We start from the raw sequence: 132,112 nt of genomic DNA, 5'->3' as shown, positions 1-132,112 counted from the left end.
TGGGCTCAGCTGCCTCCCTCTGCCTCCCCCCCCAGCCCCTCCCCGGGGCCCCTGAGGGCCCCTGCCAGGTTGTTAGCGAGTCCTTGGGGTCTTCCTGGGCCAGAGAGGCCCAAGGTGCCACTGTGGGTGCAGCAGGGGCTGCAGAGCCTGGCGGCTGCACATCCAAGAACCCAGGCCCAGCGCCCAGCACCCAGCGCCCAGCACCCAGTGCCCAGCACCCAGCGCCCAGTGGCCAGGAGGGAGCAGGCGGCGCCCAGGGGCCAGGAGGGAGCAGGCGGCACCCAGGGGCCAGGAGGGAGCAGGCCCAGCGCCCAGCGCCCAGGGGCCAGCGCCCAGCACCCAGTACCCAGCGCCCAGGGGCCAGGAGGGAGCAGGCCCAGCACCCAGCGCCCAGCGCCCAGCACCCAGCGCCCAGCACCCAGCGCCCAGTACCCAGGGGCCAGGGGCCAGGAGGGAGCAGGCGGCGCCCAGGGGCCAGGAGGGAGCAGGCCCAGCGCCCAGCACCCAGCGCCCAGGGGCCAGCGCCCAGCACCCAGTACCCAGCGCCCAGGGGCCAGGAGGGAGCAGGCGGTGCCCAGGGGCCAGGAGGGAGCAGGTGGTGCCCTTGCTCAGAGGCATGCGGCCACAGGGCAGGGGACCCAGGCCGGCTCGTGGCCACCCAGGCTTCACACGCCCGTCTGTCCAAAGCGGATGCGGGCCAAGCCTGTCGGACGACGGGGAACGCCCTGGGGTCCTGCGACCCCCACTGCAGAGGACCGAGTTGAGGGGTTTGGGACGGGCAACAGCATTGCTCCCCGTGCCCCGCTCCAGGTGGGCCAGGATGACGCCAGTGCTGCCGGGGGCTCCGGGGGCTGTGCAGGTCCCCTCGTCCGGGCCTGGCCACGGCGCCCACGGGAGACGAGGGTGCTGGGCTCGCAGAGGACAGAGCACAGGGGACCTGGGGTGGCCAACTTGTCCCGAGCTCTCCCTGTGGCCGCGGTCACTCCAGCAGCCACGGCCTGGACCCCGTGCTCTGGGGTTCAATCCCAGGGGGACGGGCGGTGGACACACAGGAGAGCCGAGCAGGATGGCCAGGCCGTGCCCAGCTCTGGGCAGCACTGCTGGCCTGGGAGTGGCTGGGGCGGGGTCAGGAGGTGACGCTGCCCCCGCGTGGCCTGGGCAGGGGCTCCGAGGACGCGGATTTCACCTGTTCTGAGCTGTAAACAGTGCCCCTTCCACGGGCACCAGGCCCCAGTTGGGGACCAGCAGTGCTGGGGGGCTCCCTGGCCAGGGAGGGTGGGGCTCTAGGGAGCTGGGCCCCTCCTGGTCAGCAGGAGGTTGGCAGGAGAACTCTTCCCCACCCCAGCCCAGGAAGCCGGCCCCCACCCCTGCCCGGGGCTCCGAGGGCCGGCAGGTGCATCCGGGTGGGCTGGCCTAGAGCCGGGCCCTTGGTGGTGCCAACACTGGACGGCCCCTGTGTCTTTGTTCCCCGGTGCCATTCATTGCTATTCATCAGAGCCCAACAATAACAGCGCCGCACCTTCCGGGTGGACGTGGCGCTGCGGTGTGGCCGGGGCGCAGTGCCCACAGCACCGGCCAAGGGGGTATAAAGGGTGCGCCAGAGGAGCCGGCACAGCCTGGTGTCCCGCACGGAGCCACAGAGATGAAGACCCTGGCACTGGCCGTCGCCCTGGGGCTGCTCGCTGCCCTGCAGGCCCAGGACCCCCTGACCCTCTTCCAGGGGGAGGAGGATGTGAGGCTGGGCCGGTGGGGGTGCTGCAGGGGAAAGCCCGCCATGGCCGGTCTGGGGCGCTGCCCTGTAGGACCCACTGGGGTGGCCGGAGACCGGGGAATTCTCCCTCTGGGCTGGGGCAGGGCTGGGGTGGGGCTGAGTGAGGCAGGGCTGGGGCAGGGCTGAGTGAGGCAGGGCTGGGGTGGGGCTGGGGCAGGGCTGGGGCAGGTGCAGGCTTCCCTCGGGTCCTGTTGAAGTTGCAGCCAGACCCCCACGGCCTCTGCAGCGGGGGGTGCCCAGTGCTGGGGCCTCGACCTGCAGGGGACGGTTCCACGGGCGGCAAAAGCCCTCAGACCCCGCCAGGGCCGGGAGCCCCAGTGCTGGGCGCGCCCTCTCGAGTGTGGGGCGCAGACGGCGGGAGCTGTGGCTGGGCCGGCGGCGTCTGGGGGGGATCGCTCACGCCTGGGCCTGCTGCAGATCACAGGGACCTGGTACACGAAGGCCATGGTGGCCGACAAGGCCCTGCCCGAGGGGAAGAGGCCCAGAAAGGTGTTCCCCATGACGGTGACGGCCCTGGGAGACGGGAGCCTGGAGGCCACCATCACCTTCCAGTGAGTGCCCCTCCCCCACAGCAGCGGGGGCAGAACTGTCGGGGTCCCCCGGCCGGGGAGGGCGCTCACGGGACTGTCGGGGTCCCCCGGCCGGGGAGGGCGCTCACGGGACTGTCGGGGTCCCCCGGCCGGGGAGGGCGCTCACGGGACTGTCGGGGTCCCCCAGCCGGGGAGGGCGCTCACGCCGGCCCCCGTCTTCCAGGAAAAAGGGGCAGTGCCACAAGAAAACCTTCGTGCTGCAGAAGACCGAGCGGCCCGGGGAGTACACGGCCCGTAGGTCCCCGCTGCACCCCAGCCCCACGTGCGGGAGAGCCCGGGGCCGCCCCTCTGCGGGTGACCGGCCTGTCCCCACGTGCGGGGAGGGCCCGGGGGCCGCCCTTCTGCGGGTGACCGGCCTGTCCCCACGTGCGGGAGAGCCCGGGGCCGCCCTTCTGCGGGTGACCGGCCTGTCCCCACGTGCAGGAGAGCCCGGGGGCCACCCTTCTGCGGGTGACCGGCCTGTCGTCATGTGCGGGAGGGCCCGGGGGCTGCCCTTCTGCGGGTGACCGGCCTGTCCTCAGCGGGCCTCTGGGGCTGTGCCCGCCCTCCTCCCACAGCCCTCGCTGTGGGGACATCCTGGTCAGGGTGCGGGAAGCCGGCAGGTGCAGCTGCGGGGGGCAGCACTGCGGGCCCGGGGTGGCTGGGCTCCTGGGCGGCCCCGCGCGGCCCGGTGTTCGTACGTGGCTCGAGTGCTCTCCCTGTGACGGACGGCACGGCAGAGCCGCTTCCCCGTGTCCCGGCAGTGGGAGGCACGAAGCGAGTGTGGGTGGAGCGGCTGCCCGCCAGCGGCCACCACACCTTCTACTGCGAGCACCAGCAGCAGGGGAGGACGCTCCGCATGGCAAAGCTCATGGGTGAGGGCGGGGCCCGCCGCACCCCCGGGGCCAGGGCCCGAGGAGCCCCGGGGAGGGCTGAGGGCACCGGGTCTCCCAGCCCCGCAGAGCGGAGCAGGGGAGGGGCGGGGGAGCGGCGGGGGAGGGCCCTCCCTGCTCACCAGGCCACCTCACCTGCAGGCAGGAACCCCGACCCCAGCCCGGAGGCCCTGGAGGAGTTTAAGGAATTCGCACAGCGCAAGGGGTTCCTGCAGGAGCACATGCTCACCCCCGAGCAGGAGGGTGAGCACCCCCCCGTCTCCCGTGTCCCCCCCCACGTCTCCCCTGTCCCCTCTGCCCCCCCCGTCTCCCGTGTCAGAGCTGCCCCCCCCCGTCTCCCGTGTCCCCTCTGGGCTCCTCCGTGTCTCCCGTGTCAGAGCTGGCCCCCCCGTCTCCCGTGTCCCCTCTGGGCTCCTCCGTGTCTCCCGTGTCAGAGCTGGCCCCCCCGTCTCCCGTGTCCCCTCTGGGCTCCTCCGTGTCTCCCGTGTCAGAGCTGGCCCCCCCGTCTCCCGTGTCAGAGCTGGCCCCCCCGTCTCCCGTGTCAGGGCTGGGCCCCCCCGCATCTCCCGTGTCCCCTCTGGGCCTCCCCCGCATCTCCCGTGTCCCCTCTGCCCCCCCCCGCGTCTCCCGTGTCCCCTCTGGGCCTCCCCCGTATCTCCCGTGTCCCCTCTGGGCCCCCCCGCGTCTCCCGTGTCCCCTCTGGGCCCCCCCGCGTCTCCCGTGTCCCCTCTGGGCCCCCCGTGTCTCCCGTGTCCCCTCTGGGCCCCTGGGTCACTGCCCCGCGGCAGGGCTGGCCGTGCGGGGGCTGGGCCCGTGTCCCGGGCGCCTCCTCACGGGCTTCCCTGCCCCCACAGAACGCTGCGTCCCGGCCAGCAGCTAGGGTGAGTGATCCGGAGGCCCAGCGCCCATCTCTCGGCCTCAGCCTGACCCCCGACCCCTCCAGGGTCTGCCCGAGGTCGGGTCCCGGGGCCTTCAGGGCGCCCTTTGCGGTAGCTCTGCCCTGGGTGGGGGCCCCCGTGTCAGCCCAGCACCGCCGGCCCCTGCACCCTGGTGTCCCCCGCCCGGGCGAGGCCGCTGCCCTGCGGGTGTGCCTGGCGCGAGGCTCTGCCCGGACGCCTGCCCCTGTGCCGCCACCAGGCCCCGGCCCCGGCTCCTGCCCTGCCCTGCAGTCGCCAGGTGCGCAGCTTCAGAGCCGGAGCCCGCGTGGACCCCCCGCCCGCCGCCTGGACCCCGGCTGCTCCCTGCCCCCCACCCACCCCCACTCCAATAAAGAGACGCAGACAAGGCTCCGGCTCTGCCTCGTTGTGAATGGCCGGGGTGGGCGTGGGGGAGTCGGCGACCTTGGAACCAGCAAGGGCCGAGGGTCCCCAGGCCTGTAGGGACCTGTGAGGTGCACAGGGTGCGCCTGCCCAGCCACGGCCCCCCGTGCCCTGGGCTCAGCGGGGGACGGGGCAGGGCCCTGGGGGAGGGCAAGGAGGGGGCAGGGTTGGGCTGCGAGGATGGGGGTCCCCAGCCGGCTCGCACCCCAACAGGGGCCTCCCAGGCTCCTCCGAGTGGCCCCACTTTGAGCCCGGCCCCACAGTCGGGCAGAGGGAGGGCTGACCGCGCCCCATCCATTGCCCCGGGCAGGACAGAGCCGGCCGCAGCCGCGAGAGGCTCCCTGAGGGTGTCCAGGGCTCTGTGCTGACCCAGCCCCCGGGGCCCGGGAGGGGGCGCGGCGAGGGCGGGGAGCCCCGAGGACCGGTCTTTCCCCAGCTGCTCTTACTGCTCAGAGGTGACTGAGCCATCGCCACCAGTCACCGGGCCGCGGGCCACGGGCCCTGCACCCGACCCGACCAGTGCTCCCCCTCCCTCACACCTGCACCTGGTCCTGGCGCCCCTGGGGGGCCCCGAAATCCAGCCGCACTCGGGGCAGAGCAGGGACACGAGTGGGAGGCGGGGAGGCCCGGGCGGGACAGAGCCAGGGGGCAACATGCACGGAAAGTTCTAGAAGAAAATTCCCACCTCAAACGGGAGGAGATAGCCAGGACCCGGGGCTGGAGGGCGAGCTGCCCCGGCGGCGGCGCTGGGGTGGGCCGGGGCCGCGCCCGCAGGCCGGCCAGCCCGTGCGGTCACTCGGCCTGGCACCAGCGACAGGCACCCCCGGGTCCTAAACCCAGGGACATGGTCTCCACTCACCCCTGTGTCTACACTGAGGGGCTGTGGGAGTCAGGGTCCACATCTCTGTCTACACTGAGGGGCTGTGGGAGTGAGTCAGGACCCACCCCTGTGTCTACACTGAGGGGCTGTGGGAATCAGAACTCACATCTGTGTCTATACTGAGAGGGGCTGTGGGAGTAAGTCAGGACCCACATCTGTGTCTATACTGAGAGGGGCTGTGGGAATCAGAACTCACATCTGTGTCTATACTGAGAGGGGCTGTGGGAATGAGTCAGGACCCACATCTGTGTCTACACTGAGGGGCTGTGGGAGTCAGAACCCACACCTGTGTCTACACTGAGGGGGCTGTGGGAGTCAGGACCCACCCCTGTGTCTACACTGAGAGGGGCTGTGGGAGTCAGGACCCACCCCTGTGTCTACACTGAGGGGGCTGTGGGAGTCAGGACCCACCCCTGTGTCTACACTGAGGGGCTGTGGGAGTCAGAACCCACCCCTGTGTCTACACTGAGGGGGCTGTGGGAGTCAGGACCCACCCGTGTGTCTACACTGCGGACCTTGGCTCCCAGGGCTGTAGAGAAAAGTTGACCCTGGGAGCTGATGTGGCCCCGGGGCTCCAGGTTGGTGAGGCCACTGGGAAGGGCTCTGCGGGGGTCTGTGGGGGTCTGTGGGGGGTCTGCAGGGGTCTATGGGGGTCTATGGGGTCTGCAGGGGTCTATGGGGGTCTGTGGGGGTCTGCAGGGGTCTATGGGGGTCTGCAGGGGTCTGTGGGGTTCTATGGGGGTCTGTGGGGGTCTGTGGGGGTCTATGGGGGCCTGTGGGGGTCTTCAGGGGTCTATGTGGGTCTGTGGGGGTTTATGGGGGTCTGCAGGGGTCTGTGGGGGTCTGTGGGGGTCTATGGGGGTCTGCAGGGGTCTATGGGGGGTCTGCGGGGGTCTGTGGGGGTCTGCGGGGGTCTGTGGGGGTCTGCAGAGGTCTATGGGGGTCTGCAGGGGTCTAAGGGGGTCTATGGGGATCTATGGGGGTCTATGGGGGTCTGTGGGGGTCTGCATGAGTCTATGGTGTCTTCAGGGGTCTGTGGGGGTCTATGGGGGTCTGTGGGGGCCTATGGGGGTCTGTGGGGGTCTATGGGGGTCTGCAGGGGTCTGCGGGGGTCTGTGGGGTCTATGGGGGTCTGCAGGGGTCTGCAGGGCTCTATGGGGGTATGCGGGGGGTCTATGGGGGTGTATGTTGGTCTGTGGGGGTCTATGGGGGTCTGCGGAGGTCTGTGGGGGTCTATGTGGTTCTATGGGGGTCTGCGGGGGTCTATGGGGGTCTATGGGGGTCTGCGGGGGTCTATGGGGGTCTGCAGGGGTCTGCGGGGGTCTGTGGGGGTCTGTGGGGGTCTGTGGGGGTCTGTGGGGTCTGTGGGGGTCTGTGGGGTCTATGGGGGTCTGCAGGGGTCTGCAGGGCTCTATGGGGGTATGCGGGGGTCTATGGGGGTGTATGTTGGTCTGCGGGGGTCTATGGGGGTCTGCAGAGGTCTGTGGGGGTCTATGGAGGTCTGTAGGGGTCTGTTGGGGTCTATAGGGTTCTATGGGGGTCTGCAGGGGTCTATGGGGGTCTATGGGTTCTGCAGGGGTCTGTGGGGGCCTATGGGGGTCTGAAGGGATCTGCAGGGGTCTATGGAGGTCTGCAGGGGTCTGTGGGGGTCTGCAGGGCTCTATGGGGGTCTGCGGGGGTCTATGGGGGTCTGCAGGGGTCTGTGGGGTTCTATGGGGGTCTATAGGTGTCTGTGGGAGTCTATGGGGGTCTTCAGGGGTCTGTGGGGGCCTATGGGGGTTTGCAGGGGTCTGTGGGGTCTGCAGGGGTCTGTGGAGGTCTATTGGGGTCTGTGGGGTTGCAGGGGTCTATGGGGGTCTGCGGGGGTCTGCCTCGGCTCAGCCCTCACCCCCCACAGGGGCAGATATGCAGGAAGCTGCCTTGGAGGCCCCCACAAGTCAGTCACCCTGACAGATGGGGGCAGCAGAGACCAGCGCCCGCCCCCTGCCCTGAGGCCCATGTGGGACAGATGTGTTAGGGCGTGTGCAGCTCGCTGACCTCACCCCTGTCTGTAGGTCCTGGTTCCAGCCCTGCACTGCCTGCGTCTCCCCCTCCCTCCCCCTTCCCCTCCCACTTCTTCTCTCCCGCTCCTCCACCCTCTCCCTCTCTCCCCCTCTCTCCCTCCACTCCTCCCCTGTCTCTCCTTCCCCTTCCTCCCCTCCCTCTCTCTCTCCCCTCCTGCTCCCCTCCCCCTCCCCCTCCCCTCCTTCCTTCCCCCTCCCCCATCTCCCTCTCCTCCTCCTCTTCCCCTCCCTCTCCCCTCCCTCCCCTCCCCCTCCTCTTCTTCCCTCTCCTCTCCCTCCCCCCTCCTTCTTCCCCTCCCTCCTGTTCTCCCTGTCCCTCCCCCTCCCTCTCTCCTCTCCTCTCCCTCCCCTCCCCCTCCCCCTTCCGCATCCCCCTCTCCCCTCTCCCTCCCTCTCCCCCCATCCCCAGTGTTACTGGCTAAGTAACCCCATCTGTGGGCTGGGCCCAGCCATTCAGCGGAACAGCGGCCACACAGGAAGTGGCAGAGCCTGGCCAGCGCCCACCACAGCGCGGCGTGGGCTCCAAGGGCAGCGCAGGGGTGTGGGCTCCAAGGGCAGCTCAGGGGGCGTGGGTCGGAACCTCGCTCGCAGCTCCTGCCTGGCCCGGGCGCTCTTCCTGTCCACCGAGGCCCTGCCCGCCGGGCAGCTGCGGGCCAGGTCGTACCCCAGCCTCCTCCGGCCTCCTGGACGAGCCCTGGCCAGATGCTGGCAGGCCCCCCACGGGCAGCCGTCCCCCATCAGCAGCTCCCAGGCAAACCCTCAAGCCCACTCCCCCCCGCCCCTCCCAGGAGGTGGGGAGGGAGCCCCAGAGCCGCGGGACAGAAAACCCCGCCCTCTGGCCCCCTGGGGTCCTGGGCCTGGAGCTGGCCCCAGCAGGGGCCTCCCCCCCGTCCTGCTGACCCGGGGTCTCCCCACTGGCTCCGTCTCCACGGCCAGGGTGAGAGGCCCCGGCCCTGAGCACCGTGCTCTGAGCAAGGCGCCCCCACGCCCCTCCTGGGACCCAGGCCGACCCCTGCCCGCCACTCAGGCCGGCTTTGTCTCGACCATGCACTCAGCAGCCTGGCTGACCCAGTCCTGACCCAGTCCTGACCCAGTCCTGACCCGGGGACACCTGTGCCCTGCGGGAGGGGGCGGGCCACAGCCTCTCCAGGCCAGACAGGAGGCGGAGGCGGGCCAGGCCTGGGGCTCTGCTGCCCGTGTGCGTGTGCCGTGACCTTCTCCCTGTGGCAGGCGGGACCCGCCCACTGCCCGGTTCCTGGAGGACAGGGGCTCCCCTGGACCCTTGACCGCCCGGCGCTGCCCCTTCTCCTGGGAGCCGGGACCCTCGGGGGGCCGTGGGCTGGGGGCAGCCGCTGTTTGTCACAAGGCTGGCTGGGGTCTGCTGGGCCTGGGCCCCTGCAGGGGGCACCTGCGGGGCAGGGCTGTGGGGTGCCCGCTGGGTGCTCGCTCTCCACGCAGGGGACAGAGTATCCCCAAATCACAGAATTCCCATCATGCTCAGCTGTTGTCGCCCTTAGAAAGGGGCTCACCCAGCTGCAGCGGGCCTCAGAGCGGGGGGCACAGCCCCGGGGGGGGCCGCTCCTGACCCAGGTCCTGGCAGTGGCCAGCAGTCGTGGGCGCCGGGAACCTGAGATCAGGGGTCAGCAGCTGTGGGTGCCGGGAACCCGAGGTCAGGGGTCAGCAGCCGTGGGCGCCGGGGCCCCGAGGTCAGGGGTCAGCAGCCGTGGGCGCCGGGGCCCTGAGGTTGGGGTCGGCAGCCTCTCCACAGAAGCTCCACTGGGCCCCAGGGTCACCCTGAGGCAGCCTCCAAGTCTGGACTCCGACCTGAGCTGAACCCGGGTCAGACGGGGCGTCCGGGACAGCAGGCCGTGGGCAGCCTGGAAGGTCGTGCCCCGAGAGGACCCCGGCAGAGCCTGAGCCCACAGCAGCCCTGTAGCAAGGCTGAGCCGCAGGGGACAAGGCCAGCGTCCGAGGCAGGAGCCACGTCCTCTGCACCACCGAGGACGCGCCCGTCTGCCGCGGGGCAGACACCGGAGCCTCAGGGTCCGGCCGGTGGCTCTGCCCAGCTCCCAGCATGCCCCTGCAGGTGTGCATGGCCCAGCCAGCCTGCAGCTCCACCCACAGCCCACGAGGGTGCCACGTATGGCCACACAAGGAGGCCACGCAGAGGAGGCCACGCGCGGCCACACGAGGGCGCACACAGCTCACGGCCTCTCTGGGCCGGCCGCCAGTGCGCGCACACTCTGCAGCTGTAGCCGGGCTGGCATCGCAAGGCTGGTGCTGGGGCTCAGCAGGCTAAGCCGCGGCGGGCGATGCCGGCGTCCGTGTCCGCCTGCTGGTTTCGGGTCCCGGCTGCTCCACTTCCGGCTCCTGCTCCGGCCTGGGGAAGCAGTGGAAGGTGGTGCCTGTGCTGGGCCCTGCACCCGCGTGGGAGACCCGGAGGAGCTCCTGGCTCCCGGCTTCAGATCGGCGCAGCCCTGGCTGTTGTGACCATCTGGGGAGTGAACCAGCGGATGGAGGACCTCTCTCTCTCTCTCTCTCTCTCTCTCTCTCTCTCTCTCTCCTTCTCTGAGGTAAACAAGCCTTTATAGAAGTGAAACCCCAGCACCAGGGTGAGTCAGGTGGCGCCGTCCAAGGTCTCACCTCCCCGTCAGGGCGGGGCTGACAGAGCGCTGCTGGGTGTGGCCCTAACCGTGCATTCCTGGGGAGCCAAGCATGCCACACGCGCCGCACACGGCACACACGCTGCAACGTCACACATGTCACACGTGTCACACACGCCACATGCGGCACACACGGCACACACTACACAAACGGCACACCTGCCACACGCTTCACACACGTCGCAAAGCTGCAATGCCACACGCCACACACGTCGCTCGCTCCTGCATTCTCTCTGGTCGTGCCCTCCGTTTTCCTCTGCTCTCTGCTTCTTTCATTTCTTATTTCTTCTCCCTAAATACTCGCATACGAGGCTCCAAACGGTCCACAGGAAGAGGAACTGGACGCTTATTTTGGTGCAAACGTTGTGAAACCCTTGCCCGTGCGACGCACTCGCAAAGCCCGTGGACAGTGACTGCGGGGACCGCGCGGCTTTCAGGATCGTTTGCACCAGAACAAGCTGGTGCTGAGGCCGGTCCTGGGCGCCCGCCTGTGAGCTGGGGCGGGGCCGGCCTGTCCAAAGTCGCAGCGGGAGCGGCAGGTGTCCCGCCCGTCTGCCGCTCCCACGGCTCCCACGGTGGCGAGCACATGGCGCCCGCCGGCCTCGGTCATCGTGTCACCACGCGGCTGCCCGAGTTTCTCCGCTCTGACCCCAGCCGCGGCCGACATGTGTCCTCGACAGCCCGGTAAGCTAAGTCGGGCACGCGTGTGCTGTGTGCTGTGTGGTGTGTGCCACGTGTGGTCTGATGAGTGATGCCTGTGGCCAAGCACGCGTGTGCTGTGTGACGTGACATGTGTGATCTGCGTTGTATGAGATGCGTGAGCGTCTCCCCTCTCCCTTGGGCGCCTCCCCTGATTCTGGCCCCTCCCCCATGGGTGTTCCCCTCCCCCAGTTCTGGCCCCTCCCCATGGGTGTCCCCTCCCCCCAGTTCTGGCCCCTCCCCCTGGGTGTTCCCCTCCATTCTGGCCCCTCCCCCTGGGTGTTCCCCTCCATTCTGGCCCCTCCCCCATGGGTGCCCCCCCGTTCTGGCCCCTCCCCCATGGGTGCCCCCCGTTCTGGCCCCTCCCCCTGGGTGTTGCCCTCGGTTCCTGAGGAATGTTTGCGGTCTGGAATCTCCCTCCCTCCCGGGTCCAGCCTGCTCCTGGGTATTTGGGTCCGGTGGGTGGCTGGGGCTCAGGTGGACGAGGCTTCCTCCGGGCCTCAGCCCTCGGCTCCCCCTCCTCCTGCAGTTTCCCGGATGGACGGCTGCACCCCCTCCCACCAGCCGCCGCTTGCTGGGCGCCCCCACCCGTCTTCTCTTCCACGTTTTGCGCGTCCGCGGGGGTCCCCGACCTCCGTCTCCCAGTGCACCGGATGTGACCCTTCGCTGTTTTCCTAGACTGACTTGGCAGGCAGAGTGGCAGAGGTGGGGGGAGACGGGGAGGGACCCGGGATCGCCTGTGCGGGGCAGGGGCACGGCATCGTGGGGGAGCTGCCCCCCCCCCGTGTTGGGCGTGGGGCCGGGAGCCAGTGCCGGGCGTCGGCAGGCTGCTGAGTGCCCTGCCCGCCCGCGGCAGCTGCGGTGCCCGGCGCCATGGTCTCACGGGAGCACGGTGCATTTTGCCGTGTACCGGCAGGGCCCCTGTGCACCTGCTGTCCCCACGGGGCGGCTCGGTGCCTGCACCCGGTCCACGCCGGCCCGGCTCACAGCCACCCCCAGCAGCACTGCAGGCAGGACGGTTTCTCATCCGTCTGTGCAGCTCCTGCCCACACCCCTGCCCCGCGGGCGCCCCCTGCAGGGGCCCAGGCCCAGCAGACCCCAGCCAGCCTTGTGACAAACAGCGGCTGCCCCCGGCCCACGGTCCCCCAGGGTCCCGGCTCCCAGGAGAAGGGGCAGCGCCGGGCGGTCAAGGGTCCAGGGGAGCCCCTGTCCTCCAGGGGACCGGGCAGTGGGCGGGTCCCGCCTGCCACAGGGAGAAGGTCACGGCACACGCACACGGGCAGCAGAGCCCCAGGCCTGGCCCGCCTCCGCCTCCTGTCTCTGGCCTGGAGAGCCTGTGGCCCGCCCCCTCCCGCAGGGCACAGGTGTCCCCGGGTCAGGACTGGGTCAGGACTGGGTCAGCCGGGCGGCTGAGTGCGTGGTCGAGGCAAAGCCGGCCTGAGTGGTGGGCAGGGGTCGGCCTGGGTCCCAGGAGGGGCGTGGGGGCGCCTTGCTCAGAGCACGGTGCTCAGGGCCGGAGCCTCTCACCCTGGCCGTGGAGACGGAGCCAATGGGGAGACCCCGGGTCAGCAGGACGGGGAGGGGGGAGGCCAGTGGAGTGGCCACACGATGACCGAGTGCCCCATGGGCAGTCTGACAAGTGGCCCAAGTCCCTGTCCCAGGTGGTCACGAGCAGATGTCCGGAGAGCACCGACCCGGCCCTGGGCCTCCCGGGGGTGGGCTGAGCAGTGGCCCGAGAGCCAGGCCCCCTGGGGGCTGGCACTGAGCCCGGTTAGCCAGAGCCCGTGGGGGTGGACGGGGAGGACTCGGGGGGGGCATCGGGAGGACTGGGGCGGGCCTCACTCCCCAGGATGAAGACGTGGGCACAGGCAGGCCACGTGAGCACGGCCACAGCCACGGAAGCCGGGAGGGCGGGAGGGGTCGTCCCTGGTGCCGTGGGGAGCTGGCCCTGCTGCCCCTCGTCCTGGGCCAGGCTGCGGGTGGCCCAGCCCAGCACAGACCACTCGGCAGCAGGGAGCGTCCAGGGACCGGGATGGAGCCCGGGGATCCCGCATGGGGTCCCAGAGCCCCCAACACACGGCGTGGGGGCGCCCGCTGCTCCCCGCCCCCCAGGAAGCCCCCGTTTCCGCCACTTCCGCGTCAGCACCCGCGGAGGCCGCCGTGGCTACCGGGGTCCCCAGCTGTCTGGTCTCAGTGCCAGCCTCTGGCCCCAGAACTGCAGGAGAATGAGCGCTGCTGTCTACACTGCCTGCCTGCGGTCCCCTGCTGAGGGCGACTCAGGACCTCGATGCCCTGGGGACACCAGTGGGGTGGGGGGGCAGGGTGGGGGGAGGATCCTCGGGGAACTGAGCCCAAGCCGTCGAACGGGCTGCTTGTCAGGCAATCCAGGGCGGGACGTCCCAGGCACAGGGACCCCTAAGCCGTCTGGATCCCCACGAGGCCGGCCTGGGGTCCCCAGAAGGAGCTTGCGGGCAGCTGAGTGAAGGTGAGGAGGAGGAGGAGGGAGGGGAGGGGGAATAGAAGAGGGAGGGGGAGGGGAGAGGAGGGGAAAAAGAGGAGGAGGAGGAGAGGAAAGAGGACGAGGGGTGGGGAGAGGAGGGAGGGGAGGGGAAGGGAAGAGGAAAGAGGAGGGAGGGGAGGAGGAGAGGAGGGGGAGAAAGGAGGGGGAGGGAGAGGAGGGAGAAGTGAAGAGGGAGGGGAGAAGGGAGGGGGAAGAGAAGGGGGGGAGGGGGCGAGGAGCAGGGAAGGAGGGAGGGGAGGAGGAGAGGAGCAGGAGGGGGAGGGGGAGGGGGCGAGGGGTCCCTCTGAGTGGAAACCCTGGCCTTCCCGCTGGCCCACGTCCTGCCCAGACAGACCGGGGTGGGGGCAGCTGTGTGGGAGCGGTGGCCCAGGGCCCTGAGGGCAGAACGAGCTGTGTGGCCGGGCCGTGGGTGGGAAGGGACCGCGCAGTCCTGTGCGCCGGCCCTGGGGACGGGGCTGAGCCGTATTAGGGCGGCCGTGGGAGTGCCCGGCGCTCCGACGCGGGATGAAGACCCTGCTCCTGACCCTGGGCCTCGGCCTCGCCGCTGCCCTGCAGGCCCGGGAGTCCCTCCCGAGCTCGGCCTCGGGGGAGCAGGCTGTGAGGCTGGGCCGTGTGGGGTGGGGGCGGGAGGAGCTGAGGCAGGGCCCCCATCCACGGAGACCTCTCCCGGGCTGTGGCCGGAGACAGCGGGAAGCTGGGGTCATCAGCATGGGGTGGGGGCTGGGTACCGGGCGTGGCCGGGGTGGACAGCGGTCAGATGGGGCGTGGCAGGGGTGGACGGTGGTCAGATGGGTGTGGCAGGGGTGGACAGCGGTCAGATTGGGCGTGGCCGGGGTGGACGGTGGTCAGATGGGGCGTGGCCAGGGTGGACGTCAGGAGCCTGCACTTCAGATGGCAGGGAGATGGTACGTCAAGGCCCTGGCTGCCCGCACGAGGATCTCCCTGGAGAAGGTGGCCCCCGTGACCATCTCGCTGTCTGGCAATGGCACCGTGTGGGTCTCCTCCACACACGTGTGAGTGTCAGCACCCGCCTGGGCCCGCCCCCACACACCTGGACCAGCACCCGCCTGGGCCCCCCTACCTGTGTCAGCTCCCCCCTGGGCTCCCCCACCCCCCCCACCTGTGTCAGCTCCCCCCTGGGCTCCCACCCCCACACACCTGTGGATGCTGCCGGCCCCACCTGGGGGTCTGCTGGCTCCATGTTGGTCCCCTGATGCCACCCACTCTGTCCCTTGTCAGGCCGGGCTCACACACGCACGCACACACACACGCACACACATGCATGCATACATGCACACATGCACACACACACGCACACGCACCTGCTCCTGCTTCCAGCAAAGACGGGGAGTGCCACAAGGTGGAGACCGCCCTGGAGAGGACGGAGGAGCCGGGCAGATACAGCGTGCGTGAGTCCCGGCGGCTGTGGGCGGCTGTGGGCGGCTGGGGGCGGCTGGGGGCGGCTGTGGGCGGCTGGGGGCGGCTGTGGGCGGCTGTGGGCGGCTGGGGGCGGCTGGGGGCGGCTGGGGGCGGCTGGGGGCGGGCTCCCCGGGCACCTGGGCCAGGTGAGCGCTCGTGAGGTGCTCACTGCCCTGTTGCCCCGCCCTGCGCAGATGGAGGCCTGAGCTCCCTGCGCATCGAGGCCTCGGCCGTGAGGGCCCACCGCGTGCTCTCCTACGAGGGGCGGCTCAGCGGCGCGGTGTTCAGAGTCACCAAGCTCCTGGGTGAGACCCGGCCCCGGGCGCCCGCCTTTCTCTGGCTCCAGCACCTGACCAGGTCTCCCCCCTCCCGCTGCGGGAGCCGGGCGGGCCCGTGGGACTGAACGGGACAGTGCCGCCGCCCCGCGCCTGAGGGGGGTGTCCTGAGGGACCCCCAGGGTTGGGGCAGCACAGGTGCTTCCCAGGGGCTGTGACGGCACCTCTCCTGGGGCACCTCACCTGCAGGCAGGAATCCGGACCCCAACCCTGAGGCCCTGGGGAATTTAAGGAATTCACTGAGCGCCAGGGGCTCCCACGGGAGAGCATCGTCACCCCCGCGCAGGCGGGTAAGGCCGGCCCCGCCCGTGTCTCCCGTGGGCCCTGGGTCAGGGCTGTCCGCGGTGGGGCTGCGTCTGGGCTGCCCGCGGTGGGGCTGGCCCCGCCCGCGTCTCCCGTGGACCCTGCGTCTGGGCTGCCCGCGTCTCCCGTGGACCCTGCGTCTGGGCTGCCCGCGTCTCCCGTGGGCCCTGCGTCTGGGCTGCCCGCTGTGGGGCCGGGCCCACCCGTGTCTCCCGTGGACCCTGGGTCAGGGCTGCCCGCGGTGGGGCTGGGCCCGCCCACATCTCCCGTGGGCCCTGCGTCTGGGCTGCCCGCGTCTCCCGTGGGCCCTGCGTCTGGGCTGCCCGCGGTGGGCTGCGTCTGGGCTGCCCGCGGTGGGGCTGGGCCCGTGTCCCGCGACTTCTCACCAGGGGTCCCCTGCCCCGACAGATAACTGCGTCCCCAGACGGGATGAGGGTGAGCAGCCCTGGAAGTGACGGAGAGCCCTGGGCTCACAGGGGCCTCAGGACCCCCACTCCCACCTCCCAGGAAACCGAAGCTGCAGACGGGAGACCCCACCCCACCTGCCCTGCCCTGGGCCGTTCCCCCTCCAAGCTGCCACTCGCGGGTTCCCCGCCTTCCCTGGCCCCGCCCCCTCCATCCAGCGCCAGGCCCCAGCCCTGCCCGGGCCTCCAGGGAGGCTTCCACTGCCCGCCCAGGGCTCCCCGGGCATCTTCTCTCCAGGCGTCCGTCTCCGGGGCGCTCCGGAGCGCAGGTGCTGGGAGTGGGGGGCCCAGGCAGGGCAGGGTGACCGCCATCCAGCTGGGGCTCCAGGACCCTGGACAGGTGCACCTGTACCAGGTAGCTCCTGTGGGCACGGGGCTTGGCTGTCGGCAGACAGCAGAGGGACCCCCTCCCCCCAGCGCAGGCAGCCCCCCCAGCGCAGGCAGCCCCCACCCCCGTGCAGGCAGCCCCTCCCCCCAGCACAGGCAGCCCCTGCAGCACTGCCCCCCCCCCAGTGCCGCATAAAGAGCTTCAGCAGCCGCGGTGACTGCCGGTGTGTGGCCCTGGGGTCTCAGCCTGGTCCTGGCTCTCTGGGGCGTGGGGTCCTGTGGGTGTCTCCCAGGTCTCTCTGGGTGTGGGGGGGATGGTGAGGGTTACGGGGGGCTCCAGCCCACAGGTGGGAACCGGCAGAGCACCTGTACGGGTGGCAATCACCTGGGCTTCTGGGGCGGGACTGCGGGAGGGGACACTAGCGCGTGGCCCCCGGCCCTCCAGGGAGGACGCAGCGCCGGCCACGGGGCGGCTCAGGGCCGTCCACAGCCAGGGCTCCCGGCGCGGGGCTCGCTCCTGCCAGGCTGCGCCGGCCTCTGCTTTCTGTGAGGCCGCTCCTCCCCAGCCCCCCCGCAGAGGCGCAAGGCTGAACACCTGCAGGGGTGAAGCTGCCCAGCCCACGGGCACTGGCCCTGGGACTCCTGCCCCTGCAGGGGTGAAGCTGCCCAGCTCACAGGCACTGGCCCTGGGACCCCCGTCCCTGCAGGGGTGAAGCTGCCCAGACCACGGGCACCAGCCCTGGACCCCCGCCCCAGCAGGGGTGAAGCTGCCCAGCCCACGGGCACTGGCCCTGGGACCCCGTCCCTGCAGGGGTGAAGCTGCCCAGTCCATGGGCACCGGCCCTGGGACCCCCACCCCAGCAGGGTTTGCCCCGGAGCTGTCCTGGCCCTGAGGGTCCTGCCTGGGGCTCAGGGCCCAGGGCTCGGCCCGGTCCAGCTGCACCCGGAGGCTGGACACCCGGCAGTGGGGAACTGGACTCAAGGCCGGTCCAAGCCCAGGGAGGTGGCCAGGACCAGACGGACTCTGAAAGACGCTGCGAACGGCGGTGCCCGAGGGACAGGCTCCCGGCGAACGGCGGTGCCCGAGGGACAGGCTCCCGGGCGGCCCCTGGGGACCCCAGGCTTTCCTTGGGGCACAGAAGCCACCGTGTCGCCGGAGCCCAGGTGGCCAGCCCGGGCCCTCCAGCCCTGCTCCGGAGAGCACTCTCAGAGGGGAGGGGAGGTCTGGCCCCAGCCCCTCCCCTGCCCCGCAGCCTCCCCTCCTGCTGGGGCGGCCGTGTCCCCGTGTGCACACCCCTCCCGGCCTGGTCAGGAAGGTTCGGGGCTGCGTCTCAGTCAGCGTCCACCGGCAGCAGGGGCCGCGGCCGGCCTGGGGCTCCCTCCCGGGGGCAGCTCGGGCCCTAGGCCGGGAAGGGCACTGAGCCCGCTCCGTCCCACTGGTCCAGCTCTGGCTCCAGGCCACACCTCCCGAGCCGCAGCCTCACCCGCCCCCCTCCTGTCCCTTACCCAATCCCCGCCCCCTAACGTGGGCTCAGCCCGCACCTTCTGGAAAACCCAAGTTCCCTCGGGAAATCCCCTGTGCGGAGCCCCCTCCCCCCAGCACGGAGGCCGCAGCTCAGAGGCACCTGGGGCTCCCCCTCCCCCGCTGAGCTGCCCATCTCTGCCCTGGTGCTGCCGGCCCCACAGAAGCCCCACCCCAGCCCTGCCCAGCCCCGCCTCCTGTTTGTGGGCCGCCCCTCGTGGGCACAGACCCGGGGTCCCTGGCGCTGGCCCGGTCTTCCTGGCTCGCCCGTGCTCAGGTGTGCGCCGGCCACGCCTTCTGCCCGCTGGGTGCCGCCTGGCTCAGCCTCGCTCCGCCACGGCCTGGGCTGCTCATCCCAGCTGTCAAGGGGCGCCCTGGGGCACACACGTGGTCTTTCTGTGGCTTCTCGAGGCCGCCGCCCATCTGGCCAGGGGCCCCTCCGTCTCCGCGGCCTGCAGTGTCCATGCGGGTCCCGCTCACCTCGGGCCAGCCCGCCTGCCGTGCTGTGCTCTGTGCCGGCTAGTGACGGCCGTGGCGGGAGCCGCCGTGGCGGGGGGCAGGGCAGCTTGGCAAACCCCACACGCGCGGGTCCCTGGTGTCCGAGGAGCCGTCGGGGGTGGACAGAACAGCGACCCCGCAGGAGCAGGGGCGGTGCCTCAGGCAGGGGCTCCCGGGCTCTGCCCCAGCTGTGCGGCAGACGCCCCCCACGAGGCCAGGAGGGGGCATTTGGGGGCCACAGAAGGCTCTAGGGCCGGTGGATGTGGGTTCACCTGGCCTCCCACCACAGGGACCCACAGACATGCACACGTGTGCACACATATGTGTACAAGACACACGGACGTGTACACATGCAACAGACACGCATGTGGGCACGAATGCTCGAAAAACATGCAACATGCAGACACGCATGCGCACAGCACACACGCGATGCACATGACTCATGACACGTGTGCACACCGATGCACACAGATGTGTCCATTCTAGGGCCAGGCTGACAGGGAAGACACACGTGTGTCCAGCTGGCGGGGGAACAGGCTGACCCGGCCTGCGCTCTGTGCCCGCGGGTGTGATGTGGGGGCGTTGCTCTGGCTGCAGCCGGAGCCTGGGCGTGGGTCAGGGCCCCAGGCCAGTGGGCAGGGAGCCGGCAGGTGCAGGCTGGGGCCGTGGAGGTGGGGGCGGGGCGAGGAGCACAAGGAACCCTTGTTGTCACCCCAAGCGTCTGCGGCGCAGCCCCTCCCACCCTGACCTCTCCCTGTCAGTCAAGGCGCCTCAGGAGTCCCGCCCCATCTGCCCATGCTGGCTCCGCGCGGTCACAGGGCCTGTGCGGAGGGGAGGGGCTGGGGGTCCTGCTCCAGGGATAAATGGGGCGTGGGCCGCGGGGCGCGCAGAGCAGCGGGCCTGGCCATGCGGCTGCTCCTGCTGGCGGCCGGGCTGGGCCTGCTCTCGGCGCTGGGAGCCCAGCACCCCCCAGCCCGCCAGGAGGAAGTGGTCATTTCTGCCCGCTCTCAGCAGGTGAGCGCGGGGAGGGGGCTCGCCCGGGGAGGGGGCTGCTTCCCTGGCCGGCGCCCGCACAGGGCCGAGCTCGGTCCAGCTGCTGGAGGGGCGGGAGCCCCGCTCGTGTCTGTGGTGACATCGGACACGCCGCGTGGATTCGGGTGCAGGCTTCCGTGGGCAGTGGGGCCCCCGCGGCCCCCACTCCGGGGGATTGTGGGAATCCCACGCCTTGCAGGTGCTGCTCCCTCGGGGTCAGCCCTCGTCCACTGTAAGCAAGAGGCCTGTGGTCTCCGCCTCAAACACGGGGTCACCCGGAGACCCCGGCACGGCGGGGGCAGTGGGCACGCCCGCGGCTCCAGCTCCTCCGGCTGGGCTAACAGGACCTTTGGTGTGGGAGACCCCCGAGGTCAAGGAGAGTGACCCCAGGAGCCCCAGGGTGAGGCAGGGGCTGGCGCAGGGGAGTCGAGTGCTGGTGGCCGGTGGGTCCCCAGGCCCCGGGGTCGCCGCGCACGGCCACGCGTGTGCGTCGCCAGGAGCACCTGCCCTGGACTCAGAGAAGTTTGGCCACGCACACTGCCCCGTCGTGGACGCGTGGATGGCGGGGAGCGACTCCTGCCGCCGGGCCCGGCCCACTGCCCCAGGCTGCGTCTGCCGGGCGGGCGGGCACCCGAGCCGGGCTGCCCGCGTCTCGCCCTCTGCTTTCTGGGTGCGTCTGTCTCCATCCGTGTCCCCTCTCTCCCACCACACCAACCTCCCTCCCGCCCGCCCGCCCGCCCGCCCGGCTTCTCCTGGCCGTCGGTCGTCCGCTCGGTGTTTCCTGCTCCCAGGCGCCTCCCTCTCCGTCCTCGCTTTCTTTTTTAGAGATTTATTTATTCATTTGAGAGGGAGAGAGAGAGGGGGGGGGGAGGGAGGGAGGGAGAGAGAGAGGAGAGGTCTCCCACCCACTGCTTTGTTCCCCAGTGGCCACAATGGGCAGTGCTGGGCCGGTCCAAGGCCAGGAACCCGGAGCTCCATCCGGGTCTCCCACGTGGTGCGGGGGCCCGAGGACCCGGCCCATCACCCCTGCCTCCCCAGGCCACAGCAGGGGCCGGGCTGCGAGTGGGGCGGCCGGGACAGGAGCCGAGGGGCGCCATTGCGGCAGGGCGGCTGCCGGGGCGGCCGCGCACGCGCAGCGTGGTGGCACGGGCTCTGTCCCCAGCTTTTAGGGAGGTGGCACATACACCGATGGGCGGGGACCATCCCCTTCCCCCCGGAAAAGCGGTCTGAGCCGCTGCCGCCCTTCAGCTTCGTGATCAACTACAACGGGAAGCTGGAGTTCCGCATGCGGATCCTGTGAGCGCCGCCCGCCCGGCCCCGCCCCGCCCCGCCCCGCCCCGGCCCGCCCCCGCTCGGCCCCGCCCCGCCCCCGGCCCCGCCCCCGCCCGGCCCCGCCCCGCCCCCGTCCCCGTGCCCGCCCCGCCCGCCCCGCCCCGCCCCCGCCCTGCCCCGCCCCCGCCCCGCCCCGCCCCGCCCCGCCCCGGGGGCTCCTGGGTCTCCCGGGGTGCAGCGCGCCCGGGTGCCCAGCCCCACACCACGGGGCACTGCTGACCCCCGCTCCCGGGGCGGGGGGAGCGGGCAGTCGGGAGCTCCCGCTGGACGACACATGCGCCCGTCCATCCCGGTGCCCGGGTGGGGTCCTCAGGGCCTGTCCTGACAGCCGGCCAGGGAGGGCCTGAGGGCCCAGCGGTCCTGCTGCCCCGGCCCCAGCGCCGGCCCCAAGGCTGCTCTGCCCCCAGGAAGCCCAGCGGGTGCCAGCTGCTGAAACTCCCCTTCGTAGAGTACGACACCGGGCAGTTCAGCACCTGTGAGTGACCGCCGGGCAGCCTCGGCGGGGCGGGGCCCCACTCAGCCAGCTGGCCGGAGTCACCCTGTCTGGCCCCTGGACGGCCGTCCCAGGGCTGGCCTGGCTCTCCCCACCCGCCCCTGCAGGGTGCAGGTGCCCCATCCACACCTGGCTCTCCCCACCCGCCCCTGCAGGGTGCAGGTGCCCCATGTACGCCTGGCTCTCCCCTGTCCGCCCCTGCAGGGTGGAGGCGCCCCATCCACACCTGGCTCTCCCTGCAGGGTGAAGGCGCCCCATCCACACCTGGCTCTCCCCACTCGCCCCTGCAGGGTGGAGGCGCCCCATCCACACCTGGCTCTCCCCACCCGCCCCTGCAGGGTGGAGGCGCCCCATTCACACCTGGCTCTCCCCACCCGCCCCTGCAGGGTGGAGGCACCCCATCTACATCTGGCTGGTCAGCGAGGGCAGCTGCGGCATCGCCTACTTCGAGGACAAGATGAACAACCAGGACATGCAGATGATGATGCTCTTCAGTAGGGGCCCCGCCCACCCCCTTCGTGTGCGCGTGCACGCGTGTGGCTGGTGTGTGCGTGTGCACCTGCCCTGCTCTGCTCTGCACGGTCACAGTGAACCCACGCCCCATCAGGCCCGCAGCCAGCCGGACCCCCACCCGGCGCCTCCCCCTCCCAGCTGGCGGGCGCTTCCTGTCTCTGCAGCCCAGGGCCTGGGGGACCCTGCCGACCTCACGCTTGGTCGTCCTCCTGCCCCACCCTGTCCTTGCCTCCACTGCCCACGCTAAGCACCCTCCCACCTGCCAGACCCCACCCTCCCACCCTGCCCCTCCCACGGTGCCGGCTGGGGCGGGTCCTGGCCCTGGGATGTCCCAGGAGAGTTCAGAGCAGGGCTGGGCCCCCTGCAGATCATGGCCAGCACCTCCCCTCCCCCTTCTCCTCCCCCGTCCCTCCTGGTATCCCCTGCCAAGGCCCACAAACCCAAGGCTGATCTTCCTGGAGGCCCCTGGGGGGCCGTCCACGGGGAGGGGCTGGCAGGGGGCCCCTGGGGGGCTGTCCACGGGTGAGGGCCCTGGTTGGCTGTCCACGGGGAGGGCCCTGGGGGGCTGTCCATGGGTGAGGGCCCTGGGGGGCTGTCCACGGGGAGGAGCTGGCAGGGGGGCCCTGGGGGACTGTCCACGGGGAGGGCAGGCAGGGGGCCCCTGGGGGGCTGTCCACGGGTGAGGGCCCTGGTTGGCTGTCCACGGGGAGGGCCCTGGGGGGCTGTCCATGGGTGAGGGCTGGCAGGGGGCCCTGGGGGGCTGTCCACGGGGAGGGCTGGCAGGGGGCCCTGGGGGGCTGTCCACGGGGAGGGGCTGGCAGGGGGCCCTGGGGGACTGTCCACGGGGAGGGCCCTGGTTGGCTGTCCACGGGGAGGGCCCTGGGGGACTGTCCACGGGGAGGGCTGGCAGGAGGCCCCTGGGGGGCTGTCCACGGGGAGGGCCCTGGGGGGCTGTCCACGGGGAGGGCTGGCAGGGGGCCCTGGGGGGCTGTCCACGGGGAGGGCCCTGGGGGGCTGTCCACGGGGAGGGGCTGGCAGGGGGCCCTGGGGGACTGTCCACGGGGAGGGCTGGCAGGGGGGCCCTGGGGGGCTGTCCATGGGGAGGGCCCTGGGGGGCTGTCCACGGGGAGGGCTGGCAGGGGGCCCTGGGGGGCTGTCCACGGGGAGGGCCCTGGGGGGCTGTCCACGGGGAGGGCTGGCAGGGGGCCCTGGGGGGCTGTCCACGGGGAGGGCCCTGGGGCCCACCCGCCCACGCCCCTCCCCCAGGACACACCCTGGATGAAATCCCCGAGTGCGTGAGGCTCTTCTATGAGTTCGTGGAGAGAAAAGGACTGAACACGAGCGACATCGTCAGGCCCCCTCACGCCGGTAATGCCGGGGCCCCTCTGCCCCTCCGGGCCCCCTCGGCACCCACCCCGGGACAGACACTGGGTGCACCCCGCTGACCCCCGGCTCTGGGTCTGCAGCCGCCTGCAAGCTGCCTACAGACTCCTAGTGCCCAGCCCTGAGCGGCGTGATGGACTCAGAGGGAACCCACCGCCGCCGGAGCCCCCCAGCCCGGACGTGAGGGGCTGTGACTAAGAGACGTCACCACGGAGACGAAGCTGCTGCCGAAGACTGACAGGCCCCGGGCCTTCCCGGCCCCCCCTGCGGTGTGGAGCCCCCCGCCCGCCTCCCCCAGCCCCGCGTGTGTGAGAATAAAGCTGCCCCCCCGTCGGGGCCCTGGCTCCTTGCTGATGCGGCTTCCAGGTGAATTCAATCCAGCTGTGGGCCTCGCTGGCCGGGCAGCCCGCTCCCCCGCTCCCCCGCGGCTCCGCCCCACTCCCGCTGGCCGGGGGCAGCCCCTCCCGAGATCACCCCGGGTGCCAGACGCTCCGGGGGGCATGGACAGGCCCTGCGGCGCTGGTGGAAACGGGGTCCTTTTCACAAAAAGATTTATGTATTTCAAAGGGGGAGAGAGAGAGAGAGAGAGAGAGAGGGAGAGAGAGAGAGAGGTCTCCCATGCTGGGCGCTCCCTAGCTGGCCACGAGGCTGGGGCTGGGCTAAAGCTGAGAGTCCCCCGTGGGTGCGGGGGCTCCGTCCCCCTGCCCCGGCCATCCTGTGGCCGTGTGGCAGCCCCCGCCCCGTGCCCCGACACCTCCCTGGTGCTCCCTGTCCCTCACCGCCGCCCGCTCGGGGACAGCGCCTTTCCTGCCGTTTCCGTTCTCGATTTTTGGCGTTGAGTTTGGAAACCCTTCACGGGCGCCAGGTCCTGGCCTGGGGCTCATCCTGCACGCCCAGCCCGGTCCTCCCCTGCTCTGCACACAGCGGCCGCTCTTGCTGTCCACGCAGCCGGCTTTCGTGTTGTGTCTATGCAGCTGGCTTCCATGTTGTGTCCACGCAGCCGGCTTCCGTGTTCTTGGTGCACACTCTGCAGCCGGCTTCCGTGTTGTGTCTATGCAGCCGGCTTCCATGTTGTGTCCACGCAGCCGGCTTCCGTGTTGTGTCCACCCAGCCGGCTTCCGTGTTGTGTCCACGCAGCCGGCTTCCGTGTTGTGTCCACGCAGCCGGCTTCCGTGTTCTTGGCGCACTCTGCAGCCGGCTGTGCACCGTCTCGGCCCTGAGCACTTGCTCTCATTTCATTCTAAAGTAGCAACTCCAGGATTCACCTGTGCCTGTGCTAAGACCCCGGGCCTGCGTGACGGCACGGGTGGGCGCCACAGAGGCTGCTGGGACTTTGTGCTCCAGAAAGCCCCGTCCCCGGGGCAGCCCACCTGTCGGGGTCCACGTGCCACTCTGTCCCGCCCCCAGTGAGCCACCAAAGAGGGTGCCCTGCCTGCTGCTCCAGCCCCCTGCCCCATGTCCACGCAGGCGCCTCCCACTCTGTCCCCCTGTGTGCCGTGTGCACCACATGTGTCACGTGTGCCCTGTGTGCTGTGTGCACATGTGTCACTGTGCCCTGTGTGCCGTGTGCACCGCATGTGTCACGTGTGCCCTGTGTGCCCTGTGCACCACATGTGTCACGTGTGCCCTGTGTGCCGTGTGCACATGTGTCACGTGTGCCCTGTGTGCCGTGTGCACATGTGTCACGTGCCCTGTGTGCTGTGTGCATCTGTGTGAGTCCCTGTGCAGGGCCCCTCGAATTCCCAGTGGTGCACACGTGTGCGCCTCTCTCCACGGGGATCACTCTGTGGACCCGGCGCCCTGCTGGTCACGGCAGGCCTCTGGCTTCTGCCCCGCCAGCTGTGGCTTTCAGAAGGCGAACTGTGAACGTTTGACGTGCGCCCACAAACGTGTTTTCTTCTAGCGGCCATGGCCGTGGGGTTCTGCCTCCTGCTTCGTGGTCGCTGGCTGCAGTGGAAACAGGCGTGAGCGGAGCTGCGTGCTTCCGGGAAGTCTCCCTCGTTCTTCCTGTTTTCGCGGCTTCCCGTTCCCTGTGTGCTGTCGGGACGGATTGCTGTTTGGTTCTTCGTGGAGGCTTCCTCCTTTGTCCCGGTGAATAACCGGGCTCTCCGTGGAGGTCTGCCCCCCCCGGCCGGGCCCCCAGGACCTGGCGGGTGCCCTCCCAGCTGCTGACCCGGCGGGGCCGGCCGCACCGCTGCTTCTTTCCGAGCCGTTGCGTTTGCCGCCCTGGGTCGGGAGGCCGTCGCGGCGGGACCCAGCCGGTGCCTGCTGGGTGGGGCGGCCCTGGGGCTTCCTGTTTTCCTCTGAGCACTGCTCTGGCGTCTGCAAGGTTCCCTGTCGCTCGGGAGCTGCTCTGCCACCCACGTCCTCCCCAGGGAACGACCCCCACCCCACCCCACCCCCGCCCGCCTGCCTTTTCCGAGCGGACGGCGGGCGGGGCAGGCGTCCAGGACCCGCATCTCCCCGAGACCCCCCGAGACCACGCTCAGCCCTGCTGGCGACCACTCCAGCTCCTGCTCCCGCCTTCCCTCGGGGCTCCCGGGATCCCCAAAGACAGCCAGAGGCTGGGCCAGCAAGAGCCCCGCGGGGCCTGGCGTTCCCGGGAGGAGGAAGCAGCGAGCGGCTGGTGCTGACTCAGCAGGCCCTGGCTCCGGGCCCGTCTCGGCGGATGCGGGTCAGCTGCTGGCGTGGGAGGGCCAAACTGACAGTGGACCTGAAACACCTTGGAATGTCACGAGACCCAGAGCTACATGAGCTGTGCACTGTGGGCTAAGGAGACCACCCGCCCACCGTCCGCCCGCCCATTCTCCCACCGGCGTCTGCCACCCCGTCAGTGTGTCCCTCGTTCCTCCTCTGTCGCTGTGGATGGCGCTGTCCGTGCTGGCGCTGACCCAGGGAGGCCCCTCGACGGCCAGCCCCGGCCTGAACGCCGCAGGGGCCCTGGGTCTCAGACGGCAGCATCTGGGCCACACTCAGGGCTGGGAAGACGCTGGAGGTCACGTCACCGGTCTGAGTGTCCAGCAAGACTGGCCCTTCTGGGCCCAGAGTCTGCTGGTCAGGCAGGGGGAGCCGGCGCCCGACAGCACAGCCGTGGTGGGGGCAGCCCTGGTCGGGGAAGCCCAGTGGCCTCACCTGCAGCCGGAGCCCCTGGACCTCCGGACGCGGTGACAGGTGTGACGGCCAGGGCACATGGCCTTGTAGCCGCCCCTTCTCCCGTCCCGGGGCATCCGAGGGTGGCCGGCCCCTCCGTGAGGATGCAGCCGGGGTGCAGGCCGCCACGGCGGGCCCACCCTTGCCGTGAGCCGCCTGTGTCCCGCGGCCTGTGCTCGGGAAGCCCCTCCCACACCAGGGTCCGTGAGCTTCGCCTTGAACAAGCTGAGCTTGCGGCTCCGGGAGACCAGGGGGGACAGGAAGTGGGAGACGGAGGCTGGGGGTGCAGAGGCCACCCCAAGGCCGTGCGCTCTGTCAGCATCAGCAGCTGGAGAAGAGACCCCAGCCCCAAACCCAGAGGCTCCAGGCCCCCGGGAGCGCCTCTGTCAGCAGCTGCGGCCCCCACCCTGGTCACGGCCGCTCCCTGGCGGGGGGGGGGGGGTCTGCTCTGTCTTCCTCGTGACAGCTCGACTCTGCTGGCCCAGGGGTCTCTCCCCAGGCAGGAGAGGGGAGGGGCCGCTGGGGGAAGAGGAAGATGAAGAGGAGGCTGCCAGGAGGCGGGTGGAGGGCGGGGCCGGTGCGGGTGGCCCCGGGGGGCGGGCGGGGGAGCCAGCCGAGTCTCAGGGCTGCCCAGGGGACGGAGCTGGCCCGGCACATTGCGGGGCGGGCTGTGGGGTGTCCTGGGGGAGGCGTCCATTCGGGAGCTGGACAAGAGGACCTGGAGTCTGGGAGGTGCCGCCACGCAGAACCGTGGGGGCCAGGAGAGGTCACGAGGACTCCTGGGAGTGCCGAGGCCCCAGGAGGACGCTGAGCACAGAGGACGGGCACTTGGGGGCGGGAGGGGGGGTGCAGCCGGCTGGGCTGCAGCGTCTGACGCCGGCGTCCTGCGCCTGCGCCTGCTCCGCTCCCGACCCAGCCCCCTGCCGACGCGCCTGGGAAGGCAGCAGAGCTGCACCACGTGGGAGACCCGATGGAGCGCCCGGCTCCTGGCTTCGCCTCTGCCAGCCCCGGCTGTTGTGGCTGCGTAGGGAGTGAACCAGTGGCGCTCGCTCTCTCTCTCTCTCTCTCTCTCTCTCTCTCTCTCTCACTAGCCCCTTGCCCTGGTCCCTCTGCCTTTCAAATGCATGCGTACAAGACACATACATAAATCCTTAAACCAAAAACCCGGTGGCCTGGGCATGGGCGCAGTGGGGGCGCACAGGCAGTCAGGAGTCCAAGGAGAGGACCCCTGGAAGCACAGGCGGGCAGCGGGGCCCGGCGGGGGGCACCGACCATGAGGAGCTGGGCGGGGGCATCTCGTAGACCCGTGGCCAGAGGGGTCGAGGGGAAGGCACGAGCCAGGTCAGAGGAGACGGGGGGCTCCCGAGCTGGTCCCAGCCGGTCTGTCCCCACCCCGATCTCATGCACCTTTGGGTGCTGCTTCCTGGAAGCGGGCGAGACACACAAACACGGCCCCCACGGGACGTCACTGTCCCCACAGCGACGGCTCACCCCCCGCCCCGCGCTGCCACGTGCCGTGGCCATTGTGGGAAGCAAGTGAGGTGGAAACGCCTGCCTCCCAGTCAGCCCGGACCCAGGGGATCAATGCGCGGCCAGCAGAGCCCGAGGAGCAGCGTGGACGCCCGGCCAACCACGATGCAGCTGCTCCTGCTGGCCGGGGGCGACCGCCTGACCGCCAGCCACCCCGAGGAGGTGAGGAGGGGCCGGGGGTGTGTGTGCAAGCCTGGAGCCCCCTCCCGGAGCCCCAGGTGGACACTGGCTGCCCCCTTGGTGGACGTTCCCATCCCAAAGCCAGGCGTCTCCCAGACACGGTGCCCTGGGCTGGTCTCGCGGGGGCAGCTCCAGCCCCGTTAGGCTCGGGGTTGGAAGGCCCCTGTGGGGCCCTTCCCCCAGCTCCCGCGTGGAGAACCGGGCGTGCCTGTCGGGACTTTCGCCCTTTAAGAAGTCGTGGGATGATGAGAGCAAGACCTAACCTTGCGTGTGTCCCGATGCCACCCTGTCCCCAGCCACGGTGGCCCAGGGCTGCCGGTCTTTCTCCCCGAGGACGCTGTGCCTCTCACTAGGCGGTCACAGGGACACCCGGCCCAGGTGTCCCCACCCCAGGCCCCACTGCTGGGCTGGGGCTCCCCCGTGCCCCCCTCGCCCCTCGCTTCCGTGGGAGCCAGGCGGCTGCCAGCCACACCGCTGTCCGCCTGCACTCTGCTGAGCCCGTCTCCACCCAGCTGGCAGGAGAGCGGCACGGCCCGTGCTGGGCCGGTGAAGCCCACGGAGGGACGCCCCCTGCCTCAGATCACGCGGCCACTGCCGCCTTTCCAGCTGCGCCTCTGCAACGGCACCTCGATGCTGGACGTGAACCTCAGGTGCGTGCCCGGCCGGGGCCTCCCAGACTCCTCCCTCCCTCCTCCCTCCCTCCACCACCACGAAGACACCCACCTCCGATCCACCATCCTTGTACACCTGTCTGACTGTACGTCTGTCTCCCACCCATCCGTCCAAACTCCCATCTGTCCACCCATCCGTCCATCCGTCCATCCGTCCAAACTCCCATCTGTCCACCCATCCGTCCAAACTCCCATCTGTCCACCCATCTGTCCATCCGTCCATCCGTCCATCCACCCATCTGTCCACCCACCCGTCCATCCGTCCATCCACCCATCTGTCTGTCCATCCGTCCGCCCATACATCCACCCACCCACATGCACTCACTCATCAGCAAGTGTCCTGGCCTGCCCCAAGGTGACCGTTAGGGACTCCGGAGACAGCAGCCGCACACGCCCAGTGTGCTCTTCCTCCCGGAGGTCCCTGAAGCCGCACCTGGGCGCAGGGCACCTGTCCACACGGCCACCTGTCCACACCTGTCCACACGGCCACCTGTCCACACGACCACCTGTCCACACCTGTCCACACAGCCACCTGTCCACACCTGTCCACACGGCCACCTGTCCACATGAACACCAGTCCATACCTGTCCACATGGCCACCTGTCCACACCTGTCCACACGACCACCTGTCCACACCTGTCCACACCACCACCTGTCCACACCTGTCCACACCACCACCTGTCCACACCTGTCCACATGGCCACCTGTCCACATGACCACCTGTCCACACCACCACCTGTCCACACGGCCACCTGTCCACGCCTGTCCACACGGCCGCCTGTCCACACCTGTCCACACGGCCACCTGTCCACACGACCACCTGTCCACACCTGTCCACACGGCCACCTGTCCACATGACCACCTGTCCACACGGCCACCTGTCCACACCTGTCCACACCACCACCTGTCCACACCTGTCCACACCGCCACCTGTCCACACCTGTCCACATGGCCACCTGTCCACATGACCACCTGTCCACACCACCACCTGTCCACACGGCCACCTGTCCACGCCTGTCCACACGGCCGCCTGTCCACACCTGTCCACACGGCCACCTGTCCACACGACCACCTGTCCACACCTGTCCACACGGCCACCTGTCCACATGACCACCTGTCCACACGGCCACCTGTCCACACCTGTCCACACCTGTCCACACCACCACCTGTCCACACCTGTCCACACGGCCACCTGTCCACATGACCACCTGTCCACACCTGTCCACACGACCACCTGTCCACACCTGTCCACACCACCACCTGTCCACACCTGTCCACATGGCCACCTGTCCACACCTGTCCACATGGCCACCTGTCCACACCACCACCTGTCCACACGGCCACCTGTCCACGCCTGTCCACACGGCCGCCTGTCCACACCTGTCCACACGGCCACCTGTCCACACGACCACCTGTCCACACCTGTCCACACCACCACCTGTCCACACCTGTCCACATGGCCACCTGTCCACACCTGTCCACATGGCCACCTGTCCACACCACCACCTGTCCACACGGCCGCCTGTCCACACCTGTCCACACGGCCACCTGTCCACATGACCACCTGTCCACACGGCCACCTGTCCACACCTGTCCACATGACCACCTGTCCACACCTGTCCACACCTGTCCACACGGCCACCTGTCCACACCACCACCTGTCCACACCTGTCCACAGGCCACCTGTCCACAGCTGTCCACACGGCCACCTGTCCACATGACCACCTGTCCACACCACCACCTGTCCACACCTGTCCACACGGCCACCTGTCCACACCTGCCCACATGACCACCTGTCCACACCTGTCCACAGCTGTCCACACGGCCACCTGTCCACATGACCACCTGTCCACACGGCCACCTGTCCACACCTGTCCACACAACCACTGGTCCACACCTGTCCACACCACCACCTGTCCACATGACCACCTGTCCACACGGCCACCAGTCCACATCTGTCCACACAACCACCTGTCCACACGACCACCGGTCCACACCTGTCCACACGGCCACCTGTCCACACGACCACCTGTCCACACCTGTCCACACGGCCACCTGTCCACACCTGTCCACACGGCCACCTGTCCACATGAACACCAGTCCATACCTGTCCACACGGCCACCTGTCCACACCTGTCCACACGGCCACCTGTCCACATGAACACCAGTCCATACCTGTCCACATGGCCACCTGTCCACACCTGTCCACACCACCACCTGTCCACACCTGTCCACACCACCACCTGTCCACACCTGTCCACATGGCCACCTGTCCACATGACCACCTGTCCACACCACCACCTGTCCACACGGCCACCTGTCCACGCCTGTCCACACGGCCGCCTGTCCACACCTGTCCACACGGCCACCTGTCCACACGACCACCTGTCCACACCTGTCCACACGGCCACCTGTCCACATGACCACCTGTCCACACCTGTCCACACGACCACCTGTCCACACCTGTCCACACCACCACCTGTCCACACCTGTCCACACGGCCGCCTGTCCACACCTGTCCACACGGCCACCTGTCCACACGACCACCTGTCCACACCTGTCCACACGACCACCTGTCCACATGACCACCTGTCCACACGGCCACCTGTCCACACCTGTCCACATGACCACCTGTCCACACCTGTCCACACCTGTCCACACGGCCACCTGTCCACACCACCACCTGTCCACACCTGTCCACAGGCCACCTGTCCACAGCTGTCCACACGGCCACCTGTCCACATGACCACCTGTCCACACCACCACCTGTCCACACCTGTCCACACCTGTCCACAGCTGTCCACACGGCCACCTGTCCACATGACCACCTGTCCACACGGCCACCTGTCCACACCTGTCCACATGACCACCTGTCCACACCTGTCCACACGGCCACCTGTCCACACCTGTCCACACCTGTCCACATGGCCACCTGTCCACACCACCACCTGTCCACACCTGTCCACATGACCACCTGTCCACATGAACACCTGTCCACACCTGTCCACACGGCCACCTGTCCACACCTGTCCACATGACCACCTGTCCACACCTGTCCACACGGCCACTTGTCCACACGGCCACCTGTCCACACCTGTCCACACAACCACCTGTTCACACCTGTCCACACGGCCACCTGTCCACACCTGTCCACATGAACACCTGTCCACATGAACACCTGTCCACACCTGTCCACACGGCCACCTGTCCACACCTGTCCACATGACCACCTGTCCACACCTGTCCACACCACCACCTGTCCACACCTGTCCACACCACCACCTGTCCACACCTGTCCACATGGCCACCTGTCCACATGACCACCTGTCCACACCTGTCCACACCACCACCTGTCCACATGAACACCTGTTCATACCTGTCCACACGGCCACCTGTCCACACCACCACCTGTCCACACCTGTCCACACAACCACCTGTCTACACCTGTCCACACGGCCACTTGTCCACACCACCACCTGTCCACACCTGTCCACACAACCACCTGTTCACACCTGTCCACACCACCACCTGTCCACATGACCACCTGTCCACATGACCACCAGTCCACACCTGTCCACACCTGTCCACATGACCACCTGTCCACACCTGTCCACATGACCACCGGTCCACACGAGCACCTGTCCACACCTGTCCACATGACCACCTGTCCACACGACCACCTGTCCACACGACCACCTGTCCACACCTGTCCACACCACCACCTGTCCACACGAGCACCTGCGTTTGGCCCCGTGCGTTGCACGGCCAGCTGCTTCCTGTGCTGGGCCTCAGCCCTGCCTGGCAGTCCCGATGACCTTCAGAGCTGTGCCTGGTGTCCACTGGGCCAGCACCGGAACAGAGCACCTGGCCCCAGCACGCAGAGCCTGTGTGGCCACACCTGCTCCACGAGGCCCGGGGCGGGGGTGGGGCAAAGCCAGGGACCCGAGCTTCCAAAAGACGGAGCTCGGCGCTCGAGGCCCCACGGTGAGCGCGGGTGTTGCCGTCCGGGTGTGGAGACTGCGGATTTGCCCTGAAGCCCCCCCGGCTGCAGACCTGGGTGGGGGACCCTGCGAGGGGCGGCAGGCAGGGGCAGCAGAGAGCCTGGCATGCAGGGCCCTCACACGGGGCTCGGGCCCCTCCCCCAGCACGGGCTGCCTCCCACCAATGGCCCCGGGAACACGACGGTCCGCCGCGGCGGCTGCACCGAGAGCACCGAGCACCGAGGCACCACCCATGCACCAGGGCTGGAGACGGGAGTCCCGGGAGCCATCGGACACCGGGCGCACCCTGCGCCTCTGCCGTCCCCTGCAGGGGCTCCCACCAAGGCGGGGAGGGGCACCTGCCCCAGATGCAGGGGGACAGGCCAAGGGCTCCCGACCCAGCTCCGCCAGCAGGGGCTGTGCACGGGGTCGGGGGCAGAGGCCACAGCACTGCCCAGGCAGGGCAGGTGGTGCCGAAGGTGTGGTGGGCCGCTGTGTGTTGCTGGCACAGGTGTACCCGGGGGCGGTGCCCAGGGCTGTGCCGTGAGAGGAGCGTGGGCTCCGCCTGGCCAGGTGGGAGGCGTGGGGGCTGCGGGCGGCCTCAGGTGCGGCCGAGGAGGTGAGGCAGGGTGCCCCGCCCCGGCCGGCTGTGGCCGCGGAAAGTCCGGCACGTTTCTGGGAGGAAGGGTGAAGGTTCGAGTGGGTGTGGACGCGGAGGGCGCCGTCTTGGGGCTTTTGCAGGCAGAAGTCCGGCAGGTGCGAGGAGTTTAAGGTCCTGCTGATGCCGACGGACAGCCCCACCACGTTCAAGGCCGGTGAGAGGCGCAGACCCACCCCAACCTGGCCCCCAGCCCCTTCCTGGGCCCTGGGCCTGTGCACAGCCCCTGCGGCAGAGGTCTGGGGCAGGCGCCCCTCCCTGCCGCGGGCTGGGTGATGCCTGGGGCCGCCCCCGTGCCTCTGCTGGGGGGAGACAGCCTGGTTGTTACCATGGCAACCTCTTGGGCTCTTGGTAAAAAAAAAAATGTCTAACACAGGGGCCGGCGCTGTTTCACAGTGGTGAAGCCACTGCCTGCACTGCCGGCATCCCTTGTGGGCGCCGATTCGAGTCCCGGCTGCTCCACTTCCGTCCAGCTCCCTGCTGTGGCCTGGGAGAGCAGTGGAGGAGGCCCGCGTGCTGGGCCCTGCACCCGCGGGGGACCCGGCTGGGGCTGTGGGCTCCTGGCCACTGCATCCATCTGGGCGTAATGGGTGGGTGGACGCCACCTCTTCCTCTGCCTTTCATGAATAAATAAATAAATAAACCTTTGAAAAAACCCCAAGTCCCCAACACCGACCCCGCAGGCGGGAAGGTGGGCGTGTACTGGCCCACGGTGGTGCCGGGCTGCCACACCCTGCGGGCCATGCGGAGGAGCAGGGCCCAGGTCTCATGCACCCTGACGCTGCTCGGTACCAATGGCGGCGGCGGGCGGCAGTGGGCGGCGGGCGGCGGGCGTCCCCGAGCCCCGTGTCTGTCCCGGGAGCCCCATGTCCGCTCTCTGCTCTCTCCCTGTCCCCTGGAGCTTTCAGAGCCGGGACCCTGGGAGCTCACCCGCTGGGAGGGTCCCCAAGGCTCTGTCCTCACCTTCCTGGAGGTGACGGCCCCTGGACGCGGCCCTGGGACAGGGAGTCCGCCCCATGCCCCCAGGTCTCTGGTGGGGCTGCAGGGTCCAGCCTTTGGGGAGAGGTCCTCCCCGGGCCACCGGCTCCCCCAGCCCACTGGCTCCCCCGCCTGACCCGGCCCTGGCCCACCAGCTCCCCCGCTCCCCTGGCCTGTCCCGGCCCCGGCCCTGGCCCACCGGCTCCCCGCCTGTCCCTGGCCCCGGCCCACCAGCTCCCCGCCTGGCCCCAGCCCACCGGCTCCCCGCCTGTCCCCGGTCCTAGCCCACCAGCTCCCCGGCCTGCCCCTGGCCCTGGCCCACCAGCCCGCAGGCCTGTCCCTGGCCCCGGCCCACTGGCTCCCTGCCTGGCCCCGGCCCCGGCCCACCAGCCCGCAGGCCGCCCTGCGGAAGCGAGGACGACGTGGTGCTGATCTTCGAGGACTTCGTGGAGACCCAGGGCCTGAGGAGGGTGCACATCATGGTGCCGCCGCACCTCGGTGAGGGCGCAGGTGCCGCGGGTCCGGGGGTCCCGCCAGGGGTAGGCAGGAGGAAGTGACCGTCCGCCTTCTCTCGGCCCCTCTAGGCCCCTGCCCGAAGGCCTCCAGTGGCTGAGGTGAGTGACCCGGCCTGTGCGAGTCCGGCCCAGCTGGGAGGGAGAGGCCCCGGGCGGCTGGGGGTGGGTGGGGGCGCTGTCCGCACCTCCTGGCCGGGACCTGGGAAAGTACTCAGGGCGCAAGGGGGTGGGGCCCCTTTCCCCACTCTGGGGTTGGGGGCAGCACTGCCCTTCTGTGCCCTCCCAGTGGCGTCCTGGGCCTCCTGCCCCGCCCTGTGCCCTCTGGGCTCCTGCCTGGCCTGGCTGCTGGCAGGGAGCTCAGGCTGGCATGGGCTGGGGTGGGGGATGGGGGAAGAGGAGGGGTTGGCGGGGCTGGGGCTGCTGCCTGCCTCTCAGGGACCCGTGTGTGACACGGCCTGGGACGGGGGCTCAGGACCAAGCCCACCTGCTCTGACGGGTCTGCCGAGCCGGCAGCGGGGCCGGCTGTTTCGGGAGCCTCCTCGCATCTCTGCGCCCAGGGCCGCTCCTGACCCTGCTCAGCCTCGGCCACTCCTGCAGCCTTGCGCGGGCCGGGTGGGGCGCTCACGGGGCTGTGCTCGGGGCTCAAGCCCAGGGGCTGCTGGCTTCCTGGAGCTGGCCGGGCATCCTGGTGGACCCTGGGCAGGGCTCAGCGCCCTCCCTCTGCCCTGGCCCCTGCAGATTCTTGCCGGGCCTGGTGGGGACCTCGGCCATTTGGACCCAGCTGAGCCGCCCCTGGAGCCCTCGCCGCCCCGGGACCCGCTGTCCTTGCTGCGGCTCCGACCCCGGCATGCCGCCTCCCGGTGCACAGTAAATGCGGCTTCCGTATCCTCAGTGTGCAGCCTCTGCCGGGGTCTGGGCTGGGCGGTCTCAGGTTGGGCGGTGGACCCCAGCCTGGTCCATTCTGAAGCCCGGCCCTTCCCTAAAGGGGGGTCTCAGGCCCCCCGGGTCCCATCCATGCCAAGAAGGGGTCAGAGCAGGGCTGGGTCGTGGTCTGCTCCCCTCCCCGTCCCGCCTCGCTCCTAGCCTGCGGGCACTGGGAGGGTGCGGCTGCACTGGTTGTGGGTGGGCCCTGCTGCTTTCCCAGAGCAATCGGAGGGGCTTCAGCCTGGCGCACCCGCCGCCCCGGCCTGCGCTGCCCAGCTGGGCAAACGTCGCCGGGGGACCAGGGCTCCCCACGCCGCTGACAGTGCCCGGGACAGCTCGGCCGAGCAGCTCCCTGGCCTTGGCCCCACGCCTGCCTCAGCTCCGAGCCAGCAAGAAGCGGCTGTGGGAGTCTCCTGGGTGCCCCCAGAGTGGAACAGGGGTGCTGGCCGAGCAAGGAGGGGCCCCCGGGGTGTGCACGCTTAGTGTGGGTGTGCAGGTGCAGGTGTGAGCTGGGTGTGCACACTGGGGGCGGCAGTGCAGGTGTGAGCTGGGTGTGCACACTGGGGGCAGGCAGGGTTGTGTGAGCTGGGTGTGCACACTTGGGGACGGCAGTGCAGGTGTGAGCTGGGTGTGCACAGTCGGGGGCGGCAGTGCAGGTGTGAGCTGGGTGTGCACACTGGGGGCGGCAGGGTGTGTGTGAGTTGGGTGTGCACAGTCGGGGACGGCAGTGCAGGTGTGAGCTGGGTGTGCACAGTCGGGGACAGCAGGCTGTGTGAGCTGGGTGTGCACAGTCGGGGGCGGCAGTGCAGGTGTGAGCTGGGTGTGCACACTGGGACAGGCAGGGTTGTGTGAGCTGGGTGTGCACACTGGGGGCGGCAGGGTGTGTGTGAGCTGGGTGTGCACAGTGGGGGACGGCAGTGCAGGTGTGAGCTGGGTGTGCACACTGGGGGCGGCAGTGCAGGTGTGAGCTGGGTGTGCACACTGGGGGCGGCAGTGCAGGTGTGAGCTGGGTGTGCACACCCGGGGGCAGGGCCCTGGGTCAGGTCAGCAGTGCAGTGGCGCCAGCACAGGCACTCCCGCGGTGTCTGAAGGATCCCGTTGTGCGTGGCGCTCCTGGGCCTTGGCTGCTGATCAGGGTCCTCTCCCTGATAGTGCTGTCCCGCATGCGACCTCTGACCTCTGACCCCCACCCCACAGCCCCTCCCTAGGAAGTGCTCCTGACCCTGGACGCTGGCTGACCCCAGCCCTTTCCCGTGGTCCCTGCCCAAGGGGACCAGGAGGAGGAAGGCCCCCATTGTCCGGAGGAGGAAGCGCCCCAGGGCCCAAGGAGGAGCCTGGGGGTCTGGTGTGTGGCGTGAGTGGCCGGGGCTGGCCCTCGGCCGCCCTCCTCCTGCATAAGGGCCCGAGCCCCGGCCGGCCCCCCGCAGCCACACGGCGCAGCAGCTCGGCCCAGCATGAAGCCCCTCCTGCCCGCCCTGGGCCTGGGCCTCGCCTGCGGCATCCAGGCCGTCTTCCTGCCCCAGACCCCGAGGGACCTGGATGTCCAGAGGTTTGGGGGCCTGGGCTGGGGGCAGGCAGGGGAGCCTGGGGCCTCAGAACCTGAGCTGGGTGCAGAAAGGACCCCAGCGCAGGGGGCATCTTGGTCCCCCTCCATCTGACCCCCGAGCTCCCACGTCTCGCCTGGCGGAGCCATGCCCTGTCTGGGAGCCCACGGCGCTGGGGGCTCGGCTGCCCGGGGACACTGGAACCCTTCCTGGTGCTACGAGCCGTCAGGTTCTGCTCCGGGCACCTGGGCCCACGGATGGGGCCCAGGGCTCACCGCAGGGGAGGGGCAGTCAGCTGGGGTCCCCTCAGTTGGCAGGTGCGTGGCATGCTGTGGCCGTGGCGACCAGCGACTCCTCCCGCCCGGAGACCGAGAGCGTTTCCTGGGGACGTACATGAAGGAGCTGAGGCCCACGCCCGAGGGGCACCTGGGATCGTCCTGAACCAGCGGCGCGCCCTCCGTCAGGACAGGGCGGGCGGCAAGGGGCTGGGGCAGCAAGCGGGACAGCACAGGCAGCCGGGCAGGGTCCGCTCCGGCCACTTCCGGAAGGACCCGGGGCCCATGTGGGCCCCTCCAGGGCGCCCGGGGTGAGGAACGGGGCTCAGGGGACTTCCTGACCCCTGGGTCGGCAGCCAAGGGCTCTGCGCCAGCACGGCCGCCCTGGGCATCTGGGCACCTCCTCCCGAGCCCCGGGCCGCCCCCGGAGCCAGGCTGGGTCAGAGGTCAGCATGTGGGCGGGGGGCCTTTCCGAGGGCGGCCATGGTGAGACTGGGCTCCGCGGAAGCACCGTCAGGGTCCGCTGGCAGCTGCAGGTGCCCAGCCCCGCCCCCCGGGGCCAGCTCATCGCCAGGTGTCGGGGCTGTGTGTGGCCCTCTGTCCGCACGCCTCAGGCACCGTGAGGACAGCTGGTGCCTCCTGACTCCTCCCCGGGGGCCAGGGCCAGGCTGGGCTGGGGCCTCTGTGGCCCGGGTGCTGGCGGAGCCCAGCTGCTGTCCCCTCGTGGGTTGGGGAAAGGTGACCAGACCTGGCTCCCCAGGGACGGCGGCGGCTGTGTGGAGAAGAGTGTCATTGCCCGGCAGACGGAGGAACCCGCCGTGTTCACCGTGGTCTGTAGGTGCCCGCCCAAGGGAGCTGGCCCGGCCGGGGAGGGGACGGGCTGCTGCAGGCGGGCTGACCCCGCAGTGGCCGCTGCTCCCTGCTGTGTGTCCAGACTGGGGGCGAAGGAAGCTCCTTGTGCTGGACACAGACGCCCACCTTCTGCTGCTCTGCACCGAGGCCCCTGCGCCCCCCGCTGAGCTGCCCGTGGCCGAGCACCCGGTCCCGTGCCAGTGCCTGGGCACGTCGGGGCGCTTCCTGGGGGGCCGGGCCCCGAGGGGGCGGCCCTTGCTGGCCGTCTGCCTGAGCAGCCCTCAGAAGCCCCCCCGTGGGAGGACGGGGAGGGGCCCAGCGCAATGCCCTGCCCGTGTCTGCGGGGCAGGGGCCAGGGGAGCAGTGGGGACCACTTCCTGCTGCACCATGCCCGGGGAGGGGGGCTCTCCCCAGGGACAGCGGCTGGCCCTGGTTCCCAGACCCCACGTGGGCTGCGGCTTGGGGCTGCCCGGCGTCCCCGTCTGTACACCAGACGCCCTGGGCGGCCGCACAGGGGTTCCCCTCCCGTCACCCAGCCGCCCTCACTCCCCAGGGAGGTGACAGAGCTGGGGCTGGGAGCCTGTCGGACAGACCCGTGAGCCCAGGGCTGACCCCTGTCCCCACAGCCAGGACCCCGGAGGCGGACGACGAGGTCGTGGAGAAATTCAGACGTGTGCTTCAGAGGCTGCCCATGCCCACGCGGGTCACGCAGGACCCCACCCGGGAGGAAGGTGTGCTCCGGCCTGGACCGCCCAGCCTGGGCGCCGGAAGCCCCCTCCCCCGGCCCAGGGTGGGCGTGGTGCAGGCGGGGTCCCGCCCCCCAGCTGCCGCCTGTCTCCCCTCCCAGAGCCCTGCCGCCCCCGCCCCGGTGAGTGCCAGCCCCGCACCTCGGCCCGGCCAGGCCCCTCCTTGTGCCACCTGCCAGCCTCCGCCCCGCGTCACTGCCCAGCTGAGGCCCTGCCGCCTCCAGGCGGGGGGGGGGCTCACCCCGGGGGAGGGGCTGGTGAGCCCCTGCGCTCCCCAGAGTCACAGGGGCCCCTCCCCGTCACACCAGGTGCAGGAGCCCGGCCCCCTAAGCAGAGAGGAGAGCAGGGCTGCAGACCCAGGGCACAGCCGGCCCCGCCCGGGGCTCCGCGGGGTGCCCGTCCCAGCTCTTCCTGCGCAGCCGTGAATAAAGCCGCCAGCACCCTCCTCCCGCCTCTGGGCTGATGTGTGGGGGCCCGGGGAGCCTGCAGCCCCCTTGGGTGCGGGGTGCTGGGCTCTGTCCCCTCACTGTTGGCCGTCTTGCTGCTCCGAGGCCCACCTCGGACGTCCCCCCACCCCCCACTGGGCACTGAACTTCACGAACCAGCAGATTGTGAGGAGCCTCCCTGGGGTCCCACAGGGTCCTCCCGCCTTCCCGTGCGGCCGCTGGCTTCCGTCCCCCTCACCACACCCCGGGGCTCCGTCCACTCCCATCCGCGCGGCCGAGAGGTGACCTCATCACCGCCAGGCCCACACGGGCAGAGTGGACACGCTGGTCATTCTGACTCCGCGCCCCTGGCCAGCACCTCCCTCCCCTCCCGAGGGAAACCCAGCCCCACTCGGAGAAGATGGACGAGGGGCAGGCGATGGCACCGGGCCGGCGCAGGGCGCAGGAGGCGGGGTCCTGTCGGCGACCCGCGGGTCACTGCCGCCCGGGGCTGGGCGACCCTGCTCTCCCGCCCGCCCCGGCAGGAGCAGCCTCTCGGTGTGGCTGGTGAGGAGCAGAGAAAACCCCCGCGTGGGGTGGCGTGGGGTGGCGTGGGGTGGGGCTGCAGCCGCCCCTGGGACTTCCGCCTCGGGCGTCCGCGTGCTTGGTCGGGGCGGCTCCGGCTCCTGCTCACGTGCCTGGAGGCGGCGGTGAGGCGCACGCGCTCGGGTCCCTCCACCCACCGAGGAGGCCCGCGTGGTGTTTCCAGCTCCGGCTGTGGCAGGCATGTGGGGAGCGAACCAGCAGCCGGAAGAGCTCTGGCCGTCTCTCTGCCTTTCAGACAAAACGAAACAACCAAAGAAAAATTTTGTGAAAGGGGCCGGCGCTGCGGCGTAGCGGGCAAAGCCAACACCTGCAGTGCCGGCGTCCCGTGTAGGTGCCGGTTCCAGTCCCAGCTGCTCCACGTCCGATCCAGCTCCCTGCTGTGGCCTGGGAGAGCCGTGGACGGTGCCCGAGTGCTCGGGCCCTGCACCCACAGAGGAGACTCCTGGCTCCTGGTTTTGGATCGGTCCGGATCCGGCCATTGCGGCAATTTGGGGAGTAGACAAGCAATGGAAGACCTCTCTCTCTCTCTCTCTCTCTCTCTCTCTCCTCCTCTGCCTTTCAAATAAATAAATCTTTAAAAAAATTTTTGTTAAAAAAAAAAAAGCCCGACCCTCGTCACTCCTATGAGAACCGTTTCTCACCCGCCACATGCCTGACCCGGGACACTCGCGCCCCGCCCATGATCCCCGTCCCTGTGGACAGCAGCCATGTGACCCCTACTCAGTGCGGTCAGACGCTAACTGCCCGGCGTCGGCAGGGCCACAGGCTCGGGGCTCGGTTCTCTGGGGGCTGGGTCTGCAGGTCCGGCTTCCGCCGTCGGGGGCCCTGGAGCCTCCACCTTCCCCAGGCTCCGTGGCTCGTGGGTGGTTGGGTGACAAAAGGGCAGCGGGGAGGCGCTGTCACGGGGCTGAGCTCTGTGCTTGGATGGTCAGTGCGCGGGACAGCGGACGTCACCGGCCTGGGAAGACTCGGAGTCCAGGCCCTCGCCCGCCCCTGGAGGCCCCGGGTGACAGCTGCAGCCACCTGGTCCCTCCCTGTCCGCGGTGTCGCGTCCCTTGTTTTCAGTGACCTACGGCCTCCGATGGAAAGCCCTGGATGGAAACTTCCAGAAATCACCCCCCCCACACACGTTCTGACGCTCGGTCATGGCACACGGCGACCACTGTTCCATCTCGTCACGGCCGCTCATGGCTCATCTGCACGTCTCAGACACACACAGCGCACTCACAGCTGGGGCCTGGCACAAGGGAGGTTCCGGGCACCTGCGGAACATTCTGGAAGACTGAGGAGCCACTGCCTGTGTCAGTCCAAGGTGGACGACACTGATGGGCGTGTGTTCTGGGGTTTGCTGGAGCTTCGGGGGTCGGCTGACTCCACCCGCAGCAGCACCCACGCCCTAGCGCCTGCACCCACACAGAGGCACCTGCACCCACACAGAGGCACCTGCACCCACACCTGTGCACCCACACCCACAGCTGAGCTCCTGCACCCACGCCCGCTCACCTGCGTCCTCTGGCGGCCTTGGCTATGCGGTTTTGGGGGCCTCATTCTGCACCCGCGGCTCCTCCCAGCCCCGGTGCCCCGCACCCCTGCACCGGGACCCCGTCTGCTCTCGCTGTGGTGGCCGCCTCTCGGCCTCGGCCTGCGACTCGCAGCCGCCGGTCTCTAGCTCTCGTCTGCGTCTCCTCGGCTCTGCGGCCCATGCCTGCCTCGTGGGCTGGAACCTCGGGCAGCAGCCTGGACGTGGTGGCGCCGTCTCCCCTCGCCGCTCAGAGACCGCTGTCTGGGGGCCGGCGCTGTGGCTAGCGAGTGAAGCCACCGCCCGTGATGCCAGCATCCCATCCGGGGGCCGGCTCGGGTCCCGGCTGATGCGGCTGGGAAGGCGGTGGAGGGCGGCCCAAGTGCTGGGCCCTGCACCCACGTGGGAGCCCCGGAGGGAGCTCCTGGCTCCCGGCTTCAGCCTGGCGCAGTCCTGGCCGTTGTGGCCATCTGGGGACTGAGCCAGTGGATGGAAGACCTCTCTCTCTCTCTCTCTCTCTCTCTCTCTCTCTCTGCCTCTGCGTTTCCTTCTCTGTAACTGAGTTTCAAATAAATACACAAATAAATCTTTTTTAAAAAGACCATTGTTTGCCCGCTGGCCAGGGCTTCACCCACTTGGAGGCTGCAGCTGAGCCGGAAACAGAATCTCCTCCAGCCCCGCCCCTTCTCCCCCAGCTCCGCCCCTCCTCCCCAGCTCTGCCCCTCCTCCTCAGCCCCACCCCTCCTCCCCCAGCCCCGCCCCTTCTCCCCAGCTCCGCCCCTCCTCCCCAGCTCTGCCCCTCCTCCTCCAGCCCCACCCCTTCTCCCAAGCCCCGCCCCTTCCTCCCAGCTGCGCCCCTTTTGCCCAACCCCACCCCTCCCCAGCCCCGCCCCTCCTCCCCCAGTTCCGCCCCTTCTCCCCAGCCCCACCCCTGCTCTGCCCTCCTCCCCAGCTCCGCCCCTCCTCCCCTGCCCCGCCCCTCCTCCCCTGCCTTCCTGCTGAGTCCTTGGCTGAATTCTTCATATCAGCAGCTGCACTGTTTAGCTCTAAACTAACTGCTTTTTCTAAAGATTCATTTATTTATTTGAAAAGCAGAGTTAGAGAGAGAGAGAGAGAGAGGTTCACTCCTCAACTGGCCACAACGGCCAGGGCTGGGTCAGGCCAGAGCCGGGAGCTCCATCCGGGGCTCCCACGCGGGTGCAGGGGCCCAAGGGCCAGGGCCATCACGGCTGCTCTCCCAGGCCACAGCAGGGAGCTGGATCGGAAGTGGAGCAGCCGGGCTGGAACCGGAGCCCACGTCAGAGGCTTGGCCAGTCACACCACAGTGCCCGTGCCGGCTGTTTCCATCGGTGCACCTGCCGCCTCCCTCTGGCTGTGCCCTGCTTTGCTGAGTCATGGTCACCCTGTCACCTCTGTCCCGAGGGGAGTCCCTCTACCCGCTGCGCCCCTGCTGGGGTGGCGTCGGGCCCCGACCCCTCCAGACCCCTCCTGTGTCTCCTGAGCACAGGTGTGTGCAGGTGCTTATGGGTGTGTGAGGTGTGTATGGGTGTGTGTACAGGTGTGGGGGGTGTGCACAGGTGTGTGTGCAGGTGTGTGAGGTGTGCACAGGTAGTACAGGTGTGTGGACAGGTGTGTGAGGTGTGTGGGGTGTGCACACATGTGTACAGGTGTGTGAGGTGTGCACAGGTAGTACAGGTGTGGGAGGTGTGTGGGGTGTGCACAGGTGTGTGTGCAGGTGTGTGAAGTGTGCGCAGGTGTGCAAGGTAGTACAGGTGTGTGTACAGGTGTGTGAGGTGTGCACAGGTGTGTGGGGTGTGTAGGTATGTGTACAGGTGTGTGGGGCATGCACAGGTTGTGTGCAGGTGTGGGAGGTGTGTACAGGTGTGCACAGGTAGTACAAGTGTGTGTACAGGTGTGTGAGGTGTGTGGGGTGTGCACAGGTAGTACAGGTGTGTGGGCAGGTGTGTGAGGTGTGTGGGATGTGCACACGTGTGTACAGGTGTGTGCAGGTGTGTGAGGTGTGCACAGGTAGTACAGGTGTGTGGACAGGTGTGTGAGGTGTGCACAGGTGTGTGAATGGGTATGCACAAGTGTGTGTGCAGGTGTGTGGACAGGTGTGTGAGGTGTGTACAGGTGTGCGCAGGTAGTACAGGTGTGTGGACAGGTGTGTGAGGTGTGTGGGGTGTGCACAGGTGTGCGCAGGTGTGTACAGGTGTGTGGGGCATGCACAGGTTGTGTGCAGGTGTGTGGGTGTGCACGGGTGTGCACAGGTAGTACAGGTGTGTGCAGGTGTGTGGGGTGTGCACATATGTGGACAGGTGTGTGCGGGTGTGTGAGGTGTGTGGGGTGTGCACAGGTGTGTGTGCAGGTATGTGTACAGGTGTGGGAGGTGTGTACAGGTGTGCACAGGTGTGCACAGGTAGTACAGGTGTGTGGACAGCTGTGTGCCCCTGTGTGCGGGCGGGCGTGTACACTGCATTTGGGCCCTGCGCGCCGTGTGGCTGCTGGGACCCGGAGCACCAGCCCCTCTTCCAGGCCCGCCCAGTGCCCTCGGCTGTGAGCAGGAAGTGGGGTGGTGACAGGAGCCCCCGCCCTGCAGCCACTGGGGGCGCTGCGGCAGGTGCACCCGCCGAGGACGGGGCCTGTGGGGGCAGGTGGGGGTGCTGTGACTCCGGGAGTTTGTCAGGGGTTTGTGGGGGACCAAGTGCCCGGCAGGTGTGTGCGCCCACAGGGGCCCCGGTGCTGACCGACGCGGGCCCAGACTCGGGCTGGTGCCCTCGAGTCCTGGCCACGTCCCCGGGCAGGAGGGGAACTGGGGTGCCCAGGGCTGCCCGAGGCGCGGCCCCGCCCTTCTCCACGGCCCACAAGCCCCCGGGTCTCATTCTGGGGACGGCAGTTCCCTGGCTCGGTCCTCGGGGAGACCCAGGAGGTGCTGGTGGGGCCCAGTCGGGCTGGGGTCTCCTCCCGGGTCTCCCTCACTGGGCCGCCCCCGGCTGGGCTGCCTCCCCCCGCGTCTGTCTCTGTCCCGAGCTGGCCAGCACCTGGGCCTGGCCGAGGTAGCCCCTTGCTTGTCTGGGCTTCTGCGTAACAGTTCCTGGAACCGTGGACAGGGCCCGGGCAGCGGCCTCTGTGGCCACGGGTCGCAGGAACGTTCCAGAAACTTTGAGAGCCGGCAGGGAGGACCTGCCCGGGGCTGCCGGGATCCGGCCTTACCCAGGCTCGGGGAGCCGGGGCGTTCCGGCCTTTCCCTGCCGGCCTCCCGGGCTCAGCCCGGCCCTGGTCCAGAAGCCAGGCCTGCCTGCCACCCTGGCCCCGGGACCACCAGGGAGGAATCTCGTGCACTGGCAGCCTGAGGCTGACAGGTCCAGGCGCCGCAAGGTGCCCCCTGCCGCCCGCCCCAGTGCCCCTGGCTCGTGCACCGCACCCTTCTCTCCAGGAGGGGTTGGGAGGGGCCCCGCCCATTCTGCCTGCACTGCCCCCTCCGAGGCTTTGGAGTGCTGTGGGAGCCTGGGGGGTGGCCCTCGCGCAGGGAGCAGGTGCATCGGATACAACAGTGCCGGGAACGGCGGGCACCGAAGGCCGGGTTCCTCCCAGCGAGCACCAAGCCTCTCCCCGAGCCACTCCTGGGTGCAGCACCTCCCTGGGGGCAGCTGGCCACGCTGACCAGCCAGCTGTGCCCGGCAGGAGCAGAGGCCGGGCCCACACACAGCCGCCTGCAGCAGGACCCCTGGTGGGGCCGCCCGAGCCCCCTCCCTTTGGCTCCGCGGGCTGGGGACAGGAAAGTGGCCAGGGCGCTGGCACAGGAGACCCCGGCCCCACCCAGCAGTGCCGAGGACGGCGGGCTGGGCAGCCCCCAGCCAGCGGGTCCCCACACGTCCCTGAGGTGAGGAGGCCCCCCCCCCCCGGAGGAGGCTGCTGCCCGGCTCCCCACGCCCACCCCTCTCTCAGCCACCTGCCAGGTGAGTGACAGGCACGCAGTCCCGGCGTGGTCACGGCTCGGTGCCCGCCGGCCCCGTCCCCGCCGTCGTGATGGACGCCTGTGGCTCTGGGCTGCGGGCTCGGGGGAGATTGAAGTCCCACAGGGGCCGGTGTTGAGGCAGGGCCGGGGAGAGACTGGACGCCACCCCCTCAGTGCCCAGGTCACGGCCCAGCGGCTCTGACCCCAGCTTCTCACGCCTGTGCCTGGGGGGCAGAGGTGAGGCCCAGGCGCTTGGGTCCCTGACCCCCTGAGAGTCCCTGACCCCCCCGTGGGTCCCTGACCCCCTGAGAGTCCCTGACACCCCCGTGGGTCTCTGACCCCCCCCCCGTGAATCCTTGACCCCCCGTGGGTCCCTGACCCCCCTGAGAATCCCTGACCCCCCCGTGGGCCCCTGACCCCCCTCAGAGTCCCTGACCCCACCGTGAATCCCTGACCCCCCCGTGGGTCCCTGACCCCCCTCAGAGTCCCTGACCCCCCCCCCCCATGAGTCTCTGGCTCCTGGCTTTCACTTGGCCCTCGTCTGCCCCAGACCCCAAGGGACCTGGACGCCCGGGAGGTTTGCCGCTGCGGTCAGCCCGGCTGCCCCGACGGAGCCCCACGCTGCCGGGACGTCTGTCCAGCCTGGGCGTGGGATCCGAGGGCAGGGCCGGGTGGGGGGCTCCTCCCAGGCTCCTCTCTGGGCCGGCAGAGCTGCCTTCTCCCGGCGTCCTCACGCAGCCATGGCTCCGTGTGCACCTGCTCCTGCCCCGTCCTCTCAGAAGGACCCCAGGGTCACCGGTGACCCCGTCTTACGCTCTCCCAAGGCCCGGTGTCCACACGCAGCCACGGGCTGGGGGCTGGGCTCACACACGCCTGGGACGCCCCTGGGCCCGAGCGCTCCCCAGGAGGGGCCCGGGGCTGGGCGGGGCCTGTCCACCCAGGAGTTCAGCTGCTTCTGAGGCGGGCCTGGGGGGCCAGAGGTCAGGAGCACCAGCCTGGGCCCGCCAGGTGGCAGGGTCGTGGCACACCGTGGCACACCGTTGCTGTGGCTGCCAGGGCCCCTGGGACCTGAGACGCAGAGAGAGATCCTGAGGGTGTTTGTCAAGGAGCTGAGGCCCCACCCCTCAACCTGGAGATGGTCCTCGGACCGGGCAGCTGGGGCTGACCTCTGACCTCCACCCCCGCCCAGCCAAGGCTGTGGTTTTGTGGGCGTGGCCTTCGTGCCGCGGCTCAGGGACTGAGCCTGATTTCAGGGAGAGGGAGCAGAAAACAGCACCCGCCAAGGTCAAGGTCCAGCCCCGCCGGCCGCTAGGTGGCGCCCGCGTCGCCCCAGGACGAGCCTGCGGACGCCGTCAGGGTCCCCAGAGCGGCCGGCAGGTGGCGCCCGCGGCGCCTCGGTGCCGGCACCGCCCAGAGGACGACCCGGCTGATGCTCAGAACCGGGCCGGGCGCCGCCGCGACCCTGCCGTCACCTGAGCAGGATGCGGCCGCCGGGGCCAGCTCCAGGCGGCACCCGCAGCGCGCGCTCGCCCTCTCCCCGGGAGCACCGGACACCTGAGCCGGGCGCTTCGCTCGCGTCTGTCCAGCAGGTGCGGTGACCGTCCCGTCAGCAGCCCTCGGGGACCGCGGGCGGGAGGCTGCGTCACACAGCAGGTGCCCCGGGAAGAGGCCGACCCTCGGGGCGCTCGGCCGCGGGGGCCCCTGCAGGAGCACCCCCATCCCGACACGGGGGCGCCAGGACCTCGACAACCAGCAGAGCCCGCGAGCCTGCCACGGCCGGTCGGCGGCCACAGGTGGGGGCTGCACACGGCCCCGCCCCGCCCCCGCCCCCGCCCCCGCCCCCAGCTGCCAGGCTTCCCCGGGGAGGGGGAGGCGTGCGGAGCCCCCTCGCCCGGCGCTGCCTCTACCACGGTCTCCACGCCGCCGGCCTCCCTGGGCGCTGTCCAGCCTGGCTGTCCCGTTTGTGAGTTTTAAGATTTATTTATTTGAGAGAGAGCGCGCGCGCGCCGGTGGCCGTGCAGTGCGGTGGTTAGCTCCCCACTGGGACACCTGCGGCCCTCACCAGAGGGGTTGGGGTCCTGGCTGCTGCACTGCCGCCCCCGCTTCCTGGCCGCGTGCACCTGGGAGGCAGCTGATGGGGACTCCAGCGTTTAGGCCCCTGCCGCCCCCGTGGAGACCGGCCCGGGCCCCCAGCCCCGCTTCACCTGAGCCAGCCCTGGCCGCCGCGGGCACGTGAGTGTGCGGAGAACGCCCAAGTGGCTGCGTGGCAGCCGGCCCACTGGGGCGGTGTGCAGAGGGCAGGGTGGTCCCGCGGCCGGGGCACCTGCTCCCGGTCCTCCCGGCACCACCGAGCGCGGTGGAGTCGGCCGAGCTGTGTCACTGGCGGGGGCGGGGGCGGGGACGCTGCAGCCCCCGGGGCTCCCCGAGCTCAGGGCGTCACAGGCTGGCCACACCGCCAGCCCCACACTGGGTGAGTTTTTAATCCGGAACTCAGGGAAAAGCCACTCCTCAGCCTAGCAACGCCGCATCTACAAGGTCCTGTGCCTTGTCACGGTCACCTGACTCCTGAGTCCGTTTTTTCAAAACCGAGTCACCAAGCACAGAACTGTTTCCGGGCGGCGCTGTGGCTGGCGGTCAAACCTCCGTCGGCAACGCGGCCAAAAAAACCAAAACCAACCAAAACCCTCCTGGTGATCACCGGCAGAGAGAGGACCCCCCCCCCCCCAGCCCTGATCAGAACTCGCGCGAGGGGGCTCCTGCGCCGCACTGAGGGCTCCGGGCACAGAGAGACCGCCTGGCACGTGAGGAGCCGAGGTGGCGCCGTGGGCTGAGCTCCTGCCGCCGCACCGGCATCCCCTGTGGGGCTGGCTCCAGTCCCGGCTGCTCCACCTCCCATCCAGCTCTGCTGTGGCCTGGGCGAGCGGTGGAGGATGCCCAAGTCCATGGGCCCTGCACCCGCGGGGGAGACCTGGAGGAAGCGCCTGGCTCCTGGCTTCGGATCGGCGCACGTGTCCACCCCTGCCCGCATCGGGGGCACCGGGGGCTCTCCCCCGGGGGTGTCCTGGCTGAGGCCCCAAGGTCCAGGCTGTGCCTACTGCGGGGGTGGGGTGCGGTGGGGCAAGGAGGGGCCTCTCGGTCAGCACCAGGGGCCCAGGACACCTACGAGTGGGGGCCCACCCTAACGGGCCCTGGGGGCACGTGGAATGGCCCGGGGTTCTGTATCCAGCACCTGCAGCTGTCCGTCCCTGAAGCCCAGAGCCCCTGAGGCCAGGAGGGCTGCGCCGGCTTCCTTGGAGACCGGGGATACCCATGCAGGGGTGAGCCTGTTCCCCACATCCTGCAGCGTGCACCCACAGTGCACAGGACACGGCACCCCAGTGTGCACCCACCCACAGTGCACAGCCCACAGCACCCCAGCGTGCACCCACCCACAGTGCACAGGACACGGCACCCCAGCGTGCACCCACAGTGCACAGGACACGGCACCCCAGCGTCACCCACCCACAGTGCACAGCCCACAGCACCCCAGCGTGCACCCACAGTGCACAGGACACGGCACCCCAGCGTCACCCACCCACAGTGCACAGCCCACAGCACCCCAGCGTGCACCCACAGTGCACACCCCACGGCACCCCAGCGTGCACCCACAGTGCACAGCCCACAGCACCCCCGGGGGCGGGAAGCGCCCTGGTGACCCCCCAGCCTGTAGCATCCTGCCGGAGAGCCTGCAACTTCTCTGCCAGGACACTGCCCCCCAGCCCTGGGCCGCGCGGGCGCCGGGGGATTGAGAGCACCTGGGCGGGGCCTGGGACGCACCTGCTCAGGGCTCTGCAGGCGGCGCCGGGCTGCCTGGCCAAGCCCAGGTTTCATCTCCGCCGGGGTTCCGGTGGTCACCGGGCTGCTGCGCTCTCCTGCCCAGCAGGTGCAGGGACCCCGACACCTGTGAGGCCTGCGGTTTCTGTGTGGCAACGAAGGGCCTCACCTTGGAAAGGCAGCGGGGCCTACGGGTAAGTGCACGGACGCCGCCGCCGACACGGCCGCCGGCAGTCACGCGCACCTGCTCTGGCTGATAATTCACACATCCTAGACAGCGACTCAGCGCCCCATGTCCTACAGGAAGTCGCAACTCCGTGACCCTGCATGGGGCAGGGGGAACACGGCTGTCGCTGGCCGGGCCCTGGGCGCCGGAGACCCCGGCGGTGACAGGGGGTGGGGCTGCTCTCACGGGCTCAGCCCTCTGCAGCCCTGAGCAGACAGGAAACTTCAAAACGCGTTTCCTCCGTGCCTAAGCCCCAGTCTCAGCGCGTCCGCCCAAACGCAGATGCACCCGCAGCTCTGTTCCCGTGCCGCCCTGGGGGCCAGCGGCCAGGTCGACCGCCCGAGGCTGCGGAAACGCAGGGGCCGGGAGGCGTCGCGCTCCACGCTCGGCGGGGAATCGCCGGGGTCGGTGGGCGGTGGGCGCAGGCAGAGGGGGGACGCAGAGGACAGGGACGTGTTGGCTTCCTAGGGGGCGCAGACAGCGCGCAAGCAAAACCATCCGTGGGAAGACTTTGCAGGGTCCCTCGGCCAGGAGCCGACCCAGGGAGATGCACCTGTCCCCCGGGGAGGCAGCAGGGCTGCCCGCTGCGCGGCGTGGCCCTCCAGCCGCTCGGTCGTCGGTCGTCGGTCGTCGGCACCGAGAGGAGCGGCTCAGGGTCAGGCGGAGCTGAGCAGAGGGTGAGCTGGTCCGGGACCTGCGGGCGACACCAGCTGATGGGTGTCCTGGAGGAAGTCGGGAGACATCGCCTGGCTCCGGCTGGAGTGGCTGCGCTGGCCGGGCATTAACACTGGTCCGGACGCCCGTGCCCCACAGGGAGTCCCTGGGTTCAGCTCCCAGCTCTGACCCCAGCTCCCTGCTCGTGCACACCCTGGCGGCAGCCGTGATGTCCCAGGTCCCTGTGCGGGAGGCCTGCATGGAGATCCGGGCTCGGGCTTCAGCCTGCCCAGCATTTGGGGCATGAATCCACAGGCGGACGATCTCTGTCCATCTGCCTTTCAAGTACACAAAACTAATGAAGGTATTTTGCAAAAGGAAGATGCCTGTGACCACCTCAATCCTCCCACCCCACCCCTCCCCGCGCCCCACCCCTCCCAGAACTCCCCACCCCTCCCAGAACTCCCCCCACCCGCCCCGCTCCCCACCCCTCCCAGAACTCCCCCACCCCTCCCCCCGCTCCCCACCCCTCCCAGAACTCCCCCCACACCCCTCCCAGAACTCCCCACCCCTCCCCTCCCTGCTCCCCACCCCTCCCAGAACTCCCCCCACACCCCTCCCAGAACTCCCACACCCCTCCCAGAACTCCCCCCCACACCCCTCCCAGAACTCCCACACCCCTCCCAGAACTCCCCCCCACCCCTCCCAGAACTCCCCACCCACCCCACCCCTCCCCGCTCCCCAGTGCTCCTCCTGCAGGCCTCGCTGTGGCCGCTTTGCAGATGGGTTTGGGAGGACGGGGTGAAGGAGCTTTGGTGTCACCAGGGAGGGTCCTTAGGAGAGCGGGAGAGGAGGACGGAGACGCGGGGCCACTGAACACACAGCATGGCCCCCTGTGCAAGGTCAGGGTCGGGGTTGGGCTTAGGGTTAGGGTTAGGGTTAGGGGTGGGGTTAGGGTTAGGGGTGGGGTTAGGGTTAGGGGTGGGTTAGGGTTAGGGTTAGGGTTAGGGTTAGGGTTAGGGTCAGGGTCAGGGTCAGGGTCAGGGTTAGGGTTAGGGTTAGGGTTAGGGTTAGGGGTGGGGTTAGGGTTAGGGGTGGGGTTAGGGTTAGGGGTGGGTTAGGGTTAGGGTTAGGGTTAGGGTTGCGGTTGGGGTTAGGGGTGGGTTAGGGTTCGGGGTGGGGTTAGCCTCACACGGGCACCTGCATCCAGGATCTGGCCAAGGCAGTGCTGTGGGGGGGCACTGTGCCCCCTGGGGGTGCTGGGAGGCGTGGGGGGGCTCTTGGTCGTCACAGCTGGGATGAGGGGTCATCACCTTCATCTGGATTTGTCAACCACCTCTAATCTATCCTCAGCGATCATTATCTGTCTATACAACCTGGCTAGTACCTACCCGTCTGTCAATCATCTATGCACACCTGTTACTATAATCTCTATATTCATTTAATCTATCGTCTATATCTATAATCAGTCATCTGTATCAGCCATCTGCGTCCATCTAATCTGCCATCTGTATCTATCCGTCAAGCATATATCTATAATCTGTGTATTTAGGCCGGCGCCGCGGCTCACTAGGCTAATCCTTCGCCTTGAGGCGTCAGCACACCGGGTTCTAGTCCCGGTCGGGGCGCCGGATTCTGTCCCGGTTGCCCCTCTTCCAGGCCAGCTCTCTGCTGTGGCCAGGGAGTGCAGTGGAGGATGGCCCAGGTGCTTGGGCCCTGCACCCCATGGGAGACCAGGAGAAGACCTGGCTCCTGGCTCCTGCCATCGGATCAGTGCGGTGCGCCGGCCGCAGCGGCCATTGGAGGGTGAACCAACGGCAAAGGAAGACCTTTCTCTGTCTCTCTTTCTCACTGTCCACTCTGCCTGTCAAAAAAAAAAAAATCTGTGTATTTATCTATCTGTCAAACTATCATCCATGTATATTCATCAGTCATTATCGTCTACACACACGCACTACACAAGCACTACAACACGTAACTTATCCCCATCTGCCATTAGGTACCCGTCACCTATCTGTGTCTGCCAGTCACCCTCGATACTGATCGGTCACCCACGTCTATTGGTCAGTCCTGTACCCATCACCTCCTGTGTCCTACCCACCGCCCTTCCCCGTTCGTCCCCGTGTGCGTCAGTCACCTGCTCACCTACCTACTTCCTGTCTAATGTTCTCAGTGGTTCTGCGGCAGGATTAGGCCCCTCACCCCGGGGCACTGGGCCAGGGCATGTGGGGTCCTCATGGGTTACGGCAGTTGGGGGAAGGGAGCTGCTCGTCTTGTGGGTGGACCCCAGGGATGCTGCCCCACCCCCTACGGTGCACAGCGGCCGCAGCCCACGGAACGGCCAGGCCACGTGCACGGCACTGAAGCTGATGACAAGGCTCACGGGTGCATGGGACCAGGCGGGGACACTGCACCCCCACGTGGCCCAGGAGGGGACACTGCACCCCCACGTGGCCCAGCTGGGGACACTGCACCCCCCACGTGGCCCAGCCGGGGACACTGCACCCCCACGTGGCCCAGCCGGGGACACGGCACCCCCCATGTGGCCAGCCGGGGACACTGCACCCCCACGTGGCCCAGGAGGGGACACTGCACCCCCACGTGGCCCAGCCGGGGACACTGCACCCCCCACGTGGCCCAGCCGGGGACACTGCAATCCCCACGTGGCCCAGGAGGGGACACTGCACCCCCACGTGGCCCAGGAGGGGACACTGCACCCCCACGTGGTCCAGGAGGGGACACTGCACCCCCACGTGGCCTTGCAAGCTCTTGGGTGCTGGAGACCTGCCCTGAAGCCGACAGGAGCCACGGCAGCTGCGCCCTCTTTCTAGTCTGCACTGTCGATGGGTTCGACACGGAGCTGACCTGGACATCAGAGGCTGCCACGTGGGCCCGGGGTGGACACAGGTGCGGCCAGCTGTGTCCTCGGCCAGAGCCCCTCATTCAGAGAATCTCAGACAAAGGTCGCCGCTTCCACAAAGGCCGTGGCTGTCTTCCTGTGTCCCAGCCACGGGCGAACCCCAGAGCTGCCCCGGACTCAGCCCACGGACGCCGGGGCCAGAGATGCCGTCTTATCCTTAGCACGATCTGCCAGGGCATGTTGAGTGGTAGAAAGGATTCATTATTTTAAAAAGACTTCCTGATCTGAGGCCAACACAGAGAGCTCTCCCACCTGCTGGTTCATCCCCAGGTGCTCACAGCAGCCAGAGCTGGGCCAGGCCAACGTCGGGGCCCGGAGCTCATCCAGGCCAGCGTCGGGGCCCGGAGCCCTGCCAGGCCAGCGTCGGGGCCCGGAGCTCTGCCAGGCCATCCAGGGGCTTGAGCCATCACTGCTGTCTCCCAGGGTGTGCATACCAGGGAGCTGAAGCCAGGAGCCCGGAGCTCCATCCGGGCCACCCGTGGGTGCGGCAGGTGCACAGGCCCTCAGACATCACTGCTGTCTCCCAGGGGGTGCGTTAGCAGGGAGCTGGGTAGGGAATGGGGCTGGGACTCGAACCCAGGCCTTGCAGGGTGCAGTGTGGGCTGCACCCACGGCCACCCCAGGTACCTGTGACTGATCACCTCCCATTATCAATACATCTGTCTCCGCTGGTGTTGCTCTCTGGAGAGCCCGTGTCATCTGAAGGCAGAGACAAACTCGCAAGGCCATGACGGAAGCGTCACGTGTGAACTCTGCTCTCAGAAATGGCGGGAACAGGAGGGGGCCCCATACTCGCTAGGGTCCCGGACACGGTGGGGTCCCACGGCTCACAGGTCTGGCCACCCCCTTCCGGCCTCCCCTTTGGGTAGGACCCACAACTTCGGCGTCTGTGCCTGGCTCGTGGCCCTTAACATCACGTCCCCCACTGGCACCCACAAAATCCCAGGAACAGGGGTCCCTTCCTTTTATGAGTGGACAGTACTCCATAGTAGGACCCCCAGCCAGGGGCAGCCCCCCACCTCCACCACCCTGAGCCTGGGGGACCCCCATGTGCTCCCCGCCTCACTGTGGGACCTCCCATCTCCACCGCCACTGAGCCCACGGGGACGCCCCCTCCCCACCCCCGCCTCATTCGCCGAGACCCACGTCCATCACCAGCCTCCCCGCCCCCGCCCCGGCAGCGCGCCCGGAAGTCCCGCCTACTTCCGCGTTCCGGGGCGGGACCTCCCTCCTGAGGCCCCGGGGAACGGTGGTCCGTCCGGAGACAACGGGTTTCCATCCGGGGCTCGTCGGTGGGCGGGGCCCCGCGGAGGAAGCGGCTGCCGCCGCGCACCGAGGACTTCCGGGCTCCGAGACGCGGGCGCCGTCCTCTGCCCGCGGTGTCCGTCTCGGGCCGGGGCCGCCATGGTGCTGTGCCCGGTCATCGGGAAGCTGGCGCACAAGCGCGTGGTGCTGGCCAGCGCCTCCCCGCGCCGCCGCGAGATCCTGAGCAACGCGGTGAGGGGGCGGCGCTGCTGGCCCTGGGGGCGAGGGGCTGGGGGGGGGGTCTCAGTGCCTGGCCGTGGGCGCTGCTGGCCCTGGGGGCGAGGGGCTGGGGGGGGTCTCAGTGCCTGGCCGTGGGGGCTGCTGGCCCTGGGGGCGAGGGGCTGGGGGGGTCTCAGTGCCTGGCCGTGGGCGCTGCTGGCCCTGGGGGCGAGGGGCTGGGGGGGTCTCAGTGCCTGGCCGGGGGCGCTGCTGGCCCTGGGGGCGAGGGGCTGGGGGGGGCTCAGTGCCTGGCCGTGGGGGCTGCTGGCCCTGGGGGCGAGGGGCTGGGGGGGGCTCAGTGCCTGGCCGGGGGCGCTGCTGGCCCTGGGGGCGAGGGGCTGGGGGGGTCTCAGTGCCTGGCCGTGGGCGCTGCTGGCCCTGGGGGCGAGGGGCTGGGGGGGTCTCAGTGCCTGGCCGTGGGCGCTGCTGGCCCTGGGGGCGAGGGGCTGGGGGGGTCTCAGTGCCTGGCCGTGGGCGCTGCTGGCCCTGGGGGCGAGGGGCTGGGGGGGTCTCAGTGCCTGGCCGTGGGCGCTGCTGGCCCTGGGGGCGAGGGGCTGGGGGGGGGTCTCAGTGCCTGGCCGTGGGGGCTGCTGGCCCTGGGGGCGAGGGGCTGGGGGGGTCTCAGTGCCTGGCCGTGGGCGCTGCTGGCCCTGGGGGCGAGGGGCTGGGGGGGTCTCAGTGCCTGGCCGGGGGCGCTGCTGGCCCTGGGGGCGAGGGGCTGGGGGGGGCTCAGTGCCTGGCCGTGGGGGCTGCTGGCCCTGGGGGCGAGGGGCTGGGGGGGGCTCAGTGCCTGGCCGTGGGCGCTGCTGGCCCTGGGGGCGAGGGGCTGGGGGGGTCTCAGTGCCTGGCCGGGGGCGCTGCTGGCCCTGGGGGCGAGGGGCTGGGGGGGTCTCAGTGCCTGGCCGTGGGGGCTGCTGGCCCTGGGGGCGAGGGGCTGGGGGGGGTCTCAATGCCTGGCTGTGGGGGCTGCTGGCCCTGGGGGCGAGGGGCTGGGGGGGGCTCAGTGCCTGGCCGTGGGGGCTGCTGGCCCTGGGGGCGAGGGGCTGGGGGGGGCTCAGTGCCTGGCCGTGGGGGCTGCTGGCCCTGGGGGCGAGGGGCTGGGGGGGGTCTCAGTGCCTGGCCGTGGGGGCTGCTGGCCCTGGGGGCGAGGGGCTGGGGGGGTCTCAGTGCCTGGCCGTGGGGGCTGCTGGCCGGTGCGGGGGAGCCCGGGGCCAGGACCCCGTCCTGGGGGGGGGTCTCTGCGGCCATGGTCACGAGGGCTCATGACCCGGATGATGGTTGGGGTTTTTAGTGGGCAGGGGTGGGCGCCGGCAGGGTGACGTGGATCGAGAGGAGACCTGGGAGGCAGAATGGGGGGATGGGCCCCTAGTGACAGGTGGGGACCTGCGCACAGAGGGTGCTGGGCACCCGTGGAACGTGGTGAGTGGGGACCCCAGTGCCTGGCGGTGTGAGGGGGGCAGACCTCGGGGCCCCAGGGGAGGGGCCGGGAGGGGAGGGGTGGGGACCCCAGAAGGGGGAGGCGCTGTTGATGGGACAGTGACGGGGGCGGGGCCTCGTGGTGGTGGGGGTCTGTAAGGGACCGGCTGTCTGCTTGGTCTGTGGCCCTAAGGGAGGGGTCTCGGGGTCCAGGGGCCGGAGCATGGCACTCGGGCCAGGTGACCCCGTGACCTGCAGGCGGGGGTCAGCCATGCCCCAGGGTGGGCGTCCGGTTTTGGGGGGGGCTGGAGCTGGGAGCAGGTTCCGAAGGAGGAGGCCATGGAGGGGGAGCAGAGGGGTCTGCAGGTGGGATGGGGGAGGGGCCGGCACCTTGCCGAGGAGGGGGACACGTCCCTGGGCCCGCGCCCCCACCCCGTGGGAGACCGGGAGCTCCTGGGTTGGGGTCTGTGTTGGCCGCGGCACTGGGGGGACACAGCGTTGCGTTCCTGGGGCTGCGGTTTAGGGGCCTGCACGTCACTTCCTGCCCCCACCAGAGCCCGGGGGGGGCAGTGGGGGGGGGCGCTGTCGGAGTTCAGCCGGCTGCTGCGGGTTAGGGTCGCGGGCGCTGTTGCCATACAGACTGGGTCTCAGAACTGGGACCCCCGCCCAGCCCCCACCCCTCGCTCGGCTCCTGGCTCTGGGCGAGGGGAGGGCCGGGTGCAGACGGCCTCTGCGCCCCCTCACCCGCGCCCCCGTGTGCCCAGGGCCTCCGGTTCGAAGTGGTGCCCTCGAGGTTCAGGGAGAACCTGAGCAAGAGCGCGTTCCCCGCCCCTCACGCCTACGCCGTGGAGACCGCCCGGCAGAAGGCCCTGGAAGTGGCCGGGAGGATGCACGAGGCAAGCCCCCCCCGCAGGCCCTGGTCTGGGGTGCGGCGCCCCCGAGTGCCCCCCGAGTGCCGTGGCTCAGCTGTCACTCAGGGTGGACTCGGGTTGCTTCCGCAGTTACCCCGGGCTCCGGCAGGCTGTGTCTGGTGACCCCAGGACCCCGCACAGCCCCAGCCTGCTGACCACGGTGAACGCGTGTGCGTGTCTACACGGGGCACTGTCCCTAAAGCGGACCTTGTCTCCCGCAGAAAGACCAGCGGGCCCCGGACGTGGTCATCGGGGCGGACACCATCGTGGTGAGTCGGCGCTCGCCGGGCTCCGGGGTCGCTCCTCCCTGCGCCACAGCAGGTTACCCACGATGTCCACGCACCATGTGGCGCCGGTTCGAGTCCCGGCTGCTCCACTTCCTATCCAGCTCCCTGCTGTGGCCTGGGAAAGCAGTGGACGATGGCCCAAGTGCTTGGGCCCCGGCACCCACAGGGTGACCCGGATGGAGCAAGCACCTGGCTCCCTGCTCGGCCTGGCCGTCTGGGGAGTGACTGGCGGGTGGAGGACCGCCAACCCCTGACCCGGATGGAGCGCCTGGCCATCTGGGGAGTGACCGGCAGGTGCGGGACCGCCCACCCCTGACCCGGATGGAGCGCCTGGCCCCTGCTCGGCCTGGCCGTCTGGGGAGTGACCGGCGGGTGCAGGAACACCCACCCCTGACCCGGATGGAGCGCCTGGCCGTCTGGGGAGTGACCGGCGGGTGCAGGAACGCCCACCCCTGACCCGGATGGAGCAAGCGCCTGGCCCCTGCTTGGCCTGGCCGTCTGGGGAGTGACCGGCGGGTGCAGGAACACCCACCCCTGACCCGGATGGAGTGCCTGGCCGTCTGGGGAGTGACCGGCGGGTGCAGGAACGCCCACCCCTGACCCGGATGGAGCAAGCGCCTGGCCCCTGCTCGGCCTGGCTGTCTGGGGAGTGACCTGTGGGTGCATGACCGCTGACCCCTGACCCAGATGGAGCGCCTGGCCCCCGCTCGGCCTGGCTGTCTGGGGAGTGACCTGTGGGTGCAGGACTGCCCACCCCTGACCTGGATGGAGCGCCTGGCCCCTGCTCGGCCTGGCCGTCTGGGGAGTGACCGGCGGGTGCAGGACCGCCCACCCCTCTCTGTCTTGCAGACGCTCGGGGGGCTGATCCTGGAGAAACCTGTGGACAAGCAGGACGCCTACAACATGCTGTCCAGGTGGGCGCGGTGGGCACGCCCGCCTGGGGTCCGGGCCCTTTATGGTCAGAGCTCGGCCCCTCCTCCGCCCTCCCTGCTCCCCGGGGCCAACGTCCACGCACCCAAGGCGGCGCCGGCCCGGCCGTGTCTTGCAGGCTCAGTGGGAGGGAGCACAGCGTGTTCACCGGCGTGGCCATCGTGCGCTGCTCCTGCAAAGGTGACGTCACCGCGCACCGGATCCTTGCGCCCGGGAGACCCCCGCTGAGCCGGATACCCGCACCCTGGGAGACTCCCGGCCAGCGCCCCCAGCCTGCCCCGCGCTCTGTGCGGGAGGGAGGAGCGTGCACCGCGCACGGATGCGGGCCGCGGGGCTGCGCGCTGAGACCCTGGCTCGTCCCAGGCACCTCCCCCGGCCCCAGCCGGCCCCAGCTGCAAACGGCAACCGGAGACCTCCCGGTGGGCAGGCTCCGCCCTCACTCCGCGGGGGGGAAGCCGGCCCACCCCGCGCACCGAAACCCGCCCAGCCCCGCCCCTCGCGAGGCTCCCTTTGAGAGCGTCTCAGGGGCCGGAGGCGGGAGCACCTGGCTGGCGAGGGGGCCCCCCAGTGAGACCCCTTCCTGCCGCCGCGGTCCACGCCCGAGGGTCTTCCTCGGGGCAGCTGGCGGCCTTACGTGAACCCCAAGATCTGCGCCCCGAGAATTTGCACAGAAACCTGACATGGCCTCGTCCGCGCCCGCGCGCCGACCCGGCTTGTGTGCTTGCAGACGGCCGGCTGCGCACCGACGTCTCCGAGTTCTACGAGGAGACCCGCGTGACGTTCTCGGAGCTGTCGGAGGAGCTGCTGTGGGAGTACGTGCACAGCGGGGAGCCCATGTGAGCACCGGGGGCGGGGCCGGGGCGGGCCCTGGGCGGGGCCGGGGTTCCCTCCTGGACCCCAGCCAATGCAGAGCATGCGCAGAGCCCAGGGGCCTCAGCGGGGGGCGGGGCAGGGCCGAGGGGCGGGGCTGGGCGGGGGCGGGGCCTGGGTGCCCTCCTGGACCCCAGCTGCAGAAGGTGGGGGCAGCGGTGGTAAGTCGCATGGTTCGCTGGGAGACCCCGGTGGAGCTCCTGGCTCCCAGCCCCGCCCCGCCGCTGCAGGCGTTTTGGGGCTGAGTCACGTGGGAGCGCTCCCTCTTTAGCCATCTTTCTCTGTCCCTGGGCCTCTCCAAACAAATGATTTTTTTAAGTCATTCATTAAATGGATTTAAAGTTAATCTTGAAATTAAAGTTAATTTAAAAGCATTTTTAAAATGCATGAATTTATGTTGGTGCAAAACATTTGAAATACGTGCACAATGTGGTGGTGCTGTGTGTCTGCCGTGAACTGAGACCTCTCAGATGTGTGGATTCTGGAAACGCGTTACCCCAGGGTCAGCTTATCTTTGAGATTCAATTCCGCATGGACCCTGGAGGTGGCCGGCACCCCCACCCCAGTGAACTTCTCCGGGTGGGCAGGGCGTGGTGGGGGGTGGGGCTGGGGTGCAGTGTTCCAGGTGGCAGCGTGGCTGCGGGTCACGGGGCTGCAGGGAGCGCGTGGCCTCCAGCGTGGCCATGCACCACGCTGTGCAAGGGCTTCCAGCCGTTCATGGCTGCTGGGGGGTGCTTGGCTACGGTGTCCCTTCCCATTCCACAGCGGAGGGCCTGGGTTCGAGTCCCAGCCCTGGCTCCCTGCTCCTGCACGCCCTGGGCGGCGGCAGTGACAGCTCAGGGCCCTGGGTCCCCCCAACCAACCTGGGTGACCAGACGGAGCTCCTGGCTCCTGGCTTCAAGCGGGGCCAGGCCTGGCTGGCGCAGACACTGCAGGGGTGAACCAGCAGACGGGGAGATGTTTCTCTCTGCGGGGCTCACGCTGACGACCCTGGCTCGTCCCAGGCGCCCACCGGCGCGGGCGCATTCAGCACCCAGCACCCGTACCCGCGAACTTCACAGGAAAGATTAATTATGTGTAAGTTATCTGTGGGCTTGAGAGGCTGAGTGCCCTCCATCTGCTGGTTCCTCCCCCACAGCCGGGAGGGCGAGCGCGCGGGCTGCAGCGCAGGTGCAGGGCCCAGACACTCGGCCTGGGCAGCGCCAGCAGGGGGCTGGGGTGGGGGAGCCGTGCCCGCGGGGACACTGGTGCTGCAGGCGGAGGCCCAGCCCGGTCACCACGGAGCCGGCCCCGGGGGTACAATTTTTTTTTTTTTTTGACAGGCTGAGTTAGAGAGACAGAAAGGTCTTCCATTGGTTCACCCCCAGTGGCCGCCACGGCTGGCGTGCTGCGCTGATCCGAAGGCAGGAGCCAGGTGCTTCTCCTGGTCTCCCATGGGGTGCAGGGCCCAAGCACCTGGGCCATCCTCCACTGCACTCCCGGGCCACAGCAGAGAGCTGGCCTGGAAGAGGGGCAACCGGGACAGAATCCGGCGCCCCGACCGGGACTAGAACCCGGTGTGCCGGCGCCGCGAGGCGGAGGATTAGCCTCGTGAGCCGCGGCGCCGGCCGTGTGCGCTTTTTTAGAAACAGTTTGCAGACACCCCGGTGTGGGTCGGGTCACTCCCAGTGGCCCGCTGGCTGCGGCTTCGTGGGCCCGGGGCCCTCACCCCGTCGTCACGGTCTCCCCAGGGACAAAGCCGGCGGCTACGGCGTCCAGGCGCTGGGCGGGATGCTGGTGGAGCGGCTCCACGGCGACTTCCTCAACGTGGTCGGCTTCCCCCTGAACCGCTTCTGCAAGCGCCTGGCCGAGCTGTACCCCGCGCCGAGCCCCGCCCCCGGCCGCGGCCCCAGCGCCCGCTCCAACGCCCTCGACCACCTGAGCGGCCCGCAGGGGTGTGGCCCGGAGCCCCCGGGGGAGAGCGAGGGCAGCGGCGGAGAGCGCGAGGCTGGCGGCTCCCGGGGGACCGGGGTCACCCTGCCCGCGCTGCCCCCGCGGCTTCTGGAGCTCGTGGAAGGCTTGAAGGCATCAAAGGTGCGCCCCCCCAGCACCCGAGGGCTTCCGGGGGGAGGTGGGGCGGGCCGAGCGCTCTGGACAGGCCCGGGGGCAGGGAGGGGGCATTCCGCCTGCCCCAGCTGCTCTCACCCCCCGCGTGGATCTGTGGGGCGTGCCCGTGGGAGGGGCTCCGTGGGAGGTGACCCTGGCGTGGGGTGCGCCCTGGGGCGCCTCTCGTGCCCTCGCTCAGCTGGGCTAGCCTGGCTGACACACGGGCGCTCCGTGCCTCCTGGGTGTCCCTGGGCCCTGCTGGCGGGGCAGTGGACGGACCGTGGCGTGGGCCGGCAGCTGCCTGGGTGGCAGAGGGGCTCAGGACTCCTGACCTCGTCCTCCCCCCCCCCCCCCCCCCCGCTGTCCCAGTCAGTGGGCGTCCCGGACACGGCGCTGCTGGAGCCAGCAGGGCCCTCCGGTCATGTGTCCTGCCTGGCCACTGCCGCGCCCAGGAGTGGCTTTTCTGCTGCCCCTGGGGCCCAGCCTCGGGGAGCGGGGGCTCCGCGGTCACCGCCGCTGTGTCCCCCGCAGGCCCTGGTCGCCGCCTGCCGGCTGCGGGTGTTTGATTTCCTGCGAGAGGCAGCGGGGGCCCCGCAGACGGCCGCGCAGGTGGCCGGGAAGGTGGCCGCCCCCGTGCCCGGGACCGAGAGGCTGCTGGACGCCTGCGTGGGCCTGGGGCTGCTGCAGAAGATGGAGCGAGGTGCGGGGTCCTCGGGGCTCTCGCGGAGAGGTGGGGGAGGGGTGTGGCCGCCTCAGCGCGGGGCTCCCCGCAGTCAGACGGGGGAGGCTTGTACCCGTCCCCGGGCGACGGCCCACCGTGGGGGGGAGGCTCGTCCCAGCGTCCCCGGGTGCTGACCGGCCGCTTCCCCTCTGTCCGCCCCCCGGGGGCTGCCCGCCGTCTCAGGCTACAGCAACACGGAGCTGGCGAGCGCCTACCTCGTGTCCAGCAGCTCCCTGTCCGTCCGTGACGTCGTCCTGCGCGAGGGTGACGGCTCCTGGAATTTCTGTGCGTGCGCAGAGCTGGCGGTGCGTCAATCGGGGTGGTGCCCCGCCCCGCCCCACCCCAGTCCAGCCCGGCCCGGCCCTGGGCACCCCTAGGGGATCCCCTGCCTCCTGGCCCCGCCCAGCCCAGCCCAGCCCGGCCCTGGGCACCCAGGGGAGACTCCCGGCGCATGGGGCGACCGTGCGGCGTGCTCTGTCCCAGGATCGTGCCCCGCTCAGCGGGGAGGCTCTGCCCTGCTTCCCGGACAGCCCGCACGGCCCCGCCAGGCTGACCGCTCGCCGGGTGGCCGCGGCCTTCGACCTGTCCCGGTTCAGCGCGGCCTGCAGCCTGGGAGGTGTGTGGGCGCCTGCGTGGGCGGCTCCGCGCTCTCGGCCTGCTTTCCTGAAGCTGGGGGTGTCCCCTGGGTGCCCGCCTCAGGGGTGGGGGTCCCTTACCTGCTGCAGCACTTGGCTCTGCGGGGGTGGGGGGTACTTGACCTGCTTGTGTCCCCTGCGGCGCTATGGGGGGGCCCTTCCCTGCTCGTAACAGGTGCGGAAAGAACTGGGCTGGGTGCAGATAACTCCAGCCTCTGGGAGGTTCCTGGGGGGCGCCTGGGACCCCGCAGCGGGGAGAGACCCTTCCTGGCCGCTGCCCGGTGGCGCACTGGAGGCCTGCGCCCCTCCCAGTGTTCCTTCTCAGTCGTGCTTATTCCGCACACCCCTCCCCCACAGCCCTGCCCGCCCCCACCCCACCCCCCTACACGGCCGCAGCAGCCTCCCTGGTCCCGCCCCCCAGTGTGGGCTGTGATGGACAGCGCGGGCCCCCGGATGTAGATTTTGCCGGCGCGGGATGGGGGGGGGGTGTCCCGTTGTGTTTGGAGTGTGCGGCGTGAAGACAGCCACACAGCGCATGTGTGCCGCGTGTTCCCGCAGGCTGCACCCTCGCCCTGGCCCGGGAGCTGGCCCGGGAGCACCCGCAGCTCCACGTGACCGAGCTGGACCTGCACGCCGTGGGGCAGCCCCCCGGGCAGGAGGACACACAGCGCATGCGCTGCGGGACAGGTGCGCGGCTCGGCGTGCCTGCGCGGGCAGGTGTCTCCCGCGGACCGTGCACGTGTGTAGTGTGTGCATGCATGTTCTTGTGTGTACATATGTGTGTGTCATGCGTGCTCTGTGAGCTGAGGGGGGTGGTGTGCAGCTGGGAGCTGAGTGACCGCGGCCTGCAGCGTCACCGTGTTTTCCCGACCACCAGGGGGCGCCCTCCAGGACCGTCTGCCCGAGGCCAGCCTGCACCTGCTGTGCACGGGGCTGCTGGGGGAGTGCGCGGACGCACAGCGCGGCGCGGTGCTGGCCAGGGTCGCGGCTCACTGCCCACCAGGTGGGAGCCCCCGGCCCTGACCCTTGTTACTGCGGAGTGGGGCCTTGCCCTGTGCACCCCCCTCCTCCCGGGCACCTGCACGGCTGGGGTCTGGGGTCTGGGGTCTTGCACGCTCCGTCCCCCCACGGGGCCCCCTGCCCACTCCAGCGCTCTGCCTCTGCCCTGCAGGAGGGGTCTCCATCCCGCCCACAGGGACCGCCCCCCCAGCCCTGTCTGCCTCTGCTTTGCAGGAGGTGGCCTCTTGCTGGTGGAGACCCCGGCCCGGGGGCGGCCGCGCAGCCTGGGCGAGTACCAGCTCCTGCTGCAGCAACACGGCTTCGGGGACCTGCAGGGGGCGCACGCCGAGAGCGGCCTGGCCGCGGTCCTGTGCACCCGCGAGACCCGGCCCGGGCCGCAATAAAGGAAGTGACGCGCACTCTGGGCTCCTCCCTCTAAAGGCCACGCCCAACTTTGCCACGGGCGCCCCGGGGGGCGTGGCCTAGGAGAAGGGCGGGGCGGGGCCCATCCCCTGTTCCGAAACCTGCCAGAGGGTCTCCGCCCTCTGCTCCTGACGAACCTGAATCCCCAATGGTGACAGGTCCTGGCATCGCCAAGTTTGGTTACGGAGGGGGGCAGCGTGGCAGACCCGGGTGGAGTTCCTGGGGCGGGGGGAGGGGCCTGTGCACCTGCTTGGGAGACCCGGATGCAGCTCCCTGCTCCTGCAGCCTGGGAGGGCACCAGCTTACGGCCTTGCACACCTGCACACACGTGGGAGACCCAGTGCCCGACCAGGGTGGCCGGGGGACCCTGCTGGGACCGGAGGGACAGGGCTGACTGCTGGGGGAGGGAGGGGGACGAGGCCCTCCTGCGGTGAGCCGCCCCCTGTGTGGGCCACAGGCCTGGAGGTGGAACCGCCTCCACCGGGTGCTGGGGAAGCCCCACCCCCACCAGGGCAGCAGCCCCCCATTGGCTGCCACACAGCGGGAGCTGGACGTGGGCTCCTGGGGCCCCAGGGACCAGGCAGAGGCCTGAGTGTCGTCCCAGCGCGGCCCCGGCGGCCTGGCTGACGTGCACGGTGCCCAGCGTGTCCCCTGCGATGCGTGGCAGCTCCGAGCGCTGTGCTCTGGCTCTGCCTTGAATAAATAAACAAACAAACCTTCACAAATCGGAGAGCGCACGGGGCTCACAGCAGCCTGCAGGAGCCCAGCCCCGGGTCCAGCCCGGGCGTCCATCAGCGGGTGGGTGCTACACATGCAGTATTTAAAAAAGCGGCCTCATTTATTTAATTGCAAGACAGAGTTAGAGAGAGAGAGAGATGGGGGGGGGGTCTTCAATGCGCTGGGTCACTCCCCAGATGCCGCAATGACCAGAGCTGGGCTGATCCAAAGCCAGGAGCCAGGAGCTCCATCCGGGCCTCCCACGCGGGTGCGGGGCCCCAGCACGCTGGCCCACCTTCCACTCCCTCCCAGGCCACAGCACAGCCGGACCGGAAGTGGAGCAGCCCAGACTCAGCTGGCGCCACAGGCGGGGGCTCAGCCCCCTGCACTGCACCACAGCGCCGGCCCGCACGGCATCACACGGCCGGGAGGAGGGAGGCACGCGGGCACCCCGACAGCACAGGCGCAGAGGACCCCCACGGTGCCCCCACTGCCGGGGAAGGCCTAGGGCCGGTCTCCTGAGCAGAGCGCCCGGGACGCCTGTGCACGCGCGCCCTGGGAGACGCCTGCCCCCACCCTGCGGAGGAGCCCGTGGCGGCCCAGGTCAGAGACCGCAGGGCGCCTGAAAACAGGAAACACGGCGGACTCCCGCCCAGCTCCCCAGGGCGGCTGCTCAGGGACTGCACGAGTGACACGGGCGTGCGTCTCCACACCCCGGTTCCGTCCCTGAGGCCGCGTCGGGGCGAGCTTCCTGGGAGGATGTGGGACGTGGCCGTGATGGCGTTGACTGATTCAACACTGCTTGTTTTATTTCAGAGGGGGTAGGGAGAGAGAGAGCGCGTCCCGCCCACCGCTTCACACCCCAAATGCGCACCCCGTGCAGGCCTCCCTGTGGTCAGCAGGTGCACAGGGCCCTGGGACCTCACGGCTGCCGTCGGGGCGTGCAGGAGCAGGGAGCGGAAGCAGGAGCCGGGCTCCCCCTGGGCTCCCCACGCGGGTGGCCGGGACCCAGCTGCCTGAGCCCCCACCTGGAGGTCAGAGGTCACCATCACCCGGGCAGGCAGGAGGTGGTGTCCCAAGTGGCGTTTAGGCTCCGCCCCCAATGCTTTAAAGCACCAGAGGTCTCTCTTCCTCTTCCCGCCCAGACCAGTGGGTCCTGCGTTGCAACGGAAACGGGAAACGCCGACACCGCCCGCCCTGGAGGCGTCCTCGTCCGAGGAACCACAGCCAATACGCAGAGTGGCCGGCCTGGACGTTCGGTCACAGCCTCGCCTCCAGCGAGAGGAGTGGTCAGCCCACGCGTGCGTGCGGGAGGAATCAAATACAAAGCCCAGACCGCGCGGGTCTGAAAGCGTTTCCATGGTTACACTGCGCGGTGCCGCCCCACGGCCGACTGTCCCACCTGCCAGGAAAGCTAGCAAGGGGCTGGGTGGGTGGTTTGCTTGTTTAAAGACTTATTTATCTGAAAGGCAGAGAGAGAGAGAGAGAGAGAGAGAGGGCCTCCCTCTGCTGGGTCACTCTCCAGATGGCCATGGCAGCCAGGGCTGGGTGATCCGAAGCCAGGAGCCGGGAGCTCCTCCAGGTCTCCCCCGTGGGTGCAAGGACCAAGGACTTGGGCATCGTCCACTGCTCCCCCAGGGGCATTAGCAGGGAGCTGGATCAGAAGTGGAGCAGCCGGGACTCGAACCAGTGCTGGATCACCCCCACCCCCAAGTATCTGGTGCTGGTTCTGTGCTGTGAGCTGGAGCTCCCCCCCCCAATCACCCTGCGTGACCCGTGGCTGACCCCACGGAGTCTCCTGGCACATCTGCACCCCGGGACGCGGGGCCCATGATTCAGGGTCCCCGGGGGCCAGCATGGGGCAGGCTCGGCCTCCTCCCATCCCCCGCCCAGGAGCCAGCGGCACAGGCGGAAGCGCAGGGGTGGGAACGGGGTGGGGTGCTTTTCTGGTGGCGGCGTCCATCCCCTGCCGGCTCTGGGGTCCAGGTGTGGGCGGGGCCCTTCCCGCCTCCCCAGCTCCCGGTGGCCTTGGCTGTGGCTGCCTCCGTCTTGCCGAGGCTCCCCTCTTGCAAGGACACTGTGGAACGCCAGCCCCATGCCTCCTGTCACGGTCAGGTAACAGCTGCCCTACCTGGGACCTGGGGCGGTGCGAAGCTAATAGGAGGCCTGGGGGCGGGGCTCCTCTTCTCCCGCCTTCCACCTGGAGCAGCGGGCAGGGTCGAGCAGGGTGAGAGGTCCCTTCACCCTCCCTGGCCCAGGCTCCCGGAATGCAGCCCTGGGGGCCCGCGCGCGCTCACTTTCTAATCAAACCCCACCCTGCTGCAGGCCAAGGCTGCGCCTGATTCCAATTCCAGTAAAAGGCAAGAGCCTGGGACAAGAGCTGCACCCAGCCTGGCCCAGGACCGTCTGCGCCCCACGCGAGGGTCAGGCGTTAAGGAAGCGTCTGACCGCCCTGAAGACTGAAACAGTGGCGACCCGGGATCCGGGAAGCTTGCGTGAACCTGAGCTCGTCCCCCCTGCTTGGTGCAGGGCGGGAGAATGTCCTGGGGGGGGTGGGAGGGGCAGCAGCTCCCCCGTCCCTGAGAGCTGCACAAGGTGCCCGAGTGGGGGCAGCCGATGCCAACGTCACGGGCACTGCTGCTGCTCCCGGCAATCTGCCCAGCCCCCCAGGCCCGTCGATCTAAAATTTCTCCAGTCCCCGCTAGCATGTCTGGTCCCCCTGCCCGCCATCCGTCCTCTCCAGCAGCCTCTCGCAGTCACCCTCATCCACTGGGAGGCACAGCCGTGCAGGGGGCGGGAGGGAAGTCCAGGTCCCTGCAAAGGAGCCGGCACAGCTGTGGGGCGCTCGTCCGCCCCTCCCACCCCTGCGCACAGTGAGGGGGGGCCTTTCACAGCAGGTGCACGGGCCCCGCGTGCAGGAGGCGGCACTGCCTGTTGTGATTTGCATGGGTGTTTAGAAACGGCAGTGTGCGGTCCCTGGGGGTGAGCATTTGGGGGCACGGGGGTTTCAGAAATGCCACGGAGCAGGCGTCCGGTGACTCACAGCCTGCGCCCAGCGAGCCTGCTCGGTGCAGCCTGCAAGAGTCAACCCCATCCCACCGCGGCCTCGCCCATTCCGGCTTAAAAGTTGAAGTGACGTCTGCACACACAAGGACCGCGCTCAGCAGACACTGCAGACTTCAACTTCAAGCTCAGGTCACTCCCTGAGCTCGGGGATTCGGCAATGACCTCCACTCTCCCCGGGGCTGACACTGGACCAGTGGTTTCATTTCCCTCTGAGCCTCAGTTTGTCCCTGTGTAAAGTGGGCGTGCAGAGGCCTGCAAGCAGGAAGCTAGAGGGGCCGGCGCTGTGGCGTAGCGGGTAAAGCCACTGCCTGCAGTGCTAGCATCCCATGTGGACGCCAGTTCCAGTCCCGGCTGCTCCACATCCGATCCAGCTCTCTGCTGTGGCCTGGGGAAGCAGTGGAGGATGTCCAGGTCCTTGGGCCCCTGCACCCGCGTGGGAGACCCGGAAGAAGCTCCTGGCTCCTGGCTTCGGATCAGCTCAGCTCTGGATGTTGTGGCCATCTGGGGAGTGAGCCAGCGGATGGAAGACCTCTCTCTGTCTCTCTCTGTCTCTCTCTCTCTCTCTCTCTCTCTGTCTCTCTCTCTCTCTCTCTCTGCCTCTGCTTTTCTGTAACTCTGCCTTTAAAATAAATAAATAATTTTTTTAAAAAGTAGATAGCTAGAGGCGGTGGCAGTGCGGGGAGCGTGCTCACTGCCTGGTATCGAAGGCGATGAATCGGAAGGGATAGGGATCACCTCCGTGCGGTGAAAACCGAAATCCTAGCACGCCGCCGATTCCGCCAGCAGTGGGGGGTGTGGCTGGCGCTGGGGCGCTCCTTGCCGTGCCGATCCCACCTGCCCCGTGGTGCCGGTGCCGGCGTGGGGCCCGTGGGGTCGTTGCGAGGGTTGCCTGGCGCGGCACAGGAGCTCCGTGCACAGCAGGGTTGCCCCCCAGTCCATCCGCAGTGCAGGAGAGGAGAGCGCCACCCTGAGGCTCTGCCACCAGACGCCGTGGCCGAGTGAGGGCCTGCGGTGTGCGGCAGCAGGGGCAGGGGACATCGGCGCAGGCCGCTCCCCAGCGAGGACGAGGGCGCGCTGGTGTTGGGGGAAGCGTTTACTCGGGCTGGTGGCTCCCCGCCCCAGCACTGCGAGAGAGGGGCCTGACTTCACACGGGTCTTTGGGGGCGGGACTAACGCTGCAGTTAGGACGAGGTCGCCCAGGCCTAGGGTGGCCTCTCGATCCAAGAGCAGGGTGGTGTCCAGCCAGGAGGAGGAGGCAGGGGAGACGCAGCGAGCCCAGACGCGGAGGCTGGGTGGTTACTGCCTGGGTGATGGGTGATGGGTGATGGGTGATGGGTGGATAAGGAATGAGTGAGAGGCTGTCGGGCAAGGCAGGCCCAAAGCTCTGGAGGGACGCGAGGGCGGGGCCTTCCTGGAGCCTCAGTCATTCATCCGTGCACCCATACACCATCCCCCACGCATCCATTCACCCATCTCCCAGGCCTCCATCCGTGCACCCATGCACCCATGCACCCAGTCATTGATTCACTCAGGTGCTCGTCCATTTCTTTAAAAGGTTTCTATTTACTTTATTTGAGAGGTAGAGTTAGAGAGAGAGAGAGAGAGAGAGAGAGAGAGAGAGGTCTTCCATCCGCTGGTTCACTCCCCAATTGGCTGCAACGGCTGGAGCTGGGCTGATCTCAAGCCTGGAGCCAGGAGCTCCATCCGTGTCTCCCACGCGGGTGCAGGGCCCAAGGACCTGGGTCATCGTCCACTGCTCTCCCAGGCCACAGCAGGGAGCTGGACAGGAAGTGGAGCAGCCGGGACTCGAACCGGCGCCCACATGGGATGCCGGCCCTGCAGGCGGAGGATTAACCCGCTGCACCACAGTGCCGGCCGCACTCACTCATTTCTTACCCATCCGCCATCCGTCTACAGCCCGTGCGTCCGTCCATCATCCTTCCAGTCACAACTTACCCGGCACTCACCCAGCCTCCACCCCTCACGTCCACCCCCCATTCACCCTCCACGCACCCACGCACCCACGCATGCACCCAGCCAGCAACACCGCCCGCCGTGGCGCTCGCGAGCCACCTGCAAAGCCGCAGCAGGGGCCCTGCCCACCTGTCCCTGTGGCTGCTCTGGGGACGGGGATGCTCGTCAGTCCCTGCTCCGCCAGGACGCTTGCTGCTGTCCCTGTGCTGGGCGCAGGGCGGCCTTTCCCGGCCCCGGCACACGCGTGTGCGTGTGTGCATGTGTGTCTGTGTGCATGTGTGTGCATGCACGTGTGCATGTGTGTGCGTGCGTGTGTGTGCATGTGTGTGCGTGTGTATGTGCGTGTGTGTGCATGTGTGCATGCGTGCGCGCGTGTGTGCATGTGTGTGTGCGTGTGTGTGTGTGTGTGTGTGGAGACCCAGTGCTCCCAACACGGCACTAGGGGCCTGCACGTGTGGGAGGTGCCTTGTGTCCATGGAAGGAGCCGCAAATGGACACCAGAGGACGCTGTCTGCCGCCTCACTGCCCAGCTGGCCTCTGGGAGGGCCTGTGACCCCCCGAGCCCCGGCGTCCTCGTCCTGGCCTCCCGGGGAGCCCGTGAGCACCAGGCCTGTCCCCCTGGCGGAGGGCCCCTGCGGCTTTGCACAGGACCGAGTTCCTCATCTGTGACCCTCAGGCAGGCTGGCAGAGGCCTGGTGGTCCTGGGAGCCTGGCCCAGCTCCAGCCCCGACCTGGTTTGCTCTCAAAGCCTGCGCTGAGCCCCGCGGAACACATCAGGCGCAAGTCGAAAGTTCCCGAGGGAGCCGCAAGGAGCAAGTGCCGCCAAGGGGCTGCCCACAGCCTCCGGAGGAGAAAGAGCCGGGGCCAGGGCCGGCGCTGCGGCGCAGTGGGGAGAGCCACAGCCTGCGGCGCCGGCATCCCACAGGGCTGCCAGTTCCAGCCCCACCCGCTCCTCTTCCTACCCAGCTCTGCTGTGGCCCGGGAGGGCAGTGGAGGATGCCCGAGTGCCTGGGCCCTGCACCCCGTGGGAGACCCGGAGGAAGCTCCCGGCTCCTGGCTTCGGATGGGCCCAGCCCTGGCCGTTGCGGCATCTGGGGAGTGAACCAGCGGATGAAGACCCCCCCCCCCTCTCTGTAACTCTACCTCTCAAATAAATAAGCCAAATATTTAAATGAGCGGGCAAGCGTGGAGCTGCGTGTCGACACACGTGCGTCCTCCCTCTAGCAGCACAGGTTCCAGACGGCCCGCCCACGCGGCCCCTCTCAGACGGCTCGCCCACGGGGCCCCTCTGTCAGACGGCCCGCCCACGGGGCCCCCTCTCAGACGGCCCGCCCACGGGACCCCTTTGTCAGTGAAATGTCGCTGGTGAAGCCTGCTGAGTTCTCGGGCAGATGAGCCGTGGGGCGGGGGCGACTCAGCTGTGCGTGGCCTGGCCCTGGGTCCCGGCTCACTGCCCCCAGGCCTGACCCGCAAGGTGGACTCCCGCCCACCAGGGAGCCCTGCTGGGCATCCGGCCAGCACCAGCTGCCCCCCCCCCCCATCATGTCCTCAACAAACAGCCCGGACGGCCCCTGCCGCCTGCGCTGCTCATCCAGGAGCCCTCCTTTGCCTCCAACCCCCTCCCTAGCACTGGAACCTGGCCCCTCCCTGCAGCCCCCGGCCTCCGTCCCCCCTGCCCGGGTCTCTGGTAAGCTCTGGCTCCGGGGCGCTCCCGTGTTTGGCTGGAAACGTCCCTGGCTTCTCTGGGCCGCCACGCGGCTGTGCACGCCTGCTGGGGCTGCCCCCGCCCACGGGTGGTCAGCTGACCAGCCGGGATCAGTGTGCGCGTTCCAGCTCTCCCTACTTCCTCTGTGCGGTCCACTCCAGGAAGCGCTCCTGGCCGTCCCCCACGCTGCGCACTCGTGGCCTGAAGACGCCGGCCGTGTCTCCCCGTCCCGCTCGCACTGTTTTTTTTTTTTTTTTTAAAGATTTATTTATTTACCTGAAAGGCAGAGTCAGAGAGACACACACACAGGTCTTCCATCCGCTGCTTCACTCCCCAGATGGCGGCCACGGCCAGGCCTGGGCCGGCTGAAGTCTCCACGTGGGCGGCAGGGGCCCCAGGTCACCAGCCATCACTGCTGCCCGCAGGGTGAGCAGCAGCAGGAAGCTGGACGCTTGGCCCCGGGCCTGCCCTCCGGGACACTCAGCCTGGGCCTGCCCTCCGGGACACTCAGCCTGGGCCTCCCCTCCGGGACACTCAGCCTGGGCCTGCCCTCCGGGACACTCAGCCTGGGCCTCCCCTCCGGGACGCTCGGGCCTCCACTCCGGGACACTCAGCCTGGGCCTGCCCTCCGGGACGCTCGGGCCTCCCCTCCGGGACACTCAGCCTGGGCCTGCCCTCCGGGACGCTCGGGCCTCCCCTCCGGGACGCTCGGCCCAGGCCTGCCCTCCGGGACGCTCGGGCCTCCCCTCCGGGACGCTCGGCCCAGGCCTGCCCTCCGGGACGCTCGGGCCTCCACTCCGGGACGCTCGGCCCCGGCCTGCCCTCCGGGACGCAGCTGTCTCCTCCGGCGTCTCGGCCACCAGCCGAAGCGCCCTCTGAGGACGCAGGCGACTGAACGTATCTGTGGGGCCACGCGACCTTCTGATCACAAGTGGGAGGGGGCTCTTCAGGAAGCTTCTGGGGGCCGGCGCTGCCGCGCAGCAGGCATCCCATATGGACACCGGTTCAAGTCCCGGCTGCTCCACTTCCGGTCCAGCTCCCTGCTGTGGCCCGGGAAAGCAGTGGAAGACGGCCCACGTGCTTGGGCCCCTGCACCCACGTGGTGTCCCTGGGCAGGGCTAGCCGGCCGGGATGGCGCTCCGTGGGAGAACAGCCGTGGGAGCTGGGACGCGCAGCCGCTGTCGGCGATGCGGAAACCGACGCGCCTGTCCCACCCAAGCTTTGCCGCCTGCTGTGACCGTGTGGTTCCGGGGGCCCAGACGTGGGTCCCGGCGTGGGCTCGCAGCCCCCCTTCCTCCCCACCTTCTCTGCCCCGTTTCCTTTCCACAGGGGCACGAAGCCCAGATCCGGGAGACCCCGCCTGGCCCGTCGGCCTCGCCACTAGGACCCCGTGCGCCCCTCCGCAGCCCCCGCAGCTCCCGGGAACGCCCGCGAGCAGCCTTGCAGACCCTCGCGGAACGCGTACTGCGCATGCGCACAGGGGCCCTGGGACGGGAGGTCCCCGGCACTGCCCGTGCGCCCCCTTTGTCCTCCGGAGGCAGAACAGGGCGGGGCTGGGCTCCACATCCTCAGCCGGGAGGCAGAACGTGGGGGAGGGGCGAAGCTCTGGGTGGGCTTTGTGGCCACAGCCAGCCCTGGCCGAGTGACAGGTGCGGGCGTGGAGCAGAGGGGAGGGGACGCGACGCTCCGGGGCCCGAGCGGGGGGCGCCTCCAGGTGGGCAGTGGTGGGCATCTGTGCGGCCACGCCGCTGTGACACCCGGCTCCAGGACGTGGGTACCGGTGGGTGGGTGGGGTCCTCGCGGTTCTCTGCAGTGAAAGGAGCTGGGGTCCCCCCCCGCCCTCCGGTCAGTGCAGCCCCGTGGGGACCTCACGCAGGACCTCAGGGACGGCCCAGGTCACGAGTCCTGAGGCCTCGTCTTGGGGTCCGCGCCCTGTGGGTCTCCCTGGGGCGGGGTGGTGGTGGTGGTGGTGTGCTACCTGGGATGCGGGCCCCTCTCCACAAGCTGCCAGCCCTGGCCGGGGCGTCTGGCTGTCCTGCCGGGGCCGATGATGTAGGCAGGCAGAGAGGAGGAAGCTGATCAGGTTTGTGGGCTGGAGATCACGCCTGCAGCACGCCCCTGTGTGACCTCATCCCTACCTGACCCCACCTGGACGCCCACCTGCCAGTCAGGCTATGTGACCACTCCCCTTTGGGGTGGGTAAAGGCCTGGAGCAGGTGGGCCGGTCCTTTCGCCCTTTCTGGCCATCATGGGCTCTTGCTCCCCGTGTCCTCGGGAGTGTGGCCGTTGGGCTGTGTGGCCTTTGGAGACCGTGGCTCTCGGGGAGCGTGGCCCTCGGGAGCATGGCCCTCGGGAGTGTGGCCCTCGGGAGTGTGGCCCTCGGGGAGTGTGGCTCTCGGGAGTGTGGCCCTCGGGAGCGTGGCCCTCGGGAGCGTGGCCCTCGGGGAGCGTGGCCCTCAGGGAGCGTGGCTCTCGGGAGCGTGGCCCTCGGGAGTGTGGCCCTCGGGAGTGTGGCCCTCGGGAGCGTGGCCCTCGGGAGTGTGGCCCTCGGGGAGCGTGGCTCTCGGGAGTGTGGCCCTCGGGAGCGTGGCCCTCGGGGAGCGTGGCTCTCGGGAGTGTGGCTCTCGGGAGCGTGGCCCTCGGGAGTGTGGCCCTCGGGGAGCGTGGCTCTCGGGAGTGTGGCCCTCGGGAGCGTGGCCCTCGGGGAGCGTGGCTCTCGGGAGTGTGGCTCTCGGGAGCGTGGCCCTCGGGAGTGTGGCCCTCGGGGAGCGTGGCTCTCGGGAGCGTGGCCCTCGGGGAGCGTGGCTCTCGGGAGCGTGGCTCTCGGGAGCGTGGCCCTCGGGAGTGTGGCCCTCGGGAGCGTGGCCCTCGGGAGCGTGGCCCTCGGGAGCGTGGCCCTCAGGGAGCGTGGCTCTCGGGAGCGTGGCCCTCGGGAGCGTGGCTCTCGGGAGTGTGGCCCTCGGGAGCGTGGCCCTCGGGAGCGTGGCCCTCAGGGAGCGTGGCTCTCGGGAGCGTGGCCCTCGGGAGCGTGGCCCTCGGGGAGCGTGGCCCTCGGGAGCGTGGCCCTCGGGGAGCGTGGCTCTCAGGGAGCGTGGCCGTTGGGCTGTGTGGCCTTTGGAGACCGTGGCCCTCGGGAGCGTGGCCCTCGGGGAGCGTGGCTCTCAGGGAGCGTGGCCGTTGGGCTGTGTGGCCTTTGGAGACCGTGGCCCTCGGGGAGCGTGGCCCTCGGGAGCGTGGCCTTTGACCACCGCGCTCTGCCTGGCTCCGCTGCCCGTGGTAAGCAGACGCTGCACCGGCTCCTGGCCTGCTCTCAGCTCCACGCGGACCCAGACGCGCCCGCTCTCGGACAGGGCCTCACCCCCATGCGTTCCTTCACTGGGTGAAGGCTGAAGACCCCTGTGCTGCCGGTGCGTCGGAGCCCACGTTCCGATTTCTCTGAATCCATGGCAAGAGCCCGCACCGCTTCCTGGTTTCAGAAATATTGACGAGCAGATGGTGTCGCTGTGCAGATTCCGGGTTTTGTCGGGCGTGCAGGTTTTAAGGAAAAGGTATGTGTGCACATGTGTGCTGGGGGCATCCCAGGGAGCTTCGGGGGACACGGATTTCTGTCCTAAACTTTTCCTGGGGCCGGTGCTGTGGTGCAGACGGTCAGGCCCCCGCCTGCAGCGCCGGCTTCCCATACGAGCGTCGGTTCGAGTCCCGGCTGCTCCACTTCCGATCCAGCTCCCTGCTGTGGCCTGGGAGGCAGCAGTGACGGCCCACGTGCTGGGCCCTGCACCCGCGTGGGAGACCCGGATGGAGCTCCTGGCTCCTGGCTCCAGCCTGGCCCAGCCCCGGCTGTTTTGGTCATTTGGGGAGTGACCCAGCAGTGGAGACTCTCTCCCTCTCTCTCTCTCTCTCTCTCTCTCTCTCTCCCTCTCTCTCTCCCCCCTCTGTCTGTACTCTGCCTCTCGGGTAAAGAAGTGGGGAGACGCGCAGGCTGTGCCCCGCGTGCCCAGGCGCTGGCTCTGCTCTCAGCAGGAAGCACCACACCCGCTCCCCGTGCACCCGGCTTATCGCGTCTGTGTCATCTCAGGCTGCCTGTTCCCTCCTGGGGTTGGACCCACGAAACCTCAGCTCAGTGCAGCCGTGCACACAGGAGCCCCGGCAGGCAGTTTCGTCTCTCTTGTAAAAATAAACAAAACAAAACAAAACAAGAAACAAAACACGCTTCCATGCTGGGAAGGCATCCCAGAGGAGCAGGCTCCCCGTCCGCTGCCACAGCGCAGCTGGAGATGCGTTTCTCATCTTTGTTAAATCGAAGAGCAGGGGCGGCGCTGTGGCCTGGAGGAGAAGCCCCCACTGCAGGGCCGGCATCCCACACGGGCGCCGGTTCTGGTCCCGCTGCTCCACTGCCCATCCAGCTCCCTGCTGTGGCCTGGGAGGGCAGTGGAGGATGCCCAAGTCCTTGGGCCCCTGCACGCGCGTGGGAGACCCGGAGGGAGTTCCTGGCTCCTGGCTTCGGACCGGATCAACTACGGCCATTGCGGCCATCTGGGGAGAGAGCAGCAGATGGAAGACCTCGCTCTCTGTGTCTGTCTCTAGCTAAGCCTTCCAAATAAATAAATCTTTTTAAAAAAATCAGAGAGGAGGCCGGCGCCGCGGCTCACTAGACTAATCCTCCGCCTAGCGGCGCCGGCACACCGGGTTCTAGTCCCAGTCGGGAAGCCGGATTCTGTCCCGGTTGCCCCTCTTCCAGGCCAGCCCTCTGCTGTGGCCAGGGAGTGCAGTGGAGGATGGCCCAGGTGCTTGGGCCCTGCACCCCATGGGAGACCAGGAGAAGCTCCTGGCTCCTGCCATTGGATCAGTGTGGTGCGCCGGCCGCAGCGCACCAGCCGCGGCGGCCATTGGAGGGTGAACCAACGGCAAAGGAAGACCTTTCTCTCTGTCTCTCTCTCACTGTCCACTCTGCCTGTCAAAAAAAAAAAAAAAAAAAAAATCAGGAGAGCGCACGGGGCTCACAGCAGCCTGCAGGGGCCCAGCCCCAGATCCAGCCCGGGCGTCCATCAGCGGGTGGGTGCTACACATGCAGTATTTAAAAGCGATCTCATTTATTTAATTGAAAGGCAGAGTTACAGAGAGAGATGGGGGGGGGGGTCTTCAATGCGCTGGGTCACTCCCCAGATGCCACAATGACCAGAGCTGGGCTGATCCAAAGCCAGGAGCCAGGAGCTCCACCCGGGTCTCCCGCGCGGGTGCGGGGGCCCCAGCACGCTGCCCACCTTCCACTCCCTCCCAGGCCACAGCACAGCCGAACCGGAAGTGGAGCAGCCCAGACTCAACTGGCGCCACAGGCGGGGGCTCAGCCCCCTGCACTGCACCACAGCGCCGGCCCGCACGGCATCACACGGCCGGGAGGAGGGAGGCACGCGGGCACCCCGACGGCACAGGCGCAGAGGACCCCCACGGTGCCCCCACTGCCGGGGAAGGCCTAGGGCCGGTCTCCTGAGCAGAGCGCCCGGGACGCCTGTGCACGCGCGCCCTGGGAGACGCCTGCCCCCACCCTGCGGAGGAGCCCGTGGCGGCCCAGGTCAGAGACCGCAGGGCGCCTGAAAACAGGAAACACGGCGGACTCCCGCCCAGCTCCCCAGGGCGGCTGCTCAGGGACTGCACGAGTGACACGGGCGTGCGTCTCCACACCCCGGTTCCGTCCCTGAGGCCGCGTCGGGGCGAGCTTCCTGGGAGGATGTGGGACGTGGCCGTGATGGCGTTGACTGATTCAACACTGCTTGTTTTATTTCAGAGGGGGGTAGGGAGAGAGAGAGAGCGCGTCCCGCCCACCGCTTCACACCCCAAATGCGCACCCCAGTTAGAGACCCACAGCAGGAGCCGAGCCCCGTGCAGGCCTCCCTGTGGTCAGCAGGTGCACAGGGCCCTGGGACCTCACGGCTGCCGTCGGGGCGTGCAGGAGCAGGGAGCGGAAGCAGGAGCCGGGCTCCCCCTGGGCTCCCCACACGGGTGGCCGGGACCCAGCTGCCTGAGCCCCCACCTGGAGGTCAGAGGTCACCATCACCCGGGCAGGCAGGAGGTGGTGTCCCAAGTGTCGTTTAGGCTCCGCCCCCAATGCGTTAAAGCACCAGTGCTCTCTCTTCCTCTTCCCGCCCAGACCAGTGGGTCCTGGGTTGCTACGGAAACGCCGACACCGCCCACCCTGGAGGCGTCCTCGTCCGAGGAACCACAGCCAATACGCAGAGTGGCCGGCCTGGACTTTAGGTCACAGCCTCGCCTCCAGCGAGAGGAGTGGTCAGCCCACGCGTGCGGGAGGAATCAAATACAAAGCCCAGACCGCGCGGGTCTGAAAGCGTTTCCATGGTTACACTGCGCGGTGCCGCCCCACGGCCGACTGTCCCACCTGCCAGGAAAGCTAGCAAGGGGCTGGGTGGGTGGTTTGCTTGTTTAAAGACTTATTTATCTGAAAGGCAGAGAGAGAGAGAGAGAGAGAGAGAGAGAGAGAGAGAGGGCCTCCCTCTGCTGGGTCACTCTCCAGATGGCCATGGCAGCCAGGGCTGGGTGATCCGAAGCCAGGAGCCGGGAGCTCCTCCAGGTCCCCCCCGTGGGTGCAAGGACCAAGGACTTGGGCATCGTCCACTGCTCCCCCAGGGGCATTAGCAGGGAGCTGGATCAGAAGTGCAGCAGCCGGGACTCGAACCAATGCGGGTGCTGACAGAAGCCTGACCGCTAAGCCAGAGCGCCGGCCCCAGGAAACAATTTTGTACTTGGTGACTCAGTTTTTACAAAATGAATGCAGGTGGGGCCAGCGCTGTGGCATAATGGGTTAAGCCTTATGCAATGCTGGCAGCCCATATGGGCGCCGGTTCGAGTCCCGGCTGCTCCACTTCCGATCCAGCTCCCTGCTGTGGCCTGGGAAAGCGGTGGACGATGCCCGAGTCCTTGGGCTCCTGCACCTGCATGGGAGACCTGGATGGAGCTCCTGGCTCTGCGTTTGGATCGGCTCAGCTCCGGCCACTGTGGCCGTTTTGGGAGTGAACCAACGGATGGAAGACACCCCCCCCCCCCCGCCTCTCCTCTCTCTGTGTAACTCTGACTTTCAAATAAATAAACACATTTTTTTTTTAAAGAAAAAGTGAATACAGGAATCAGATGGTGATGATGATTACAATGTATATTATCTTGCACATAGAAAGGATGTGACGTGCTGTTAAACTGAGATTACTTTTTTCTTCGTAAGTTCTGAATTAAAAACTGAATTAAAAACCAGAGGCGGGGCGGCATTGTGGGGAGTGGGTAAAGGACCGCCTGCGATGCCGGGAATCTGGGGAGTCCTGGTGCTGTGCTGTGAGCTGGAGCTCCCCCCCGCCCTCCCCCAGTCACCCTGCGTGACCCGTGGCTGACCCCGCGGAGTCTCCCCTGGCACATGTGCACCCCGGGACGCGGAGCCCATGATTCAGGGTCCCCGGGGGCCACCATGGGGCAGGCTCGGCCTCCTCCCATCCCCCGCCCAGGAGCCAGCGGCACAGGCGGAAGCGCAGGGGCGGGGGGCGGGTGCTTTTCTGGTGGCGGCGTCCATCCCCTGCCGGCTCTGGGGTCCAGGTGTGGGCGGGGCCCTTCCCGCCTCCCCAGCTCCTGGTGGCCTTGGCTGTGGCTGCCTCCACCTTCCGTGGCTCCTCCCCGTCTGCGTCCCTCTTCTGTGGCTCCCAAGGACGCAGACATGGCAGTCAGCATCTTTGTCTTGAGGCACTCGGGTCATCCCCTTTGCAAAGCGCCGGTCCCCCAGTCAGGCCTGCCGCAGGTTCTCGGTACACGGGACCCGGAACCAGCACCAATCACGCGTGACAATGCTTCTCTGTATTTATTTCTAATCAATAAGGACAGGCACAGGCGCACACGTGGGGTGGCCCAGTGGCTCTCACAGCCCCATACATGTTCCCACCCTGCAGGAGGCCGGAGCAGGCTACCCAGAATCCATCGCAGCAGAGGTCCCCACGGTCCTGGCTTCCTGGTCTGTGCCCTGCGGCCTTCAGCACTGTGTCTGTCTCTCGAGGGAGCCAGGAAGCCAGCCCCAGGTGGGTTATGTATCTCTCTCTCTCTATGCATCTGTGTATCTCTATGTATCTATGTAGCCGGGAGCCTGGGAGCCCCCTGCGAGCCGCACACGTGGGAGCCCCACTGCTTCCCAAGATGGATCTCAGAGGTCGGAAGGGCCTCGTCATGGCCCGGGGTCTTGGTGGCCCCTTCCCCCCAAGCCAGGCTGGGCAGACGCTCCCCACACCCCCGGGCATGGCTGCCACGGCGCCTTTCCTGAGTCACCTGGGGTCCAGCGCCCTACATCGCTGTTCCGACGTCGCCACGGCCAGCATGACACAGCGACAACGTACAGGTTCCTGCACCCCGTGCTGCGGGGACCAGAGCCGGAGACGGGGCGCACGAGGTGCTGCTGGCCCCCAACACCAGGGCCTGCTGCTGACCGCAAGGCGCAGTCCCCAGCCGGAGACGCTGGGCTCGCTGGCGGGGTTTTAGGAGCCCAACCGCAGACCCGGCTGGGCTGGGAGGGCGGAGACGTGTCCTGCCCTCTGGGAGCCCCTGGGTGGGCGCCGCTGTCACCACGGCCCAGAGAACACCAGCATGCGACCCGTCCACTTCCCCTTGCTTCCGCCTCTCCGGCCGCTGCAGGAGGCTGGGTGCCCCCCCCACCGCCGGTCCCGGCCGGGGGTCAGAGCTCGCTCTGCCGTCTCTCGAGGCAGGGCCGGCTGGCCGCGGGGGAGCGCGCCGAGGACAGCGTGTGGGCGGAGACGCGGCTGTCCCCGAGCGTGTCCTGGCGGCTGCCCGGCGGCCGGCAGCGGTGCAGGTAGCCGCGCAGGCGCCGCTGGAACTCGCGGGAGGCGAAGTAGTAGACGAAGGGGTCCAGGCAGTTGTTCAAGCAGCTGAGGCAGAGTGTGAGCTTGTACACGTGGTAGTAGCCGGCGCCGAAGAACAGGCGGCTCACCATGTGCGCCAGCAGCACGAAGTTGTTGGGCGCGAAGCAGGTGACGAAGGCCAGCAGCACCACGGCGGCCAGGCGCACCGCGCGGCGTCGCCGGTCCCGGCCGTGCGCCTCGGCCGCCCGCAGCAGCGTGCGGATGGTGGCCGCGTAGCAGGCCACGGTGACCACGAAGGGGACGAGGAAGAGCAGGACGAAGATGGAGAAGAGGAAGACGGCCCACATGGCCACGCTGGGCAGCATGGTCCACGGCAGCACGTCGAAGCAGGTCACGATGCCCAGCGCGTCCACGGTGTAGGTGAGGTCGGTGCGGGCCAGCGGGGACAGCGCGACCAGCAGCAGCAGCCACGTGCCGGCGCAGGCGGCCACGGCGTAGCGGCGGCGGCGCCAGGGCGCCGAGGCCAGCGGGTGCACCACGCCCAGGAAGCGGTCCACGCTGAGGCAGGCCATGGTGAGGATGCTGGAGTACATGTTGGCGTAGAAGGCCACGGTGACCACGTTGCAGAGCCGCCGGCCGAACACCCAGTGGTGCCGGTTGCAGTGGTAGAAGATCTGGAATGGCAGCACCGCGGCCAGCATGAGGTCCGTGACGCTCAGGTTGATCATGAAGATGGCCGAGGGCGACTTGGGCCCGATGTGGCGGGCCAGCACCCACAGGGACAGCAGGTTGCCCGGGATGCTGACCACGGCCACCAGCGAGTACACGGCCGGCAGGGCCACGGCGATGGCCGGGTTGCGCAGCATGAGCAGCGTGGTGTTGTCCGGCCCGGACGCGTTCCTGTCCATCATCAGCATCTCCATGGCGCTCAGGCAACTGGGGCGCGGCTGCAAGAGAAGGAGGGGCGTGCGGGTGAGTGACGGGCGGCCGAGGAGGGGTCGGGGTCAGATTCCAGAAGTCCTGGGGGACTAAGAGAGGTGGCCGTCGGCTCCCTGCCCACCCCAGAGCACGCGGGAGAGCACAGAGAACCAGTGTGGACCGTCCCATCACACGACTCAGAACACGCCATGGAGCATGGAACCAGTGTGGCCCGCCCCCATCACACGACTCAGAACACGCCAAGGAGCACAGAGCCAGTGTGGCCCGCCCCCATCACACGGCTCAGAACACGCCAAGGAGCACAGAGCCAGTGTGGCCCGCCCCCATCACATGGCTCAGAACACGCCAAGGAGCACAGAGCCAGTGTGGCCCGCCCCCATCACACGGCTCAGAACACGCCATGGAGCACAGAGCCAGTGTGGCCCGCCCCCATCACACGGCTCAGAACACGCCATGAGCACAGAGCCAGTGTGGCCCGCCCCCATCACACGGCTCAGAACACGCGGGAGAGCACAGAGAACCAGTGTGGCCCGCCCCCATCACACGGCTCAGAACACGCCATGGAGCACAGAGCTAGTGTGGCCCGCCCCCATCACACGACTCAGAACACGCCAAGGAGCACAGAGCTAGTGTGGCCCGCCCCCATCACACGGCTCAGAACACGCCATGAGCACAGAGCCAGTGTGGCCCGCTCCCATCACACGGCTCAGAACACGCGGGAGAGCACAGAGAACCAGTGTGGCCCGCCCCCATCACACGGCTCAGAACACGCCATGGAGCACAGAGAACCAGTGTGGCCCGCCCCCATCACATGGCTCAGAACATGCCAAGGAGCACAGAGCCAGTGTGGCCCGCCCCCATCACACGGCTCAGAACACGCCATGGAGCACAGAGCTAGTGTGGCCCGCCCCCATCACACGGCTCAGAACACACCATGGAGCACAGAGCTAGTGTGGCCCGCCCCCATCACACGGCTCAGAACATGCCAAGGAGCACAGAGCTAGTGTGGCCCGCCCCCATCACACGGCTCAGAACACGCCATGGAGCACAGAGAACCAGTGTGGCCCGCCCCATCACACGGCTCAGACATGTGGCTGGCAGACAGCCCTGTCGCTCTGGTCCCTGCGGTGCAGCCATAGCCAGGGCTGGGCTGATGGGAGCTCAGAGAATTGTGGGATGGGGCCCAGGTCAGTGTGCACCTGGACCTCCCTTCCAGCTGTGTGGTGGGCCTGTGGCCTTGCTCTTCCACAGGCAGGGTCACTGGATCCCTTGCTGGATCACTGGATCGTGGAATCACTGGATCTCTCTCACTGGATCTCTTGATCCCCTGTCAGATCATTGGATCTCTCTCATTGGATTGCCAGATCCCTGGAACCCTCACTGATCCACCAGGTCATGGGATCACTGGGTCTCTCTCACTGGATCCCTGGATCCCTCGCTGGATCACCAGATCCCCCATCAGACCGTTGGGTCTGTCTCGCTGGATCGCTGGATCACTCTGGATCCCGCCTGGGCTGTGGCTCTGTTCTGCAGGTGTCTGAGGCGACGCTCCTCCCTGCACGTCTGGCTCTGCAGAGATGCGTGCCCAGACGCGGATGGGCGCACAGTCCCGGGGGTCCTGGAGACTCACCTGGACCCGTTGTCCACTGCCCAGCCCGAGCTCGCGGCGGCCTCACATCCGGCTCGCTCTGCGCCGCGGGCAGGAGCCCGCGCTGCTGCCTGGAACCTGGTGCCGTCCCACGGCCCCTCCGGCCGCCCCAGCCGCGTCACAGGAGCAGCCCAGCCAAGGCATGGGTCGGCAGGAACGCCCGCCCAGGGGCCAGGCGGCCCCGACGCGGCCTCCCAGAGCGCCTAGGTCGGACTCCCGCTTCCGTCCGTGCCGAGCGCTGCCTCGGTCTAAGCACCTGCTGTCTGCGCTGCTGCAGCTTCCTCCGGCTAATTTTAGACTCCCCCGAGTTGCAGTTTGAGGGTGAGACGCTCAGCTCCGGCAACGCCCAGGCGGGGCTGCCACAGCGAGTCGGCCACTCCCAGCCCAGGAGGAGAGGTAGACACCTGGCCGGCACAGAGACACCTCGTTCCTGCTCACAGCACGCTGGGGGCAAGAAGAGGGGGTGAGCACGCCGCGGCAACGGCACGGCACGGGACAGACGGACGTGTAAGGAAACCACCCTTGTCCAGGGCTCGGGGGCGTCGGGGGAGTCTCATTTCTGCTCTGTGCTGTGCCGGCTGCTGTGGCCCTGCAGATGGCTCACTGCCAGGCACATTTGAATGCCACGCACCGTTGAGGCTGGCGACAGTTGCTGCACCCGGCAAGGCAGAAATGGGTGCAGAGTCCCTGGCCCGCGTCCCAGTCCCCCTCAGCCTGCCCGCGCATCAGCTCCGCCTGGCTGGCTGCCGTGTGCATCAGCACCCGCCTGGGACCCAGCGGGAGGCCCCTCTGCCTCCCCAGAGCGCCCTGGGCTCTGCAGACACCTGTGCCCTGTGGGCGGCCCACGGCGGCCTGGGGCATCTATGGCCGGGACAGCCCGCCCGCGGGTGCTGCGGCTGCCGCTAATCTGCTGAGAAAGGACCTCTAACGGCCAGCTGCCAGGTCCCGGAAACAGGAGGTGTTGTGGTTAGGGCCCCAACGAGGCAGGCGGCGGGATGGAAGTGGTCCAAAGTGGGCGTGGCGGCTGCTCCCAGCGGCGGCTGGAGCCGGCTTCGATCGACGCTGCACCAGCAGGTGTGGCTCGGGGAATGGCATGGACACCCAGCTGCCTGGAGCAAGGTGGCAGAGCACGGGCAGGCGCTCGGCCGCCGCAGACGGTCCCCGAGGGGGAGCAGTCACGCCAGCCTCAGCGCAACCAGCCCGGAAACGGGGGCCGCCCCTGCCCCGGGGGCCACCGAGCCTCTCCCCACCGACATCTTAAAAATCAGCTCTATTGAGGTGCAGTCTACGCGCCGTATGCTCTCGCCCGTGGAAAGCGTGTAATCTGGTGTCTTCCCCTGGCCTCACCCACGTCAGCAGTCCCGGCTGCTCCACTTCCCATCCAGCTCTCTGCTGTGGCCCGGGAAGGCAGTGGAGGATGGCCAAGTCCTTAGGCCCTGCACCCACGTGGGAGACCCGGATGGAGCTCCTGGCTCCTGGCTTCAGATCTGTCTAGCTCTGGCCATGTGGCCATCTGGGGAGTGAACCAGAGGATGGAGGACTTCTCTCTCTCTCTCTCTCTCTCTCTCTCTCTCTCTCTCTGTAACTCTGACTTTCAAATAAATAAATAAATAAATAAATAAATCTTTTAAAAAAGACCCTCCCTAGTGACACCTGCAAAGACCCTGTTTGCACACAAGTCGCCCCGCGCAGGCCTGAGGATTAGGCACGGAGCTCTGGTCTGAGGAGCCCGCTCGGCCCCCGCCGTTGCCCGCGGGGGCTGTTCCCCAGAGCTCGTCCGAGCCCCCGAGGCTCCAACATCGAGACAGGGGAACTCTACTGGGGGAAGCCGTCAGGGCTGGCTTGTCCTCAGGTCCCCCCGCCTCCCCCACCAGGGTAGCAGCGCCCCCGGACCCTCGCTCTGCTCCACCGACGTCTGAGCTGAGACGTCCGGCCTCAGCCTCGTGCCCACGGGGCTGGGGACATTCCTGGGGACACGTGCCCCATGAGAGCCCAGCCTGCCAAGGCAGAGCACGAAGCCCCTCCCTTCTCTCAGAACCCGAGAATCTCGCCCGGCCTCTGGCCAGGCGCAGCTGAGGCTGGCCCGGGGAAGTCTGTGACCCAGTCGTGGGGCCGGGGAGGCCTGCCCAGAGGAGCCTCTGCCGGGTCTTCCCGTCCACGTGGGCAGCTCGCGGCGCCGGGGAGACCTCGCTGGTGGTGGTGGGCTGACTCGCGTCTTCCTCAAACTCGGGGTGCGCAAATCTCAGCCCGTTTCCTGATGGCTGGAAGTATGTCTCTGAGCCAGTCACTGGTCACGGGAGGGGCCGGCGTCCCACGCGGGCACGGGTTCGAGTCCCGGCTGCCCCACCTCCGATCTAGCTACAGTGAGGCCATTCGGAGTGGGACGGGCCCCTCTGAGCGGACTGCCGTGTGTTTGGGACGAGGGGGTTTGGGCACGGGGCGAAGGCCGGGGGCCGCAGCGGCACATGTGGAGGCGCCTGGATGGGTGTGTGGATGCTGCCCGCGGCTACGGAAAGCCACGAGGAGCCAGGAGGTGTCCCTCCCCGGCGCGCTTGGACCTCGCGCCTACACTGGGTCTCCAGAGCTGAGAGGACACAGTCCTGTCCACGCCGCCCAGCGGGCAGACACGTGTCGTGGCAGCCCCGGGCAGCCCAGGAAGTCTCCCCCCGTGGACTCCGTGGACAGGAAGAATGGACACACAGGACACACATGCCATGCGGTGTAGATGAGAGACAGCCAGGCAGAGCGCTGAGGATTGCCACAGCCCTGGTCTGTGCCCGGCAGGAGCCGCGGTCCCTCCACTTGCTGGCGGCTGAGCTGCCTGATACAAGACGGAGAGGCTGGCCTTGTAAGAGTAAAAGAAAAATTTAGACAGGAGGGGGGTGGGGAGTACCCCACACTCTTCAACCTGTGTGTTGGAAACACACGGAATTTGTCCACCGTATGTAAGTCAACAAATTTTTGAATAAAAAATCCAAGAAAGCACGACTGTGCCACAGCTGAGTGGAAGGACTTGGCACACGAGGCCCAGGTTCCTGGGGCCGGCGCCGTGGCACAGCGGGTAAAGCCCCAGTCTGCAGCGCCGGCATCCCGTATGGGCACCGGTTCTAGTCCCGGCTGCTCCACTTCTGATCCAGCTCCCCGCTATTGGCCTGAGAAAGCAGCAGCAGACGGCCCAAGTCCTGGGCCCCTGCACCCGCGGGGGAGACCCGGGTGGAGCTCCTGGCTCCCGGCTGCGGATCAGCTCGGCTCCGGCCGCTGGGGCCATCCGGGGAGTGAACCAGCGGGAGGACGACCTCTCTGTCTCTGTCTCTCCTTCTCTCTGTAATTCTGCCTCTCAGATAAATAAATAAAATCTTTAAAAAAAATCAACCACCCCACCTCTACGAGAGACCTTGACGAAGGAATGAGCCGGCTGTAGAAGACACTTGATAAAGGACGGGGATCCGAAAGGCACCAGGAACGGTTAACTCCACGCCAAAGAGAAGCAGCCCCCCTCGGTGGCAGTGGGTCGGAGACCTCCACAAACCCACGCCAGGAAGGAGACGCGGTGGAGAGGCGAGCGCGCCACGGGGCAAAGCCGAGACCCCACCGCCTCCTGCCTCCTCGCTCCCTGACAAAGCGCAGGTGCAGCGAGACGCTCCCACCTCCCCCGTCCCGCCCGAGCTGGCGCAGTCCGCGCGGTCTGGCGGGGCCATTTGCATGCAGCCGTCTGTGCAGACCGTGCCTGCTTGGCTCTGCCCGCCCCAGGACAGCAGCCGGGTTCCGTTGTCTTTGATTTCTGCGCCTTGAGGTGCGGCGCCGTCAGCACTGGGGTGGGTTCCGCACGAGTCAGAAGCCGGGCGCCCCGGAGGCAGCAGGGTTTTTCATCTGCGGCTGTTCTCCCGGCAGAAGCAGCCCGAGCCCGCGGGGCTGCCGGGCAGGAAGCCACGGGCGGCGGCGCGGGCTGATTACCATGAAGTCATTCTGTGAGCTGCCGGGAAGAAGTGGCCGAGCCGGGTGTGTTGTGCAATTCAACCACATCCCCTATCCCGAGCCGATTGCCAACGGTTCTGGAACATTCCGCCGGAGCCCTGTCGTGGGTGAATGGGAGTCGGGGTGGGGGCCTATAGATTTGCATATTTGCACTGCCCAGGGAGAGAGGAGTGGGCTGCAGGGCAGGCTTCGCGCACTGCTGCTCCGGGAAGCCACCCTTCCTGAAGCCCTGTTAGCGCCGCCTTCCAGGCACATACACACTTAGGTTCCACCTCGTTCCTTTTCCAGCCATGGAAAATCAGTGCAAGGAACCAGGTGGAGCCGGGAGGAGCCGGGAGGAGCCGGGAGGAGCCGTGTCGCCCCCGCCTTAAGCCTGAGGGAGCTTAAACTTGAGCTGCGGTGGCATGGCCCTCGCTTGCTCACTTAACCCAGACCCCCAGCGCCGGAGCGTGACGGTCTCGGTGTCTCCTGCGCGGCGGTGTTAAAGCTGCCGCCTGGTTCAGGCGAGGTCTCTCCAAGGTTCCGGGAGCACAGAGATGCGCTCCGTCCCGGCGCTGGACAGCTCTGTGCACTCAGCTGTTTCCAAAGCAAATGCGGGCGCCGGACCCTCTGTTCTGCCCTCAGCCGGAGCCGGGACGCAGGCACAGCTCCCCAGGTCCCACGCGCTGGGAGACGCGGCCGGGGAGAACTCTACACCCGCGTGTGTGCTTGTCTCTCTTTCCCTTCATCAAAACCACAAGGCGATGCGCTTCCACGCGGTGCCCGGCTAGAGCATCAGACGCGCGTTTTTGTAGAGGTCGGGCGGTGCGCAGGTGCGGCCCACGTGTCCTGTGCGGGTTAGGGTTAGGGTTAGGGTTAGGGTCAGGGTCAGGGTTAGGGTCAGGGTCAGGGTCAGGGTCAGGGTCAGGGTTAGGGTTATGTCACCCTCCCGGCGCTCTCCAGGGTGCGACCTGTGGACCTTGGGGAGGCGGAGGGGGGGTCAAGTAAGGTCATCAGGTTGATTGGATTCTGGTGGCTTTAGCACAAGAGTGGCCCAGGAGACACGCGTTGCCCTGGGCCACCCGGGACTCTGCCAGCGTGAAGCCGTCGCCAGCTGTGGCCCCGCAGCCGTGGACTGAGACGGCGCTGGGTGCAGGTGGACGTGGGAAGGTGAGGGCCTGCAGAGACGGAGAGTTGGGGCTGCGTCACAGAGCAGACAGAGGGGCGGGCCCAGGCCCGCGTCGAGAGCCGGAGCTGGGCCATGACCTCTCCCAGCAGGCTCGAGGCTTTCCTTGCCACCGGGGGTCGACCCCGCGTCCTGTGCAAGACGGAGGAATCGGGCTGGTGTGTTGGCTGCTGAGAGCAGAGTCGCTCCCTCGGGAAGAAGTGAGGGGCCCCCCAGGGGCGCCCGGGGGGAATCTGGGAAGCCAGGTGTGCACACGGCACCCTCGCGGGGAGCGGGCCCAGCGAAAGACTGCGGATGCATTTCAGGACCGCTCAGTCCTCCGCAGGCGCCTCTTGCCGCCGTGTTTCTGCCGGCGCTGGCAATGGCGCTCCCGCCACTGCTGAGACCGGGCAGCGGGGAGCCGCACCCCGCCCAGGTCCACGGGCTGCTGTCTGTGTTGCCGTGGAAACGTAGGTGCTTCCGGGGCCCTTAGCATCCTCATCCCCCCCCCCCAAGGAGAATCACCTCGAGGAGGGGTGATTCCGGGTCACTGGGGTGAGATTCGGGCAGGGTCAGAGAAACAGCCTGGAGCCACCCCGTGAGGATGGGGCCTGGAACAGGGACAGGGCGGCGCCGGACCCCCGAGGGCAGGGCCGCTCCAGACTTCGCAGATCACGCCAGCGAGGTGGGGCGCAGGGCTGCACAGGAACAGCCCCCGGGTGCGGCCCCACGGGGAGGAGGGAGGCTCTCGCTGCGTGCCCGTGGCCACGGAGGGGAAAGGCTCAGCGCGGGTCCCCGCCCTGGGGATGCCGTGACTCATCGCTCCAAGCCGGGTGACGAGAAACGAAAGAAGTAAATGCTGTCCCGGCCCCGGGAGCCGAGGGCTGAGGTGCAGGCGCCGCAGGCTCCAAGGGCGGCTCCTTCCTGCCTCCCCGGCTCCCGGGGCTCCCGGGGCTCCGGGCGTCCTTGGCCCGCGGCCGAGTCACCGCCGTCTCTGCCTGTCTTGACGTGGCTCCCCTCTGTGCCTGAGTTTGTGGGCGCCGCCATGCACTTAGGGCTCCCTCACCTCAAGGCCCCTCCCTAACGGCACCCGGTCCTGTTTCCAGCTGAGGCTCTGGGGCTCGGACCTATTTTGGGGGCCACGAGCTCCAAGCCTACAACTCTCACAGCCGTGGTTGGGTCTGACATCAGCGGCGCTTGGCCCAGGGACATTTGGTGAGTACAGGAGGTCGGCGTGGGGTCGGAACACCCCCGCCCCCACACTCACACACACTCACACACACTCACACACACACACACACACACACGCGTGTGCGCGCGGCGGCTCCGGGAGAGAGCTGATGGGAGGGGAGAAGTGGGCCGGCGTCTCAGCAGGGCAGGAGACGAGCGTCGCCCCGAGCCTGTGATACAGGAGCGGGCCGTGGGATGTCCCCAAGGAAAAACCCTGCGTGTGCATACGTGTGCATACACGCGCACACACAACCGGTTCCTGGGAAACGTGTTGTGGGAAAACCACGCGTGGGCTCTCGAAACGTTGGCGCCAGAATAACCTTCTAACTACACACACCCTTCTCTACACGCGTGTGCTTGATTACTGCGAGAGACAGGCGGGTGACGGACGCGTGGGCTGACCGGGCAGGGTCGGTGTAGGTGGGCGACAGAGATGCTAAGCGGGGGATGGGCGGGCAGAGGCGTCCACAGGCAGGAGGTACCTGATGGATAACCGGTGGGTAGATTAGACTGACTGTCTGGACGCCTGGGGATGGGTGGTTGGTGGGCGGGCAGATGAGATTGAGAGAAATTGATGGACAGGTCCGAGGGCCATCCAGGAGAGAGGTGGAAAGGTGGGTACATACTTGGGTGGATGTGACAGGCAGGTAGAAACGGATGGGCGCGTGCGTGGATACAAGTGATTGACAGGTACCCGATGGCGGATTCGACACACAGCGCCGTGGGCGTTTCCCATTTGCCGTGGGCGACAGGGAGAGCCGAGGGTCTGCAGCCCAGGGAGACAGGAGGGGCTGGGGCTCAGGTCCCAGACTTGGGGACCAGCAAGACCCGGCCTCCGTGGGCAGTCAGCGGCTGAGCCAGCACACGGGAGCTCTGTCTGTCGCTCAAATAAATACACGAGTAAACAAGCATGCACTGTCTTGGCCAGTCTCCACACGTGTTCCGGTCACGTCTCCACGTTACAGCCAATGGCATTTTACCAACGTTTGCTTCTCGTCTGTCACCTTAGGCTACACGGACAAATAAACCGCTCCATGTCTAGTTTACAGCACACAGGACGACACGTGTCACGTGTTATTTGCATGTAACCATCGTGTAGAAGACGGGTCCCAGCCTCCCATGCCGGGGACCGGGATGGATTTCCCTGCTCCCAGCTCCAGCCCAGCTCGGTTGTTTTGGGAGTGAACCACAGATGGAGGCTCTCGCTCTGTCTCTCTACCTTGCAAATGAATGAAAATTTGAAAAAAAAAAAAAATCAGATGCTAACAAAGGGGGGAACTGGGGCCAAGGGCGCAGGCGCGCTGGAGAACCGCCGGCCGCTCAGCGTTCCACACGGGGCCGCCCAGATCTGCAGTGCCACCCCTGGGATCCCGGGATGCTCCCGCGAGGCGGCGGCACTGCATTTGCCGAAGTGTCCGGGACGGGCAAGCCCACAGGGAGGGGCCGGGAGGAGGAATTGGGGACTGAGAATTTTCTGGAACAAGGTAGAGGTGATGGCTGCAGGACGGGTGCATGTGACAAGCGTCCTTGAGCTGTACCCTTGAGAGCAGTGCATTCTGGGGCCGGCACTGTGGCACAGCAGGTAAAGTCGCCACCTGCAGAGCCAGCATCCCATATGGGCGCGAGTTCAAGTCCCGGCTGCTCCACTTCCGATCCAGCTCTCTGCTATGACCTGGGAAAGCAGTGGAGGATGCCCAGGTCCTTGTGCCCTGCACCCACGTGGGAGACCCGGAAGAAGCTCCTGGCTCCCGGCTTTGGATCGGCTCAGCTCTGGCCATTGCAGCCATTTGGGGAGTGAATCGGCGGGTGGAGGACCTCTCTCTCTCTCTGTCTCTCCCTCTCTCTGTAACTCTGCCTCTCAAATAAATAAATACATCTTAAAAAAGAAAAAGAAAGAAAGAGAACCGTGCATTGTGGGTGACGTGAGTTGCGACTCGATGCAGAAGCAGCCGCTGGCTGGAGCCCTGGGAAGAGCAGGTGGATTTCTGTTTCGCTTCCTGCGTCACGGCTGACCTTTGCGCCTTGAACTCTCAGTCCCGCCTCCCGTGCACCCCAGGGAGCCCGGCCAGGCCAGGTCCCAGCAGCCCCCAGGCCCAGCCCCCGGGGGTTCTTGTCCAAGCTGCCAGCCACAGGGGCGGCGGCTGGGCCACGGCTGGGTGTCTGGGCTGGCCACCCACACTTTGCAGCCTGCGGTCACCACGGCCCGAGTGCGGCGGGAGAGGGGTCTCCCCTTCAGGGTGACATCATCCTCGGAGCTGGGAAGCCACAGCGTGCGGCGGCCGAGGGCCCAAGCGGCCACCCCAGCTCTCCCTCCCTGCCCTGCGTGGGCTGCAGGCGGCGCTGCCCCAGCCCTCTGCACCGACCCGGCACCGGCCCCAGTGCCGCCCGCATACTGCGCCTCTCCACGGCGAATATTTTGGGACATTCTGGAACATTCTGGGCCACTTTACAAACCATCTCTCACCAGACCTCGCTGGGAAGGCGGTGCTCTCATCACCATCACTTCCCACGTGGGGAAACCGAGGCACGGAGGGCCAGAGGGCACACGCATGGGCGGGGGCAGCAGGTGCACACGGGACCCAGTACCAGCATTTTCTGAGCAGAGATGGCAGAGAGAGAGACACACACAGACAGACAGAGACAGACACAGAGACAGAGAGAGAGACAGAGAGACACAGAGACAGAGAGACACAGAGAGAGAGACAGACAGAGGCGGGGGGGCTTCCATCCCCTGGTTCACTCCCCACATGGCTGTGAAGGCCAGGGCTGGGCCAGGTCAAGGCCAGGAGCTTCTTCCGTGTCTCCCACATGAGCGGCAGGGACTCAGGCGCTTGGGCCATGTTCTGCTGCTTTCCCAGACACGTGTGCAGGGAGCTGGGTCGGGAGCGGAGCAGCCTGGACTAGAGCCGGTGCCCACAGGGGACGCGGCGCTGCACCACGGTGTGGTGGACTTATGCAGATGGGCCGGGGAGCGTTTGCACCTGCTCTGGGGGAGCGGCCCGAGGCAGGGGACGGGTGGGCACGCACAAGCGACTGACACCGTAGCTCTTGGTGAGGCCGGGAGTGGATGAAGGGCTGGGTGGGTGGTGCGCAGGGCCCTGTCCACCAACCCCGGCGGCCGGAGGAATGAGTGACACACGGGAGCCGCGTGGGAACGACGTAGTGGACGGGCACACGCAGGAGCTGCAGGGGGACGAGCTCAGGGCGCTGGACAAGGAGCCAGCCACACTCGGGGCAGTCCCTGCAGGGGTGGCCGAGCGCGGGGAGGGCGGGGGGGGGGGACACTCAGCCGCTCTCCGCGGCCTGGAGCAGTGCGTGAATGCGTGAAGGATGCCAGGTCGCCCTCCGTCACGCAGACTGAATGAATGAAGGAGCGGGTGCCACGAGCTGCAGCCCCGGATGAAGACAGGACCGGCAGGGCAGGCCGGAAGCTCGGGGAGAGAGAGTGACCGGGTCTCCTGGACCCCAGTGCCCTGAAGCCGCCCGGAGCCCGGCGTTACCCAACTCGATAACCTGCACATAATCACCAAAGCCGTCTCCAGCCACCGTTCCACGTCCGGCGCCGTGAAAGCTTTGCCTCGAGTACTAGGACCCTAGTGTCACGCTGGGCACCCTCTGAGGGGACAGCACAGTCCCGGTTCCACATGGACGGTGCGCCTGGCCCCAGCGCCCTGGCCTGAGGCCGGGCACCCAGCCACGCGATGGTCACACGTCCCCTAGCGCTGTCCCTCAGCCCCCAGGGCCGCGAAGAGTGGTCCTCAGCTCTCCAGGTTTGCCCCGAGGAAATCAGACAGGTGCACCTCCTCCCCCAAAGCAAAAAACAAAAGCAAAAGTGGGGGCCCCCCGGCAGCTCTGCGAGACGGCGCCGACGGGAGAGCCGGCCGCGTTTGCCGAGCCCCTCCAGGCCGGCTGGCTGGGCCCACAGCCGCAGACCTGCACAAGGGTCCTTTCCCACGTCCCCCCCCCCCCCCGTTCAGCCCTCTCGAGCCCCCGAAGCCCCCGTGCCGAGACAGGTGCCGCCGTAAGCACATGCTAAGGACTCCCCGGTGCCGGAGTTCCAACCGCCCGCCGCCAGGTGAGCTCAGCCGAACCTGCTTCCTGCAGCCAGGCCGCACCTGTTCACCAAGGAGGGCCCTGACGCTGGCCGGAACCTCCCCCGCCCGCCACTCCCCCGACCCCCGCACTCACGGTGGCTGCAGGGAGAGCGCAGTCCTGGCAGAGCCGGCCCCGCCGGGCTGGTCTGGGCAGCTGAGAGCCGGGCCCGGGCCCTGCCGTCCGGGGCAGACAGAGCAGGCTCTGGACGGGGACGGGAGACGAGGTCGGCGCCCCACTCCCCGGGCTGTCCCCACCCCGCACGGGGCTCAGATGGCCGCGGAGGCCCGGCCCCGGCAGGCAGCAGGCTGCTGTGAGCCCGCTGTCACCTGCAGGCTGTGACGGCACCAAGGTTACGAAACCGGGAGGCCCTGGCACGGCCACGGCCGAGGCAGCAGCCTTCCTCTTTTCCTCTGTGAGGCGGGGGTAGAGCGGTCACGGGAGGGGATTTTACATAATTTCTCTCGTGCATGTTTTTCAACATGTTTTTTCAAAAAAAAAAAAAAAAAGCTCTCTGGAGGTTCGCGAGGACCAGAAAGCGGCACCTCTGAGCTCATGTTACGTCGGGGTCTGGTGGCAACACAGACTTCCTGGAAGGATCCTTCATGGATCTGAGGGGCAGAGCAAGGGGGGCTCCACCCCCTGGTTCTCTCCCCAGACGGCTGCGACCGCCAAAGCTGGGCTGATCCGAGGCCAGGAGCCAGGAGCCTCCTCCAGGTCTCCCACGGGTGCAGGGCCCAAGCACTTGGACCATCCTCCACTGCTGTCCCAGGCCACGCAGAGAGCTGGATGGGAAGAGGAGCAGCCGGGACTCCAACTGGTGCTCATATGGGACGCCAGCACTGCAGGCGGTGGCTTTATCTGCTGCACCACAGCGCCGGCCCCGGGCTGTTTTACAGAGAAACACCTATCCAGAGAGCGCCGGTGGCTGTGTGGTGCAGTGGTTAGCTCCCCACTGGGACACCTGTGCCCCTCACCAGAGGGGGTTGGGGTCCTGGCTGCTGCACTGCCGCCCCCGCTTCCTGGCCGCGTGCACCTGGGAGGCAGCTGATGGGGACTCCAGCGTTTAGGCCCCTGCCGCCCCCGTGGAGACCGGCCCGGGCCCCCAGCCCTGCTTCACCTGAGCCAGCCCTGGCCGCCGCGGGCACATGAGTGTGCGCGGAGAACGCCCAAGTGGCTGCGTGGCAGCCGGCCCACTGGGGCGGTGTGCAGAGGGCAGGGTGGTCCCGCGGCCGGGGCACCTGCTCCCGGTCCTCCCGGCACCACCGAGCGCGGTGGAGTCGGCCAAGCTGTGTCACTGGCGGGGGCGGGGGGTGAAGATGATGTCAATGATATCAAGTTTCAGGGGCCGGGGGCTGTGGCGTAGCAGGTTAAAGCCCCGGCCTGCAGCACAGCATCCCATATGGACGTCGGTTCGAGTCCCAGCTGCTCCACTTCCGATCCAGCTCTGCTGTGGCCTGGGAAAGCAGAGGAAGATGGCCAAGTGCTTGGGCCCCTGCACCCACATGGGAGACCCGGATGGAGCCTCTGGCTCCTGGCTTTGGATTGGCTCAGCTCTGGCCATTGGGGTCGTCTGGGGACTGAACCAGCGGATGGACGACCTCTCTCTCTCTCTCCATCTCTCCATCTCTCTCTCTCTCCATCTCTCTCCCCTCTCTGTCTCTCTGTCTCTCTCTCCCCCTCTCTGTAACTCTGCCTTTCAAATAAATAAATAAGCCTTGAAAAGCAGACAGCAGTTCCAGGGAGACGGCGGGACGAGCCGTGTCACGCGGTGACTGCGTGAACGCGGAGGCGTTGCATCCGGCGAATCTCTGGAGCCCATGCCCAGTGCTCCCGCACGAGCCCACGGTGGGCACGAAGGTGCCTCAAACGACGGTGGGAAATGGGATGAAACGTGGAGGCTGGGGCCAGGCTTCGGTGCCGCAGTTACGGTGCCGCTGAAACACCCTGTGACAGAGGCCTGGCTCCGCGTCTCGGCTCCCGGCGCCAGCGCCCTGCCTGCACGCCCTGGGTGGCAGCCGTGAGGTCCCGGGCCCTGTGCACCTGCTGACCACAGGGAGGCCTGCATGGAGATCTGGGCTCCCGGCTTCCACCCGGCCAGCCACGCCAGGAGCCCCACCTGAGTGGCAGGTGCGCACGCACTCGGACCCTCACCTGCTGCCTCCCAGGGCCCCTGCGTTGGGTCTCAAAGACAAAAAGATAACACAGAAAGGGATTTCTCCTTAGAAGAAGGGGGGAGGGGGAATGGGGGGAGCGGTCTCCATCGCCCCCTTGTGTCCGTGTTTGCGGCAGGCCGCTGCGGGCGGCCGTGGGGGCGCACAGGCACGGGGGTGACCTAGGGGACGCGATCCTGCGTTATCTGCGGGCCCCACACCCTCACGGCGTCCGTCTCAGTGCGAAAGGGAGGCAGGAGAGAGGGAACCGCGCATCGCAGCGGCCGCAGCCAGGTTTGCAGCAGGAGGCAGGGCCCGAAGCAGTGCGGACCCCGCCCCCGCCCCCGCCCCCGCCGGGCGCGCGGACCCCGCCCCCGCCCCCGCCCCCGCCCCCGCCGGGCGCGCGGACCCGCCTCCCGCAGCTGCCCAGGGGTGGTTACTGCTCGGCGGGCCCCAGCCCCTCCCGCGGGCCCTGGCTGGCACCTGCGGGCTTGGGGCCCCACCCCACCCCCCAGCCCCTTTGCCGTTAGGAGCCCGTGTCGCACACCCCAGGGCCCCAGGCCCGAGCCAGGCCGCTCCCTCCCTCCCGCCTCCCTCCCGCAGGTGCCTGGGGGAGGGGCAGGGGCACGTGGCGCTCTGTTGCGCCCCCCCCCCCCCCCCCCGCCTTGGCCGGCCTGCAGACCCAGGTCGGGGCTTTCCCCAGCCGCGGCCTGGGAGATGTGGGATGTGGGAGACCACACCGCGTCTCAGTTCTTCGCAGTGGGAGGTGGGGATTTTAACCTGACCTTTGCACTTGGCCGCGGGCTGCAAGTCTAGTGAGGGCCTGGCCGGTCCTGGGGCTCCCCAGAGGCAGAGCGGGTTTCCCTGCAGGGGTTGGCTCCTGCCTGCAGCTGCGGTGGGTTTTTGGTTTGCCTTGTTTTTCTGCAGTGTCCCCTCTCCCGGCGGGGCCTGAGTGGCTACCTGGGAAAGCAGCCGGCGCCAGACCCCGTGCAGCCCGCTAGGAAAAGGCTGAGAGGCCAACGGCGCTGTGGCGTCGCCGGTAAAGCCCCGGCCTGCAGTGCTGGTGTTAGGCAGGAAGTCAGACAGGAGCTTATGTGTGTGTGACAAAGGCCTAAGGAGACGTCTGTGTCCAGCATCTGCCTCTCAGTCATCCTGATGGTGTCTCAGGGGCAGCCCGGCCTTCCCCTCCTACCTGATAACCTGCCAGGTGGGAGCCCCGCCCCTTCTGCCTGACAAATCTCCCCCAATCTCCCGGTGCAGCCCAGTCTCTGCCTCTCAGACACCCTGCTCTGATCCCGTTCTCCAGGGGGCCCTGCTCCCCCTTCCTCTGAACCTGGGATGGCGCCAGCGAGGCTTCCTCCTGTCTGATACCTTCAGGGGAAAACTCAGATAGGAGCTTCTTAGTATTTACAGCCATAAAGTCCTTTGTTTCAGGAGGTGAAGCCGGAGACCCAGCTCCTTAACCACCACCACCACCACCACCACCACCACCACCACCACCACCTCCCCGCTCCGCCGCCTCAACTGGACCGCGCCCTCGGCCTCTCTGCTGAGCCGCCCGCCTGCCTGGCCAGGTGTAGTCTCTCCGCCCAGCCTTGTAACCTTGCCCCCCCCCGCCCCCGCCCGCCGGAGCGACTGGGCGCTGTCTCCCAGGTCCTGTCTGGAGAGGGGCCCATCCGTCCTTACGGATGTGCCTGCCCTAGTAAACTTGCTATTTTACCTCCCACGACTCTGTCTCACGCCTGGATTCTCTCTTGCGCAAGAACCCTGCAATTTCTCCGGTAACACCGGCATCCCTTCCGGGCGTCGGTTCAAGTCCCGGCTGCTCCACTTCTGATCCAGCTCTGCTGTGGCCTGGGAAAGCAGGAGAAGATGACCCAGGTCCTCGGGGCCCTGCACCCGCGTGGGAGACCAGGATGGAGCCCCCGGCTTTGGATCGGTGCAGCTCCGGCCGCTGTGGCCATCTGGGGAGTGAACCATCGGATGGAAGCCCTCTATCTCTCTCTCTCTCTCTCTCTCTGCCTCTGTTTCCCTGTAACTCTGGCTTTTGAATAAATAAATATTTTTTAGAAATTAGGCCAAAAGGCGACAGCAGGAACCATGAATGAGACAGAGCAGTGGCAGCGGCCCGGTGTCGTAAGCCGGTCCGCGCAGGCTCTGCCACTGTCCACACGGACTTGCTCCCTTGCACATAATCAAGGCGCTCACGGCTTCTCCGCGGCGCACGCGTGGTCCGGACGCTCGTCTTGTCCTCGGGGTACAGGGCTGACTGAAGTTTCCCCTTGAGAGTAGCTGATTTATTTAAAGATTTATTTATTGAGAGTAGCTGATTTATTTAAAGGCGGGGGGGGGCATCTTGCCCATCCACTCCCCAGGAGACTGCCGCATCCACCCAGCCCCGCGCGGCAGGGACCCAGTTACGTGGGCGGCGTCTGGTGCTGCCACGTGGGGATTAGCAGGAAGCTGGGGTTGGGACCCGAGCCCGGCTCCCCAGTACCGGGCACCAGCTTCCAAAATAGCGTCTTTAGTGCCAAACGCGCACCCCAGACAAGAGCTTGGAACAGAAGCACCGGATGCCCTGACGCTCGGATACGTGGGACAGCCAGGCGGGGCCCACCGGGAGGGCGCAGGTAGGGCAGCCGGGACTCGGCGAGGCTCCCCCGCAAGGCTCAGCAGGACGTGCAACTGGAAACCCACGAGGCACCCCCAGCTGGAACGTTCTGTCTCCCCTCCCCGGACCCCGGACCGGTGGCCGTGAGGCCGGGGCGGAGTGAGGGGGGCGGCCGGCCGGGGAGGGAGCGCCTGTGCAGGTTGGACGCGCGCAAACGTCACGGCCTGGAAGCCGCCGGGTCCTGGCTGCCTCTGCTCTCGGGGGGCCTCAGCCTACGTGGCGCTGGCAGGAGACCGGCGCAGCTGCAGCCAGTGGCCCGAGCCAGGCTCCACTCCATCCTAACGGGATTCGCTGCTCCTGCTTCCCTGCCGGCCCTCACGTGTTCCTGCGCGCCTGCTCTCTCGGTCCTCCTCGCCCGCGCTCTCTTGGCCTCTCTTGGCTCCTCTCCTGCTCTGTCTCCTCCCTCCTCTGTCTCTCTCCTCCCTCCTCCGTCTCTCTCCTCCCTCCTCCGTCTCTCTCCTCCCTCCTCTGTCTCTCTCCTCCCTCCTCCGTCTCTCTCCTCCCTCCTCCGTCTCTCTCCTCCCTCCTCTGTCTCTCTCCTCCCTCCTCCGTCTCTCTCTCTCACAGTCTCCTTCTGTTTTTCCTTCGCCGCCCCTTCTCTCCGGTCTGTGGGGTGTCCCCAGTAAACCCTTTCCCTTACTCCGGTGTCCGGTGTGTTTTGCAACGGCCAACATTAATATATAGCAGGCGCCCCCTCCCCACTCTTTTTTTTTTTATTTATTTATTTTTTTACAGGCAGAGTGGACAGTGAGAGAGAGACGGAGAGAAAGGTCTTCCTTTGCCGTTGGTTCACCCTCCAGTGGCCGGCGCGGCCGGCGCACTGCACTGATCCGATGGCAGGAGCCAGATGCTTCCTCCAGGTCTCCCATGGGGTGCAGGGCCCAAGCACCTGGGCCATCCTCCACTGCACTCCCTGGCCACAGCAGAGAGCTGGCCTGGAAGAGGGGCAACTGGGACAGAATCCGGCGCCCCAACCAGGACTAGAACCCGGGGTGCCGGCGCCGCAGGTGGAGGATTAGCCTAGTGAGCCGCGGCGCCGGCCCCCTCCCCACTCTTAACAAGGAGTTGTGCTGGTCAGAAGCAGTCGGGGACGGGTTCCCACAGGGCATCCTGGTTCCTCTTTCTGCCCCTCCTCTGGGGCCCGGCTGCTCCCCCGGTACACGCCCTGGTGGGGAGCGTGTCCCTGTTGCTGTGGGGACCGCGTTCCCCACTCACCAGTGTGGGCGTCCCCTGGGGGGTTGTCCTGACCCTGCTATGTGACACGGCCGCTCTCAGCACCTCTGGTCTTCCTAAGGGAAAGACCTTGGGATGGGACCATCTTGGAGCAGGGACAGCGACCTCGTAAGAGACAAGGACGGCGCCCAGACACAGAGGAGGAGCCGCACAGAGGCAGAGACCACAGTGACGCGGCCACAAGCCAAGGACGCCCGGAGCCACGGGGAGCCGGTGGGGGGGGGCAGGAAGGACCCTGCCCTAATGCAGCGTCTGGGAATTGAGGGTGGGGGCTCAGCTCACGGCACCCCCGCCCCCTCCCAGGGTAACTGGGGTGGGGGCTCAGCTCACGGCACCCCCGCCCCCTCCCAGGGTAACTGGGGTGGGGGCTCAGCTCGCAGCACCCCCGCCCCCACTCCGGGTCGCCCACTCATGGAGTCCTGCACTCACTCAACTCTGGACCAGGCCGGTGCACGGAGCTCAGTCCTCAGGGGTCAAAAGTTGGAGGTCCCCACACATGACAGGGACAGAGTGGCCGGCATCCCTGCTGGGCCCCACCAAGGCCCCAGCTCCAAGGACCAGCCCCGAACTGACGTCAGTGGTGACCGACTGCATTTAAGCCGGGATCCTGAGAACACCCTTCCCTGGTCCAAACGGCACTTTTTTTTTTTTTTAAGATTATTTATTTATTTGAAAGTCAGAGTTATACAGAGAGGCAGAGAGAGAGAGAGCGCGAGAGAGCTCTTCCAGCCGCTGGTTCACCCCCCAATTGGCCGCAACAGCCGGAGCTGTGCCGATCTGAAGCCGGGATCCAGGAGCCTCCTCCGGGTCTCCCACGGGTGCAGGGTCCGAGGGCTTGGGCATCTTCCGCTGCTTTCCCAGGCCACAGCAGGGAGCTGGATGGGAAGCGGAGCAGCCGGGACTCGAATTCCAGCGCCCACACGGGAGGCCGGCACTGCACATGGCGGCTTTCCCCGCTGCGCCGCGGCGCCGGCCCCCACACCGCACTCGCTCTGGTGCGCCTAGGCCTGGGGCCAGCGTGAGCCGTCGCCCCGACGGCTGCCTCACGAGCCTCACGAAGGCTCAGGCTCCCCGAGGAGGAGCGCCAGCTTTGTGGTTGCGTGCGGTGTTGACGGGAGGATCAGAGGGTTGTGGACCCCACAGGCGAGGCTACAAGCTGTGCACCCTACAGCAAGCGCACGCCGGGGCCAGCCCGCCGTGCAAGCCGGCTAACCACTGCTTCTGGTCTGGAACCCCGTGTGACACCGGTTCAAGCCCCGGCTGCTCCGCTTCCAACCCAGCTCCTGCTGCTGCACCTGGGAGGCAGCGGAGGGCGGCCTGAGTGCTGGGCCCTGCACCACGTGGGAGACCCGGATGGAGCTCCTGGCTCTGGCCTCAGCCTGGCACAGCCCTGGCCGTGGTGGGCATTTGGGGAGTGAAGGGAGTGAACCAGTGGGTGGAAGACCTCCCTCCCCCTCTCTCTGCATTTCAAATAAACAGATATACTTTACTTTTTTTTAAATATTTATTTATTTATTATTTGAAAGAGTTACAGAGAAGCAGAGGCAGAGAGGAGGGGGAGAGAGAGAGAGAGAGAGAATCTTCCATCTGCCGTTTCACTCCCGGATGGCTGCAACCGCCAGAGCCGAGCTGATCCGAAGCCGGGAGCCAGGAGCTCCTGCGGGGCCCAAGCCCTCGGGCGTCTTCCACTGCTCTCCCAGGTGCACTAGCAGGGAGCTGGTTCGGAGGTGGAGCAGCCGGGACTGGAGCCGGTGCCCACGTGGGAGGCGGCAGTGCGGGCCGCGGCTGTACCTGCCGCACCGCAGCACCGCCCCCAATATACTTTACAAAAAGGACACGGTGTCTCTGGGCTCCAGCCCAACGTGGAGATGCACAGTTTTTTCATCACCACTTCTAGACGACCCCGGAGGGCATCATCTCGCCTGTTTCTGTACGGAGACACGGATCTGTGACTTCCACTTCCCGCGGAGTTTCCGCATTTCCCCCCAGATATCCTGCGTGGAAGGCCGCGGCCCCTGCCCGCGTGGTCCTGGAACAGAACCAGCGCTGCTGCCTTGTCCTAGGCCAGTGTGCACTGAGGGGGGTCCCGAGACACCCCCACGCCATGCCCGGGTCTGCACCTGGCTTGTGAGGGAGGGCGGGGCCTGCCCTCCTGCTGGGGCGGAGCCGCAGTGTCCAGTGTCCGGAGCCGCCGGCAAAGGGTGCAGAGGGGGCCTGTGCACCCGCGGGGAGCGGTGGCCGGCGGAGGACGCGCTCACGTGACCCCAGCGGCCCTGTCTGAGGCTCTGCACGCCCGCCTCGGCAGGAGCGGCGTTGGGCACCCTGTGTCCCCTGTTATTACAGCAGAGCTAGCTGGGTGCCGTCTGCCACGCAAGAGCCGGGGCCACCTCGGGGGAGGCAGGGCCTGCAGCCCCCCCACTGCCTCCCAGGCCACCCAGGGAAGCTGCAGACTCCTGTAGCCTGGGCACCACCCAGGCCCCTGCGTGCCGGCCGTGACCGCCACACCGGCTCTGTGCATCCGGCGGCAGGGAAGCGGAGCTGGGGCGTCAGGGCCCGCGCCGGCCCCTCAGCTGGGCCGCAGCCCGCCCAGCCCACAGCCTCCCCGTCTTGTCCCCATGGGAGTCCCTGGGGCGGAAGAGACAGGATCTGTGGTGTCCTGCCAGGCCAGCCTGAGGCTGGAGGCGGGGGCAGGCAGGGGCGGGGGGGGGGGCAGGAGCGGCGGGGGGGGGGCCTGGCCAGGCACCCACGTTGGGCTTTGGAAACCATCCAGCCCCACAGGCAGCACCGGCTCAGGGAGCGTCGGCCTGGGCCCCTTCGGCTCTGCTGGGCCCCACCCAGCTGCGGCACCCCCACGGCTCCACCTCCCGCAGGTGGGCCAATCCGCCGTGGTCCAGGGGCCCGGGCGGCCCCTCCGGCTGCCCCCACCACCCCGTCCTGACCGCCACGTCCCTGCCCACCCCTCCTGGTTGGGGCTGGGGTCTGACAAGCGCGCCCCTCGTACTCTGGACGCAGCCGCAGCCGGCGGCTCTCCCAGGTCCTGCACACGCTGGTGGTCACCGTGGCCTCCCCCGCGGCAGAGTGCGTCTCCACCACAAGCCCGTCCCAGCTGCCTCTGCGCACACACACGCTCAGCACAGAATGTCCCCTGCACACACAGGCACGTGTGCATCCTCACACAATGCACACGCATGCACAACACTCAACACAGGTGTGCACGCATGCGCGCACAGGCAGACACATGCACCAGGTGTGAGGGGCAGAGCTCTGCTGGAGACCCAGCCACTGCCCCGCCCTTCCACCCGCTGAGGAGGGGGCGCCGCCGTAGCCCGGAGACCGGGGGACCCCGACGCCTCCGCCAGCTCCCGCCCACAGTGACCTCAGCTGCTCCCAAGCCCGGGGCCCGGGAGCTATAATCCTCTTAGTGCCGCCACAGGTGCTTCCTGACAAGTCCTGGGCCGGGTGCCCTGGGCGTCGGGACAGCAGCCACGCCGGGGCTCAGGGGGTCACCCCCGGGGCTCTCATGGCACCTGGGCCCCCGTGTCAGGAGGTGGCCAGGCCAGCCTCAGCTGCAGTGACCAGAGGCCCCACTTGCTGGGGGTGGCATCCGTCATGCTGACCCCAAAGCTGCAGAAACGGCTCTGCTGGGGCCAAGGCTCCTGGTGGCACAGGGGCCTCATCCAAGTGGCCTTGAGCTCATGCAGTCGCCGGCTGGCAGAGTCCCGGCAAAGCCAGGCAGCCCCGGGAGCACCTGTGTGCACCCCAGATCCTCCCCAGGAACACCTGTGTGCACCCCAGACTCCCAGGGGCACCTGTGTGCACCCCAGACACACCCCAGGAACACCTGTGTGCACCCCAGACTCCCAGGAACACCTGTGTGCACCCCAGACTCCCGGGGCACCTTGTGTACCCCAGACACACCCCAGGAACACCTGTGTGCACCCCAGACTCCCAGGAACACCTGTGTGCACCCCAGACACACCCCAGGAACACCTGTGTGCACCCCAGACTCCCAGGAACACCTGTGTGCACCCCAGACTCCCAGGGGCACCTGTGTGCACCCCAGACACACCCCAGGAACACCTGTGTGCACCCCAGACTCCTGGGGCACCTGTGTGCACCCCAGACTCCCGGGGCACCTTGTGTACCCCAGACACACCCCAGGAACACCTGTGTGCACCCCAGACACACCCCAGGAACACCTGTGTGCACCCCAGACACACCCCAGGAACACCTGTGTGCACCCCAGACTCCCAGGAACACCTGTGTGCACCCCAGACTCCCAGGGGCACCTGTGTGCACCCCAGACACACCCCAGGAACACCTGTGTGCACCCCAGATCCTCCCCAGGAACACCTGTGTGCACACCAGATCCTCCCAGGAACACCTGTGTGCACCCCAGACTCCCAGGGGCACCTGTGTGCACCCCAGACTCCCGGGGCACCTTGTGCACTGCACCCACACACACTGGGCTCTGGGGGCCCTCGGCCCTTCTGAACACGCCCTGACCCCGGCTCGTGCTGGGTTCACGCTCCCGCAGGCACCCCACGAGGGCCCCGAGTCCCGGGTCCGCACAGTGCGTCCTGACCTTTCCAGCCGAGGCTGAGGGTGCTGGGCCAGGTGCCAGCTCTGCAAACATGTGGATCCGGGGATGACGCAAGGGGCAGGGGGCCAGGACGGCTGCTGGCTCCGGGCCGCCGTCCCTGCGCGGTACATATGCGGGCGGCCGCGGCCTCGCTCCGTCCCCGGAAGGAGCCGACTGCGGAGATGCAGCCCCTGCTCCTCAGCCTCCTCTGGAGCCTGGCCTGGGCCCTGCAGGACCAGCGCCAGGTGCCCGTGCAGCCCGCCTTCCGGCCTGAGCAGGTGGCACCCAGGGGCTCCCAGGGGGAGGGCGGGGCGGGCAGTCCAGGTCCCGAGGACCCTGTCACACCCCCAGTGCCCCGGGCACTCCCACGCCGACACCCACGACACTGCCCAGGGAGGCGGCACGCCCCGTTTCACACAAACATACTAAGGGTCCAGACCCCCCGGCCGCTGAGGCCTGGACCCTCGTCCCTCAGCCTCTGGCCACCTGGGACCCCCTCAGCCACCCCGGCCCCGAGGGCTGAGCCTAGAGTCCCAACCTGGGGAGCGGAGCCTCCGCCACCTCCACTCCCTGTGTGGGCAACTGCCCGCCTGGGGGAGGTGCCGCTGCCCAGAGCACAGCTGCAGACCAGGTGGGGTGTGCACACGGGAGGGCTGCCCCCGCCCGCGGTTAGCAGGAGGCCTGCGGCCCGCAGGTGGAGGGGCGCTGGCACACCATCAGGCTCGGCGCCACCGACCGCGCGGCCATAGAAGAAGGCGGCTCCTACCGGTGCTACATGTCCAGTATCAGACTCCTGGAGAATGGGGACCTGAAGGTCACCTACTTCCACCGGTGAGGCCTGGCCCCTGCCCGGGGCGGCTGCCCGGCCCCCAGCCCAGCCCAGCCGCACACACACTGCCCCCGCACGCCTCCCACGGGGAGCGCCCACAGCCCCGCCGCCCCGGCCCCCGCCCCTCACTTGCCTGCTTCCCTCCCAGACAGGACGGCAGGTGCGTGGAGGACTTCTACATCGCGGAGAAGACGGACAGCCCGGGCCGCTACACCTTCGAGTGTGAGTGCATGGGCCGGCGCGTCCTCCCCGGCGGCTCAGACGGGCCGCTGGCTGCTGGCTGTGGCTGTGGGCGGTTCCAGAGCGGGGGGGGGTGGGGGGGGCAGGAAGGCTGACACAGCTCAGACCTGGCAGCCACGCTCTCTGAAACCCAAAACCCCGGAGCAGGGACCCCCCCCGCAAACCGTGGGGGCCCCCCAGCTGGGCCCCCACCCTGCCTGAGGTGGGGGGGCGAGCCTTGGGAGGTGGCAGGACAGGGCTGCGGGGGTGCTCCTCGCCTCCAGGCTCCACCCACAGCTGGCCCTGAGCTCTGGCAGGCAACAAGACACCCGCTGTCCCCTCTTGACCGAGACCCAGGAAGCCAGAGGGGCGCAGCGCCCCGCACAGAGCCGGGGTCTGGCGCCCTGGGCCGAGCGGGAGGGGGACCCGGGGCTGAGCCGGCCAGGGGAGGCGCCGGGCTGTGGCTCCCAAGCGGTGCCACGGGCTCTTCCCCACGGTCCGTCCTAGACGAAGGCAAGAACTATCTCACGTTCGTGGCCGCGTCTGACGACTTCGTCATCATGGACCTGGAGAACCACAGTGACAGGGGCCAGCTCATCGTGGCCGAACTCCACAGTGGGTGTCGGCCCCCCGGCCCCCCAGCACGGTGCAGGGAGGGAGGGGGTGGCAGGGGCTCAGGCTCTCCCCAGCCCGGGACACCCCAGCGGGCCCCAGGCTGCCCCGGCCTCACCCGTGACCGCCCCGGGGGCTGCAGGTCGGGCGCCCTGGGCCGGGGAGCCGGGGCAGGAGGCGTACAGGAAGCACACGCAGAGCCGGGGCATCCGCCCGGACGACGTGGTGGACCTCTCTGTGGACCGTAAGCCGGAGCTGGGGAGCCCCGGTGCTGGGCGGCTGGGCAGGATGAGGGCTGTCGGGTCCTGTGGAGCTGGGTGGGCGGCTGTGGGTGCGGGCAGGGGGCAGGGGGCGGGGGCAGGCCAGGGCTCCCACGTGACCAGGCCTCCTCTGTGACAGCGGCGAGATGCAGCCCCTCTGAGCCGTAGGTGAGTGTTTGCCGGCTGCCCCCATTCCCGCTGCACCCGGTCCCCCCCCGGCGGGATTCAGAGCAGCCGTGCGGGCCCAGGGGCACCCCTGCTCTGCCCGGACGCGGGGCGGGGCTCTTGCGCAGGGGCTGCTCTCCTGGGAGCCCTGCCCAGGACCCCGGGAAGGGCCCCGGCTCCCCCCCCCACTGCCTTCCTGCAGCACGCATGCCCTCGCCCAGCTCCAGCCCTGGGTGCCCCCCCCCCGGGACAGGCTGCCCCCCCCCACACCTGTGTGCTGGCCTCCCCCGGGGGAGCAGCAGGGGTGAGGAGCACGAACCCCATCACTCCCGCCTCTCCAGAGCTGGGGGCGGGGGCAGCCAGGTCCTCCCGTGCCTCCCCCAGGAGTCGGGGGCCAGGGACTCTGAGCCCTTGGCCGCCGGTGTCAGGGCTCTGGGTGCACGGCCGAGGCCGGCTGGGGGCAGAGTGAGGGAAAGCCCCGGGAGCCCTGCCCGGGAGCCGAGTGCTCCTGCCACCCGCGGCCGTCCTGCTGGGCTGGAGACTGGAACCCGGCCTGTGGCTTCCCCAGGTCCTGCCCGCTGCCACCCAGAGCCCGCGTTTCCGAGCCTCCACCTCTGCCCCACACCCGCCCCCCGCTGCAATAAACCGATTCTGCATCCACCTTGTGGCCGTCTTGTCTGCACTGGGGTGGGGGGCTTGTGGGTCAGAGGAGGGGCCTCAGGAGGGCGGGAGGGACAGGGCGAGGGGAGAGCTCCTGTGTCATCCAGAAACCGAACCTCGGCCGACACCAGCCCGGCCACTGGGACGGGGGCTGGGGAGACCCCAGAGCAGAACCCGAGCTCCGCAGGGGCCACCAGGGCCTACCCACGGCTGCCCCGCCCACAGCTGCCCCGCCCACGGCTGCCCCGCCCACATCTGCCCCGCCCAGCAGGTACACGTGGCTGCCAGCAGCAGGTGGAGCAGCCAGGGGCAGCCTGCGCCCAGAGCTGAGCCAGTGCAGGGGTGCGGCCTCCCTGGGCCCCCGGGGACAGTCCTGGGGTGCAGAGTGCTCCGTCGGCCACCTGTCCCCTCCCCAAAGCTTGGGCACAGCCTGGCTCGGCCTGCGTGGCCGCGTCCACCATGGGCTCACGCCACGGGGGTGGCCCCAGTCCCCCGACTCCCAGCTGGAGTCACGGTGTCACGGTCAGCAGGGTGAGGCAGGCCTCCCCTCCCCGCACAGCCACTGAGCTCCCAGGACTGGGAGCAGCTGCCCAGGGCCCATCTGAGGGCCCGAGGCTCAGGCCACCCGGGTGGCCGTGCTGCCCATGTGCCCTAGGCACGGGTCTCCAGCAGGGTCTTCCCGGCCTCAGTCCCAGCCGCCCGGGCAGTCCAAGCAGGACGGGTGTGCGGGAAGCTGCCCTCGGCCCCAGCAGGCCCCGGGGTGGGCGTGGGAGAGGCCGGGCCTCGGGGGTTTGTGTGCCTGGGGCCTGCTCACGCCCTGGAAGACTGGCCGGTGACTCCCGACCCGGCCCTGCGGCAGGCCCACACGAGCGGGTAGCAGGCCCTGGGCTGCTGTGAGAGACGTCGGGACAGAGGGGAGGCGGCACCAGCTCCCCGCCCCGTCACCCTCGAACCTCGTCACGCTGGGGCCCGTGGAGCCACCTCCCCTGCCCCCTGCTCCGTCCTCCCCCAGGGTGGCCGCCCCCATCCTGGGCCAGGCATGCAAAGTGGCCCAAATGCCCGGTCCTCCACACCCCGCAGGGTGGCCGCAGGGCTGCTGGGACAGCAGGGTGGGCCAGGACAGCTGGCCGCTGGGGGCCCTCAGAGGAGGGGAGGCTGGGAGGGGCCTGCCCTTGGCGCCTGGAGTCACGGCCTGGGGAGAGCCCTGCCCCTGCTGCTGGCCCTTGGCCTGGGCAGCCGGGGTAGATGGGCAGAGGGCGAGAGTCGCGGGGCCGTCAGGGACGCGGTGCGGCCCAGCCTGACCCTGCCGGGGCTCCGGGGCTGAGCTGCGCCAGGGGCCCGACTGCTCTCCCACGGCCGGCAGGGGGAGTGGCTGACCCCCGAGCCCCTCCACCCTCTCCTGGGCCATCACGCTCCGTGTAGGGGCATGGGGGGCAGGGGGCAGGAGGGGGTCCCAGGGCTCGGCAGGTGCGGGACAGGCCAGCCTCCCCCTGCCCTGCAGCGGCGTGGCTCACCTCGCAGCGGGCGGCCAGCCAGGCAGACCCCACACTCACAGGCACACACACACACGTACACACCCACACACAGCGGGACGCAGTGCAGCCCACGACCCTCCCTGACCCCACTCAGCTGCACCCCCCCACAGGTCAGCACCCCCTGCAGGCTGACCCTGGGCTGGCCCGGCCCCCTGGTCACCATGGGAACCGGGTCTGTGAGTTCAGCAAGTCAGAGGGAGGCCTACGGCTCTGCCCACCAGGCCACCCGCCCTCTGCCGTCCTGGTGTGTGGGCACGGCCAGGGATGCCGTGGCGGGGGCGGGGCTGGCCACGCCCGGGGTCCCCACACGCAGAAACGCATGCCCTGGCCGGGAGGGCGTCTTTATTTCCCCCTTTACAGACGGCACCGTGCTTCTGCGAGCATCCCTCCCCCCTACTCACCACCTGCGCGAGAGACCACGGCGGCCCTGGCCCTGGGGGGGGCTCTGCAGGGGTGGGCGGGGGGCGCCATCATCCTGCCCCTGGCCCAGGGGGAGGGGGCTCTGCAGGGGGTGGGCGGGGGGGTGCAGCTGTCCTGCCCCTGGGGGAGGGGACTCTGCAGGGGGTGGGCGGGGGGGTGCCGCCGTCCAGCCCCTGGCCTTGGGGGGGAGGGGGCTCTGCAGGGGGTGGGCGGGGGTGGGGTGCCACCATCCTGCCCCTGGGGAGGGGGCTCTGCAGGGGTGGGCGGGAGGGTGCTGCCATCCTGCCCCTGGCCCTGGGGGGGGCTCTGCAGGGGGTGGGCGGGGGTGGGGCGCCGTCCTGCTCCTGGGGGGGCTCTGCAGGGGGTTGGGGGGGTGCCGCCGTCCTGTCCCGGGGGGCGGGGCTCTGCAGGGCGTCTCGGGCCGCCCTCACCAGTCGCGCCGGGGGTGCTGGGCCACCTTCACGTAGCGGACCTGCGGGGGCGGGTTGAAGGTGGTGTCCCAGCCGTACTCGGGGGACAGCAGCTTGGTGGGCTTGTGCAGGAAGAAGTGCTTGTTGAGGTGCCGCTCGTAGGTGCTGTTGAGGCCGCGGCCCCGGTCCTGCACCACGCCCTTCAGGTAGGCCTCCACCAGGTCCAGCAGGCGCTGCGGCGTGCCGCCCACCAGGGCGCCGTCGTAGTAGAAGTCGCCCTGCCCGAAGGGGATGTAGGCGGCGGCGCGGGGCCGGCGCTCGTACGGGAAGTTCCTGGTGCGGCGGAAGTACCACCAGCCGTGCAGCTGCGCCACCAGCGCGCCCAGCGCCTCCACCCCCACGTGGGCCCGGAACTGCTGGTCGGCCGTGACGCTGAACAGGAAGGGCACCTCGCGCGCGATGCGGCCCACGATGTGCGCGCCCAGGCTCTGCATGCGCCGCAGGTGCTGGTCCCCCCCCCAGTGCCCCTGGCTCAGCTCCAGCGCGCACACCGAGCGCAGGGGGCCCAGCTGCAGCTCCGGCAGCTGCCCCAGGCCGTCGCTCATCACGTAGAAGATCACGCGGTGGCCGGCCATGAAGTGCGCGTCCGCCAGCCGCAGGAACAGCTGCAGGGGCTGGTCCTCGAACCTGGGGGCCCCCGGCGGGCGGGGTCAGGCAGGAGGGCGCCGGGAGGGGCGAGGCCGGGGGCGGGGCAGGGACTCCCGGGAGGCTGGGGAAGCCTGGGGGTGCGCACTCTCACCCCCTCCCCCGCACACACGGGGGCGCGCGCGGCCGGCAGCACCCACCTGCCCGGAGCAAACACGGCCAAGCCCACCGTGAGGTTGCGCCCTCGGTAGAACTTCTCCAGGACCGGCCTGTTGAAGGTGCCCTCCCACACCACGGGAGCCAGCCAGTCGGTGGTGGTGACCACGTCGGGACGCTTCCTGCAGAGCGGCCGGGGAGCGGACTGGGCCGGGCGGGGCTCAGACCCCGCCCCCCCGCAGCCCTGCCCAGCCTCGCACAGGCCGCCCCGCCCCCGACGTTTATCCCACAGATCAGTGCACACTGGGATGCTGTGGGTCAGGAACTGAGACAGCCGCTACCCCAGCCAGCGTGGGGGCAGGGCTCCCCCGGGAGGGGCCTCCACAGAGACCGCCCCCTGCGGCAGAGCCAGGAGCCGTCAGCCGAGCCGCCCGTCCCAACAGCCCCAGGTCTGCACCCCCGGGACACCCCCTGCACAGCCGCACCTCGGCCGCCGCCGCCGCTCCCTGTTCCCGCAAACCGAGCGGGTGCATCGGGCCTCACCATGGTTCAAACCAGTCCGAGAGCCGCAGTTCTTCCCGGTGGTGACTCCTGGGACAGAGCGGGCTGGGTTATGCCAGGATGCCCCTCCGCACGCATTCAGCCAGGCCCCGAGCAGCCGCGGGCGCTGGGTGGAGACGGCGCCAAAGCCACCATCCCACGAGCGACAGTGCCCCCGCGGCAGTGCCGTGTGCAGTGACTGAGGGCAGCTAGCTGGGCGGGGGGGCCTCCAGGGAGGGGCTGGACCCAGGCAGAACAGTGAGGAGGAGCTCGGGCGTTGGGAGGAAGGGTTTTGTGAAAATGGAAAGCAGGGTTGGGTGCAGCGGTTGTGCCTGTCACGCAGGACGCCGTGCGGGCGCTGGTTCAAGCCCCAGCTGCGCCACTTCTAACCCAGCTCTCTGCTAATGCTTGGGAGAGCACTGGAAGGTGGTCCAAATGCTTGGCACTGCACCCACACGGGAGACCCGGATGGAGCTCCTGGCTCCTGGCTTCAGCCTGGTCCAGTCCTGGCTGTTCCAAGCATTTGGGGAGTGAGCCAGCAGACGGAAGACCTCTCTCTCCCTCTCCCCCCCCCCCCCCGGCCCATCTCGGGTTTGATTGGCTAAGCCTTGCCCTCTCTGAATCTGTCTGGGTTTGATGGGTTCTGTCTCTCTCTCCACTCCACCCCACCCCGCGATTCAAATACATTAAAAATACATGACTAGAGTCTTCAACTTAAAGGGTCCAAACCTGATGAGCCAAAAAGCACTGAATACCCAACCCACAGGGCACCAGCATGCACCCCAGACCCCTCACTGTGCTCAGAACCCTGGCAGCTGCCAAGCCGGGCCCAGAGGCCACACACAGCCTGCAAGGAGGAAGGGCCGATGCACTGGGCCCCCTGACCTGGACTGGTGCTCAGGGAAGGGCTTGTCAGGACAACCACCTGATAGACCCAGCTGTGTCTGTGTCTGTGTCTGTGTCTGTCTGTGTCTGTGTCTGTCTGTCTGTGTCTGTGTGTGTCTGTCTGTGTCTGTGTCTGTCTGTGTGTCTCTGTGTCTGTCTGTGTCTGTGTCTGTCTGTGTCTGTGTGTGTCTGTGTGTGTCTGTGTGTGTCTGTGTCTGTCTGTCTGTGTCTGTCTGTCTGTGTCTGTCTGTGTCTGTGTCTGTCTGTGTGTGTCTGTGTGTGTCTGTCTCTGTGTGTGTCCGTGTCTGTCTGTGTCTGTCTGTGTGTGTCTGTGTGTGTCTGTGTGTGTGTGTCTGTCTGTGTCTGTCTGTGTCCGTGTCTGTCCGTGTCCGTGCTGTGTCTGTGTCTGCACTCGGGTCCGGATCGCTGGGTTACCTGAGGCAGCGCTGGGCCAGCAGCAGCGCGAGGACCAGAGCCGCCAGCAGCAGCGCCCTCCTCCTGGAGTTCATGTCCTGGGGGAGGAGGGCGGGACGCGCAGTGACACCTGGACTCGGGGCACCACCCTGAGGGCTTTGCTTCTGGAGGGTTCTGCCAAGGGGGGTGCGAAGTCTCTGCGGGTCAGGACGAGTGCCCCCCAACCCCTGCCCGGAGCTTCCAGAGTGGGGAGTGGGGGTGCAGCAAGGTCTCCCCGGAACTCGGGGGTCAGGACCGGGACCCAGGGCCAAGTTAGGGGCCGGGGGGCCCACCCTCCACTGCTCAGCGCCTCCCTCCCATCGCCTGCGGGCAGCTGCTCCTGTGGGGGTCTCGCTCTCCAAGCCCACCCCCTCCATGTGCCCATCACCCCGTAAGCCAGCACATCCACCAGCTTCTCCCGTGGCCTCCTGCACCACAGCCTGGTGCCGCCTCTGTCCGCCCCTCTGAGGTCAAGGTCAGGGTCCGGTCCCCCAGAGGTTGGACCTCAAGCTGCCTGTCAGAGTGCCCTCACCTGGCAGTAGGGGGCGCCGAGAGCCGGCGGCCGAAGTCCACGCAGACCAGCGCCTGCGCCTTCTCCTGGGGTCCCCACCGGGCTGTGGGCCAGCGCCCAGGATTCTGCCGTTGGTGATGTCACCAGACCCTTTGATGATGCAAGCGTCAGGTTCTGTGTGCGACCAGACGCAGGATGGCCCAGGGCCGCGCCAGCGCCAGCATAAAACAGCTCTGGGCTCCCCGTCCTGGCCGGGCTCCCTGCCGGCTCGCCCGGCCCTGTGCGCCTGTGAGCTGGCTTCTGTCCAGCACCCCCAGACTGCGAACTCCCCTGTCTGTAACCGGGACAAACACATTTGGCCTTTTCACACTGGGGAGGGGCGCTGAGGGCCCCACCCCAGCCAGCAACATGGGGTCCCCCCTCCAGCGACGTGAGGACGAGGTACGGGGACACACCGGCCTCGTGGTCCCTCCACCGTGGCACAGGTCTCCGTGACATCTGCGGCAGCACCCTGCTGAGCCAGGTCCTGTGGCCACACGTGCCCCCGGGGTCACCGCCAGGCCCGGGGATGCGCCGCACGGGCACACGCAGGACACGGGCTCACATGGGGTACCTGCTCACGTGGGGCACGGGCACACGCAGGACACGGGCACACACAGGACAGGGGCACACACGGGACACGGACGGGCTCACACGGGGCACCGGCTCACGCGGGGCACCAGCTCATGCGGGGCACGGGCGCACGCAGGGCATGGGCACACGCGGGGCACGGGCACACACGGGACACGGGCTCACGCGGGGCATGGGCTCACGCAGGGCACGGGCACACGCGGGGCACGGGCACACACGGGACACGGGCTCACGCGGGGCATGGGCTCACGCAGGGCACGGGCACACGCGGGGCACGGGCACACGCGGGGCACGGGCTCACGCAGGGCACGGGCACACGCGGGGCACGGGCTCATGCAGGACACGGGCACACGCGGGGCACGGGCACACGCGGGGCACGGGCACACGCGGGGCATGGGCTCACGCAGGGCACGGGCACACGCGGGGCACGGGCACACGCGGGGCACGGGCTCATGCAGGACACGGGCACACACGGGGCACGGGCTCACGTGGGGCACCAATTCACGCGGGGCGGGGCTAACGCGGGGCGGGCCTCACCGCAGGGGGGAGTCAGGGGCTCTTGCCACAGGCTTCCAGCAAGGCTGAGGCTGGTCCTGCCCCCGCCATGGAGCCTCCCTGGCCCCGCCCCTGCGTCTCCCTGACCCTGCCCCCCCCCCCGCGACCCCGACCTGGACCCCCCCCCCCGCGTCTCCCTGACCCCGCCCCCCGCGACCCTGACCCGGACCCCCCCCACGTCTCCCTGACCCCGCCCCCAGCGACCCTGGCCCGGACCCCCCCCCGCGTCTCCCTGGCCCCGCCCCCGCGTCTCCCTGGCCCCGCCCCCCGTCTCCCTGGCCCCGCCCCCGCTCTGAACTCCGGGACCTGCAGTCTCTCTCTCTCGTGCTGGGTCTTTGCGTTTCCACTTCTGCCACGCGCGCGCCGCCCGGCTCTCCCGGGCCACCCCGGTGGGCAGCCCCCACGTTAGCTGCCGCCGTCTGGCCTCCCCCGGGCCCCGCTGACGGCTGCATGGACACGACGTGGACACCGCAGGCCTGTCGGTCGGTCGGTCAGGGCCGTGGGCTGAGCAGGTGGACCAAAGGTGCCCGTGTTTCTGACTTGGTCTGGAATCGCCCCTGTGCAGAACGGGTCTCTGGGAGAACCGCGTGGGTGTCGGTTGCCTTTTGTACCAGAATAAACTTTGGTTCCGTCCCCCGCCGAGGTCCTGGGACCTGGTGTTGGCCTCTGGCGCCCCCTGCTGGCCGGAAGGCAGCAGCGACGACCTTGTCCACGCGTCCAGGGGCCGTGAGGAGCGCAGGGCAGCCCCACGCTGCCACCTGCTGGCCCCGCACCCTCAGCACCTCACAGGTCCGGCCAGGAGCCCGGGCCTGCAGGTGCACTAAGGCAGAGAGCAAGCGTCCCTCACCTGTGGGAGCCCCGGGGAGGGCACCTCCAAGGCGCCGAGGGGCAGCAGGGGGTCACCAGGGCTGGTCCCTCCCACCTGCAACTCACGCCCATCATCCACCCATCGCCCATTCACTGACTCGGCACTTCACTGAGGCTGGCCACCGACGGGGGCTCGACGGGACAGGTGGACTCAGGGGGCCCTGCGCAGGCCCCCACTCCTCAGTCCAGGGTGGAGGCGGATTTAAACAAGGGAGTGAACATCTCTAGGGGTTCCCCAAACCAAGGGGCTGTGGTAGGCGGGGCACCCTGGACTCTTCGGCCAGAGAGGCAGAGGGGTGGCCACCTGCGCCCAGAGCCCGTGTGCTGTCACTGTCGCCAGACCCAGTGCACGGGTCTGCCTCGCCTCTGCCCTGAGGGTGAGCGCTCCTTCGAGCCGGAGGTGCTGGAGGTGAGCGGTGACTGGATCCCGGGTCGGCAGGAGCGGGGGACGTGGCGACAGAGTGGGTCCTGCCCGGTGACCTTCAGTGGACATCAGTCAGGTCTGAGCAGGACAGGACAGACCCACGGGACAGGTGAGGCCGGCCCTTCCTGCCAGGGCCATCCCAGCTCCTCCGGGGGGCACAGGGCAGGTCACGCGGCCGAGAGGAAGCAGGCGAGGCCGGCTGGGGAGGGCCAGGCCACACCGGCCACCACCCTCTCGTCCCCGACACACCGACCTGCAGCAGCGCGCTGTTCTGAGCCCGTGCGCCTGCCCAGCCGCCGCTGGGAGGAGCCGTGTCTGCGCCCGCTCCCCATCCTGCCGGTGTGGCCGCTGGGAGCAGGCGCTCCCCCGACTCAGCCGGCGCTGAGCGCTGGCCCTGCACTCCAGAAGCAACGTCGCCCGACGCCCCGGCCGCGCCGCGGTTACACAGACCTCAGCTGCAGGGCCGCGCACAGCAGGGGCGGCCGACGACCCCGTGAGCCCTGGGCTCAGCTGCCCGCTGACCCCGCCACTTCCTGCTGCTCAGAGCTCGGCTGTGAAGAGGGGCCCCAGGGGCTGCAGGGCTGGGGGTCCCCAGTCAGGCGCCCACAGGCCTACCCCAGCTCCTGCCTCCATGCCCACCCCCGCTTTGAGGAAGTCCCCTGCCCACTGCCGCCCGCCAGGGTCCTCAGCCAGGAAGCGGATAGGCCAGGGACCAGGCCCACGTCCACTGACCCCACATCTGTGTCCCTGGCCTCGCATCCCTGGGGTTTGCTTCCCCAGCTTCCAGACCCTCATCCCAAATTAGGTTGGACACCCTAGCCGGGCCCGACTTGTGCCCCAAACACCTCGAACAGGAGCCCCGAGACCAGGCCGGGCCGGACGCCGACGTGCTGGGAGCTGTCACCCCACCTTGGGGAGCCAAGGGCGAGGGCACCCACAGTTCCAGGGCCTGCCGAGGGAGGGCTTGTGTCCAGAGGCCGGCGGTCACGGCCCCCTGTCCTGACACAGCTCCCCGGATGTGCAGGCGAACCCCCGCACCAGCTCCTGGACAGGTTGTGGGCAGCCGGCGGCGGCCGCGGGGGCCCTTGGCTGCACTCCCAGGGCGCACAGGATGTGCGGATGGCCGCAGGGTGGCCGCCCACGGTGCCGGAGAACGCCGAGCGGGGGTATAAGGGCGGCTGTGGGCAGGGATGCCCGGGGACATGATGGCGCTGCTCCTGCTCCTGCTCCTGCTGTGGCTGGGGCCGGGGCCGGGGCTGGGGCCGGGGCCGGGGCTGGGGCCGGGGCCCAGCTTCACGTCTGCGCAGATCCTGAACCCACAGGCCATCGTGCAGAGGAACTACAACATGGCCAGGGTGGGCAGCGCGGGCTCCAGGCGCTGATCCGCGTGTCCAGGCAGCTTTGCCACGAGGCGAGCCCCTCTCTGCTCCCTCGCAAGGGAGGACAGAGCCTGGGGAGGGGTCCCGGCCAGGGGGGCAGAGCCTGGGGAGGGGTCCCGGCCAGGGAGGACAGAGCCTGGGGAGGGGTCCCGGCCCAGGGGGGCAGAGCCTGGGGAGGGGTCCCGGCCAGGGGGGTAGAGCCTGGGGAGGGGTCCCGGCCCAGGGGGGCAGAGCCTGGGGAGGGGCCCCGGCCCAGGGGGGCAGAGCCTGGGGAGGGGTCCCGGCCAGGGAGGACAGAGCCTGGGGAGGGGTCCCGGCCAGGGAGGACAGAGCCTGGGGAGGGGTCCCGGCCAGGGGGGTAGAGCCTGGGGAGGGGTCCTGGCCCAGGGGGGCAGAGCCTGGGGAGGGGTCCCGGCCCAGGGGGGCAGAGCCTGGGGAGGGGTCCCGGCCCAGGGGGGCAGAGCCTGGGGAGGGGTCCCAGCCCAGGGAGGACAGAGCCTGGGGAGGGGTCCTGGCCCAGGGGGGCAGAGCCTGGGGAGGGGTCCCAGCCCAGGGGGGGCAGAGCCTGGGGAGGGGTCCCGGCCCAGGGGGGCAGAGCCTGGGGAGGGGTCCCGGCCCGGGGGGCAGAGCCTGGGGAGGGGTCCTGGCCAGGGGGGCAGAGCCTGGGGAGGGTCCCAGCCCGGGAGGACGGCTGTGGGTGCCAGGGGCCCCACCCACCCACTGGCCCCGGCCCCCAGGTGGCGGGGACCTGGTACTCCATCTCCATGGCCTCGGACAACCTGACCTGGGTGCAGGAGCAGGGGGACCTGCGCCTGTTTGTGCGACGGATCGAGTACCTGGGCAACGGCAGCCTCAAGTTCAACTTCCGCTTCAGGTGCGCAAGGGCGGCCGGCCCGACGACCCTGCACGGCTGCCCCCACAGACCCCCCCACAGGCCCCCCCAGACCCCCACGGACCTCACAGACCTCACAGACCCCACAGACCCCCCCACAGGCCCCCCCAGACCCCCACGGACCTCACAGACCTCACAGACCCCACAGACACCCATAGATCCCTGCAGACCCCCACAGACCCCACAGACCCCCACAGACTCCCCCACAGACCCCCACAGACCCCACAGACCCCCCCACAGACCCCACAGACCCCCCTACAGACCCCACAGATCCCCACGGACCTCACAGACCCCCACGGACCTCACAGACCCCACAGACCCCCACAGACCTCACAGACCCCCCCACAGACCCCCACGGACCTCACAGACCCCACAGACACCCATAGATCCCTGCAGACCCCCACAGACCCCACAGACCCCCACAGACTCCCCCACAGACCCCCACAGACCCCACAGACCCCCCCACAGACCCCACAGACCCCCCTACAGACCCCACAGATCCCCACGGACCTCACAGACCCCCACGGACCTCACAGACCCCCACGGACCCCCACAGACTCCTCCACAGACCCCCCTACAGACCCCCACAGACCCCACAGACCCCCCTACAGACCCCACAGATCCCCACGGACCTCACAGACCCCCACGGACCCCCACAGACTCCCCCACAGACCCCCCTACAGACCCCCACAGACCCCACAGACCCCCACAGACCCTCCACAGACCCCCACGGACCCCCACAGACCCCCCATGGACCCCCACGGACCTCACAGACCCCACAGACCCCCATAGATCCCCACAGACCCCCACGGACCCCCACGGACCTCACAGACCCCCCATGGACCCCCACAGACCCCCACAGATCCCCACAGACCTCACAGACCCCCCCACGGACCCCCACAGATCCCCATAGATCCCCACAGACCCCCACAGACCCTCCCCCCATAACCCTCCACAGACACACCCCTGCACAGCTGACCCCCCACAGACCCTCCCCAGAATCCCCCATAGACACCCCCACAGACGGCCCCTCCCTGGGGCCACCGGTGCAGACGAGGGGGCTGGTGGCTCTCCCACCCCTGGGCTGAGCTGTCCCGAGCCCCCCCGACCCCTGGGCTGAGCTGTCCCGAGCCCCCCCCGCCACGCTGCTCCCAGGGTGCAGGGCGAGTGCGTGATCGTGGCCGTGGTCTGCGAGAGAACCGAGAAGAACGGCGAGTTCTCCATCGCCTGTGAGTGGAGCCGGCTCTGGCTGCGGCTCCGGCACCCCCCCCCCTGCCCCGCCGGCAGCCCAGGGGCTTGGCCACTTCCTGGTGACTTCAGGGACCCCCTGGCCCCTTGACTCTGAAGCGAGAGGCCCCAGCCTAGCACCAACCCCACGAGGGGAGCTGGGATGAGAGGGCACGGGGAGGGCCGTGGGGACTCCGGATGGGGGCGGGGCGGGGGCGATGCCCCTTGGGGGTCTCCGGGCACTGCTGAGCCGCATCTGCACCCAGACCAGGGCCAAAACAAGCTGCAGGTGGTGGAGACGGACTACAGGCTGTTCATCATCTTCTACCTGCACAACACCCGGGCCGACAGGGAGACGCAGGTGCTGGCGCTCTACGGTGGGTGCTCGGCCCCCACGCACAGGGTGCGCTGGGGCTGCGGCGGCTCCACGTGGCCCCTCCTCTGTCCCCAGGTGCGCTGGGGCTGCGGCGGCTCCACGTGGCCCCTCCTCTGTCCCCAGGTGCGCTGGGGCTGCGGCGGCTCCACGTGGCCCCTCCTCTGTCCCCAGGTGCGCTGGGGCTGCGGCGGCTCCACGTGGCCCCTCCTCTGTCCCCAGGTGCGCGGGGGCTGCGGCGGCTCCACGTGGCCCCTCCTCTGTCCCCAGGGCGCAACCCAGAGATGAGCTCCGCCTTCCTGAACAGGTTTGAGCAAGCCTGCAGGAGATACGGGCTGAGCTCCCGGGCCATCATCCACCTGACCAGCCAAGGTGGGGCTCACAGTCACGGAGCCGGGGCTGGAGGGGACGGCAGGGGCCTGTGGCTGGGGACAGGGTGGGGCTGGGGCTGGAGAGGGGCAGTGGGGGGCCCAGGGCTAGGAGGGGACAGCGATGGGGGGGTCTGGGGCTGGGGGTAACAGCGGGGGCCCAGGGCTAGAGGGGGACTGCGGGGGGCTGGGGGCTGGGAGGGGACAGTGGGAGGTCTGATGCTGGGGGGACAGCAGGGGGCCTGGGTCTGGGGGGACAGGGTGGGGCTGGGGCTGGAGAGGGGCAGTGGGGGGCCCAGGGCTAGGAGGGGAGAGCGATGGGGGGGTCTGGGGCTGGGGGGGAACAGCGAGGGTCTGGGACTGGGGTAACAGCGGGGGCCCAGGGCTAGAGGGGGACTGCGGGGGGCCGGGGGCTGGGAGGGGACAGTGGGAGGTCTGGGACTGGGGGGGACAGCAGGGGGCCTGTGGCTGAGGGGACAGGGTGGGTCTGGGGCTGGAGAGGGACAGTGGGGGCTCTGGTGCTGGGGGGACAGCAGGGGGCCTGGGTCTGGGGGAGACAGTGGGGGGCCTGGGTCTGGGGGAGACAGCAGGGGGCCTGGGGCTGAGGAGGACAGCAGGGGTCCAGGGCCAGGAGACCCCCCCAGGCCCCATCTGAAGCCCTCCTGCCTCCCCAGATCAATGCTTCTACAATCGGTAGAGGAGCCGGCCGGCCGCCGACCTGGTACAAGGGCTTCCTTTAGCCGGGGCCGGGTGGCGCTGGGGGAAACCAGGCTATGTGGGGACGGCTGAGGTCCCTGCCAAAGGCCTGGGGACCCTTCTTGAAGCCCCTCCCTCTCATCTGCTACAGGGGTAGCAGAAAGAAAGCGCTTGGTGCAAATGGGTCCACCGGGGTCCACTGCGGGGGGCGGTCAGCCCTGCGGGCGTCCAGGCTGTGGTGTGGCCTGGACAGCACGGCTTTGTTCTCTTGCAGCCCCGAGCCCAGGTCACCCAGGGCCGCTCGCCCGCCCCTCCTCAGGGGAGGAGCCTTCGGCCTCTTCCAGCTGCCGAGACCGCGGCGCCCCCAGTGCCTCCCCTCTGCAGAGACCCCGTGTCTACGTGGGGTCCCCCTGTGCCGGGTGCCAGGGCCGCCCTCCAGGCCCCAGCCCCTTGCCCTGCAGACACTGGGGAGCGGGGAGAGGACGGGGCTGCCGGGTGGGGGCTGGGCGGGCCGGGCCGGGAGAGGGCAGAAGCTGAGCCCCGGGGGGATCCCGCACCCCACGGGCCCTGGGGGTGGAAGGTGGTGACTGGCGGTTATCAGGGAAAGCCCCACGCAGTGGACAGCAGCTCTGCCGAGGCCACCAAAGACAACACGGCCGTGGCCGCACGTGAGCGGCCGAACAAGCCACAGTCATGTGTGCTGGCAACACCACACGAAGGGGTCTCGGGATGATGCAGAGGGCAAAAGCTGACCCCCGGTCTGTGCCGTGACCCTGACCCCTGGTGTGTGCCGTGACCCTGACCCCTGGTGTGTGCTGAGACCCCCCAGTCTATGCCATGACCTTGACCCCTGGTGTGTGCTGAGACCCCCAGTCTATGCCCTGACCCTGACCCCTGGTCTGTGCTGTGACCCCCAGTCTATGCCATGACTTTGACCCCCGGTCTGTGCCGTGACCCCCGGTCTGTGCCGCGACCCCCTTGTCAGGCTCCCGGACACAGCGGCAGACATGGGGCACAGCCAGCGACGGGGTCCGGGGCAGCGACAGGAGGGTCCTGTGGTGCGGGGACAGACGTTTGGGGTCTGGACTGCGGTGGGTCATGGCCCTGCGTGTGTGACAGGAACACACGGAACTGGAGGCACTCACACATGCACACACACACTCACACATGCACACGCACGCTCACACACACGATGCACACGTGCTCACTCAGCTACACACACGCATGCTCACACGCACGCAGCACTCACACACACGCACGCTCACACGTGCTCACACACACAAACTCACACGCCAGCACACACCCCTGGTGCAGGTGAGGCGGAGAATCCAGCGCAGGGCAGCTGTGGCACCGGGTGCACCCCCGTCCCAGAGAGGCCGCTTCCGCCCGGGGCCGCGGTCACCCTCTGCTGTCCCTCGCGGCTGCTCGTGGGCAGGATAACCAGGTGGGCGCCGCGGCGCAGTGGGTTAGACCCCGGCTGCCCCACTTCCGGTCCAGCTCCCAGCTGGCGTGCCCTGGAAGCCACAGAGGACGGCCCCCGTGGGCTCCGGCGTGGGCGTGGCCAGCTCCGGCTGCTGTGGGCACTCGGGGAGTGAACCAGCCCGTGGAAAATTCTCTCACGCTCTCTGTCCTTGCTCTCCTCTCTGCGTCATGCTGACTTTCAAATAAATTAGTCTTTGAAACAGATACTGAGAGAGAGAGAGAGAGTCCAGAGAGACGCTGGCCGCCGCCCCGCCCGCCTCCCGCCGCCCCGGCCGCGCCTCGCCCTGGCCGCTGCCTTGGACCCAGGGGCCCCCGACCCCGCCGTCCCCACCCATGCCAGGCCCACACGTGCTGGCATGCGCTCTGCGCACTGGGCCGGGGGGGGGGGCGCCTGAGAGGGCGGGGGGGCTCCCAGGCCCTCAGCAGCCCCCAGCCGGGGGAGCAGCCGGCCCGACCCCTCCTCACGGGGCAGCACCTTGTGCAGCCTGAGACCCCGCACAGGGCTGTGGGCTGGGCGGCCCTGGCAGGATGGAGGCACAGCTGCGGGCACAGCCCCCAGCCCCTGGGTGGGTGCCCAGTCCTGAGGGGGGTGCCCAGTCCTGGGTGGGTGCCCCAGTCCTGAGGTGGGTGCTCCAGTCCTGAGGTGGGTGCCCAGTCCTGGGGTGGGTGCCCAGTCCTGGGTGGGTGCCCCAGTCCTGAGGTGGGTGCCCCGTCCTGGGTGGGTGCCCCAGTCCTGGGTGGGTGCCCCAATCCTGGGTGGGTGCCCAGTCCTGGGGTGGGTGCCCAGTCCTGGGTGGGTGCCCCAGTCCTGAGGTGGGTGCCCCATCCTGGGTGGGTGCCCAGTCCTGGGTGGGTGCTCCAGTCCCTGGGTGGGTGCCCAGTCCTGGGGTGGGTGCCCAGTCCTGGGTGGGTGCCCCAGTCCTGAGGTGGGTGCCCCATCCTGGGTGGGTGCCCAGTCCTGGGTGGGTGCTCCAGTCCCTGGGTGGGTGCCCAGTCCTGGGGTGGGTGCCCAGTCCTGGGTGGGTGCCCCAGTCCTGAGGTGGGTGCCCCGTCCTGGGTGGGTGCCCCAGTCCTGGGTGGGTGCCCAGCACCTGCTCCTGCTTCAGGGCCGGGGTTCAGGATGTCGGCCCTCGCCCGGAGCCTGGAGAGCACGGAGCCGCCTCCACGGGTGCCCGATGCCAGCGCAGGGCAGCTCCCTGGGCTGGGCGGGAGCAGGAGGCAGTGGCAGCTCCGCCAGCCTCCCGGCTTCCTGTCTGCACCCTGTGCCGGCCTGCTGAGCCGCGGCGGGGCCACGCAGGAAGCTGCCCACGCAGCTGCGGCCTCCTGGCGTGCAAAGCCGTTATCTGGGTTTGTCACCACGCTTGCTGGGCTGGGGCCCGAGCCTCCCCCTCCATCTCCCGAGGTGGGAGGCGCGGAGCCCGAGCCGGGGCTGTCCTGATGTGGAGCCCGAGCCGGGGCTGTCCGGGCGCGGAGCCCGAGCCGGGGCTGTCCTGGTGCGGAGCCGGAGCCGGGGCTGTCCTGGTGTGGAGCCCGAGCCGGGGCTGTCCTGGTGCGGAGCCGGAGCCGGGGCTGTCCGGGCGCGGAGCCCGAGCCGGGGCTGTCCTGGGTTCAAGGGAGCACTCCTCCGCTGGCCACTGCTCCTGGGCGGTGCACACGCCCCCTTTGCTACCCATTCACTGTCCAGACACTGCGGCTCTGCCCCCAGCAGGAGGGCAGGGCCTGAAGGCGTGGCCCAGGCCCCACCCCTCCCTCACAGGCGGCTCAGACCTGTCCCTCGCCCCTCGAGGTGGCCTCTGGGTGGGGCTCCCTGTGCCTTCCCCCTCGGGGACCCCTGCCCGCCCCCTGCCGCCTCGCTGGCCTGGAGCCGCGGCTTCCACTCACCTCCACCTGCGCTTCACCTGGCCGATCCTGCCCTTCCTCACGGCAGCTCTTAATCCGGTTATCATCCGGCTATCACCCTGCTGAACGCGCCGGTGGGGACTGGGGCTGCCAGTACTTTTCCTCTGTGCCCTGCGTGCCAGCGAGGGCTCTGTCCCCAGCCACCATGCTCCAGGCTGTGTGACCCCTGACCCCGCCGTGCTCCAGCTGTGTGACCCCTGACCCTGGCTGCCATGCTCAGCCTCTGTGCCACAGCTGCCAAGCATGGAGAGCAAGCGCACCTGCGCCAATGGGTGATGCCGGTGACAGGTGTCAATCAGTGGGAAGAGGGGCGAGTTGCGTCGGCACCGTGGACACCAGGCAGCCCACAGGGAGTCCTCCACCACACCTGGCACACGGCACATGCCCAACAGCCCACGGGCAGACAGTATCTCCGCCCTGGGCCGGGGCCAGGGACAGGATGCTCCGATCTGGGACCGGGAGTTCAGGATTTGTCCATCAAAACCCTGGGTTTTGTCCCGCGACTCACTGCCGCAGGCCCGGGCCAGGCTGTGCTTGGACGCTGGCTGGGGAAAAGGGACGCACACTTGGCAGGCAGAGGCTGAGTTCACGGGAGGAAAGGGGACAGAGGCGGAGGAGGGGTCAGCCGGGGCTGGGGAGACCCGGCCAGGAGGCGGCCACGCAGGGGGCACTCAGACCACAGTCGCCCTGACCCGCCCGCTGCCCGGCCGGTTTCGAGGGGCCAGGCACTCACCACGGTCCGTCTCGGGAGGTTTGTCCCTCGAGGGTTGAGACCCCCACTGCCCCTGCCAGGACACCAAGGACACGTTCCTAGGGCCCCAATGGGGCAGGCGACCTCTCCGTCCTGCCCTTCCCGAGTCTGGAGTCGGAGCCCGGGGACTGGAGGGGCTGCCCCAGGAAAGGAGCAGGTGCCCCAGGCCCCAGGCCAGGCAAGGGCTCCATGGAGGTGACCCACGCGGCAGGGCGGGATTGAGAGGGCTCACCTGGGAAGGCAGCACGGGTCCCTGCAGTCTGCTGACCTGAGCACCCCCACCGCCGGCCCCAGGATTCCCGGCCCCCCCCCAGCCCCAGGCCTCCCGGGCCCCCCAACCTCCGCCGGCCCCCCCCACCCGGCCAGCCCAAGGCCTCCCAGGCTCTCCCCAAACCGCCAGCCTCATGCCTCCCAGCCCCCCCCCACCCGGCCAGCCCCAGGCCTCCCAGGCCCCCCCAACCTCCGCCGGCCCCAGGCCTCCCGGCCCCCCAACCTCCAGCAGCCCCAGGCCTCCCGGGCCCCACCCCCCAGCCCCAGGCCTCCCGGGCTCCCCCCGACCGCCAGCCCCAGGCCTCCCAGGCCCCCCCAACCTCCGCCGGCCCCAGGCCTCCTGGGCCCCCCAACCTCCAGCAGCCCCAGGCCTCCCGGGCCCCACCCACCAGCCCCAGGCCTCCCGGGCTCCCCCCCACCGCCAGCCCCAGGCCTCCCAGGCCCCCCCAACCTCCGCCGGCCCCAGTCCTCCCAGGCTCTCCCCCCACCCAGCCAGCCCCAGGCCTCCCAGGCTCTCCCCCCACCCAGCCAGCCCCAGGCCTCCCAGGCTCTCCCCCCACCGCCAGCCTCATGCCTCCCAGCCCCCCCCAACCTCTGTCAGCCCCAGGCCTCCCGGGCCCCACCCCCCAGCCCCAGGCCTCCCGGCCCCCCCACAAAGGCACCGGCAGGGCTTGAGGATGAGGGGTGACCTGCCTCCTGGGTCTCCACACAGCAGCTCCGCCCCTCAGAAGGTGGGTGAGGGGCAGTCAGCCTGGGATGGGGTGGGAGGGACCACCACGGGGTAGGGATGCGGGGCGCGGCAGGGCGGGACCAGGGGCCCCAGACCCCCATGGGGGTGAAGGAGAGGGCGGAGGTCTGGCCTGGGGGCACCTGGGAGGGGCTGCGGCGTGCAGCAGATGCAAACCCAGGGCGTGGGGCGCCCACTTCCCATGCAGGGGCCTGGGCTGGAGCCGGGCCTCCACACCGATCCCCTCCCGCTAACACACCCCGCGAGGCAACGCTGCCGCCCTGGGCCCTGCCGTCCACGGGGGACACGGACGCATTCCTGGCTCCCAAGTTCATCCTGGCCCAGCCCTGGCTATGGAGGGCGTCTGGGAGTGAGCCAGTGGATGGACGATGCCTCTCTCTCTCTCCCTCCTCTGTCTCTTCTCTTCCTGTTGCTCTTTCTTTCCAGGATGGCCGCGGCGCTGGGCCAAGTTCGCAGTAAACGCTCACTCACAGTTTCCAAAGCCAAATGCAATCACACATCCTGGCAACCCCCTGGGCAGGGAAGGGGACCGGCGGGGGGGCCAGCTGTCTCCAGGGTGCCCACGGCCCCGTCTCTGCACCTGCCTGCCCGCCAGCCCCTCTCCTGGCAGGGGGAGGAAACAGGCCCACTCCCACACACCTGAGCCCTGCGGGCAGCAGGGGGGGGAGCCCCGGGAGAGGCCTCGCCCTTCCTGTGTTGGCCCGAGCTCTGATGGGGCAGCCTCGCCTCCATGGCCCCGGGCTGTTTCTCCAGGTCAGCGCACACACGAGCTGTCCTTGGCCCACGTCCATCCCAGGGTCCTGGGCCTGAGTGGACCCAGAGGGCACCCCAAGGTGACTCGGGCCCTGCGCAGGCCCAGGAAGTTGGCCGGCCGCCAGGTGTGGACTCTGGAGCCAGCTCTGCAGGATGCAGCTCTTCGGGCGTTCAAAGCAGCGGGCAAGAGAATGGACAGCGCTGGCCCCCCTCCCGGGATTAAGAGCCCCCACCCTCCCGCTCTGGGAGCCACGTGGCCTCGCCGGCACCCCCACCCGCGGCCTTATAGACCGGCCAGGGGCCTGGCGGCACCAGAGCTGCAAGTCCCCAGCTGTCACCGAGCCCCGACGGAGCGAGAGGATGCGCGTCCTGCTGCTGACCGTGGGCCTGGCACTGCTCTGCCACCGCCTGCAGGCACAGGGGCAGCAGGCGTCGGCGGTGAGACCCCGGGGCTCGGGCAGGGCCAGGGTGCTCCCGGGAGCCAGGGCTGAGAGGACGGGCCGGCGCCCAGGCCGCATCAGGCGGCAGAGCCCTCGCGGGCGCTGTGAGTGCTGGGCGTCCGGTCCTGGCCAGGGTGGACGGGCCCCGAGCGCCTCGGCCCTGCTCGTCTCGGCGGCCACCGGCACCCGTCCCGCTGCTGCCTGAGGGGCCCCCGCGCCGAGCGCCAGGACCAGGCTTTGGCCCAGAGCGCAGCCTTTGCAGGACCAGTGAGCAGGCCGCAGGGGCGTCCAGGGGGCCTGCGAGGAACGGTGAGCTCGGTCCACCCGGGGCCGCGGGGTCACCAGAGCCAGGGCCAGACCCCTCCCTTCTGTTTCTCCTCGCACCGCCGGCCAAGGTGCCAGAGGAGCCGGGGCGTCCGTTAGCCAGTGAGTGGCCCTGGCCTGAGGCCTGCAGCCCGCCAGAGTGGCCGGCCCCTCAGAGCATGCCCTGGACACTGGCCGGGAGCCGTCCTCGTGTGGACGAGCCGGGGCGGGGTGGGGGCGCGGGGCGCGGGGGGCGGGGGGCGGGGGCGCGGGGCAGGGGGGGGCGGGGGCGCGGGGCACGGAGCGCGGGGGGCAGGGCCCGCCGCCGCCCCCGCCCCGCCCCTCACACCGCCGCTTGCCGCCTGCAGCTGTCCGGGAGCTGGTACACGGGAGCTCAGGCCAGCAACAACTCGGCCTTCCTCAGGCCTGGCGGGCCCTTCAGGGTTTACGTGGACACGCTGGACATAATCGACGGCAACATGCATGCTGTCCTCCTCCTGCGGTGAGCCCTGGGGGGCTCCGGGCGGGGAGCCGGCGACTCAGGCCGCCTCTCTGGGCCGCACCTGCTCCGGGCGTCACCACGCCCCCGCCCCCGTCCACGGCCTGGGGCTCAGCTCAGGGGCTGTGCACGGGAGGGGGCGGGGTGCAGGTCTAGGGGGAGCGCCGTGGCCAGGGCGCGGCGGGGCGCGGCTCAGCACAGGAGCGGAGGCTGTGGGGGGTGACTGCCCGTCTCCGGCCCCAGGGAGGACGGTCAGTGCAAGAGAGTCTCCGTCACCGCCTTCAAGACGGACGTGGAGGGCGAGTTCCTCCTGGACTGTGAGTGCCCCGAGGTGCTGCCCAGGTGGGAGGGCCCTGAGGTGCTGCCTGGACTGTGAGGGCCCCGAGGTGCTGCCCGGGTGGGAGGGCCCCGAGGTGCTGCCCGTGGGTGCTGCCCGGGTGGGAGGGCCCCGAGGTGCTGCTGCCGCGTGCTGCCCACGGCACGAGGCAGGCGGCGCCCTCTGTGCTGGCCCTGGTCCCGGCAGGGCGCCGCGGCCACCCGCGGGGAGAGGCTGCTTGCCGGCAGGTGCTCGGAGGGGGGAGAGGCCCCGGCCTGATCCCGCCCCCTGCCCCCCGCAGTTCGCGGACACAGCAAGCTGTACGTGGTGGAGGCGGAGCCCGACAGCTTCCTGGTGCTGTACAAGATCAACCAGTACGAGGGCCAGACCAGCGTGCTGGCTGAGCTGCTGGGTGAGCGGCCCCCCGCCCTGCAGGAGCCCCTCCCGTGCACAGGACCCCTCACGGGGACAGGAGCAGAGAGGGGGGACATGTGGACGGCTTCTGGTCACCCCAGCCACTGCCACCTCTGCTGCCTGCTCGTGTTGGAGCACACACCTGGCACACTCCCCTGTGCACGCCCACCTGTATACACCCACCTTGCACGCTCACCTGCACACACCCACATTGCACACTCACATGTGCACGCCCCATCCTCCCTAACCTGTGCACGCCCACCTCGCACACCCACCGGTGCACCCCTGCCCTCCCTCGCCTGTGCACACCCACCTCGCACACTCACACGCTCCATGCCGTGCACTCACCGCACACACAGCCGCCCTCACCAGCGCTGTCCTGACCCCCCAGGCCTCTTTGACTCCTGCCCTGGTTTCCCACTTCCAGACCTGGTGACAAACGCGTTCTCCAGGCCATAGCTCAGGCCTCTGCGGTCCCCGCCCTGTCAGTCCTCCCCGCCCTCCCTCCTGACCCCTGCCCCAGCCCCAGTCCACACGGAAACACCGGCCAGGATGCTCGGCTCCCCCTCGGGCCCCAGCACAGCCCCTGCTCCCAGTGTCTGCACCCCAGGGCCTCTGGGAAGTCAGGCGCAGGCAGAGACCTGCTCCCTCCCTGCCCCGCCGCCAGCACCCCCTGCCCCCAGCGCTGCCCAGCCCTGCCCCGCCGCCAGCACCCCCTGCCCCCAGCGCTGCCCAGCCCTGCCCCACCACCCGCACCCCCTGCCCCCCAGCGCTGCCCAGCCCTGCCCCACCACCCGCACCCCCTGCCCCCCAGCACTGCCCGGCCCTGCCCCACCGCCCGCACCCCCTGCCCCCAGCGCTGCCCAGCCCTGCCCCACCACCCGCACCCCCTGCCCCCAGCGCTGCCCAGCCCTGCCCCACCACCCGCACCCCCTGCCCCCACTGCTGCCCAGCCCTGCCCTGCCGCCAGCACCCCCTGCCCCCAGCGCTGCCCAGCCCTGCCCCACCACCCGCACCCCCTGCCCCCACTGCTGCCCAGCCCTGCCCCACCACCCGCACCCCCTGCCCCCACTGCTGCCCAGCCCTGCCCCGCCGCCAGCACCCCCTGCCCCCAGCGCTGCCCGGCCCTGCCCCACCACCCGCACCCCCTGCCCCCAGCGCTGCCCGGCCCTGCCCCACCACCCGCACCCCCTGCCCCCACTGCTGCCCAGCCCTGCCCCGCCGCCAGCACCCCCGTCCCCCAGCGCTGCCCAGCCCTGCCCCACCGCCCGCACCCCCTGCCCCCCAGCGCTGCCCAGCCCTGCCCCGCCACCCGCACCCTCTGCCCCCACTGCTGCCCAGCCCTGCCCTGCCCTGCCGCCAGCACCCCCTGCCCCCCAGCGCTGCCCAGCCCTGCCCCACCGCCCGCACCCCTGCCCCCCAGCGCTGCCCAGCCCTGCCCCGCCACCCGCACCCCCTGCCTCCCAGCGCTGCCCAGACCTGCCCCGCCGCCCGCACCCCCTGCCTCCCAGCGCTGCCCCGACAGCCCGGCCTGTGCCCGCAGTCCGGGAGCCCGTCACCCAGGACAGGATCCTGGCCAGGTTTGGGAGCATCTGTGAGGAGCTGGGCCTGAGCAGAGAGCAGATCCTGCTCCTGGACCACAAGGGTAAGGCCCAGCCCAGCCCTCAGCACGACGGTCACCGGGGCAGGGCGGCGGGCCGGCTGCATGCTGACCCGGGGGCGGGGCCGGGCGCGTGCTGACCCGGGCCTGCTGTCCCTGCAGATCGCTGCCAGGAGCTCAGGACCGGAACACCTGAGACAGGTGGGTGCACCCCCCCACACCTGCCTGCCCGGCTGGGACAGGGCCCCCCTGACGCGCTCTGTCCTGCTCGCTCCCAGGGAACTGAGGACCATGGTCAGCTCCCGACGCCCTCTGCTCAGCCCTCACCCCGTGCAGGCCCGCGAGGGAGCCCCCGACACCCTCCTGGGTCCCCACTGGGCTGTCCCCGCCTGCCCGCCCTGCTGGGGCCACGCTCCAGCGTCCTCCTGCAATAAAGACTTCATCTCATCAGCCGGCTCCGCGCTGTGCACGCCACGGGCCCAGCCACGAGCACGCGTCCCACTCGTCCCCGTTCAGACAGCCGTGGGCACCAGCCGGGCCCTGCGCCTGCAGGGACAGAAGCCGTCCCCCCCCCGAAAGGCGGCAGCGGCTGACAGCGGCTGAGGCACCAGCGGCACCCGGGTCTGCACTGGGCTCCTGCTGAACTGTGACAGCCGTCAACACGGACAGACAGAGGCCCCCAGAGACACACACACACACACATGGACAGACACAGGCCCCCAGAGACAGACACACACACACACACACACAGACACAGGCCCCCAGAGACAGACAGACACACACACACACACACACAGGCCCTCAGAGACACACACACACACACACGGACAGACACAGGCCCCCAGAGACACACACACACACACATGGACACGGACACAGGCCCCCAGAGACAGACACACACACACACACACACACACAGACACAGGCCCCCAGAGACAGACACACACACACACACACACATGGACAGACACAGGCCCCCAGAGACAGACACACACACACACACATGGACAGACACAGACCCTCAGACACACACACACACACACGGGCACAGACACAGCACATACACAGACACAAACCCACACACACACCCACACACACACACACACACACACACACACACACACACACACGAGGGCAGTGAACACGCACCTGCCTGTCCCCAGCACGGCCGGGGCCTCCGAGTGGCAGCCCCTGGAGGCCCCAAGTCGGAGTCTCTGGGCTGGAGCCCGGGGTGGGGCGTGTGGGGGCCTCCCCACCCCCACCAGCTCCTGGTGCCCCTGCTGTCCTGGGCTCTGCCCCCATGAGGAAGACCGGAAGGAGCAGGCCACGTGGGACACCACCCACAGAACGCAGAGAAGCAGGCCAGGGGCCGGCGCAGGGGCAGCGGCAGAGCAGGCGGCGAGGGGGCCAGGCCCGGGCGTCCCGAGGGCGGGCAGGGGTGCCGGGCAGGCTTGCCATCTCCATGTCCAGGGAGTGAGGCGGCCACAGTCCCCACGCGCATCTGCTCCAGCCATGCAGAATCGAAGCCCCGCGGAAGCGTGGCCGCAGGTGCACGGCGCCTGAGCCGACTCAGGGTCAGGCAGAAGCCCTGCACACCAGGCAGCGCGGGGTCCCAGCTGAGCACCGCCCGCCGCAGGTGCGGCCAGCCCGAGCCGCCCTCCCTGGCTACGCACAGCTGGGCCTGGGGCCGCGCCTGCCCACCTGCCCAGCACTTCCGTCCCCTGCCCTGGCGCCTGTCACCTGAGCAGGTGGAACCGTTGGCTGGGGAAAGAGGCAAACCCCACACAGGACCCAAAGCACCCGAGGCCAGGGCTTCCTGGGCCTAGGACCCCGCCCCGGCCTCCAGGTGGGGGCCCACTTCCCACCGCCTGTTCCAGGAAGCCGCTCCGGGGCCAGCTTCCTTTCCAGAAAATTAGCGGCTCAGAGACCCGCGTGTGGGGGCAGCGTCGCCGGCGGCGGCCGCAGGGCCGTGGTGCCCGCACGCCCGGCTGATGGGGGGCCACACACCAGGGCCAGAGCTCGGACAGGGCAGCCGACCCACACCCAGGATGTGGAGGGCCCCGGGGACGCGGAGGAGACCCAGCACCGCCACCCTCCCTGCAGTGAGCAGAGCCGAGCCACCGGCCCCGGCTAGCAGGGCCTGGGCCACACAGCCGGGGTCGTGGAGACCCCAACTCGAGGTTTCCGGAGGCTCCGCCATCGCCCCTCGTGTGACCGAGAGCGAGGCCAACCGATCCCACACCTGGACGCGGGGAGGGGCCCCCGCGGCTTCAGAAAGGCCGGGAGCAGGTGCAGCGGGGGAAAGCCACCTGCGGACGTCAACACTGTTTGCGCCCAAATAAACCTTTAATTCCATTTCCTCGTGAACTTTTTTTTTTTGACTGGCAGAGTTAGAGACAGAGAGAAAGGTCTTCCATTGGTTCACCCCCTAAATGGCCGCTACGGCTGGCACCGTGCCGATCCGAAGCCAGCAGCCAGGTGCTTCTCCTGGTCTCCCATGGGGTGCAGGGCCCAAGCACTTGGGCCATCCTCCACTGCCCTCCCGGGCCACAGCACAGAGCTGGACAGGAAGAGGAGCAACCGGGACTGAATCCAGCGCTCATATGGGATGCGGGCGCCGCATGGGGAGGATTAGCCTAGTGAGCCACGGCGCCGGCCTCCTTGTGACCTTTTTAAATGTCTTCGTGCTCCAGAGGCCAGGAGCCCAAGTCCTGGACGCTCTGGGAGACCCCGCCCAGGCCCCTGCCGCCCGTGTCCCTCAGCCCCTGTGCTCCTGCCTCGCAGAAGGGACCCCGCCCTCGGCGTCCCGTGGCTGTGTCCCCTTTCTCGTGGGGACAGCGGCCACCCCAGGCCTGGGAGGACCACACATCCAGCTCCCCACAGCGTCCCAATCAGCTCGGGGTGGAGGTGAACGCCGGGGCCATGACACCCAGGAACGGGTGGGCCTGCCCCCCAGGCCTGCCAGGTGGGGCAGCAGGAAGATCGGGCACCTCCCCCACGTGGGGGCCGGGTCAGTGA

General features: G+C 69.0%; 8 protein-coding genes and 1 long non-coding RNA gene across 15 annotated transcripts; 7 read left to right on the top strand and 2 right to left on the bottom strand.

Moving 5' to 3' along the window:
* The first annotated feature begins 1,602 nt into the window (after positions 1-1,602).
* On the top strand, positions 1,603-4,509 carry LOC138846786 (odorant-binding protein 2b-like). Its single transcript, XM_070063490.2, has 7 exons — positions 1,603-1,732; positions 2,189-2,322; positions 2,525-2,595; positions 3,105-3,215; positions 3,375-3,476; positions 4,088-4,114; positions 4,371-4,509. The coding sequence occupies exons 1-6, from the start codon at positions 1,643-1,645 to the stop codon at positions 4,111-4,113; spliced, it is 534 nt and encodes a 177-aa protein (XP_069919591.2). The 5' UTR covers positions 1,603-1,642; the 3' UTR covers position 4,114; positions 4,371-4,509.
* A 9,339-nt stretch (positions 4,510-13,848) lies between these two features.
* Positions 13,849-16,422, top strand: LOC138846781 (uncharacterized). The gene is made up of 6 exons (XM_089306801.1): positions 13,849-13,975; positions 14,270-14,391; positions 14,717-14,787; positions 14,992-15,102; positions 15,322-15,422; positions 15,844-16,422. Exons 1-6 carry the CDS (start codon positions 13,883-13,885, stop codon positions 16,420-16,422), a joined length of 1,077 nt encoding a protein of 358 aa, XP_089162927.1. The 5' UTR covers positions 13,849-13,882.
* Positions 16,423-54,328: 37,906 nt separating this feature from the next.
* On the top strand, positions 54,329-64,649 carry ASMTL (acetylserotonin O-methyltransferase like). 6 transcript variants are annotated; one of them, XM_070066773.2, is made up of 13 exons: positions 54,329-54,620; positions 56,828-56,959; positions 57,196-57,243; positions 58,111-58,175; positions 58,310-58,371; positions 58,919-59,027; positions 60,792-61,134; positions 61,678-61,846; positions 62,051-62,172; positions 62,351-62,483; positions 63,061-63,189; positions 63,380-63,505; positions 63,736-64,649. In XM_070066773.2, the coding sequence occupies exons 1-13, from the start codon at positions 54,528-54,530 to the stop codon at positions 63,903-63,905; spliced, it is 1,701 nt and encodes a 566-aa protein (XP_069922874.2). In that variant the 5' UTR covers positions 54,329-54,527; the 3' UTR covers positions 63,906-64,649. The 6 variants fall into 6 exon arrangements, 4 of the variants coding, with proteins under 4 accessions (XP_069922874.2, XP_069922875.2, XP_069922878.2 ...); XM_070066774.2 differs by having other exon boundaries at positions 54,336-54,620; positions 58,919-59,003; XR_016226885.1 differs by lacking the exon at positions 62,351-62,483 and having other exon boundaries at positions 54,336-54,620; positions 63,736-63,920.
* Positions 64,650-65,536: 887 nt separating this feature from the next.
* LOC149128928 (uncharacterized) lies at positions 65,537-65,992 on the top strand. The gene is made up of 2 exons (XR_016226887.1): positions 65,537-65,675; positions 65,787-65,992. It is a non-coding gene; the product is annotated as an uncharacterized LOC149128928 (long non-coding RNA).
* Positions 65,993-79,220: 13,228 nt separating this feature from the next.
* P2RY8 (P2Y receptor family member 8) lies at positions 79,221-93,657 on the bottom strand. Of its 2 annotated transcripts, none has more exons than XM_002724249.6 (2): positions 82,811-83,403; positions 79,221-81,188 (listed from the first exon to the last, which is right to left on the bottom strand). In XM_002724249.6, the coding sequence occupies exon 2, from the start codon at positions 81,162-81,164 to the stop codon at positions 80,097-80,099; it is 1,068 nt and encodes a 355-aa protein (XP_002724295.2). In that variant the 5' UTR covers positions 81,165-81,188; positions 82,811-83,403; the 3' UTR covers positions 79,221-80,096. The 2 variants fall into 2 exon arrangements, with proteins under 2 accessions (XP_002724295.2, XP_069922871.1); XM_070066770.2 differs by lacking the exon at positions 82,811-83,403 and adding an exon at positions 93,366-93,657 and having other exon boundaries at positions 79,224-81,188.
* A 10,362-nt stretch (positions 93,658-104,019) lies between these two features.
* Positions 104,020-106,653, top strand: LOC138847589 (major urinary protein 20). The gene is made up of 7 exons (XM_070066767.2): positions 104,020-104,186; positions 104,603-104,739; positions 104,886-104,959; positions 105,464-105,571; positions 105,711-105,812; positions 105,968-105,996; positions 106,562-106,653. The coding sequence occupies exons 1-6, from the start codon at positions 104,040-104,042 to the stop codon at positions 105,994-105,996; spliced, it is 597 nt and encodes a 198-aa protein (XP_069922868.2). The 5' UTR covers positions 104,020-104,039; the 3' UTR covers positions 106,562-106,653.
* Positions 106,654-108,910: 2,257 nt separating this feature from the next.
* GLT6D1 (glycosyltransferase 6 domain containing 1) lies at positions 108,911-111,768 on the bottom strand. Its single transcript, XM_070066762.2, has 4 exons — positions 111,680-111,768; positions 110,363-110,410; positions 109,864-110,001; positions 108,911-109,705 (listed from the first exon to the last, which is right to left on the bottom strand). Exons 1-4 carry the CDS (start codon positions 111,751-111,753, stop codon positions 109,036-109,038), a joined length of 930 nt encoding a protein of 309 aa, XP_069922863.2. The 5' UTR covers positions 111,754-111,768; the 3' UTR covers positions 108,911-109,035.
* Positions 111,769-115,889: 4,121 nt separating this feature from the next.
* LOC138846228 (epididymal-specific lipocalin-9-like) lies at positions 115,890-121,306 on the top strand. Its single transcript, XM_089306795.1, has 7 exons — positions 115,890-116,039; positions 116,801-116,937; positions 118,111-118,184; positions 118,449-118,559; positions 118,826-118,927; positions 119,598-119,644; positions 119,894-121,306. Exons 1-6 carry the CDS (start codon positions 115,890-115,892, stop codon positions 119,618-119,620), a joined length of 597 nt encoding a protein of 198 aa, XP_089162921.1. The 3' UTR covers positions 119,621-119,644; positions 119,894-121,306.
* A 4,354-nt stretch (positions 121,307-125,660) lies between these two features.
* LOC138847586 (minor allergen Can f 2) lies at positions 125,661-129,544 on the top strand. Its single transcript, XM_070066758.2, has 7 exons — positions 125,661-125,960; positions 126,634-126,767; positions 127,008-127,081; positions 127,382-127,492; positions 129,038-129,139; positions 129,257-129,295; positions 129,373-129,544. The coding sequence occupies exons 1-7, from the start codon at positions 125,676-125,678 to the stop codon at positions 129,378-129,380; spliced, it is 753 nt and encodes a 250-aa protein (XP_069922859.2). The 5' UTR covers positions 125,661-125,675; the 3' UTR covers positions 129,381-129,544.
* Positions 129,545-132,112: the final 2,568 nt, after the last annotated feature.

Source organism: Oryctolagus cuniculus, chromosome 1 (genome assembly GCF_051225735.1).
Source record: "Oryctolagus cuniculus isolate XC-2025 breed Fujian yellow rabbit chromosome 1, ASM5122573v1, whole genome shotgun sequence".
NCBI classification, from domain to species: Eukaryota; Metazoa; Chordata; class Mammalia; order Lagomorpha; family Leporidae; genus Oryctolagus; species Oryctolagus cuniculus.
This window is presented reverse-complemented; position numbering and strand designations above follow the sequence as displayed.

What these genes read in the sequence shown, in the direction of transcription:
- LOC138846786 (XM_070063490.2), top strand. Translation starts at nt 1,643, where the DNA reads ATGAAGACCCTGGCACTGGCCGTCGCCCTGGGGCTGCTCGCTGCCCTG. An exon ending in TCTTCCAGGGGGAGGAGGAT is followed by an intron (nt 1,733 to 2,188) that starts GTGAGGCTGGGC and finishes GGCCTGCTGCAG; the next exon opens with ATCACAGGGACCTGGTACAC. An exon ending in GAGGCCACCATCACCTTCCA is followed by an intron (nt 2,323 to 2,524) that starts GTGAGTGCCCCT and finishes CCCGTCTTCCAG; the next exon opens with GAAAAAGGGGCAGTGCCACA.
- LOC138846781 (XM_089306801.1), top strand. Translation starts at nt 13,883, where the DNA reads ATGAAGACCCTGCTCCTGACCCTGGGCCTCGGCCTCGCCGCTGCCCTG. An exon ending in CAGAGTCACCAAGCTCCTGG is followed by an intron (nt 15,103 to 15,321) that starts GTGAGACCCGGC and finishes CCTCACCTGCAG; the next exon opens with GCAGGAATCCGGACCCCAAC. An exon ending in CGTCACCCCCGCGCAGGCGG is followed by an intron (nt 15,423 to 15,843) that starts GTAAGGCCGGCC and finishes CTGCCCCGACAG; the next exon opens with ATAACTGCGTCCCCAGACGG.
- ASMTL (XM_070066773.2), top strand. Translation starts at nt 54,528, where the DNA reads ATGGTGCTGTGCCCGGTCATCGGGAAGCTGGCGCACAAGCGCGTGGTG. An exon ending in TCGGGGCGGACACCATCGTG is followed by an intron (nt 57,244 to 58,110) that starts GTGAGTCGGCGC and finishes TCTGTCTTGCAG; the next exon opens with ACGCTCGGGGGGCTGATCCT. An exon ending in GCGCATGCGCTGCGGGACAG is followed by an intron (nt 63,190 to 63,379) that starts GTGCGCGGCTCG and finishes CCCGACCACCAG; the next exon opens with GGGGCGCCCTCCAGGACCGT.
- P2RY8 (XM_070066770.2), bottom strand. Translation starts at nt 81,164, where the DNA reads ATGGAGATGCTGATGATGGACAGGAACGCGTCCGGGCCGGACAACACC.
- LOC138847589 (XM_070066767.2), top strand. Translation starts at nt 104,040, where the DNA reads ATGCGGGCGGCCGCGGCCTCGCTCCGTCCCCGGAAGGAGCCGACTGCG. An exon ending in AAGGTCACCTACTTCCACCG is followed by an intron (nt 104,740 to 104,885) that starts GTGAGGCCTGGC and finishes CTTCCCTCCCAG; the next exon opens with ACAGGACGGCAGGTGCGTGG. An exon ending in CATCGTGGCCGAACTCCACA is followed by an intron (nt 105,572 to 105,710) that starts GTGGGTGTCGGC and finishes CGGGGGCTGCAG; the next exon opens with GTCGGGCGCCCTGGGCCGGG.
- GLT6D1 (XM_070066762.2), bottom strand. Translation starts at nt 111,753, where the DNA reads ATGAACTCCAGGAGGAGGGCGCTGCTGCTGGCGGCTCTGGTCCTCGCG. An exon ending in TCGGACTGGTTTGAACCATG is followed by an intron (nt 110,002 to 110,362) that starts GTGAGGCCCGAT and finishes GCCGCTCTGCAG; the next exon opens with GAAGCGTCCCGACGTGGTCA. An exon ending in GCCGTGTTTGCTCCGGGCAG is followed by an intron (nt 109,706 to 109,863) that starts GTGGGTGCTGCC and finishes GGGGGCCCCCAG; the next exon opens with GTTCGAGGACCAGCCCCTGC.
- LOC138846228 (XM_089306795.1), top strand. Translation starts at nt 115,890, where the DNA reads ATGGCGCTGCTCCTGCTCCTGCTCCTGCTGTGGCTGGGGCCGGGGCCG. An exon ending in GGAACTACAACATGGCCAGG is followed by an intron (nt 116,040 to 116,800) that starts GTGGGCAGCGCG and finishes CCCGGCCCCCAG; the next exon opens with GTGGCGGGGACCTGGTACTC. An exon ending in CGGCGAGTTCTCCATCGCCT is followed by an intron (nt 118,185 to 118,448) that starts GTGAGTGGAGCC and finishes ATCTGCACCCAG; the next exon opens with ACCAGGGCCAAAACAAGCTG.
- LOC138847586 (XM_070066758.2), top strand. Translation starts at nt 125,676, where the DNA reads ATGCAGCTCTTCGGGCGTTCAAAGCAGCGGGCAAGAGAATGGACAGCG. An exon ending in CATGCTGTCCTCCTCCTGCG is followed by an intron (nt 126,768 to 127,007) that starts GTGAGCCCTGGG and finishes CTCCGGCCCCAG; the next exon opens with GGAGGACGGTCAGTGCAAGA. An exon ending in CGTGCTGGCTGAGCTGCTGG is followed by an intron (nt 127,493 to 129,037) that starts GTGAGCGGCCCC and finishes CTGTGCCCGCAG; the next exon opens with TCCGGGAGCCCGTCACCCAG.